Source organism: Ptychodera flava, chromosome 13 (genome assembly GCF_041260155.1).
Source record: "Ptychodera flava strain L36383 chromosome 13, AS_Pfla_20210202, whole genome shotgun sequence".
Lineage (NCBI taxonomy): Eukaryota > Metazoa > Hemichordata > Enteropneusta > Ptychoderidae > Ptychodera > Ptychodera flava.
This window is the reverse complement of record NC_091940.1, coordinates 38405236-38527131: the sequence shown is the minus strand read 5'-3', so window position 1 is coordinate 38527131 and position 121896 is coordinate 38405236. Positions and strand designations below refer to the sequence as shown.

At 38.4% G+C, this 121896-nt stretch overlaps 3 protein-coding genes across 6 annotated transcripts; 2 read left to right on the top strand and 1 right to left on the bottom strand.

The window, feature by feature from the left end:
* The first annotated feature begins 5558 nt into the window (after positions 1 to 5558).
* On the top strand, positions 5559 to 8703 carry LOC139148407 (trans-L-3-hydroxyproline dehydratase-like). Its single transcript, XM_070719849.1, has 3 exons — positions 5559 to 6130; positions 7112 to 7398; positions 8401 to 8703. Exons 1-3 carry the CDS (start codon positions 5599 to 5601, stop codon positions 8659 to 8661), a joined length of 1080 nt encoding a protein of 359 aa, XP_070575950.1. The 5' UTR covers positions 5559 to 5598; the 3' UTR covers positions 8662 to 8703.
* Positions 8704 to 30205: 21502 nt separating this feature from the next.
* On the top strand, positions 30206 to 60598 carry LOC139148405 (ras-responsive element-binding protein 1-like). 3 transcript variants are annotated; one of them, XM_070719846.1, is made up of 3 exons: positions 30206 to 30316; positions 50304 to 51073; positions 53156 to 60598. In XM_070719846.1, exons 1-3 carry the CDS (start codon positions 30211 to 30213, stop codon positions 57989 to 57991), a joined length of 5712 nt encoding a protein of 1903 aa, XP_070575947.1. In that variant the 5' UTR covers positions 30206 to 30210; the 3' UTR covers positions 57992 to 60598. The 3 variants fall into 3 exon arrangements, with proteins under 3 accessions (XP_070575947.1, XP_070575949.1, XP_070575948.1); XM_070719848.1 differs by lacking the exon at positions 30206 to 30316 and adding an exon at positions 38253 to 38407; XM_070719847.1 differs by lacking the exon at positions 30206 to 30316 and adding an exon at positions 46767 to 46904.
* Positions 60599 to 74564: 13966 nt separating this feature from the next.
* LOC139148404 (zinc finger protein 341-like) lies at positions 74565 to 111527 on the bottom strand. 2 transcript variants are annotated; one of them, XM_070719844.1, is made up of 7 exons: positions 111397 to 111527; positions 106866 to 106949; positions 104536 to 105488; positions 82497 to 82569; positions 81012 to 81139; positions 77861 to 78060; positions 74565 to 76561 (listed from the first exon to the last, which is right to left on the bottom strand). In XM_070719844.1, exons 1-7 carry the CDS (start codon positions 111521 to 111523, stop codon positions 75349 to 75351), a joined length of 2778 nt encoding a protein of 925 aa, XP_070575945.1. In that variant the 5' UTR covers positions 111524 to 111527; the 3' UTR covers positions 74565 to 75348. The 2 variants fall into 2 exon arrangements, with proteins under 2 accessions (XP_070575945.1, XP_070575946.1); XM_070719845.1 differs by having other exon boundaries at positions 81012 to 81133.
* Between the last annotated feature and the right edge of the window lie 10369 nt (positions 111528 to 121896).

Genomic DNA, 121896 nt, shown 5'->3' with positions numbered 1-121896 from the left:
CCAAAAATGCAAACCTTCCTAACTCCATGACCAGACCGAGTACGCCCATATTTTTTTTAAGAAACATATTTTCTCTATATTCAATATTCAATTTTCTAATTGAGATGATAATTAAAGTCTTGAGATGTAAAAAACTATAAAAAGGACGTTTCAGGAAAAGCAAAATGATCGTGCAAATAAGTAAGAAAAACCGCTTATTTGCACGATGATCGTGTCTATAAGAAGCATTTTCTGCTTATTTGCACGATGATCGTGCAAATAAGCCGAAAATACTTCTTATAGACACGATCATCGTGTGGATTATCCGTTTGTTTTTCTTATCCACACGATGATCGTGTCGGTATGTGTTGTTCTTTATCAAAACGATGATCGTGTCTTTAAGAAGCATTTTCCGCTTATTTGCACGATGATCGTGTAAATAAGCGTAAAATGCGTCTTATAGACACGATCATCGTGCAAATAAGTAAGAAAAACTGCGTATTCGCACGATCATCGTGCAAATAAGCGGGAAATGCGTCTTATAGACACGATCATCGTGCAAATAAGTAAGAAAACTGAGTATTTGCACGATCATCGTGCAAATAAGCGGAAAATTAGTCTTATTGACACGACCATCGTGTGGATAGGTAAGAAAAACCACGTTATCCACACGATCATCGTGTCGGTAAGCATTTTTTTTTGTTTATTCACACGATGATCGTGTCGGTAAGCATTTTTTTTTGTCTATTCACACGATGATCGTGTCGATAGGCGCCACCCATCAGATTATCACAGGATTAACTTTGACAAAATCAACAACGAACGTACCAGCAAGGGTGGCTAGAGGGACTTTTGTATAATCTTCTGTTATACCCTTGCTGGTGCGTTCGTTGTTGACTTTGTCAAAGTTAATCCGGGAGTGTGTACTCACAGTGAAGGAAAATAGCTTTGAATAACATAGGGAACCATGTGTCGATAGTTGGAAGACATGGGCAAACATTGTACTGCAAATCTTATTTAAAATTCACGAGCTGTCGATATGATTCTACAAGATTACACAGTTATTTTACCCTCTTATAGTTATAAAAAGTGGGCATCAACTTGTTTGAAACAATAACTTAGCTCGATTCTGAAGGTATTCGATTTGGGTCGCCGGTCGAGGGGTCGAGTAGGGTCGCCGGTCGAGGGGTCGAGTACGTCAACGGGTGCCAATAGCCATATAGGGCAGCTCCTGGTTGTTGACACCCGGGTGTCAATAGACACTCCCTTTTCTTTTTCTGAAGTACACCACAGCATAGACCCTGGAGCAACGACGCGGTAACAGCGTCTTCAACAAAGCTTCAACAGATCAAAACACATTCCATGGAGGTAGTAGCCATTTACATTCTAACAACACTGTTGGAAGAGCAAAGCAAAAAGCAAAACAAGAACCAAACGAAACACATAATTATAAATTCAAGCGACCGATACAGGCACTACTCAGGTTTCCTAAACGAAAGAGCCATAAGGATCACAGTGTCTCAGACATAACCGACCCGGCTTCGTCTCGCCATGGGTAATTTCTAACACCAAAAAGCCTGCACACAACACAGTGCACAGCATGAATATATAGTACAATACTATAAATAGTCACTAAACAATTCAGTTACACAATCAGAACATATATCACAAAACAGTAAACCACATGACTCCCAACTTAATTCAATAGCCGATGTGTTTAGCCGTATTCCCTTATTTTACTTGCAATGTGTCATGCTTTCCTGTTTTTCGATAAACTGCTAATGGAGCGTTCAGTTTTTATGGCCTGGGGGGGCCGGCAAAATCTTGTCGCCGGTGTTCAAAAAAATATAGACCCCCCTGCATTTTTTGTGAAAAAAAGATGACCCCCCCTTTGTCAGACGAAAAAAATTGATGACCCCCCCCCCCCACCTGAAAAATAACCAAAACCCATATGTGAAATTTACCCGCATGGTTTGGATTTGAACTCCGGTACGCGGCGCACTTTATTCGTGTAGCAGAGATGCCAGTGCACAAACTTCTCAGCCACATTCATTGAAACGTCTGTTAATTAGGACGACTGTAAGGCAATTTTTAACTTCATTTCCATAGACAAGTCATGTCCATGGACATTGTATAAAGTAAACTTTATTGGAGTGGTTCGCCAAAGGCAGCCCTCCGGTTAAGAGGGTCATGGGCCATTACGTAAAGTCAACTTTATTCTAGTGGGCCACCAAAGGTGGCCCGCCGGTAAAGAGGGTCGATCATGGCTATTGCACAAAGTAGACTTTACTGGACAGGGCCGCTGAAGGGGCGCGGCCATTACCACTATTCAGTGCGTGATCCCAGGGGTCCCTCAAAAATGTTCCTAATACAAGCCGCGGCTTCAATTGGGAATTTCACAGTAAGATTGCTGTGGGGTATTACATAAGTAAATTTATTGTAGTGGGCTGCCGCAGGCTGCCCGCCGGTAAAGAGGGTCGGAGATCATGGCCATTGCATGAAGTAAACCTAATTGGAGTGGGCCGCCAAAGGCGTCTGCCCGTTAAGAGGGTCATGGGTAATACATAATATGTATTTATTGTAGTGGGCCGCTGAAGGCGGCCCGCCAGTAAAGAGGGTTGATCATGGCCATGGCATAAAGTGAATTTTATTGTTGGTATTATGTTTTTGAAAATGTGGTGACCCCCCTTTCCTACCAGTGAAAAAGCGATGGCCCCCCCCTTGGGGATTCCAAAATTACGATGACCCCCCCCCTGGATTTTGCCGGCCCCCCCGGCCGTAAAAACTGAACGGTCCCTAATTAGACCTTTGCAGTGTTGCTTTCCAAGTTACCAACCCAACCATTTTAAAGGGGTGATCAAGAGGGCCAGAACAGCCAATTTCGAGCAATTAGGTTCAAGAATCTGTAAAAAGGTGCTAAAAGCGTGCGATAGATGTATTGACGAGATAAACATTGAGAACAGTAGGGCTAAGGGACCGTTCAGTTTTTACGGCCGGGGGGCCCGGCAAAATCCAGGGGGGGTCATCGTAATTTTGGAATCCGCAAAGGGGGGTCATCGCTTTTTCACTGGTAGGAAAGGGGGGTCACCACATTTTCAAAAACATAATACCAACAATAAAGTTCACTTTATGCCATGGCCATGATCGACCCTCTTTACCGGCGGGCCGCCTTTGGCGGCCCACTACAATAAATATACATTATGTATTACCCATGACCCTCTTAACGGGCAGACGCCTTTGGCGGCCCACTCCAATTAGGTTTACTTCATGCGATGGCCATGATCGACCCTCTTTACCTGCGGGCCGCCTGCGGTGGCCACTACAATAAATTGACTTTATGTAATACCCAACGGCAATCTTAATGACCGCACGCCTTCAGCAGCCCTGTCCAGTAAAGTTTACTTTATGCAATAGCCATGATCGACCCTCTTTACCGGCGGGCCACCTTTGGTGGCCCACTAGAATAAAGTTGACTTTACGTAATGGCCCATGACCCTCTTAACCGGAGGGCTGCCTTTGGCGAACCACTCCAATAAAGTTTACTTTATACAATGTCCATGGACATAAGTTGTCCATGGAAATGAAGTTAACAAGTCATCGTTGATGACACAGTCCCCACTTGTTAATGGGTATTTTGATTACAGGTCCTCAGAGAGGATAGAGTCCTCTTCATTAGGTCTGTGATAAAAATACTTTTGAATGAATTCGCTTGATACATGTCTGAGTTATGGTTCAGGACATGAAAAAATCGTAACAAAATGGTCGCACAGTGGCCATATTGGATTGCATCACAAAACAAATTGATGTGCATAGCTATGACATAGGTCAATGTCCTTGTACCAACTTTGAATAAAATCGGTTGAGATATGCCTGAGTTATGGCTCTGTACATGAAAAAATCGTAATAAAATGGCCGCCTGGCGGCCATATTGGATCGTATCACAAAACAGATTGATGTGCATATGTATGACATAGGTCAATGTCCTTGTACCAACTTTGAATAAAATCGGTTGAGATATGCCTGAGTTATGGCTCTGTACATGAAAAAATCGTAATAAAATGGCCGCACAGCGGCCATTTTGGATCGTATCACAAAACAAATTGCCATGCACAGCTATGACATTTGTCAATAAGCTTGTACCAACTTTGAATAAAATCAGTTGAAACGTGCCTGAGTAATGGCTCTTTACATGAAAAAATCGTAATAAAATGGCCGCCTGGCGGCCATATTGGATCGTATCACAAAACAAATTGACTTGCATATCTATGACATTGGTCAATGTCCTTGACCAACTCTGAATAAAGTCGGTCGAAACATGCCTGAGTAATGGCTCTGTACATGAAAAAATCGTAATAAAATGGTCGCCTGGCGGCCATATTGGATCGTATCACAAAACAAATTGACGTGCATATCTATGACATTGGTCGATGTCCTTGTACCAACTTTGAAAAACCGGTTGGAACATGGCTGAGTTATGCCTCTGTACATGAAAAAATCGTAATAAAATGGCCGCCTGGCGGCCATATTGGATTGTATCACAAAACAAATTGACGTGCATATCTATGACATTGGTCGATGTCCTTGTACTAACTTTGAATAAAATCGGTTGGAACATGCCTGAGTTATGGCTCTGTACATGGAAAAATCGTAATAAAATGGCCGCCTGGCGGCCATATTGGATCGTATCACAAAACAAATTGACGTGCATCTGTATGACATATGAAGTAATCCTTGTACCAAGTTTGAATGAAATCACTCCACGCATCTCTGAGATATCTGCGTGAACGGACGGACGCACGGACGGACGGATGCACGCACGCACGGACGGACATGACCAAACCTATAAGTCCCCCCGGACGGTGTCCGTGGGGACTAAAAATTGCCTTACAGTCGTCCTAATTAACAGACGTTTCAATGGATGTGACTGAGAAGTTTGTGCACTGGCATCTCTGCTACACGAATAAAGTGTGCCGCGTACCGGAGTTCAAATCTAAACCATGCGGGTAAATTTGACATATGGGTTTTGGTTATTTTTCAGTGGGGGGGGGGGGGGGGGTTCATCAAATTTTTTTCATCTTACAAAGGGGGGGTCATCTTTTTTTCACGAAGAATGCAGGGGGTCAATATTTTTTCGAACATTGGCGACAAGATTTTGCCGCCCCCCCCCCAGGCCGTAAAAACTGAACGCTCCCTAAGATATGTGTGACTGGTCCAACCTGTTGAGTTTCTGTGTGGGGAAAGGGGAGGGGGGGGGAGTTGGAATGATAACTGAATTCTCTGTACGTGCAAACTTGCGTAACACAGAGTCCGTGTGCATCCACATATATCTTCGTTTGCGCTATAAAAGTGAAAATTAAATATGCAAAGATGTCATATATTCTGTTATGCTTGTTTTGTTTTCATGTACATATACATTTAAAAAATCGTGACAAGATTTTGGTAAATTCCCGATTGAACGCCTGAAAAAATGCAGACATTATACCATAGACCTATGATTATACTGACTGAACACTGGGATTCATTCGCCACGCGGCAGAATACCTCTTACTGACAACAGGAGTGTGAAGAGGTAAGACAAATCATTCAATAGAATGCCATACTCGACATAAGGTTTGCAACATGGCGCTCCCCTCAAATCAGCTTGTAGGCTTAAGCAATGGCGACAACGGACTTCGCGAAACTTTTCGAGCAGTGAAATACGACTTGAAAATAACCACTGTTGAAATGCATGTAGGAGGTGATCCTCTACGCATTGTAACTTCTGGTTTTCCAAACATCAAGGGTGATACTCTCTTTAACAAGATGAACTACTTAAAAGACCACTTGGCGTATATCAGAAACACCTTAATCCTTGAACCGAGGGGACACCATGACATGCATGGTGCCGTAATAGTGCAGCCTGATTCTTCTGACGCCGACATCGCAACTCTGATTTTCAACAGCAGCGGAGACAACGTAACTATGTGTGGGCATTCCGCTATAGCAATTGCAAGGTTTGCCGTGGACCACGGTTATGTCACTCCAACAGACCCTGAAACTGAAGTTCGCATACAATATCCTTGTGGTGTAGTGAAGGCCGCCGTGGAATTTAAAAATGGTCGAAGTGGATCTGTTAAGTTGCAAAGTGTTCCGGCATTTGTTTATGCCAAAGGTATGGGAAATTCCACATGTATGCACACTCAATTTACCATGGGGTTTAATCTTGTTTTAGAGTATCAATGTTGAATTCTTTGTCTATATTCGTAATATAATGGTTAACCACCGTATATGACTATAATAAATTGAAAAAATGGAAGGTGTTTATATTGCGATAAATTTGTAGCTTTACATCCCTTCCTCCTCTTTTACACCAATCACTTGTTGTTGGTCTAGCCTTTATTCCGAAAATTTGAAATTGTTGTAATATACCTTATGGTCAGGTTCAAGCTGATGACTATTCGCCATTGATAAACGATTCATTGTATGCCAAGTCAAACAATGCCAATTATTACATTAAGCATAAATGAATTAATGAGGAAACTGAGAATAATATGTCATTGTTAGTGTGTGACGCCGTCATTTCATGGCTTACAATTTAAATTTTAAGCACTCATAATACAGTGTATTACACACAGTGTACAACCGCACTTTTCTAGTTTATACGATCTGTGTAATTTTTAGCAGCTGCCTGTCTGCTACAGTTCTGTTGTGAAATGCGTTAAAATAATGTGTTCAGTTATGAAACCCTTCTCAAGTTCTGAGGTGATGTACACGTCAAACGGAAAAAAATGCGAACCTGTGAAGTTATGGTTCGTGTTCACACAATTCTATTTTGAGGTTTTGAACCTTGCTTTGGAGAAAGTTGGGAAAATATTTTTGTTACTTTGGTTTGGTAAAGGTAGGAAAGTGTAGAAGCATAGTGAAAACAGTTTTTTATATTCATTACCTAAAACCCAACTTTTCAGCCATTCACGACAGTTGTGACGCACTGGGTTCCAATCATCATGAGGTAACTATCGGAGCTCAGTGCGTCAACACTAAAAGTTAAATCACTGTCCCTCCATCACCGTGTTAAAGTCGGGAATCTTTGTTGCTATTGCAAACGGTATCAAACATCCTGCTCTGTAGTTTCTACAATGCACGTTTCTTGCAGGCGTGGACGTAGATGTCACTGGTGTCGGTAAAGTCAAAGTTGATATCTGTTATGGTGGTTTATTCTTTGCGGTTCTATCGGATGATAAAGTCGATATCGATCTTAGGAAAACACCCATGACGAAAATCAGAGAAGTCGGCGCGTTGGTAACAAAGTCGGTCCAAGAACAGGTGAAGGTAGATCACCCGGATGCTGCTGATTTGTCATTCGTATACGGTACCTTACTAACCGATGGCAAAGACGAAGACGAGCGTAGTATGCAATGCTGTGTCAGCGACACCAAACTGGTAAGAGATATCAATCACTGTTGCAATTCTGTGTACATCACGGTCGTGAGTTTTCTTTTATTGAGTTTTCGCCCATGTTCTTTCATCTGGCACTATTTTTATTAACTTTCGTCGATGCGTTTTCTTTTATTTTGTTTTCGCGCGTGTTCGTTAGTATTTTTTCTTTGGTTTTCGTGGGTAATTGTTTATTTCGTTTTCTGCTGTCTATTTCTTTGACAACAAAAATACTGCATTAAACGTATGTACTTCACGTTGAAGCAAAGGCGGCTAGTAACGTTGAATTTCACACTGTCTATTCTCACTGAGCAATCATTAGACGAATCTGCAGTGTGTGTGTGTGTGTGTGCGTGTTTGTGTGTGTGTGAAATATCGTTAGGTATATACGTTTTTTGTATTTGAATCCCTCATTTATCAAATCAAATCAGTCCATTTTATTTCTTATCTCTCAGAAAATGTATTTATTGGCACAAACAATGAAGGCACATCAAAGTAGGTGAATTGCCTTTAAGATGAGAGCCAAATGATTGGCATGGATATTACAAAGTCTCATGGACCAAATACTGTAATTTCCATGTAAATGTAAATTTCCATTCCAGAAATGTAACGGACGCCTGTGCCCTAAATCTGTTCTGTAATTTTACGGCAATTCCCGCGTGACGGCAAGTCTCCCGGTAGCGGCACTGCTAGAAATATGTCGACGTATGTCGGGACCCCTTCCATTGGGAGGAATGTTTTGTTGATAAAGAATCTGACATAGGCAGGGGTTTTTTTTAAAGGGGCAGGGTTATTCTATCAGCCTCGAAAAGAGGTGAATTAGTAGATGCAAGCGAAGCGATGCTTCGGGGCTGATATCCTGCATGACTTATGTGGTGTCCTTTTTGTTGAAATATCCAGAAAGTTAGACATATTTTAATTTTTATGAACAAGAATAGTGCTAGCTATCCGAGGCATGTCATCTCTGAAAAACACGTTTACTTTTTGTTGCTTTTATCCGTAACTTAGATTCCTCGTGCACCTTGTGGCAGCGGCACTATGGCCAGAGTAGCCCTACAACTTAGCCGGGGTCAGATCAGCTTGAACGAGACCAAGACGTTTGTTAGTGCTGTCACTGGTAGCCAGTACTCTGCAAGGCCAATGAGGAAAACCAAGTGCGGTGATTTCGATGCGGTCATTGTGGAAATCACCGGCAGAGGGCACTACACCGGTACCGCTACCTACATTACGGAAGACGGAGACCAGTTGCAACACGGATTTCTTGTTTGAGTGATCGGGGCCTATGGAGAAAATAACAAAAAGGATGCAAAATTACCCGCGTAATATTCCAACTCATAAATTCGATGTTACGCCAACAATAATATGATAATTAACGCTTGAATTTGTTGTACTAGCAGTTCTATGACATCCCTGCTCATTTTGACCAGGTTACGATAACCCACCACTATAGTTGCCAAGCGCGTGTCTATCGCACAATAAGATACCAGATATGTACTGAAAATGCTCACGTGTTTCATTATATATTGCAGTAATGTGTAAATTTGAACCTTTGCCACATGTTTGCAACTTCATTGAAAGTGTTATGATCCACATAATGAACAATATTCACCACAGATTAATTCTTGGGATAAAAATACTTCTTTGACTCTTGTCATTGTATCTTCACTTTACATAGCTAGTGTAATTGCCTTTGGTCAAGTCCTTCAAGCTATACATGCCAAACTGTGAAAGCTCGTTAAATATGCAAATTATAAATTAGCTGACATGTAAATGCGAAATGACTTTCAATATTGTTATAACCTGGTATTGGTATAATCATCAATGTACATAGCATGTTTTGCCAACTTTGATCAAGTAAATCCAAGTATATATCCCTAATTAGGTACCGTTCAGTTTTTAAGGCCGGGGGCGGCAAAATCCAGGGGGGTCATCATAATTTTGGAATCCGCGAACGGGGGGGGGGGGTCATCACTTTTTCACTGGTAGGAAAGGGGGGGTCACCACATTTTCAAAAACATAATACCTACAACAAAGTTCACTTTATGCCATGGCCATGATCGACCCTCTTTACCGGCGGGCCGCCTTTGGCGGCCCACTATAATAAATACACTTTATGTATTACCCATGACCCTCTTAACGGGCAGACGCCTTTGACGGCCCACTCCAATTAGGTTAACTTCATGCAATGGCCATGATCGACCCTCTTTAACGGCGGGCCGCCGCAGGCGGCCCACTACAATAAATTTTCTTTATTGTAATACCCCATGACCATCTTAACGGCCGGACGCCTTAAGCGGCCCTGTTCAGTAAAGTTTACTTCGTGCAATGGCCATGATTGACCCTCTTTTTACCAGCGGGCCACCTTTGGTTGCCCACTAGAATAAAGTTGACTTTATACAATGTCCATGGACATAAGTTGTCTATGGAAATGAAGTTAAAAATTGCCTTACAGTCGTCGTAAGTAACAGACGTTTGCATGGATGTGGCTGAGAAGTTTGTGCACTGGCATCTCTGCTACATGAATAAAGTGCGCCGCGTACCGGAGTCCAAACCAAACCGTGCGGGTAAATTTGACATATGGGTTTTGGTTATTTTTCAGCGGGGGGGGGGGGTCATCAATTGTTTTCGTCTGACAAAGGGGGGTCATCATTTTTTCGCGAAAAATGCAGGGGGGGGTCTATATTTTTTTGAACACCGGCGACAAGATTTTGCCGGCCCCCCCCCAGGACGTAAAAACTGAACGGTCCCTTAGGAAAGTTCATTACATATGCAAATTAGGAATCGACTGAAATGTTCTAATTTAATATATAAATTAGGAATTGGCTGAAGTAAAAATGTTAAATGACTTTCAATAATGTTGTATCATGGTATCTTCAATGTACATGTATATAGCAAGTTTCATCATCTTTGGTCTAGTCAATTCAGATAAATATCACTTATTAGGAGAGTCCATTAAATATGGAAATGAGCAAATGAGGAATTGGCTTACAGACAGACAGACAGAAAAAAACATTGCTGCGACATTAGCCCACATGTGTGAACACGTGGGCTAAAAATGGACCAAATATGTCGTTAATGGATGTGTGCATGGACCTCTGACATTTTCATTCCTCATTTAATCTCTCGCGTATGCTGTTCCAAACTGACGCATGGGTTTAGCGATCTACACACTGTGCACAAAGCGTCAAAGCGACGATCCCTGGCAACGTATTCACCTCATTCACAAATGAAAACAAAGCAATAAAGACGGTAAACTATTTTTTGCCGACGAAAAATATCGTCCTCTTTAGGGATGGACCATTAGATCTTGAGAGGGGGGTGGTCACAATGAAATTGTCAAAATTTTTTTTTTACTATTGTAAATTTCTAAAAAATTTTTTTTCCAATTGAGATTAGCTGTGCAATTTTTTTTTTCAGAGTAAATTCTCCGATTTATAATTTTTTTTTAGTTCGTCGCTGTCTGAGGATAAAGAGGGCAAAGATGTGGTGTGAAGCACCATAAGCGACCGCGCAAGCAGTCACGGGGGAGGTCAGGAGGGGGTGTCCCCCTCCTGCCGTTGGAGCTTTTGAAAAATAGAGATTAAAATGGTGTTATTTGGTGGCACTTGGGGAGTATTTTTGCGGGGGGAGGTCAGGAGGGGGGTGTCCCCCCTTCTGCCATAGGAGCTTTTGAAAAATAGAGATTAAAATGGTGTTATTTGGTGGCACTTGGGGAGCATTTTTTTCAGATTACACATCTTCCTCTGAAACATGGTCTTCTTGCTCCTCAGTAGCTTCCTATAGTTTTGAAAATTGACTATTTTGGTTTTTTGGCTTCCCTTTCTACTGCGTGGTGAAATGCCTACATTCACACCACCAAACATCATGCCTATCTCATGATTTACAATTGATTTTGACAAGCTGAGAAGCTGTTTGCAAAATATAGTGAAATTTGCATATTTGTTGCCCTTTTTTGATCAAAACATCTATTTCTCTGTAGCAGCATGTCCAAATTGATTGGATGTGTATAGATGTGGTGAAATTTCAATATTTGTCTTTTTAGGGCAATTTATGCCATTCATGGTCAAAAAAGCTGTATTCTCTGAAAGGGCTTGTCCAGTTTCTTTGAAATTTGCTACATAAGTCCCTTAAGATTTGTTTAAATCATGCTCTTTTTTGTGGTGGAAAAATTCTTCAGATAATTGTCATTCAGCATTTGCTACACACAAACGATTATTCATGCAGATTTATTCAGTATTTGCTATCGAGAAACTTTCAAAGTTCAACCCTTTTGTGTGTTTTTGTGTTTGGATTTGTTGGATAGATGGCATTCTACGTAGTGTATTGTTGAATGTTAAAAATGTGTTGCTGTTGTTTTTTGAGGCTGTTTTTTGAGAAAAAAAATTGAAAATGCCTTTTTAAAAGCAAATAATACAAAATGATTTGATATGTTGTTTTATCATTATTGACGTGTTTCTTCTTGTTCACCCATTCTTGCATTCATCATTGCAATAAAATGCTGTGAAAAAAATGAACCTGATGTGGCCTGCATCTGTTTACCTTGATCTTAAAAGGCAAATATAACTTTCTGTCTTGACAACCATACCATAGTTTCAATGTTTTACCTAGTGTACCTGCTTGGTTTGTACGCAGGAAACAAGTAGAAAACAGGCTCTATAATTTTATAATTTTCAAGTGATCAGAATACAAAAGTCCTGAAAAGATAAGATAATCACAACTTCCAGTATAAGGGATACAGTCACTCTAAATGTATAAATTAAAATTAAAATGTGCCTGGAGGATGTACTAAAAAATACAGAAAGTTGCTTCCTGTCGGTAAAATCTAAAAAAAAATCAAGATTTTAAAGACTTTTGCAGATATTTTTTTTTACGCATTTGTCTTCTTATTTTTTTTTGATTTTGCAAACTAGTTTGAAGATTTTTTTTTCCTAACTTTCTGCTCTGAAATTTTTTTTTCTGTTTTTGACCACCCCCTCCCAAGATCTAATGGTCCGTCCCTTATTACATTTTTTGAATTCCCAGTACAGCCTTTATTTCATAACTTAATATTCTGAATATGTCGACATTGAGTAAGTACTGTTCTTGCATGTTGCTGTTGACGAATTGAAGTACAAAAACTGTCCCCGAGAAGGAAAAGTTTCATGTCAAATTTATGAATCAAAGCACGTTTAAGAAATTGCATTAAAACTCAGACTATTTCTATTCATGCCATATATCATGTTCATTTTTTGTATTGTTATGGAAAGGTACCGGAGCGATGAACTCAACAAGTCCTTATTGACTTCTTTCGAGGTTTTCACCGGACTGCTATATTATCATGTGACCTCTTCTCCATAATTGTAATTGATGTATCTTCTTTTATTCCTGGGGTTTGCTATATATTAAATATTTCCAAAAGTTATTAATTTGGATACGGCGAAATAAATAAAGCATTCATAAAAAACAGACTTTGCTTCAGGTTTTCTTATTCGCAGAGAATGCTGTTTGAGTTACAATAATATTAATAATATGGACATACCAGAGAGAGAGAGAGAGAGAGAGAGAGAGAGAGAGAGAGAGAGAGAGAGAGAGAGAGAGAGAGAGAGAGAGAGAGAGAGAGAATTTCCAATCAACGAACAAACAAACAAATGTCGAGTTGTAAAGCAATCGACTTTATGTCGACTTTATTGAACTCGGTCACAGAAGAAAGTCTATTTTAGGAAATCTCACCATGGAATTACTTTTCGTCGAGAATGTTATCGTGAAGTCATGATCATATGCATATTCTTGACATTTTTCAACTCACACAAATAGGAAAGGCGCACAGGAGCACAAAAATTGAAAATGATATTTGCAAAAATTTGTGAAAGACCACATACACATTGAGTCGCCCAGTTGCCATTGAGCCACGGATAACAGTCTGGAATATCATTAAATTTGAGGTCTTTCACTTGGCCGTCATCAGCCAGGGACCCGGCCAGTCCGCTGATATGAACAATTGAAGGCACACATCTGAATTTAGGCTTCTACTGATCCCAATTTGTTATTATGTGACATTGAAGTGAATTACACTGCTCAGCGTAGCGAGCCTTCTGTCAACCAACTGTGGCGCATGCTCATTCCTTTCGTCTCTGATATGAATGGCTGTCTTCCCATTAGAGCGCTCACTTTCTGCGAATGCCAATTATAAATACATTCATAGAATTGTAACAAATGCGGGCAACATTTATTCAGTCTGTTCACATGATCATTTACATAAATTAGAACAAGTTTCAATCTTGAATTTGCTTTGTAATTCTGAGTTAGGCGTCACCGTCCCTCCACCCACGTGGGTGGAGGGACGGTGCTTAGGCGTAACAATTTATGCGTGGTATCCTTGTCGACCAACCTTATTTTTGATCAATAAATATTGTGTAAAATGCCACATACTAAGATGTAGGCTTTCCTGGGTAAGCATGACGACTTTAATGGCGACAAGTCAGTCCAACCATGCAATTTTAACAGAAAATTCAAATTAATGATAAATTGGTCCCACGTGATTTCCGTTCAATGGGTTGTATGTGCCATTGAACAAACAGGACATAATTGGTAACATTTTAATTAAAAGACCCACACCCACAGATGTCACTATACTATGTCATCCACCAAATGCATTATTTTGCTTACAATCCCATTCCATATGCCAACTATACGCACCAACAAATGGGAAACCATTAGTAAGAACTGTGAAAATGGAAATTTATTCCTTGTTTTGTGTTTATGAATTGGAATATGTATATCAATTTGGTTTTTGCTGTTCTTTTTTTTTGTAATTCAATGGTTTTACTAATTTCATATCTGTAATATTTCACCGGAAAAAGGAGAAACTTTTTATTGCAAATATCCGATTACAATTGCTGGTCGTTAAATTTTATCAAAACGAGTAAACAAACATCGTTACAATGATAGCACCGCATTACATTAAGTATTTCTGATGAGGACCATAGAAATAGTCCATTGGGACTAGTTTAGTCAACGGCCCCAAACTTAGGAAATGTGTGCGAAGCGAAATAAAATATGACAATTGTCATGTAACAGAGAAAACTTGTCAACTAATAATAATGAAAAACAGAACGTTATCGAGGTAACAAATATGACTTCAAATCTGATTTGAAAGAATTGTTTTGATTGTAACTGCTGTAGTGACGAAGGTAGAGAATTCTAATGTTTGACAGCTGCATATTTTACATTAAGTTGAGCAATTCTAAGTTTTGTGGGTGGGACTCGAGGTTACCATCGGGAGCTGTACGTGTTGAGTAACAACGCACGGGAAAGTCAAAAACATGTTCTATATCATGGGGGAAAATGATTATTCTTTAGATCGAATTCAGCCATGCATGAGTAATATGCAGTTATGAACTTCAATATGTTTAACATATTGAACTTGTGAAGCAAAAGCTCAAAATAATATCACAAATCTGGAAAATATCTTGCTCTATTTGTGAATTTAATATATTTATTTTCATCAACAAGAACTATGATAAAACGATTAAAAATTATACTCTACACTTTTAACACATCTCATTTAATTCCTACCAGCGGTTGTCTTTTGTTTGCTTGTTCGTAAATACAATAAGCTTACTACAGAAATGCCGTAAAATACCCGCGTATAGTGGAAAAGAGGGTATTGGCTTCATCTGCGGGTCTTTCAATAAATAATGACAATTTATCATGACACCATCATGCATGTATGTATCAGGTGATTTTACTCAGCGTGTCACAGAGTGGCTGGGTCAACGGTTAACCTCAACCAGACTGGATCAAGGCCATTACAATTGTACCTATCTATGGCAAATACAACGACTGTACACACAAAGCACACTCTCCAACTACATAACTAAACCATTCATCGCTTTTTGTATCTTCCATCTACTTCTAGTGTTATTTCGGTGGAATACCCAAATATTCAGTTTGAGAGCGGTTGATCCAGTGTTTTTGTAGCACCCTTTGCAGATATTATCCACACGAGAATTGCCTTGTATCTGCACATCTGTCAACAAAATAAATTCCTTCGATGACTCATTTGATTTTTGTGGGTTTTTTTTTCATTTTTGCATTTGTTTGTAAGTTGAATCCTACATAGTATGTGCATATAATCCTAACATATCTACGTAATCTTTTTGTATTCAGATCAACATGTTCACAACAGTATGTGTGTATATATGTCAAGGAAATTAAAAGAACAGTCGTTTCCAAAGTATTGAAAAAGGTAGTTCACACAATTTTTCAACATTTTGTTACCTGTGGCTCGGAGATGCCCTGTTTTCCAAACTTGGAATAGAGTGGCAGCTCTGTTTTTCGTACCCTTTTTTCGATTATACGTGACTCTGTCAATGTATTCTGAAACATTTGTTCACGTTGTTTTCTCATACACAGTTCTCAAAGAGAAAAAAGTCAATGATCGAATTCTTGTCACACTGTGACTGTGTACATAAATTGCAGATTTCATCATGATTGGTAAACTTTACGAATTTGCAATCATCTAGATATCTTTGATATATTAGTTAGGTGCCGTAGGTCAAGCCGAAAACTACAATTGAATGATGCAATTCGTGGCTGTATGGTGATGTTTTATGGGCTGGGAGCTGCTATCTTACAATCCAAACACACTTACCTCTATATTGACCCCCTCCCCGAAAAAAACAAACAAAAACAAAAGCAACAAAAAACACTGTGACCCCTACTACCCAATTCAAAAAAGGGTGATTTCCACGCATCTGCCCCTCCCTCTCCGTCGAAGAAACTGCCCAGCCCCCAGCACATCAACAAAAGGGTCAGGCAACATATGTTCATGCCGCAGACGGCACCGGTAGTTTACGTGAAAAATTAAGCGGCTGCTACAGCTGTGAACATTTTAATGCTATTCCCAGTTTATTCCGAGCCGTTGCTTTCAGGAAGACCACAGAAACGTAATGACGACGCGAATGAGAGTTGTATCAGCGGCGATCCGTAGAGAACACTTGAAATGTGCTGCCATCGGCATCTTTCTGGTGATTTCGTTGCTCGTGAGGCACGAGTACACATTTCGGTATTCAGTCTTGCGGACGGACTATGGTAGTGCGTGCGTAGACGCTAGGAACGTTGGCGATCGCGACGACGACCTTAGTGATGGATTGGCGAGTGATCCTGGCGATAACTTAGATTATTTTGTCGCCGAAACTGTGAACTGGGAAGCAAGCGTAGATTTAGATAAATATATTGAAGCCAAATTCGGCAGTTATTGTTACAAACCCAGGTATCCGTATTTTGTAACGACGGAGAAACAACTGTACAGCGAAGACGAATTGAAACGCCGGGGATGCAAAAAACGTCTGCCGAACGTCATCATAGGTGGAGTCAAGAAATGTGGCACTGGTGCTTTTTTGCGATTTCTAAATCTTCATCCTGACGTCACAGGTGCGTCACAAGCTGAAGTTCACTATTTCGATTCGCGGGGAAGGAAAGACCTTGCCTGGTATAGCGACCAGATGCCCTACAGCACGGAAGGTCAAATAGTGATCGAGAAGACGCCGCAATACTTTCACTTTCCCCACGACGCTCCCACCAGAATCCGGAGGGAACTGTCCGATGATGTGAAAATAATCTTAGTTCTGTGTGATCCGCTCCGACGTGCCGTGTCTGACTATCTGGAATACAAGTGGAGGACGACCTTAGAGGGAACTGGGGCCACAACGAGAATTCGCGATACTTTCGAATCGACAGTTGTCGATGTTGGTAGATCAGAAAGCATCAAAGAACAGACAGAAATAATCGATTTAGGAATCTACGTGAAATATCTGATCCGATGGTACAGCGTCTTTGACAGGGATAATCTTCTTCTCCTGGATGGGACGGAATTTTCCCGCGATCCGTATAAGCAACTCAACAGAGCCGAGAAGTTTCTCGGCGTTCGTCCCTATTTCAGACCAGAACACTTCTTTGTCAACGCAGATAGGGACATTCATTGCGTCAAATTTCCCGGTAAATACTGCCTGCCAGAAAGCAAAGGGCGTGAACACCCATTCGTAGATCCCGAAATCTGGGACAAATTATGCGGTTTTTATACACCCTACAATCACATGCTAAAACAATTGTACGGACTAAATTTCACATGGATCGATAGTTGCCCGAGTCAATAGGTTTAGTTGAGTTACATATTTTGCGATTCTGTTCTTATTTAATTTTAAGTCTTTTTGGTGGAATTTTTGACATGTCCGATGTACGTAGACATAGGAATTACAACATGGGGAACGTGTGAACACAGTATTTGAAATCAACCGTGAATATATGCCACACTTTCTGTGCATAAGCAGTCCAAAACTGTTGTACATAGATCGATGTATATCACTAATGCAGAGGGGACAGCCCTATGTTACGGTATATTAGACTATTACCACCCACAAAGCTGGATGATGATGATGAAACCTGCTGTGCTCGCTAAAAATATCTTTTTCTCATTTGTGGATAAAGCTAATATTTAAAAGCTGTATTTTAAACTTGTTTTCATGATTTTAATTTAGTGTATTAGGGGCCTACATACGAAAATGCCCAGATTTGACTTTGTCAACACAGCATTCAAATGTATAAAGTGCTGTGTCATTACCAACACATGCATTTTGGTCTGGACTGGGAACTCACTTGGTGCCTATACATATACAGGCTGTTTTAACAAAATTAACACTGGTATTGCAACTTGTCCTTCACGTTTCACCATCATGGTGGATCTCACTCCATTGAGGAAAATGGGGATAAAAAGATTTAAAGGGTAAAAAAAACAAACGCTGTAGTTGATAATATAAAATAAAATAAGGAAGAAGTATTGTCATTAAGTACAGCCACCCTCTGTTTAGAGGAGAATTTAGACAAGACCAGTTTAATGATGTCTTTCCAAAATAATTTAAGTGTAAAGGTTTATTTTCAGTGAATATCCATTATTTCAATTTTCTGAGTTGCCTTTGCTATATACTGAATGCGGTTATAGGCCAGAATCTTAACAGTCAAAAACACACTGACTCCTATTGAACATTTCCAAAACACGTTGACTCCTCCAATCATCAAAGTCAACAACAGTGATCCCACAAATCCACTGCCCCCCCCCCCCCTCGAAGCCGAAGAAAATGACCAGTCCGTAAGATCTTTGATAAACCTCTCTCTTGATCCAAATACATTTTTGAGGTGCCATTATTGCTTTGAACTTTATGGACTTTACAGTCCTTATCGGTTCTGCCTGAAATTTCAGTTTAACTGGTCATCACGTGTAATGCGCCATATATCTACTGGCGAGAACCGCGTACATGAAAGAATCACTAGTTGGAAACGAGTTGCTATAAGTTATACCTTTTTAACAACCCATCCCAAGTGATTGGATGATTATATTGCAAGACTTTACTCAATGTGCTCACAAATAACACCGTACCGTACAGCTTAAGCCCATTGTGGAGGCGTTCCGTGGATCAGACAATTATGGACAGTCAACAGGTGTGACGCGAAGTACAATGATGTGTTCGTTCACCCGCCCAGATCTGATCAATTTACCAGCACAAAAAGTGCCACGTGTGTACAGCAGACATGTTTCACTGCCTCTAGAATCTCAGTCAACGAGAAAACGAAATCAAATAAAAAGTGGTGCCAAAATTGAGTTATAATCCGATAATATGTATTTAAAATATAATTATAATATAATTATATATTAGATAACTATTGCTGTTGTGTGATATCTGTAATGTCATGGTTAATGCAAGTTAAATTTGTGATATGAATTTTTCATTGACTCACGAGGCCATAAAGTAAATTACAGATTGCACATCTAGGGAATCGTCATTATTTACGGCCGGGGGTCGGAAGAATGGGAGGGGGTCAGAAGAATGGGAGGGAGTCGGCAGAATGGGAAGGGGTCGGAAGAATGAGAGGGGGTCATTCGGAAAATGATGAACGGGGAGGGATATGCAAAAAGTGACAAACAAAAAGAATTATGCGAAAATATTCAGGTGTGAGAGTTGACCAAAAAGTATCGTCAAATCACGTTATTTCAACTTCAAATTTTTCAAAGTTTCTCCATCAAGAAGGGGAGACCCCCTACTGACCCCCTCATATATTTAAGCAATGCACTGCAGGAAATAGTTACACTTCAGTAATTATTATCTCTTCAGATGTATCTGAAAAAGTACGATGGGAACACTACATTTTCTTATAGTTTTTCTTGTCAACTCATTGTATCCTACAAAACATATGCAAAAACTCAGAAAAAGTACATAAATCTCTGAGACGTTATATGTGTGTCTTTGTTAAAAATCATCAAAAAATGAGGGGGAAATGTGTTTGTAGTAGAAAATTGTAGTTGAGGGATACTTCAGGCTGTCTAACTCAAATAGAATGATGGAATCCCTTTTTATGTTTACTTTGTTGTCACAATTCATCAGAGGACAGCATATACAAAAGTCAGAAAAATGACCCCACCGTGAGGTCGTCCCAGTATTCTTTAGCTGTGACTTAATATAAAAAGGTAATTCTCTGGCAACTAAATAATACGAGACAAATATTTGACAATGCAATTTTTGAAAGATTCTGTTATGAATATAAGCTTAAGGTTTGCACAGGCTTAGTTCCGGACTACGTTGCATGCGCGCATGTGTACATCCGATCGTGTGTGCATGTGTGTTACAATTGCAAGGGTTGGTGTCACACAAAAATTTCGAGTTGGCAAGAGGGGTTATCGCACATGAGGAAGGGGGTTACTCAAAGTGTCGGTATGCCCGAGACTATTCTTCCGACCCCCCTGGCATCAATAATGACGGCTCCCTTAGTGACGATAACCGAAGAACAATCAAAATGATACATGTTTTCATGTGTTGGTTATATGACATGATACCAACATTAATTGTATCAACAGTCGTCCTTTGTTCCTATTGACATACGTGTTTCTTTGTATGCATGCACAAATATGAAGAAGAACAATCTCCTATTGCGAAATGTTCATTGAGTCTGCGATAAAAGAATTCATCCATTGACAAACTTAAAGGAATACAGTCGTCTGAACTGCGCTCAAATGTAGTATGGGACCCATACGACCAATGTAAACACTGTATCCATGGTACGATGGTTATTAATAAAAGTTAAAAACATGTCTGTCATAATCTACATGGTATAATTTAAATGTTGCAGTTATGATGATGAGGTAAATCTAGATATTGTGCACGAAATACATTGTTTGTAATCAAGAAACTTACAGGCGCAGTTACCTCGTAATTTCCTAATCGGTGAAGAAGTGATTTCCTAATCGGTGAAATTCTTCTGATTCTATTTATTCAGATGGTTTTTTTTCACACAGCTCCGCGGCAACAGCTGTTTCGTGTCAAGTAGGATATTTGAAATAGGATCTAGGACACATCCTCGTCGCCTCTTTATGTTAATATCATCACATTGTCAGAGCAAAATAGGCAGAAACAGAACAGGCGATATGTTTACATGTCACAAAAAAGATAAATCAATATGTTGGTATTGCATGTACCTTAAAAACGACCATGGATTCCTTATTTGTAAAAATCAATGGCTTCTTCATAACCAAAACATAACAGTTCTGGTCATCATAAATATATTTGGTCATTTCTATTTATTCAATTTTACCGAAAGCTAAGCGATTCTCTCGATTTTTCTGTGCCTTTTTCCGTGTCCCTGTGTTGACAAGGCGATGCTTTCGGAAATTTCTGGATGTAGAAATTCATAGATTATCAGAACAATGACATGTAAACGAGGTCACTGATACTATATACTGTAATTGGAAGAGGCATTTGGACATACTACAGCGACTGTCACTAAATGTAAAGCGTATGATGAATTTGGATTTGTGAATCACAATCCTACTCATAATAAATTGTACAATGTCAAATATCCATGATAAAAATGACCAATCATTTATTTTAATAAACAATTCCGATATAGCAGCAAATTGTACAGCATTCTATGATCACGTGGTTCCAATGAAACAGTTGTTTGAGAAATTGTTAGGGGTCATAGGTTACATGTCAACAAATATGCTGTTTACTTGAAAATTTGAAATAACTTATTTTGAATGAACGAGTTGTTTTTTTTAACACAGAGGCATTGGCCTTTCTTCTTCCTCCTCTTCTTCTTTTTCTTCATTTAACCGATACGCATTTCGTCTTAACAATATTTTCAGAGCATTTTAATCATGAATGATCATCACAAATGGTGTTCAAAAGTTATCGCGTTCATCACTTCACTTATCACAATCTTAATAGTTAATCTCATCAAGCAAGATTACGTCATTAACAGGATGATCTTCACGTCCATCTTTATATTCTGTACCGTTGACGTTCCAATTGTACATGTCTTATCAATATATCCGTAACTTCAATTACATCATCCAAACCGACTTTTCAAGTTCATTGCCTATGCAATGGTAAAGTTATCTGTCCTATGATTTGACCACATCTTTGATGAAATTTACCAGACAGCGTATAGGGTTAGCACTGGTGCTCCGACCTGGGTGTTTTCAATAATTCAATATGTATACAGAATTTGAACCAGTTTGGTGTTAGACATGCGAAGTACGCACCTCGAAAATAAAAGCCTGGCAGTTTTGCTAAAACTTCCCTCAAAGAAACTTTAAACCATTCCTTTCGTCAAAAATTGAAATCGGGGTCACCGTGCAAAATTTGATACTGGACAAACAAATTATTGTCTCTTGACACTTGAAATTCAAAAACGCCGTAATCCCAGTGCCTTTTCTGGAGGGGGGGGGGGGGGGGCAAAGTTTATTTCGATTTTCACAAAAATAGGCCGGTAATCTTCAAAATGAGTCCCAACAAGCAGTAGAGCAAAACTGTATAGAAAAAGTTTGAGAGTCCGACTATCTGTTCCTAAGGCACATTCTCCAAATTGATGACGAGATGGGTAAATTTTGTTGGCGTGTCATCGACACAGAAAAGGTCGGGTTCCGCTTAAATTCATTGTTGATTTTGCTTAAAGTAAGCAATGCTAGATGATTTGCCATCTTTACTTAATCGAATAAATTAATGTAATAAAGAGAAAGCAACTCAACACATCGTTCACATCTTGGTTGTTTGCGATTAGCGTATGATAGTGTGTATTTTGGCAATAAAATAACAGCCTTTGACGATCACCAGAAGCACCAAATCTAACCTATAATTAGTCATTAATTTTGGGTATTTATGATTGGAGTATATATATAAAATGTATAAGTACTGTTATGTATGTCATTTTCTCCCACTCATGACCTGAGTGTCTCACGTAACAGTATTGTCACAATTATTTGCTGGCGAGCTGGGTAAGTTCGACTTTAAATCGGTTCTTTCCCACGTTCATTCAATATATTCCAACGAATCCATTCTCGAGCTTGACGCACCGTCGAAATGCTCTCATCTCCCCTTAATGTCTTTCCTTTCATTTCTTTCTCCGTTCCCAGTTAGTTTGTTTACACGGGTTTCTCCAGTACCCTGGAGCACCCTGGAGAAAAGTATTACAACTTGAGCTCGCATTGCATAGTCCAGAAAATCATAAGTGGCCCAAGATGCAGTTTATTGAATCGAGAAGAAAATTACCTAAGGGACTGGTCAGTTTCTTTGGCCTGGGGGGCCGATGGATTATTTTTTGCCGACGTCAAAAACTGGCTGACCCCCTATTCCAAATTTTGAAAACAGGGTGACCCCCCTATTCCAAATTTCGAAAACAGGGTGACCCCCCCCGGGGCGCGACATAGGTAAAACAAAAGGTGGACATAAATTAGATATATATATATATATATATATATATATATATATATATATATATATATTATATATATATATATATATATATATAATATAATATATATATTTCGTTTCTTCGCTTCGATAAAGTGTGTGTATGTCGATGTATGATAGTGAGCATGCGTGCGTGAGTGCTTCACGAACTCTACAACGTGTTGAGCGGTCTCAGTCAGAAAAATGTAACAACTTAGCCGGCTATTGAACCACTCTTTTTGGGAGTGGAGATTTAGCCGAGTGGTTCTGTCTGTGGCCTCTCAGCTAGGCGACTGATGCCGTATGTTGTGGGTTTCGATCCGATTGAAACTATCCGTATATATATATATATAATATATATATATATATATATATATAGATATATATATATATATATATATATATATATATATACAATTCTTTTATTAACTAACGAAGATAAATGAGTAAAACATGTCTAGCTATCCTTCCATCCATCCATCCATCCATCCGTCTATCTATCTATCTAGCTAGCTAGCTAGCCTATCGGCATGTCGATCAGTGCTCTCTCTCTCTCTCTCTCTCTCTCTCTCCTCTCTCTCTCTCTCTTCTCTCTCTCTCTCTCTCTCTCTCTCTCTCTCTCTCTCTCTCTCTCTCTCTCTCTCTCTCTCTCTCTCTCTCTCTCTCTCTCTTCTCCTCCATATGAAAGCCATATCAAAATATACAGGTGTCCTCGTGGGAAATTACAGTGTTAGATGTAAAAGGAGAGCGTTATAAATAAAAAATTATGTAATACTTGAAGTAATTTGTGTCACACACACACACACAAATATTATATCTACCATATATATATATATATATATATATATATATATATATATATATATATATATATATATATATATATATATATATATAAAATACAAAATAACGTACGGTACTGTGACATTAAAAAATCTCAGCAGTGTGTCTATCAGAGAAAATATCATTAAATATAGTTAACACTATCAATATGTGGTTTAATTTTTGAATACACTAATTAAGGAAACCCTTCATGAGATAATATACTCATTTTAAGGTCTACAGTGTAAAATAGCCTTTTAATTGAAATTTTCGGGACGTGTGCAATCACGCTAAGGTTGTTAAATGTCAAAAACCATCTTATCTCTATACAGAAATAGACACACATAAGACTGGGTAAACGAAATACCAAGGTTGCCAAACGTTGCTTTAATTGAAAGTATACGGCTTAAATTTTGCAACACTAACGGAAATTCATTCGCAACGAGTTGCCGTAGAGGTCGCTTTAGTTTTCTGGGCTCTATTTCCTAGCACTGATAATCATACAGTGCATCATCCGTGGATGGCAGAGAAATATTTTGACAAAAACAACATGCGGCAACAGAAAATGATTAACATTTTACCATTTGTACAGTTTTCATTTGGAGATAATGATTAAATACAGTTAACACTATTACTTTTGGTCTAAATTTTGAATACAGTAATTAAGAGAGCCCTTTTACAGACAATGTACTCATTTACAGTGTAAAATAGCCTTTTAATTGAAACTTTCGGGACGTGTGCAATTACGCAAAGGTTGTAAAATGTCAAAAACCCATCTTATGTCTACACAGAGAGACACACAAACTGTGAAAAACATATCTTATTGCATCTTATTTCTGTACAGAAAGGCGCACATAAACATATAAGACTGGGAAATGAAATTCAAAAGACAAGAGCAAAGAACGGCCGTGTAAGAAATGTTGAGCCGACATAAACTTGGAAACTTGATTGAAATGTTCGTCTGCGCAAGTTATTTGACTGGCGAATAATTAAAGTATAAGTGTATCATAAAACAACATTAGTTTCCTGAAAAACTTGAACAATTGAGAGAGAGAGAGAGAGAGAGAGAGAGAGAGAGAGAGAGAGAGAGAGAGAGACAGAGAGACAGAGAGAGAGACAGAGAGAAACCCTTTAAAAAAACAACAGCTCAAACAACAATAAAAAAATATTGACTCTTTTAACGACTTCTTAAAATGGAAATTATAAATTTAAATTTCCTTTTATTCAGAGCATCTATTATGATTTTCAATATTTGGCAACCTTACTGTGATTGCACACGTCCCGAAAGTGTCATTTAAAAAAGTCAATTAAAATTTTAACGAAACGTTTCCCTTCCTCTCTCATTAACTGTTATAAACACTGAACCACATGTTGGGAGAAATGATTAAATTTGATGTTTTCATTGATAAACTGTTTTAATATTTTGATGTCAAAGTATACTAATTAAGGTAAGAGTCGAACATTTGCTAATCTTTACCAGATAGCGTTATGCGTCATGTATGTATGTATGTATGTATGTATGTATGTATGTATGTATGTATGTATGTATGTATGTATGTATGTATGTATGTATGTATGTATGTGTATATAATAATTAATATATATATATATATATATATATATATAATATAATATATATATGTGTGTCTATGTGTGTGTGTGTGTGTGTGTATTATGTCTACAAAATAAAACAACAGATGTATCTGTATATTATATTTACAATATACCATCACGTATGTCTGGTTGTGTATATTACACATATCGTACATTTAAAATTAGAATTACGAAAAAGAATATGCACATTATCCACATTCATTTTCGATTTTTCGGGTTTAGTGTTTTTATTGGCATTCTCATGGCTCCAATTACAGGCCGAATACAAACATTTCTTCTCTATCGTTGCCATATTTGTCTGGGAAACAATACTTGTTTAATAATCATTTATGAACACGAATTTCTAGAGTCTTTCGTTCCGTGTGCAAACATTGGTTTCTTCTTTGAAAGCATATCGATTTTATGATATGGTAATTATTACAATAAAAATATCATTATCGCGATGGACACATGCTGACTTCATTCCGATACAATAAGCTCCAATTACAGTGATTAGCATTAGCTTTGTTAAAGACATTGAAAGTTTCGGATCCATCGATATAAATACAATCGCAAAGACGTTTTGGTGCATACCTATCCAGTCATTTTCAAGAAGTTTCGCCTTGCCGAAAAAGTATTTGAGTGAATTCGTATCGGTTGAATGATAACAGGCTACCTGCTCAGAAATGTCAATGCGTTTGTACACAATTGTCTTGATCGTTATATTCTTGAGTCTCTACGTCTATGGAAAAAGTCTTCGGGAAAGTGGCGGTGTCTACGTGCCGAACCAAGAAAGAAACTTCATGTTTTCAGAAGAGAGGAAGTGGTTTGCCGAACTGGGCGAAAGTAGCGGAGATATGGTCGCCGATGATGAGTTGGAGACGGAAGCTGCCAATGTGGAAGGAATGGAGGTCGGCGATGATGAGTTGGAGACGGTAGCTGCCACTGTGGAAGGAATGGAGGTCGGCGATGATGAGTTGGAGACGGTAGCTGCCAATTTTGAAGGAATGGAGGTCGGCGACGATAGCAGTGGAGACGATAACGAAGATAAAATAACAGACAGCGATGAAAGCATCGAAGTAAAGGAAGATAGAGGAGAATGGCCATCGACAACGGACACAACTTCACGACGTAAATGGAACTTGACAAATGACCGGCTAGAAAATTAAACATTGGATCCTTTGTTCAAGTCCCGATTTTTTTGTGCATACTAAGTCCTGACGTCATTTATTTCGACTTTCTACTCTCCTTCGTCAGATTCTTGTATTCCATCCTCTGGAAAATAACATTGCACATGTTGAAACCATGTCCAGGACCATTTTTGCAATCCGATTGTACAACGCTATTGTTTTGTTGGGAAAAGTAGGGTCTACATTGGTGGAGCGGGCGTGAACTAGTCTTCAAGCTTTTTGGTATATCGAGTATGTTTAGATTGAGTAATTTTCATTATTTTCTGAAGAGCTGTTTAATAACATTTTCTTTACGGAAGTGTCGGTCTACGACCCACTTTACTATAGATGCGGTAAGATTGTGATACACGAGCTCTACATGGATTCGATCATGGAGGTAAAATGATAGAAAATAGAGATGCGACAATTGTATTACACGAGCAGGGATAAGTGATGCGATCACTCTATGCATAAGATTGTGGCACTAGTCTGTCGTGCAGGGTGACACAAGGTACACGATGAATTTTTAATAGCGATATATTATACACATGGCAGGCCTTTGATATCCTGTCAAAATTAGTTCTTTTTTTCGGTCAAATCCATAAATTGATGTAAATGCTTTGGTGACACTTGTGGGATATTCCGAACTGTTCATGACAAAGTACTAAAAATGACAAATAGAAAAAAAAACTGATACTTTTAGGGCCAGGCTGTGTTTTATATTGTTCGTCTAAAAACAAATTAGACAACGGAGCCAAGACTGAAGAACAAAAGAACACATGAGACACCCCTCGTCACCTCTTTCGCAAAAACCTGGGCCCATTTACGAGTAGCTGCCATTTTTGGAGCGGTGAACTCATCGTCGGAAAGGGGTGATCGCGCCGGGTTTTTCTTTAATGAATGATAATGGAGCGCATTCAATTTAATGGTGACTCGTATGAAACAGCAAGAGTTTTCTCTTCATATTCAGTTTTCCACTTTCCCATATTTAAACATTTGTGGTTCTACTCGGGCAAGCATTTGACGCATTTCACATTATGTTATAGCATGGATTTCTCCACTTCTACCCTCATGGTTATACTCTTATGTCGTCCATAATAAAGGACATTAATGAAGCGAAAGATATTCAGGAAAAAAGTTAGGCCATCACAAATATTGAGGCCTAACACTCTTCAGCTCGCCTATGTAGGGTCATTAATCAGATTCGACTAGGGAAGAAAATTGGAAGTGATAATATTTTGTACGGTGCAGTAGGAAGCTGCTACTGCTGGCAAGGTGTACCATGGAGGTAGGAGGTAGACTTCATTGCGTAAACAAAGCGGAAAATTTCCAACATTGTCACAGTTTTAGTAGTTTTCGTCTAAATTCTAAAAGTTTGCATCCCGATTTGATTTTTTTCTCATTTATTCTTCTAGTGTGCATTTTGAATTGAGTTCGATAGTTTCAATATGTGTTGGAGCGCGTAAAACTTTCAACAGAAAAGTCTAGACGGCGCGGCCTAAGGTTCTTCCGAGCACTGTTCTCATTCTTATAACCATTGGATTTCGGTGCGAGGGTGTAGAAGAGCAAATTTTTCCCGCCGCTGTGGCAGTAATTCCTGTCCTATTGTTTGTCCTGCGTCATTTTATTTCAACATGTGGAAACAATGCAATTTGTTTTCGTAATTACCAGTTTTTAATGTGCGATGCTTAAGTTAATTACATGTCACTGATTAACAACTGCACATTCAAAAATAACACGATTGGAACTAATTTGGGATAATTGGATGGTGAAGTAATGTCGATTTAATCTACAAATGTTATCTCATCTGCTTTTCTTTTTACATTAAACACTTGTTTTTATGAGTAATTCGATATTGCAACATTCATCTATATGGCATCTAACACTTTTGAGAAATTTGAAAAAATATGAAAATCCAATTAATATCCTAAATTAGTTCCAATCATGTAACATCTAAAAATAACGAGTGGTATTCTATCATGTGTTAGCGTTGTAATAAAGGGAAAACGCCTTCATACATCACCATCTTGTCTTTCAAGTGCTTTAATGTGTTTTACGTCTATATTGTGTTTTGACTATTAGTGTGAAAATTAACAACCGGGTTGATAATTTAAAATAAGCTATGGCGAGACGTGGGCGTAGTCGAGTGAGTCTGAGATAACCTTGACCTTTTGACCCCACTTTTCGAAACCAGTTCGGGTTCTTCCTCAGTCGCTTATAGATATAAGTATACGTAGCATACAACAAAAGCCTTTGTGGAACCAGTTTTGACCTAACTTTTGTTGTGTGTTTATACTGTTTATTAATTATATAGCAAATACTGGCAAAAAGACATTGGACTTAACCCCCTCGTGTATTTTGAAAATGTTACCTCCGCCAAAGGTGGCGCACCTCCAGAGAATGAGAGAGTCATATTTCCCAAATTTTGTGACATTTTTTTTCCCTATGGTCTGCTATCAATTTTTTCTCAAGACATTACTTGCTCAATTTTTCTCTATTCTTCTTCACCTGCCGACAATTTTGTTTCTCCAAATATCCTAAAGGTCCCCCGAGATCAAATGGTTCTCCCTTTAGAATCAAAATATGCATTCCTAATTTCTCGTTTTTTCCTTCAGTAGTCGATACGGGTAATATTCCGTAGCTGGATGTCCTTGTGATACGTGGCACAATCGATGTCGGTTTGTTGGAATACCGGTCAAAGGTCAGTGAAATCGCTCAATCTATCTTCTCAGCCAGGCGATCACTGCTTAGACGACTGGAATTGTAATCCACCGGCGGATAACCAGTGTGTACATGTTACGTAACAATTACATGACCACAGTTTTCTGAACTGGTGGTTTAGTTTAAAATACTTTGGAAAACATCGGCAGAACTTAAAAGTTTCCTCGTTACGATAGAAATTAATAAACACAAGTGTCACAAAATTTTTCTAATGCCACTATTAATGTCTTCAGACCTGTGAAGTAACACGTGTTATTCGGTATCGATTAGGTGTCTGTCTTTTGCACTGTATTAGCACCTCATTGTGGACTAAAGTGCAAATATCCCATCTCAAATATCCCCCTAATGTCAGCTAGTATATCACCTACTAGATTACCACCACTCCTTAAAACTAACCCAAGATAATGCACACTCAAAGATGACGGTGTCAATATTTTTTCACATTCCATGACATTTTCTCTGGTCAGACTGGTTGGAGCGAACGAAAATAGACCCTTTGCCAACCATGGAGGTGGCACGTCGGTGGGCCAGCCAACATTTTTAATCGAAGCGATGGCGGTAATAATTTAAAAGCAGTACAAAGAGCTAGGTTCTGAATACATCTAAATATAATCGGTGTAGATATTCATAAAGCACGGTGAAAGTAATCCATTTTTGTGGATTGCCCGACAGAAACTTTTAAAAAGTTGCGCCACACCTGTAGCATTCTGGGAAAGCGTATCTTTTGAGCATGCGCATCAGGGTCGAAACCCGCCATGTTACCGGCTAATATTTTATGCATGCACGATGTTGATTTGTTTAGACTAGATTTGGTGTTCATGATGTCGCGCCGTAAACAGGCCAACCCGAATCGTGTCGCAGGTGAGTTGTGTTCTAATGGTGATGAACTTTCTAGTTAGCTCTGAAAGTGAGATGTATGGGGAGTGTGAGTGATGTCGAGTTACCAAGCGAACGCGGAAGTCGAAAGTTTTCGTAAGTTCCGAGCGAGAGACACGAGAAGTGTGAGTTTATCCTTTTGTGGTGTATGGCCTCAGCTCAATGCCTGGCTCTTTTGTGGGATGCGGGGCGGTGACTTGCACCGTTCATCATTCTCACCTTTCCTTTCTGGGCGAGCCCTTTGGTTTCGGTCATTTCGAAGGGGACTCGGCAAAATAGTTGCTCCGGGTTGAAAGTTTATCAGAAACTTCTGTGATGGCACATGAAAGTTTTCGTGGTTTTAAAATCTCCTTCATCCTTGACAACGTCCGGCGAATTTTTGAAGAACAGCGTGAAGATCAGTGCTAGGTGTGCAAACAATTTATGCGCAGCGCAAACAATGAGGGAGAGCGCATCTTGACCTAAAGGTTGCCCGCTTCCTCAGCGACACGGTGGGAAGTTTTCCAAGTGGTCCCGTTTGCATTTCCCGAATGAAAATGCATGCAAGAGGAAGAAAGTTTTTAGTATGCAAGAGATGCGGAAGTGATGGAGACGTGCACAGAACGTCCTCCTAAATGGTGTCGGTTTGGAATGCCAGCTCTTTGCTCTTTAAGACCCTCGACAAACAAGATGGCCGACACATATCAGACGAGGCTCCAAGCTCTTTTGTATACCTTGATGTGTGCACCCTGTGATGAAAAAAAAATATGCATCTTTAGAAAGCAGTCGAAAACGCGATGAGTTCATGAAATGTATAACTCGCAAGGAAAGTTGGATTGTTCGGTATGACATGACTTTTTCCAGTCTGACTGAATGAAAGGATGCAAGTTGGTTCTTGAAGTGTTTTATTGATCCCATCTAAGAGATGCAAATGAGATTGGTGTTGGACAAGCCGCATCACGTTTTTTGTTAACTCCTCAAAGTTTAGAGATGGGGTGTGGGCCAGTATAGAGTGTTGATTTCAGTTTGGATCATGATGACAGGTTGCGTTTTGGTTTGTTTTCAACCAGGACTGTGTACAGGTGTGACATTGAATCTTATTAACCTGCTGTTCTTACACATTGAAGGGAAAATGTTGAGGGCAACAATTTGTGGTCTACTCCACTCAGTTCAATAAAAGAAGAAATTGATGTTGTTAGGTGACATTCTCAATCTTTTAGGAATTTCAGTGCTGCCATAGCAACAGAGCAAGTTAAACTTTATCCTGTTATATCTACCAGATTTAGCCAGGTAGTAAATTGAATAGTTAGAGAACTGAATAAAGGGGCTCAGAGTTAGTGTCAAGATATGCTAATATTTTAGTCATTATGCATATCAACTTTTTGAAGAAGGTCCTTTGAGTTTCGCATACCTTCACTGTGTCTATAAAATACGCAGAATTAAAATGTCCACCCCTTTTATTGATTTGTGTGAAGGTATAAAGTGACATGGCGGCAGGTAGTAGCACAAAAGACCCCGACGGCCAAGGTCACATTGGTCCTGGAGTTAATTCTCAAGTCAGTCTTTTCAAAATGAAAATTTTGCAGAAAAAAATGATGTAAACTGTCTTGTTCAAATACACGTTTGATGCTGATTAGGGCTTCACTGTGCTTGGACTAACAAGAATTAGCTGTTGTGTGTGGTTTTATTTGTATGCAAATTGTCTGTTTGAAAAGGTGTTATAAATCGTCCACAGTCGGTGTGCATAACTCAACCCCTCTCCACCTACATACCTCTTTCTCTGTACATCCTATTGCACTGTAAAACCTTCCTCCAGCATTCATCTAGATATTCAATTATATTAATTCAAATTACAAGAGTACAAGGGAATGTGTATATTGTTTTCACTTTGACCCCAAGAGTGTTCTCCATCTTGGATATGGGTGTAAGGTTTTCTTCCTGTTGGAGACGACCTATTTTCAAGGGCTCTTTCAACACTTGTCTGAAATAGTTGCATGCACTCCATTGTGATAGCATTGTGTGGCTGCAGTGATGGCTTTAATGCCAGATGTGAGTCTGCTGCACCCAAGTCATAATCTCATGTGGTATGAGAGGAAATGAAGAGACTAAGTTGCAGTGAACACTGTCATTTTGTGTAAAGTTTTGTGAAAATGAGGAAGTTTGCCATGCGGTCTGTGTTGCCCTCGCAAAGGGTGTCATACAAGTCACCATTGTTTTTTTTGGTGAAGTCTTTACATTTTTATGTGAATTTTCACAATGCAACTGCAGAAAGTTTTGGTACATCAAAACAAAAATTTATGCATGGAAATTTTTTCTCATTTTGTTTAGACTATACAAAGGATGTTGAAAGGATGTATAAGTACGTTTTTTAGTTTTGAAACTGGAAAATGAAAATGTCTGACAATGTAAAATTTTAGTGTTTCCATCTTTCCATTACTTTTCAGTTCAGTTGACTTAGCAGGGTACCTCATGACTATCTGTCAGCGAAAAAGGTCAAAAATATCAAAGAGAAAAGAAATTTGACTTCCCTTCAAGGCTTCATCATGACCCAAAAAAATGGTTGACATTAAATATCATTACATCAGAATCTCTGTCATGAAAACATGGCTCATAAATTGAAAATTTCAACGGATGGGTGTTAGGATTCTCTTCTATGGACTTTTGTTTCTTTGAAGTGTAATGGCTTCTTAATGATGACTTCCTGTCAGAAAAATCTTGTGAAATCCAGCCAATTACCATTTTGTGCCACAGAATGGTCACTTCTATGAGACACACATAACATCCTCATGTACTCAGATGGAAATGACTAACCAAGTTTTCATGATTTGTGGTGGTTTTCTGTAAACTTAAAAAAAAATCAATTCCATAGTTTTGTCATGGGACCTGGGCCTTTGATTTGTTGGGATTTTCATGGATAGTTGTTATTTTAATTTTATCTCTTTTACCCACATATAAGTTATAAAGTCTGACTGTAATTGTTGAGTTATGTATACTGTGTTGAAGGCATGACATGTAAACAGTACTGAGTGTTTTATGTTCAGGAAATGTTGGGCATTTTCAGTGTGTAGTGATAACGGCAAATGAGTAAGATGAACGTGTTGGGGTGAAGGACACTGGCTTTGTAAAATGACACAGGCCGTCTTCAAGGTAGACTGTTGGTATATAGACTTTGTTCAAGGTTGGTACTCTAGTGAATTGGTCTTATGGCCTTAATTGAAATTTCAAATCTGAATAGTGTTGTGGACTCTCTCTGTCTGTCTCTTTCTGTTTTTCTTTCTCTCTCTCAAAGGGAGGAAGTTAATTGTCAGACAATTGTCAATTTGTGAATTTGAAATTTGGAAAGTTTTCAACAGTAAGAAATCTCCATTTTGGAAAAAAGAATCCTGCAATTACAAATAGGTTTTAAGTTGTAGTGTGACTGGTATGTCATCATAGATGAATGAGAAAGTCATGAACTACCGATCTGTCTGTGTGGGAAAGGGCTGTGGCAGTGTCCTTGGTGAACAATCACATGTCATCTAATATTGTATAAAAGTACAGTTTATAGGGAGAAGCATCCAATCCTCATCTATGATAGTAATTAATATGGATACCTCTACAAAGGATTTGTATCACAGCAGGTTTGAAAATGGCTTCTTCACTTTTTCAAGGAATATTGATGTGTTTACGTTTTCAAAATGTTCATCACTTGGTTCTTTCTATGGCACTTCAAGTACAGATTAAACTGGAGTGGCTGGTTGAACGGGCAGACTTCAATAGAGACGCTGAGGCACATAGTAGTGTTGATAGGGGCATTAAATAATGGTATCCTACGCCAGCAGTATACTGAAGTGTCAGCTTTAGTTGGGTATAACTGTTACAGGGCGCAATTCTATACATTTGAAAGCTCACATATTCTGTCTTCCAGTGTAACCTAGTTACCAAGCTCTGTTTCGAAACATTACAGCCAGATTATGTTGTCTTGGAGCATTGCCAAGAATTTAGATTCACTGGATAAGGACAGACAAGATTTCATGATTTCAGTAGATTCTCTTCCACATTGTCACTGTTAAGTTTTGTACAGTTTAATACCATGTGTGGTGTTTTGAAATTTGAATGTCCAGTCTCGCATGGAAACCCTGAGAAACCACCCCAAATGTTACCATTTGATAAGTCACAGTGATGCACGATTCATACTTTTTTAGGGAGTGTTGTCCTTTTTCTGGGAGGTCACGGCATCCAGCTATATAACCACCGATGGGGAGAAGCCCTGATGTAAATTTCACTGTGAATTGAAACAGCATATTTGATTGGTATGACACAATGGCCCATTCTGTTTCCTATTGTCCTGGACAACACTATGTGCATGACAATAGCACTAGGCAGAACTGGACAAGTACCTCCATGGTAAACCTTTGCTGTTCAATTTTGAGAATGTGGTTATCTTTTTCACCTATACACAGTTTGCGTCAGTTGCTTGTAAAATATCTTATACAGTGACAGTAACAGTTGTATACTGACAATCTTTGTGTTTGTGTTTTTAAATTGTTGGCATTTTTGTGATTGACAGTTTTAAAGAGTTATTTCTGTGATAATGTCTCTTTCTATGGATGTAAAAAGAGACCGATCATGTTTGATGTAGATAATTCATCAAAATCATAATTTTCTGTAAAAAACTTCTTTCTGTCCATAATTATAAATGATGAAATGACCAACAAGAATTGCAGCCAATGTAAACAGAATAATCTATGTAGGATGTGAACTTTGACCGAGAAAAGTTCACTTCATCTCGTTTCACCAATTTATGATAGCAGTTGTTCACTATGAAATTTTGCGTGTTTTTTTTTGTACTGAATTGCATAGCATGCATGACGGTGTAAGTGCTGTTGTATTCGTGAACATTGGTATATCGTAGCTGGTGACATGTTCAACAGAACTGCTCTGTCAGAGGTAGTAGTCTCTGGTGGCATGTGTGACGACAGACTTCACCAGAACACACCTATTTGTCACCAAGTTTTTGTCATCTTTGCCGTTGAATCACCACCTAATTAAAGAATCCAAACTATTTTCTCATCCGCAGCTGACGAGGAAGTCAGACCCACCTGACCTTTAAAAAAGTTCTCAAAAAAATTACCATCAGTAATTTTAGTACAGATTAACAGAATTTTGGCCAAAGGTGTTAGAAATTATTCAAAACCAAGCTGTCCGTGCCAATGTGACATGTCCAAATAGTGTTTATAATCAGTGGAACCACTTGTACTGTTCATTTTCATTTTATTGATGACAAATGAAAGAAGGAAGTGTGAAACACATTGTTCTTCCTGTTGTTTGCTGTACCGTTTCCACTTTGAAATTTGAATTTTGAATTATAGTGAAATATTATCATACCTTTTCTATCTCTGAATTTTAAAGATGTAGACAATGGTAGTCATTTGTTACTCATTTACACAGTTTACCAGTAATTTTACTTTTCAGCTTCAGCTAACATGTCTGAATTTCAGACACAAGAAGTCAATCCGTTTTATTTTATTTGTTTTTTAAAAAAGATTAATTACGTTTGTGTCGAACAGATTTTCCCTTTGAAAGCAAATGTCTGAAAAAGAAACCGTGATTCATGCTCAGGCTTGTGTGGTTACACTCAGTGTCACCGACTGATGGACATACATATGTAAAATGAACAACAATGGAGACCCCATACTTCAGTTTGAGAATTATTTATGTCACATTCCTTTACATGAAGGATCCTATCGCAGATCATTTGGTGATATTGAATATTTTTTACACTGCAAAAAGTGTGTCGAACATCAGGGCACACTTTAGTAGGTCTTGTGTAGTAGAGATTTAAAAAAATGGATGAAGTGGGTTGTCATAGTAAAGACTACATGTGAAGGGCATAGGGTGTGGAAAGAGAGAGTGATAAATGTATGAGTTTTTAGATAAGAGAGACAGAAAAAAAAAACGTCATCTTTGTGAACTGCATCTTTTATTGAAGTGGCTGCATGTTGAGACATATCCCATTGTTAGCCTTCTGTGTGAGAAATGTCTCCGTAATGACTGGCGTTGCTAGGCACCGATATGAAATCTACAGGACAACAAAAGATGTCTACAGCCGGCAAGGTAGTTGGCTTGCAGGCTGAAATTTTTTACAAAGTGCCTACGCTCTTCCAGCCCGCTCTTGCAAAGGTACTAGAGCACCGAGATAACACCCAGTAATGTGTTCTAATTTTTAGCGTTTCATGTACAAAATATGCTCCAGCGCTTCCACATTAGATTCTGTGGATTTTGGACCAAGCCCTGAGCTGATTTTGAAAAAAGTGCCACAGTGCGGGTCAGATCGTCCATGTAGCCGACACGAACACGAAGTGTCTGTTACCGGCTACCAAAAACTAAGAAAAATAGTAAAGAATGAGCTACAAAATCACTATCAGTTTTAAGTTGCAGGTTAGAATAGTTTTGTGCCTTTGTATAAAATACTATAAAAATAGTAGAAAGTGAACAACCAGCTGAAAGTTAGTTGAGGAGACCTTAACCGCATATCATTTGCATGTCATTGTCGGCTACATGGACTGTGTGCCCAGTGCGGGTCTTGTATGTTTGCTTCCATTATTAGTTGATTTATGTATCGTCGAGGTTATAAAGGTTAGTTGCATCGCTGAGGCATTGGCCAGCCAAGTGGGCATCATCCAAAATGCTTGGCTTTGTGATTTGAATTTTGGAAGAAACTTGTGGAGTACATTGATGCCTTGACTTCTTCATGCACCTATAAATTGATCAAGGCAAAACTTTCAATCATGGACCCTGGTTGGCGGTGTGTCACAGTTGCTTTCAGAGAAGTACTTCCAGAGTTCATAATGAGGGAGTACCTTGTATCAACTGAAAAGAAAGACTTCCCTTAGCTCACTTCTCATACACTGTGTTGTATCAAACAATTTCTATACTGAGAGAAGTATTCATTGTGGCAGCCGCCATTGGACGGTATTTTGCCCTTAGCCTGGTCATGGGAGATCGATGTCAAAAGCAACGAACTTTGTTCATCTTGTGATCGATTTGACAGTTTATAAAAAGAGATGAGTTTAACTGATGCAGTGATCGGTAGCCAGCGGACGATAGCTGCGCCCACATGGCTGGCGGACGGCCTACGTGCATGTTTGATGTCAGCTTGCTGTAATTTGCATAACAATGTGTGTTTAGTTCCATTATCACCTCACCATGGTAATAAGATCAATAATCATTGATGAGGTTTCATAAGAGGCAGTATTGTTTCCTCCTGTGAAGCTATCTCAATAAGAGTATTAAGAGCAAATGACTGGAAAAACGGATGTTGGGTTCCTATCATTTTTTTCCCTCCAAGGTTCAACGTATGCACCTGTGTTTTCTTTGAGTTTTTAACGTGCAAAAAAATTCATCTGATACGGTTGTGCGTGACAGACATCCGTCACCTTTTATATATGTCTACAGATGTGATGGAAAAAATTAATGGTGGTAAAAAAAACGGCCAGAGGGGTAAGACTAGATCACAGAAAGATGTTATAGAACTCTTTTATGGTTTGTTTCATCTGGGCTGTTCTTCTCTGTAGGTGTGCTTCTGAGCCTTCTCGTTTGTCTGATGCCTCTCTGTTGTGTGTGTACAGTCAACGGCTTTTACATGAATTACTTGCTCCCATGCTGAAGTCTTGCATGTGTCAATAGTGGCCATTGTTCCCAAGCGGTAGCACAATGTACTGTGTGCCTTGAGGGGGCTGTGTATAATTTTATGTGAAGTCGTTCATGACGTCTGGAGTTGGTATTGATGCAGAAAAAATTCCATTGACGTACATGTCAGATGCTAGTAGCCATGCATTTGTGTTAGGATATTATGATATAATTCACCAGTTATGGGGAGTCCCTCAGACTTCGATGCTGTACACCCCGTGTAAATTCTGCTGAAGTGGTATGGTCAGGAATTTGCAGCAGTTACTAGGCACCAGGTCAAAGGAAAATGATAATGGTGACTATAGAAGTTGTGCACTGGTGGCTTGCCTCATCAACTACAGTTTGGTGAAGGATAAAAAAAGCAGATTGTATTGCTTGATTACGATTGGATATCTCTACAAAGTCGAAGACAGTGTGCTTAGAAAGGTAACCAATTGTCAGTATGATTGTCTTCATGTGTAGACATTTTATGTGGAGAGAGAGGGCATTGTAAAGGCTTGGTGTCAATGCTCAAGTGTTTCCAGGTACAGAGCCACCCCTATTTGCATTTATGTGGCCCATTCCAAGTTTTTTTTCTCTTTTTGACTAGTGATGGCATTTTTACCAGATAGTCATCAGAACCTCAAGTCCATTGATGATGTGTCTCTCAGGATGTGGGAATTCATCATTGAACTTGGGTGTTGACTGTTTGCGCATATAAGCCAGGGGATGGATGGGTTGAAGAAAATAAAAAAAAATGAGGAGTTGCCGTCCACTGGTCAGGGACAGACACACAGTGACTACGGCTCATTTGCATACTGTATAGACTTGTTTCTTTGTTGACATAAGGTTTAAATGGCCGTTTGAACTGATGTTATTGAATTCAGTCCCAGTATGGAAATTTGACTATGAGAGAGTGAAGCCATGGGTATGGTGTCTTTTCATTTCAATAAAACCATGAGACCACCAGAAACTATGTTAGTCAGGGATGATGTATTGGCATTGTATCTAACCTGGAACTCATGATGATTTGCATCAGTGGTAGGTGAAGATATCGTCGGTTAGCAGTGGTCATTATTTGACCTGTTGTTGGTCAAGCAGTTCTTTTAGAAACCTTCACTGGTTGGTTTTGTCATTTCAGTATTTGGTACAGGAATAACAGGTGTTGAGATTCCATGGATTTTTTTCTTTTTTCTTTGCCATGAAACATCAAAAATGGAATGATTTAAAAGAATTTTTTTGTCGTAATTGCTGGCCCATTGCCAAAGTGATGTTGTCAAGGGTGGAGGTATAGTTTAAATTTACTGCGTGAGCAGCTCATATTTCTCCAATACAACAACGTCAGTAGTGGTCTGTGATTATAACTTTAAATATGCGCAATGGTTGAATTGTTCAGTTCCTCTTCCAAGATGTAAATTTTGTCAACATTACATCGTGTCACATATTTAGTACATTTGATAGAGTTGTATATCATAGCAGGTTAGACTTTATTCTCTGGGTTAATTTGTTTGAATCTAAGAATACACACAAAAAAAGAAAAAACTAAAAGACAAACTACGGAAAACTACACACATCAATGATAATGACCTGCAAATGAAATCAACCTTGTGGGTCATGGTCATTTTCTCCTTCGTGTTTGGTGTGATTTTGAATTTTTTATTTGGAAACTGCTCATTTTATTTGGAATTTGTTCCTAGAGCAACTGCTCATAGAAAGGAAAATGAAACAACTACGCCGTAGCAAAAAAAACGGAGGGAAATTTGATGTGGTTCCAAAGTCCATTGCAACCAGGTTGTCTTGCTGTGTTATCTGTCCACCCACCAACTCGTGACAAAAATGCCTTGCAGCTATGCACACCAAACTTATCACCTAGAGGCCTGTATCAGAGTAATTCCCATCATTGTTAAGAAGCCATCAGATCTTGTACAGTTCACTGAAGATGATTTTTAATGAAACAAGAGTTATCAAACTATCTTTGTGTATATGTGTATGTTTATTTGTGTCTGTTTTGTGATTAAGCTTGGAATTTGATTCAATAGGATCTCTGTGTGACTGATGTATGTCACCAATAGACGTTGACAGGTAATTTATGACACTGATTCATGGGGGAGTGCACATTGGATTTGATAGGGAAGTAAACCCAGTGATTTCAACCAATGGAGATGATATCTTCAGGCTGTTTAATTAGTTCCGAGATTCAGAGCTTTCGTTTTCACATTAGAGTATATTTGTAGATGTATGTTTTTTGAGTTTCTGATCCAGCAGCGATTGTTTCTTCTTTTCATGCCCAGAAATGTTGATGAAAAACTGAAGTAAAAATATGGCTTCAATCATGTACAGGTCTGGACATTGTCATAGTGAGGTCATTTGCAAATCCATTGGGGTCAAATTAAAGGTTTGTCACAGGTCTCAAATTTCTCTGCTGTCACCATGGCAACCTACCCTAACCTTATCAACTGATGTATGGGTAAATTTACCAATCTTCTGTTTTCCTGTTTGGCTCAAAAGAGTTTGATGGAATGTCTCAACACCGGCAATGAAACTTAGTCCTTACACGGATTGGATTAGCCCCACCGCACTGTATACCTGGGTGTGGTTGGAACTATGTTACATGTACAGGGACTTGGAAGAGGGGCGGTAAAATTTTTGTTTGTGCTGTAAAGGATGTTTCCAAGGATGGTAAACAGGGATAGAAAGATGATGAAAATACAGTAGAGTGTCGCCATTCAGGCTGAGTGGATGGTTGTTACAGCTCTATCCATTGGAACTTCTTTATCAACCGTGCTATTACTGTACCCAGACTGATGTGAAAAGATAAAAATTAAAACTGATAATAAAACCAAACAGAAGGTCACCTATTGTATGACAGCCTGTTCCCACTGCTGAAAGAATCAGGTGTATACCATAAATGTGGATGATCAAATGAACAATTAAAGAGAAGAATGGTGGTGTTTGATGACCAAGTGTGTTTCAATCTCAAATGTAAACTTGCTCCATTGCATGCACTGTCTATGCTTGTAAAGTATAGCTTTGAAAGTTTGATGCTCTGTGAAAATATGAAGTAAATTTAGTTTCCCTGCTTCAAGATGTTTTTATTAGTTCACAAATCTTTTTCATAACGGCTGTATATTTATTCAAGACCTGTTTAAAGGTTATTGTCTGAATGTATTTTGATGAATATTAGTGGCACATCATTTGTTTGGAAAAACAGGATAAAGGCAAGTCTCTATGTATTCCATTTTTTCCCAGGGCATAGAAGACTTTAATAAGTAGCTGTTATCTGATTCAAATTTGCAAAATTGTCACCATGACAACCATCAAAGACTGTCAAAGCAGTGTGACAGAATAACCACGATTCTTGTCATGTCTCTATGGCAACAGAGAAAATGTTAAAATATTGATGAGTTTTAGACTGTGAAGTTGATTTCGCCATTGAGTTAGAAGTGCCTCCTACTAAGATGATTTCATGAAATTCCTTGAAACAGAGACGTCTGTGTCGTGGTTTGTATTTGATTTCATTATATTGGGTGGGGCAGAATGAAAACCTTGTTATGCAAATGTAGATTGTAGGATTAAAGAGGTCTGTCCACGGTTTACCATATTAGGTTAGAGATGAATTCAAAACTTAAGGAACATCCTTTCAGTTTAAGTTACTCTCAAGAAAGTATAATTTGTCCCTAAATTTTCATAATTTACACCAAATGTTTCCTAGGGTAAGGGCAAGGAGTATAATGCAGAAGTTAGTGGAGCTGCATGGCAGTTTAGGATGGTGAACACCTTTCCAGACTCAAGTTGATAGCAAATTATAATAAATTAATGAAATCTAATGTAAAATCTTGGATATTGTGTGATGATCTTTCTTTTGACATATGAGAACAATATAAAAACAAATCAAGAAAGTCATACGATCTAACAAATGGCAGAGACAGCCAACTTTTGCTTTGTAATTTGACATTTCAAACATATTCATCACAAAAATTGATAATTGTAAAAATTTTGTGAGCTTGGAAAGTCAAGCAAAATTATACTCCTCCAAATTGCATTGATTTCAAAGATTAGAGGTGTAATACATCTTCATTATTTTGTTTTATGTTTAGCTTATCGTTCCAACATGGAGTTTGGTTTCAATAGTGTTTAATTGTTTATTATTCTTGTTAAGTTTATGGGAATGCCTGATAATAGACAAGTGCAGTTCCCCTGCCGGCATTTTAAGCAAACAACATCATTGCAGTCTTTTAGGCCAGGAATTTACTGTAAGTGCCTGAAGATTAGTCCACAGTTGTACAGTCTGTACAATTGCGTGTATATGAAACATACCGAGAGACCTTTAATACCTGTTCTTCATGGCAGTGAAATGTTCAAACAGATGGCGACTATAATTTTCTTTTGCCTTCAAATCCTCAAGATTTGCCAATATCTATGTGAACGTGAAAGCTAGCTTGAGGCATCAAACTTTAAACAGTTGAAGGCAGTTGAGATGGAGTCAATTACAGTCTAGCATGCTGTGAAAGTTTTGCTGTGTGGATCAGGCCACACCCATCAACAGATGCATAGCTATGGGCTTTCTGCTCTGACAAATCTATAGCATTGCCAATTGTCCATGCTTTGATAACTTACAGTGTATGTTTGATGAGGTTAAAACTTTAATTTCGTCAACAAAAATAATTGGCAGACTAATTTTCTTTCACAAATCAGTCACTTTCAAATCTTCCTATCACATATGTTGACCGTAATAATACATTTTGTGTACAGTTGAAATCTAAACTTTGAGCCTAAACATCTCCATGGTGACAGTACCACTGGAATAAAAAATCATTGTCAACACTGCCTTTTATCATCAATTATTTATTTTAATAAATACTAATTTAAAATACAGATGGTAACTGCAGCAAGGAATTATATGATGTTGTTTAAGAAATAATTTCTGAAAGAAGTATGGCCATGTATCCATAAAAATTAGTAAAATAATTGAGGTACATATAGATGGCATTGGCATTGTTAAAGAGAAAAATCTCTCATGATGATATGATAGATATGATATAATATCATCTCATAAAAATGTAGTAAAAGTGTTGCTATTTACATTCAATTTATGGTTAAATATTGATTTAGAAATAGATAGTATGCAAATTAGGTATTTGTATCTGGTGACCTTCCAATTTTTGGATTGGTTCACATGTTCTTGATATTGTGATGCCACACTGTAAAACGAATCCTGATTGAAACATGTAGAGTGTGCTTCAATATACAAATTATGGCCACTAACTTCATTGCTGTAAAATAGTGTCAGTCGGAAACTTGTGGCTTCTCTATAAATATTTGACAAAAAGTATGCCAAACATTGCTATTAGGATTAGGGTAATCTGATGGGGTATGGCGTATTGTGGTGTGTGTATGGGAAGAGTTCATTTTGAACTAATCCTGGTGAAATTTTTTGTGTTGAATATGTGAATGTTTAATTCATTTGTCCAATCAATGAGTAAGAAATAGTGTTTCTCTTCAGGAAATTCTAACAGTGGTGAGTGTGACCTTACGTAGAAATGACTAACTGTGAAGAGTTACATGTACCCATGGTCTTGTCCAGGAAAACCAGTCTAGATTGCAGAGTTAAGGAAAAGGTGTAAAATAAACAGCCAAATAATGCTTAACAGGAACACTTGAGCCAAAAAAATTTCAAAAATGTAGTATTACCAGCATCAACGGTGTGGGTCTGTTTAATCTGATAAACTGTGTTTCCTTCTGATTAAATATTAATTTTGAAACAGAACTCAGTTACCTGACACACTTTTAACCTTCATTGATGACCTTTCAAAATAAAAACCTATGGGTTGGTATCTTGGCTATTATACACAACATTCATGGGTAAAATAGGTTTGTTAACAAGGTACTATAGTGTTGGTTTTGATTTGTAGTTTGTTACTCGGTTGCCATAAACTTGCATGAATTTTCTAAATTATTGATTAGTATCACCACACCAATGTTTCTGTGTGAGGACAAGTAACTTGGTTTCCTGTGTCTGAACATAGATCCTCCAAAATGGTCTGAACTCAGTATTTTCTGACCAGACCTACTTCACAGAGATTAAGAGATTAATAATTTGTTTCAGAAAACAGTGATCTTGAACTTAAGACTGCAGGCTTTCCTACAGGAACACATTGCCACTTCCTGTCATGTGTTCCAATGGCATAACTTTCTGTGTAATCTGTGTGGTCACCGTCATCCATTCACTTAGTCACCATGGCAACTCAGGTGTGACTCCATTTTTTGCCCTGGAAATACAAGATATTTCTGCCTGTAACACAGCCATGTCAAAATGTAATTTCTTGAAATAACAAATCATTCATCTGTATTGATATATTGCAATTTATCGTCAGAGTTCCACAACTACAAGTAAAATGAATGAAAATATGCTTTCTTTCAACATTGTTGTTGAAAAAAATAATGAATTATAAGGTATTTTTCATGTTGACTTGCTAACACTATGGGACTTCCTCAGTGATACCAGCATTCTCTGTTTTCTTTGAATATTTTCAATTAATTAAGTAAATTTGATACCCACCATTTTGATTATTTCACAAAGTCAAAGGACTGAAACAGTCAGAATAAGCAAAATACAGATTTGAGATTTTGTTTTTGAGTTTCTTCATCTTCACGCCACCTAAATTCCAGATATACACTTGCTGATACAAACTGAATCAACTGAACCAGTTAACAAGATGCCACAGTCTACAAGCCATAATGCTGTTAGTTTAGTTTGTTTGTGGATTTTAAGATATAAGTTGAGATGGGACACATCTAGGATACATTATTTATACATTTTCAGCAGTACTGTAAGTATTGAAAACTTTTCAACATTTTTGTAAGTTAGTGAGAAAACATACCATGGTATAATCATCCATTTCCTGTCTTGCATGCATTTCAAAAGATTGTTTAAAAAGAAAATTTGAAATTCAGTTTCCGAATGAAGATGGCAACGCATCAGCAAGAGAAGCTTGTCAGCTTTAGCATTCAGTAAAGAATAGAACAATTCCTTAGTGTGAATACATTTTCTGTTAATCGTCATTGAGAAAGGGGAAATGCTATTTAGTGAATACAAAGCAATCTGGGTCTTGCCTGAACAGATTTTATCAGTGGACAATAGCCATATTTCTATGCAGGGGCTTTTGTCTGGGAATGCACATGCTAATAGTGTGTGTCGTCTCTGTAAAGGCGCCAATGGTTTCTTGTCTTCCACCCATTTCCATGGAATGCTTGCCATCTCAAGATCCTGTCAAGGCAAAAGACTTAAATTACTCAGAACAAAAGGAAAGGATGGAATCTGAGTATAATTTACATAGATTCAGATACATGGATTTATGTCAAATCAGGGTGGGAGGCAACTTTCACCATAGTTTCCACCATCTTTGAAGTTACGACTTCCAGATACGTAATCTGATGCTGATGGTAACTTAAAATGCAGTTTCACATCATCAGATCTGTATGCTTAATAGAGTATGGTGTACCCATGTCAGTGTGTCTTTTGCTAATAAATCATGTGGCATCTTTTACTGATGCAGTAGAAGATAGGACCAGAGGTTCCTCCCTCCTGTGCAGTGCTTTGAAAATTGTGAAAGCTGGCTACTTTTGTAAAGGTCTAGTATTAAGGAAAAGACCATTATGACAATGTGGTCATTACAGATAAGAGGCACTTGATAAATTTGAGAGTTTTGATAGAGATACCAGCCCTGTGCTTCTACACAGTACATGCCTATCAGCCAGAGGAGAATTTTGCTCCTTGAAAATTGATTTTAAAAAACAGGCTTTTCTCAAATCCCATCAGAGCAAAGCAGCTGGTAAAAAGTAGAGTCTTGGGAGATCAGATCAAACCATTGTTTACCAAGGGTTGAAAAAAACTGGCAGTGTTCGACTTGAAAATTTCAAACTGCTGCCAGGAGTGGTAAAGTTCTCAGTTGAACCCTGCTGTTTCACACATCCCAACTCAAAAAATTTAATTCCATTTCCATGTTGGTATTTGCTAATCTGATGGTGTGGCTCCTTTCCCCATTGATAATATACCAATCTGGTCCTTCAACGTGCTCTTTCAGATTCAGAAGATGCACAGGTAGAAATCATATTTGCTCATGAAATGCATGTGTATCCTTGGGCTATCTTCCCTCCAGGGGAGAATGGAACAGTCAAAGTAGTATTAGCGCTCATTTTTGACTTGTCATTTCCTATTGATAATTATTATGGAGGACTTACAGAAATGTAACTAGTTTATATGAATCCTGGGCCAATTAGATAGCAGACTCTTTATTGGAAATCAGGGCGGATACCAGATGAGAACACACATCCACATGCATGGAATATTTTCTCAAGTGCTGATGAAAAAACCTTTATTGAAGCTCTCTTTTAACAAATAAGTGGAGATTATCCTTAACGTGTGAAGCATTAATTAATTACGGAAGTGAAAATAATCAATTAATTTAAATGTGGTTGAGCTGACACTGTGCTTGTCTTGTTCTTACTGCCATGTATTGGTGTTCATCATGCATTTCCTTCAAGACAGGAAGTACAAGTCAAATGTGAAGATCTTATTTTTGTTTAGCTTGTTTCCTCCACGTTCAAAAAATTAGAAAATCCAGCATACTGAAAGGAAAAACACAAGGAATAATTTCGTGCTCTTCCCAGCTTTTGTTTTCTTTGTTCAGTGCTATTGTTATTTTGAATGAACACATTCTGAAATGTCACATTGTCACTTGAAGTTTTGAAGAAAAAAACCTGTCTGTACAGGCTGTGTGATATAGGAATCCTATTCATGCTATTAACAGTGCCCCATCACTTCCTCCAACCTAGCAACCAATGTCGTATCTCATTTGCATATTGCCTAGTCATGTGACCGGCAGTTAGTTTGTAAGAGGAGATGTGATGTGGAGGATGTCAGCTTCTCTCTTGGAGAAAGTCAGTGAGTATGGAATTTCTGGTATTTCACTTTCTGAAGCCTTCTTTGTCAAACTTGTCAGTCATGAGTGAAAAAATGACCAAATTTTGCCATGACAATGGAAGATGATGTGATGACAAGGCAGTGCGTGTCTAATTGACATGGTTTTAATTTTAGCAAGTGATACCAGTAGGCATGCACAGATGTGATGTTTCACTCTTCCTACGCTTAGTAGTGCAAGCCTTGTCAAATGTATATTATGCATGCTGGCTTGGAAGCCAGCCTTTGAGATGCAGACATCTTTTATAATACAAAGTTACATCACAACCTCTGCGTATTTATTCATGGAGGATATATATGAATACATAGGAAGCCAGTGAAAAAAAATTCAATAATCTGGGGGATGTTTAGGGTACTTGTAGTTGATTGATGGTGTTGATGCAGAGGCGTATATCTCCCTGCATCAGTGTGTACGTATGGTCCTGTGTATCTGTGTCAGTTCACATAGTAGACATAAATGAAGTCTAGGAATGCTCCACCGGTGTAGGGTTACACAAGTTGGGATGAATTGTCGGAGTCAAGGCTGGTCTCAGGACTCAGGTCCAGTGTCTGCTTGTTTGCTCTGGAACTTCCATCTCGTTTTTCCCATCTGCATCCTGTGTTTTAACTAAGCCATCTTCCTCCGGAAATCACCCTCAATTTTTCTCTCTCTTCTTGCAGTCTTCCCCAAATCTACCCCTAGCGATGTTCTTTTACAGAATCCATCGGTTAAAAATTAATCCACAATGTCAGACTTGTTCAATGTAGTCTGGTAAATATGAATTTTCAGTCAATATTGGGAATGGCATTTTTCAGTATTGTGTAAAGTGTAAATTGCAAAGCTTAATCAATGTTCAGCCCTCAATTATAAAAAACATTTCTATTATATTTTGAGATAAATTTAATGTCTGGTTTTGTGTTTTCAGAATATCTTTAGCTGTCAGCAGCCCATCAGTGTAAAAGCAGGAGATACCAGTGATAAGATAACAGTTAGACTTGTGGTTTCAGCATCAAAAATTCCCACAGTATGTGGATGTAATTGGTGTCAGAAAACATATTTTTAGCCATCATGGCCATCAAGCAGGTGTTTTGGAAATACAGTATTTTGTGGCCAATTATAACCATTACAAACATGTATGTTTTCAGCAAATGGATGCATTATTGTAGGAATCTTGTAGACTGATGAAGAAATAATGACAAATATATTTGTTATTCTCACTGTTTTATTCGGATGAAACGGTCAAAAAATTCACAGGAATTGTGTTGCTGCAAAACATGCAAAATTTACCAATCTACATATCTTGGTTGGAACATGAGGAATTTTTTGTGTATATTTGAGAAGTCAGAGGAAATATGCCTATGAACTGAAAACAGATGGTCAAATTGTCTAACAAATTGCTTTTATCCAACCCCCCTCTAGGATTTAACTTGGTACCAGTGTAACAGCTGAGAAAAAGTCAAACGGATAAAAAGCTTCTGTCACATAGTAATCTGTATCTACACTGTACAAATTATCAAAGTCAGGCATTTTTAATGTTTAAGTGATGCCATTGAGAGAGCTTACATCACTGATAACAAACTCATGATGACTTGCAATTGATGACGTGTTTTAAATTTCATCAATAGATAATGGTTTGGATCCAGGGAGGATAAAGTGTCTTAAAATTGAAATTGATGACATCTGACATTTATTGAAATAGCTCCTATACACATCACATGACTTCAAATCGAATTCTTTCCTCTAAAAGGCATTTAATCAGTCCCAAAGAAAATAAAAAAAAAATCCTGAACAATTTGACAATGTATTGCCTAATGTGATATGTGTTGGTAATTTTTCCCTCTCAAAAATAACCCACCGGTGATGGAGACAGGCCAGAATGCACCCAAACTTGCAAGTTGAAAAATCACCCAAACCCATATGTGACTACTGTCTACAAGTTTACAGTGGCTGTCAATAGGTTAAGCACTTCAAATATGCGATCTCAAAAGTGAAATACAGTCGAGTCAAGATTTTGCCAGCATGAGACTTTCTTGCGTTTTTCTAATTTATTTTCACTCAAAAATATAAACTGTAACAACATTGTGGTCTGCTGTATCATTCGAGGTGGAGGAGTTATTTTGATAAAAATAGTGGATGAATAAATAAAGCAAATTTCAAAAGTGTGTGCAGATACAATGGAACATCCACACATGTTGCTACGGCTTCCTAGTTGATACAGCCTGCAATGATATCATGTCAAATAAAAGAATTAGGTTCTGAGAAATAATGATTCGGACGATACTGCTTGGAGATACTGAATAATTATTTCATGAGGGCTCATTGTCATACTGTCGTCGCATTGCAGTTTCTTTGTATTTTCACATGTTTTGCCATCTGTGATGACAGTTTTTCTCTGTAAATGTATTTACAGTTTAGTCAGTGATCCTCAAACCCACTTGTACACTTGTTGTAGGTGTCTGAGGCACAGTAATACGTAGGAAAGGTAATTCTCAGCTCATGTGTTCTGTGTATGCATCACGGTTGCCCTGGATACATCAATGTTTGTATTTCTTGAGGAGTAGCAGGTTGGTGAGGCCTGTGAGAACGGAGGCTGATGTCTGTGATGATGATGATGGTGAGAAAGACAGCCTGGATGTAGACATATTTCATTAATACAATTCTTTTTACCCATGAGGACTACATATGATTACTGAAAGTGGTTCTATTTTTAGCTCAGCTTGCAGCTGACAATGGTTGCCATGGTGCCCAACATCCTTTTACAGTGGGGCTCAGGAATATGATGGTAGTCAATTAGCTTTCTTTACTTCATCCTGTTAGGAAGAGGTCTCTTTTAGGGTCTTTTGATATTTTTTGTCAGGCTGTGGGTGTGTCTTTGTTTTGTCCATCGCTATTGTCTAATCAAAGAGCTGGAATGCCAGTGCATATATGCAAATATGACATCCTGGTGTGTGTTTGTGTTGAATGTGTGTGAATAACAATAGTTCATCAAGTGTATGTCTTCATCAGTTTCAAAAATACCATGCCACAGCAGTCTTGCAACAGATCCCACTGGCTTTGTTGAAAAATTAATCACCTCTCTTCATCTTCAGTGATTGCCCGATAATTGATTGGACCTCTAGTTTATTGTCTCTGTGATCATGTAGGTTGTGTGAAGTTGCATCCTAATAAAAAGCTTTCCATTGGTTAGTCAATAAACAAGCTTTTACTAGAAGTATTTCCCGATGAGTGGACCATGCCTTATCAGCCAACATTGAATGTGTGTGAATTGAATTTCAGTAAATGAAATATTTGAATCCAGCCAGGCTCATGATCTGTCGTAATAACTTTTATAATTCACATACAAATAGTATGCCATTTAATTTTGTTTCTGAATGCATTTTCAGTTGGGACTGCGGTGGACGATTTGAATGATGGCACAAATTGTCTGACGAAGGAAATGACAGAGATGGAAAAGGTCGGAGACGAGGCTACCACAGGACAGCATGGAGCCAATCAGCCAACACTGGAGGAAGATGGCAATGGTGTGCACCTGAACATCACTGTGACAGACCATGAGACGAAACACAACACCAAATTAAGAACTCATTCCAGAAAAATGGCCAGTCCTAAGAAGGCGGTCGCTGCCCTAGCACAGAAAGGAAATCCCAAAATAGAAACAGCCAGTATTACATTCCCAGCAAACAATGCAGATGAGAAGATATCCAGGAAAGAGCACATGGAGAGTCTAAACCTATCCAGTGATGTGGACTCACAGGATCTGCCGGAAGAAAGAAGCAATGGTGTGTCGGAGAACAGCTGGATGTTAGGTTCAGATTCCAGCAACCTTCCAGGGATGAATATGTCATCTCATCTGGACAGCAGTGGAAACAGTCTGGATGGCAGTGAGAGTATGAATGAAGGATTTGAATCATCCCTTGCCAGCCTTGATGAGTCAGTGTCATCAAAAGAGGTTACAGTGGGGATGAACGACACCGGTGTAGCTGGAGACCCAGGCAAAATCAACGGCAGTAGTGGTGTCAGAAGGAGGAGGGCGCGGTCATCTTCCTTAGATGCACATCCGTATGACAGTGATGAAGACTGGGATATCACAACCTACCGAAAGAAGAAAAAGAAAAGTTACGCCAATAATAGAGGTGGAAAGAGAAGAAAAAAGGTGAGTTTCATGAAAGTTGAACTTTGTTCTAGTATTTGGAGTAATTCAATATTTCAAGGACGTATATGTTTGTTTATTTATTTATTTATGAGAATCACGCGTCAGGTCCTTGAGATAAATAGCATACAAAAAATATTGAACATGAAAGGGCAAGTAGCTGTAAACTTAGATGATTTCTTTCCATTATTTTGTTCTGTATGTCCATTGCAAGTTCTTGTTCTACACCTTGTCAACACAGTGTCTGTACATGTAAGATGCACTCTTATTGTTTGCATCTGAATGCTAGTCCATACCAGAATTCACTTGTCAACAACAACAATGCAGTTAATACATGTACAGGCTGAGTTGACAAGCTCAACACTGTATCTCAACATTCTTCATTGAGTAGAACAAGAAACTGTAGCTGACATAAAAAACACAAATACAGTGAAAAAAATCATCAAAAGTTGCTGTTACTGGCCCTTGAAGATGTTAGCAATCCTAAAGAGGAAATCAAATAACAATTCATAACATGCTTAAATCATTAATATGTGATTTTCATGACCCCTAAATGACCTTACATCCTGGTACCTATGTCAATGTTAGTCTGCTGTTTTGATTTATTGTAACACTTTGCAGCATTGAAAACATTGACATTATTGCGTACTGAATTGCCACTGTAACTTATTCTGAAATAATAATCTGTATGTATTCAAACTGTAAATGTTGTATATCAAAGACCACATACCACAACACTATAGGGATATGAGGTCGTGTAGGGGTCATAGAGGTCATTGAGGTCGTAAAGAATCAGTGGACTACTCATGGCATAAATTTTCAGAGAGTTAGGGATGCCTGATAATTATGAATTTTTATCTCCTTAGAGAAGTTCATAAAGTGTCAGGTAGTCCAAAACCTCTCTAGTATGCACTTGTAAACTTATGTCTAACAATTTATGGTTTTTATTGAAAAATGAGAGCACAATGCCAAATGTAAGTTTTTGGGAACTCAAACTACAGAGAGATTCTAGGCTAGTGCAAGGAATATGTTACCTGAGACTTGTTTATGGACAAGTCCAACAAGAGGGACTTCCTTGATTATCTGTTGATCAAATGTGAGGGAAAATGGGCTGGAAAAACATTTAACTTTCGACTCAAAATGGTGGGACGTTTTTAATCATTACAGCATTGTGGCCTTTCATGCATATTGTCAGCTCCAATTATTTAGAAAGAATAGATTTGACATTTTTTGACTGAAAAAATTAAGAAAAGTCATGTTTTATAAAAAATGTGTTCCCTTTGCATTCAGCCATTGCTGTGTTGTCATGGTGACAGTATTTCATGTGGTAAATATGTTTACCTACACGTATGTTGGAACAGCTGAGCAACATCAAAGATGTTTTCCTGGATTAGACCCAGCTTGTCTTATCTGGTTTCCAAGTTATTGTATGGCAATGACATCATGGGTCATATCAGTTTATGTTTTTTGAAATACAAACAGTAGAGCAACCCTATCAACATTGTAAACTCACATGCTACATGTATTTATTTTTTCATACCACATAATCTATCCATGAAGATGGGTCGAACTGTAAAGTATATGTTTTGAAAAATATGATTGACATGAAACTTGAATTCTTTCTGAGAATTAGTAACATTCAGTCACTTTGTAAATTGTTTGATTAAAGGACCAGATAACTTGAGTCAAATGTTTGCCAATATTTCAAATATTAACATCACATAGCTGTCAATAAAGCTCTGTATTACCTCAATTCTGGAACATAAATTTTTAATGTACATTCTCAAGAATCTTCTAATTCCTTGTAGTTGTCGTTATTCTGTACGAGCTGGCCATAAGTGTAGCAATTTTATACATTTAATTTTTTGGTTCTGATTTTTGAAAGTGAATTTTTTGTCCTATTTTAAATGACACTAAAAGCATTGTTTTATGCATGTTTATTGGTAAATGTATTAAATATGTAGATTATTATTTAACAATCTGCTTTGGTTAGTTTTATGTCACTTTAAGAAGGGTAAATATAATTGAAACAATAGGGTAAAGGCTCTAAAAGTCGATATTTTCTGTCAATTTTTTTCATTTCAGAGCAAGCCACCAGGACCTGGGGATTTAGATGAAACTGATAAAGGTGACTTCAAGTGCCAAATTTGCTTCAAATCATTTGTGAGTGCTCACGAGTTCACATCCCACATCAGGAAGCACAACCCCGCTGGAACCCATGGGTGCAAAATTTGCGGAAAGAAGCTCAGCTCCACCAGTTCTCTGGATAGACATATGCTGGTACATTCCGGTGAACGTCCCTTCAAGTGTAAAATCTGCAGACAGGCATTTACAACCAACGGTAACATGTACAGGCATATGAGAATACATGAGAAAGATAACAGGACAAATGATGTCACTGTTACCAACGACTACAGCGTGCCCAGGCTCAAACTTGCAAGTAAAAGGCGACGTACTCTGGAGACTCCCGAATCATCACCAGTCAAGATGATGGCCATTGAGGCGGATGCAGCCGTTGTGAAAGTAGCAGGTGAAAAGGAGAAGGATAGCAAAGAAGAGCTAAGCTGTCCGGTGTGTAGTAAAACGTTTCTTTGCAAATATGGGCTGCAGACACACATGGAGACTCACTCAATGTTAGCCCAAAGGTGTAAAGTCTGTGACTGTGCTTTCAAAACACCACGAGGCCTTCGAATGCACATCCTCATGGCACACAAGAACAGGAAGTTAGGCATCCAGCCCTCCGGACCAGCACACATCCCGGTTGGTTTCCAGGACCTTGGCTTTGCAGAGTTCTCATCATCCAAATTTCCTCTCATTGCCAAGACATGGTGTGAGAAACATGTGCGACGTTGCAGCAGTAATCACCATAGATATGTTTGCCGTACCTGCAACAAAGCATTCCCATGTTCAAGTGCCTTGGACCTTCATGCAACCACCCACAACACCATTAAAGTTGAAAACGATGACAATGATGACGGTGAGGGAAACAAGAAGGTACTCACACAGCAAGACTTCATGTCAGCTCTCAAACTGCAACCTCAAGCCACACCACTCGAGTCCAACGATTCCAAGGAAGGTGCAAGCAAACCCAACCAGTACATTATCATCATCAGAAAGCCAGCTGCAGGCAACTCAGGAGTTGAGGGTCAGATTTATCAAATGCCTTCTACAGCAGCTGTCGTCAAATCTGCATCTCCTGCCAAGGGTAACATCAGAGAACTCACAGTCAATTCACCATCAGCTAAATCTGGAGATGAAGCAAGAGGCGAGGATGACTTTGCTGATGTCCAGCAGATTGTGAAGGTAGCTACTAGTTCAGCTAATCCAATGCATCCGACAACTAGTGTCACTGAGAAGCAGAGAACTCCCCGCCCCATGCCGCCACTTCGTAGAATACCACGCATGGCACGGCGTGTAATCGATAATCGCGTGCTGTTGAACCCACCACCACCGCCACCACTGAAGTGCCTTCAACCCAAGATCAAACAAGATCTTCACCAACGTCAACCAGAGCTACTTTCACCACAGATGCTGACGCCAGAGAATCTTTGCAAGCAGAGTGTAACACCGGATGATTTGAAGTTACAGAGCATGGAGGGCAATGGAGTAGAAAGTCAGGAGGGCGATACATCAGCCAATGATTCAGCAGGTGACAAAGCCGGAAAGAAAGGGAAAAAATATGCATGCAAATACTGCAATGAAGTTTTCCCACTAGCCAGATCCCTGAAAAGCCATGTGAGGAGCCATTTTGGTTTGACACCTTACAAATGTACCATGTGCAGTTATTCCAGTGCAGACAAGAGTACCCTGATCCGTCACATGAGAACGCACAATGGAGAGAGGCCATTTATGTGTACAGTGTGCGAGTTTGCCTTCACTACAAAAGCTAACTGTGAGCGGCACGTCAGAAAGAAGCACTCCAAGTCAAGCAAAGCTGAGATTGATGCCTGCATTGCCTACAATCAGTATTTGGCAGACCCTGAGGGCGCCGATACATTCCACTCCCCTGACACCATCTGCAAGTACTGCAACAAGGATTTCAAATTCTTCCGTGCTCTGCGACATCACCTGAGATCACACAGCAGTTGCCGGGAGAAGCCCTTCCACTGTAAAGTATGCAACAACGGATTTTCCACCAAGAACAATTGCATCCGGCATATCCTGAAGAGACACCGTGAGTTATCCCAAAAAGAGGTAGAGGCGTCAGTTGTTTTCCATGAACCGCTGAAGTGGACAAACATAGCATCTCAACTGGAAAAGACAGCGTCAGAAGATGGTATCATCTTAAAGGAGGAACCAGCAGACTCGGACTTGCCTCTAGATTTCAGCATCAAATCAAGCTCCATAGCTAGTGATGAAGATGCTGGCGATGATTCATCAAGTGTTGGAGGTCTTGAACCCATGGATCTGTCTCTTACAAAGAAAACGAATGAAAATAGAAACACTGAGGCTGACAACCAGAAAAAGTTCTCCCACAGACGCATGCATAATCGATTGTACAACTCTCAGAGTGATGGGTCAGAATGTCCACACTGTAACTTACAATTCACCAAAGCATCCTTGTTGAAAGAGCACCTGAGAACCCACAGCAGTGAAAGGCCATTCCGTTGCTATCATTGCTCGGCTGCCTTTGCGGCCAAAGAAAATCTTGAGCAACACATGGAGAAGAAACATCAACGAGTCAACAAAAAGGGGCACCAGACATTCCTGCCAACCATCATCTACCCACCTCAGCACAAACTGTTGACAAAAGCTGCTAAACCCATCAAGGTTGTGCGCAAATTACAGGATAATGAGTCAGAAGTTGAAATGGCCACTCCATTGCCATCTGTAGTTTCCAAGGAAACCAGCAAGAAACAACCAGACAAGGCTGCATCACTTAAGTCACCCAGCAGTAGCATGGGATCAGATTGCAGTGGAGACTTGTCAAGCGTGTCAAAGATGTTAGCTGCCACCAATAGCAACAACTTTGAGCCTTTCTTGAAAAACGGCACTGAAGTAGTCGACAAGAAAAACCACAAAGACAAAGAAGGGAACGTGGCAGTCAGCGAAGCCATCAGTGTCAACAAGAACAGGGTCCAGACACGCTTGAGAAGAAACTCATTTCCCACTACCGGCAGTCTGCACAAGCTTTCCTGTCCATATTGCCCGCGCACTTTTCCCTGGATAAGCTCCCTGAGACGACACATCCTAACACACACCGGCGTAAAACCATTCAAATGCCCCCAGTGTGGCGTGTACTTCTCCACCAAGTCCAACTGTGAGAGACATATGCTGAGAAAACACTGCAATAACAACACCTCAGATGCCAGCTTCCGCAGCTTTACAGAGAGACCATTCAAGTGTCAGATGTGTATGAGTAGTTCATTCTCAACGCGACAGAGGCTACGACGACACTACATGATGAAACACCCTGGTGCACCCATACCAGATTACGAAGGAGTTGAAGACATACAACCTGAGGAGACCCCAGTTATTATCACTACAGAAGACGTGCTGCCAAGTGATCAAGACGACTTAGATGATTCTTTGAAAGAGACTGACTTTGTTGCACTGAGTCATGAGCTTTCCAAGACCACTTCTGAAGTCATGGCCAAGGTCGCTCCCTCAGATTCTGCAATCTGCATTCAGCAAGAGACGCAAAGCAACGATGAAGAGAAAGTTGATGATCAGAGTGCGGATGATGACATGAACTCAGAATCGTTGTTGTGTAATGAGTCCATACCTGATGATGATGACGATGATAATGATGATGAGAGTCGGAACACCCCGGCACCAGATGAGGAAAAGCCACCTCTTGAGGAAGATAGCGAAACTGATAAATCAACAATAGCACCGGAAAACAGCCATGTTGATGATCAGGACATGGAGGAAAAATCAATGTCTGAAGAATCACCAAATAACAAAGGGAAGAAAAGCAATGCTAAGATTTGCTGTGACATATGTGGAAAGGAGTTCAAGTACAGCACAACGCTTACACGTCACATGCGAATACACACACTGGCTCACCCATTCAAATGTACTGAATGTTCAGCAAGGTTCACCACCAAGTTCAACTGTCAGAGACATATCATCAAGATTCATGGTAAGAGCAAAGAAGAGGTGCTCTACATTCCAGAGACCGTGTCTGATGACGAGGAAATTGCCAGACCAGAGGCTGCTGCCAAGTCTGGGGCTGAGAAAGAGGAGAACGCAGAATCAGGTGACGGGGATGCAGGAACCATCAACTTTGTGGAAGTCAAGTTTGACAAGAATGGACGGAGTCGTCAAATTCCAGACAATTATGAAAACAGGAAGAAGAAATGTGAGATCTGCCAGAAACGGTTCTGGTCAAAACAGGAACTGCAGCGACATTTACGGACTCACTCACAGGAGAAACCATTCCACTGTGACAAATGCAACCGCTCGTTTGCCGTCAAACACAGCCTTCTGCGACATGCAAAAGCTCATGAAGATGCAGCGGATGAAGATGTTGAATCTGAGAAAATTGTAGTGGATACACCAAGTCAAAAAGGAAAGAGGAAACTGCCGAGAAGAAAAGGAAATAGACATACTGCAGTGGATGACAGTGTTAGTGCTGATTCTGCAGATGGTCTGGATCCAGGGGTGATAATAGTAAATCCAGAATCACCACCGGGTTCACCACAGACAGCAAATCGGAAAAACAAGGCACCATGGGATGCCAATGGTACCATTGAACCAGATGGTGGTGTCTACATGACGACATCAGTTGACGACAGAACCATGTTGATGCAGGCCAGCTCCGAACCAGATATGTTTGCTCCAGCGGATGAAGAGATTGCTTCCTCCATGGATAACTCTGACATCATTCAGAACTTACTCGGTATTCATGACTCCTCTGTAATTGATCAGATGCTGGACTCAGCAGACTCTGCTGCAAAACTTTTAGGAGTAGAATAAACAAGGTAGGGCCGTCTGAAGAAATGAATTTAAAAGGTGAACTTGTTGAATGCAGACCAGAATTTACGCAGTGGACTACAAACTTTAGAGGTCACAATATCTGAGTGAAATAACACAACAACGGTATTCCTTCTTCTCAATGGTTGTTGAAAAATAAAATACCATGCAAACAAAGTCGTCCTCAGATGCATCACAAAAGCCAAAACTGGCAATCTTATGAGGGTTGATTGTGGAAAGTGCCAGAGCTATGAGAATATTTATTTGGTACTTCTTCATCTGGTTTTATGTCATTTGTTTACATGTAGATATACAAGATTTCTAGTTAGCAATAATACTCATGTTATGCACTTACAGTATGATATGCAGTTTGTAATTTCAATACTAATTATGCACATAAATTATGCAACAGTCCTGTGTACATAATTCTGAAGGACAGTTGCTGAATATTTGAAATTTGCATAGAATCGGATCCGATTTCACTATTGTATGTATGCAAAATTAATCAAGTTCTGACAAGTTCATTCAAAATCAATGCAAACACATTCCAATATACACAGAAAGTTCGTAGACGGGGCTGACACCCCTGGCCTTATAAATGGTACCTGCCATTTTATTTCTTTCTCTCAGTCAGATTTCTTTAGATCGCATTTGACTATGCAAATTTGTGATACACTAAAGCAGTTATGATAGTAATCAGAAATCTATGCAAAAATTATAATTCTGCGTTGATTTTTTTCATTGCAGTACAAAACTTCAACATTTGACAACCTTTTTTTAAATCACTGAAAATATGCAATTTGCTCCGCGTATGATTTTTACAGTCTGTATTACTTGGATTGTTTAACCATGCAAACAGTTTTTCTTCTTTCTCTGGTTGCTTACTACTAAAACTGAGGCTTGTGTTTGAGGAATTTTTTCCCTCATTGAAGGTTATTATATATTTTCCATTTTTTGAGTCGTTTTGTTATTCATTTGATGTAGCTATTCAACAAGTAATTTTCAAATCAGATTTCTGAATTGAGATGTCATTGTAAGAATAATGACTGCTGCGTCTATGTATCAACTTTGCATTTACTATGAATTTCTCAGTACACATGAAATCTCAGAGAGATGAATTTCTTTGCAAAACATTTTAGTTAGTGGTTTGAAGGGTGGATGAAATGGTTTGATCTACTGAAATACAAAATTATGTTGATTGTACTTCTATATATATGTTGTGTGTTAATTTGCAGCAGAGATTTTCTTTTGCTGTGTAATGTTACTGGGGAAATATTATACTCTTAAGGAAAATTTCAGAATGGTATTTTTTTGTCTCCCCAAGATGTTTTCCTGATCTACCAATCAACAGCTAAGTCCCATGTAGTCATCAAAATATTCTATTGTGATAGGTAACCTTTGACATGTAGTTTCCGTCGATTTGAACTCCAAATACTATTGGACGATTCCAGGAGACAGAGCATGACTAGTTAGCTGTTATCCAATCCAGCAGTGTCTTTCATTTTCAACATATTCACAGTTAATTTTATTATGCAGCATTTTTATTGGCTAAAGAAAACCTCCATCATAGAGAGGGCCTCTATTTTGAAGTAAACAGAAGTTTGGATGACTGTATACATAGCTAAAAACTACACTCAAGATGGTTTTGTTTGTTTTTCATGCTAATCCAGGAAGGCAGCACACCAGGTTTCCATCATCCAAGACACTTGTGAGCAAATTTGTTCAGAAGTCAGAGTTTGCCAGGTTTAACTTGACATTGTGTCGTTAGAAGTACCTAAATCTTTTGTATACAGATAAGAAAGTGATTATTGAAGTCAATTTGAGAATGAGAAGCTACTAGTTGTGTTATCCTGGTTGACAGCTCACTTTTACAAATCCCAGATTCCCTTGAACATTCCTAACAGTTTGTACAACTAGCTTGAAAAATAACTTTATCATATTCAGGAAACCATACTTGCCTTAATTGTAGCTTTTCTGATATTTTCTCATTGTTGATGGCTGTCTTTTCATTAAATACATCCAGGAGATTGTGCAGGATTGCTATCACTCTGTGCAAGGTTGTACCGTCAAACATAACAGGGCTGCACTATTTCCTGAGTCAATTTCACCACTAGGGGGCGTGCTTCTCAATTGCCCAGACCATCACCATAAAACACATGATAGTACTGTTCTATGTGAAGGTGTTATGTGCATTTGGCCTCATACCAGAAAGGTAGATATTTGAATACATTTAATATCTTCATTCAAGAAGAATGTATTTTCTTAAAGACGACAGTTGACCTAATCATTCTGGGAAACACTGAAAATTCACGCAATTCAGTATCAACAACTTTGAACAAAATTTTTCAAAATGTTTTGAGATTCAGCAAGTCTTGCAAAGATCATAGAACATGTATCTTGGGTCTATGGTGAGGTTACTGACCTCATGCATTCTCATCTGTGTTGCTTTTTTTTTTTGTTGATTTTCATTTCAGGTGTGTTTTATCTCAGGACTTGATTAGAATAGCTATGTGTCTTGATTTCCTATCTTCATGAAGTGATCATATAGCAGGAAGGTGGGGGTTTTATTTTTTGAATGAATTTTGATAAACAATAAAACTCAGAACAATACTTGTGGTGTGTTGTGTTGTTTCTTCTTGTCATGTTTCATTGACTGCTTGACCTTAGATGACCTTAGAATAGAAGTGTGATGTATGTGATGTGACCAATGAAACACTTATCCCTGATCCAGGTACACTTATATCATGGAGAATTTAAACTATGAAGCATAAACTACATTTCCACAAAATATTAGGGTTGGGATTCAATATTCTACACTTTCGTCCAAACACGTGAGGCAGAAGTATACATTTTTCTACAAAAATTCAAATGAAAAGTCACAAGGGCTTATATAGAGGTCAAAAGTTAAGCCAGAGTCAAAAACTTTTAAAGTCTTCATTTTAATCAACTTCACATTTCCTTTATCAAAAGTCTGCATGGAATGAAAGGAAGTTAGATTGGGGGGGTTTACAACTTTGGTACATGTCTATACCCTTTCTCTGACAATGCCCAATGGTGGTTGTGAGGGTAGTTTTAAATTCTAGCAGAATGGCAGTTCCCAACATCTTTCATTTCCCCCTGAAGTATAATTTTCTCAAATTACCTATGTGTAATATATTTACTCAAGTCTCACCAGACTATTCTTGACAATTTCATAAAAATTAGCAGGTCAGTTGTCTGTAACTCCCAGCAAACCCCCTTTGATGGCAATTGGGCTACTATTCCTGAGCTTTCTGCACAGGCAAAACCCCAAAACAAAAGATTATATAGGTTTCTTGTTGAAACAACTGCATTGAAAAACCAGGTGAAACATCTCATCTTACTCTGTGAACTCACAGGTCAGTTCCTGGTATGAACATTTTCCTGTTTCTTTCAGATGTAAACAAATCTACAAGTTTGTGAACTTGTACATCATGTACATGTTAATAGTAATTTTGAGCCCCAGCGATGGCACCTTCAGGATAGCTTGGTACCCTTGCTTGTTCGGCAAAATTTCAGAACATACATTCTCTCCGAACTTTAAATGAAATAGACACCCTTGAGAAATACAGGAAAAATTTAGATGAAAAACACCCCCTTAATTTACAAAATTTAGGAGATTGAGAGAGAATTTCAAAATAGAGTTACAGCCATGCCAATGTCTTACAGAGCAATAATGATTTAACACATGGCCCTAATTTAGTCAAATGCCTTCAGCTTATCTTCTTGATACATTTGTTACATCTCGTATTGATTCATGTAACTCTCTTTTATTAGGACTTCCCAAATAATTAATTAATGGTACTCAACGTATTCAGAATATTGCTGCCAGAATTGTCACTCAATCTAAACCCACTTCAAATATCACTTACTTCATCAATTACATTGGTTTCCTGTTTGTCAACGCATTATTTTAAGATTTTAATCGTCATTACAAATACATCAGTTCAATTGCTCCAAAATAATGGTAATTTGAGATCCGCTGATCATTTTAAACTCTGCGGTAATAGGTCACATACTATGGGGATCGCGCTTTCAGTTTAAGGTTCCAAGACAAGAAATTGACCTTTTTAATCTAACAATTCTCTGGTGGTTAATAAGCTCAGAACCCCCGTGAATTATACATTTTCTGAAAGCCTAGATATAGGGAAACATTTTGGTTACCACAGTGTCACCATTATTAACATAACTATCATGTGACAAGTAATTGCATAACCTTTCAAAAATCGGTTGTTAGAATCGTTAGATTAAAAAGGTCAATTTCTTGTCTTGGAACCTTAAAGTGGCTTAGTTAATCATTCATATACTTTCTGGGGTGATATAAGTTTACTAGATGAGTTGATGTGCGAAGTGTCGTTTTGTAATGTTTAATTTTTTTACACTTTGATATTCTTCTTTAAGCTGTGAACATGTCTCATTTTACTTGTATCTTTTGCATGTTTCTGTAATAGTAGTAACACGATCGGAACTAATTTGGGATAATTGGATGGTGAAGTAATGTCGATTTAATCTACAAATATTATCTCATCTGCTTTTCTTTTTATATTACACACTTGTTTTTATGAGTAATTTACGATATTGCAACATTCAGCTATATGGCATCTAACACTTTTGAGAAATTTGCAAAATATGAAAATCCAATTATCCCAAATTAGTTCCAATCGTGTTTAGTGCAACTTTTTATGCAGCGTCTTTGATCACTTTTATCATAATGAATATAGATGTTTTGCTAATCAATTATTGTTATTTATTATCATTATTTCACAGACCAGCTCTTGGAAAAAGTATGTTATACCCACCACCGGGGTTTGAGCAACGATCGAACCTTCCATGTAAACTAGAATTATCAAAGCATGTGCATTACAAGTCGGATAAGCTTCTAATGTTGTGAAGAATTCGAAAATATTAACCACTTTAATTTTACGAATTTTCTTACAGCTTTGGCTTAGCCTATATCTTGGAACATGAAGCAGAAGGACCTATATTGCGTATGTTATTTTGCATCTGTACATCCGTGACACAGTGGAGTTCATCTCTATCTGAGCAGTCATGTATTACATGCTTCTTGCGCCCCCAACGACAATATACTCTGTACAATAGTTACGTATACACTTACAACACCAGTCGTAAAATAATGCAGTTATGGCAAGTAATAGAGGCGTACCAAGCAGCAGAAACATCTACAGTTTCTTGATCTTATCCTTTCGGTATCAAATATGACAAGTTTTCTTTACCTTTACGCTTTTACCGTATAATGAAGATTCGATGTTCAAAATCGACCCTGAAATTTCCCCATCAGATGTCGCCCTGCCCGGTCGCCCTGTAAGGTGATTTAGATAGATCAATCAATATGTCATTGCTTACGCCCAGATAACTGCTGAAAATGTGGGTCCATAAAAAAATCAATTTCATGTGCAAACCACTTTACTTCATTCAATGTCATCTCAACAGATAATTTGATGAGGGAAGTGTGAACATTTAAACTTGAATACATCGGAATAATATGCAAAGCGATACGTTTATATTATAACTTTATAGTATTTTAGGTAATACTATCCTGTATGTATAGGTATATATTATTTTAAATCCTGTATATGGGCAGAAAAACTTTACAAAACACGTTTGTCCACTCACTGTACAGAGATCTTAAAGAGGAAAAATAATCACCGGAAGAATTTCAGAAAGACGCAAAGTTCCTTAAATTTACAAGACTTTTGAAAACAAAACAGTCTAATTCTTCATTTAAACGCTGTAAATTTGTCTACAAAGCTTTGCGTAGGAGGAGGAAAGTGGTTCTTTAAGTGTAATATCAGATTTGTATCGTTTGCATGGCTCTATCCTTTTTACATCGTGTTTTCTGGTTTGTATATGGGCCGGAGGCTGTGAATGCAATAAACCTAACCTAACCTTGTCTGTAAACTGGGCATAAATGCAGTTTATGCAGTTCAGTTTATTTAGAATCTAGTGACATCGTGAATATTTATATAATCCAGTAAGAATGCAACTGACCACGTGATATAATCAGTGGAGAAGTAAATACCATACTGGAGTAAATATCGTTGCTAAGAGCTGAATGATCAGTGAACTTCATTCTACAGTGCATTGCATACAATTGTAAATATCGTTGCAGAGAATATAAAATATCAGTAAGAACTCAAGGAACCGTATAAAAACAATTGGATAATAACTATGGACGACCAAAAGCCGAGTTATAAATCCTGACTTGGAAGTAAATCATACAATTTCGTAATATCATAGAATAGAACTATTCCAGTAAATGATATGAAATAGTGGACCCCGAATTCATCATTGAAAGAATACATTATTGCAAGCTATTTGAAAGTCTCACTAAGTATACGGTATGTTTTCAAAGATTCTCCTGTGTGATGTAATATAAACCATGGAGTCTGTGTGGTTGTATTTTTGTTGGCTATCTAAACTTTTTCCAATATTGGTGGAACCTTTGTGGAGAGTAGTTCATCGTCAGGCGAAGTTCTACCGACTAAGATAGTTTTTAGCATAGTATCCAAGATATGCGAAAAAAGTGTAGATGAACCTTGCTGTAATTTACGCAGGCTTCTCATTTGTATCAAAAGTTTATAATTGACTTGTCTCCCAACCTTTGAAATAATTTAAATTACGTCTGGCCCGTCTTTCTCTATGCGAAGCAATATGCGTTTGGCACAGTCGTAATTTTGGTGACAGGGGTGACATAAGGTCATCAACCTTTTTGGAATCATTTGGTTTCATAAGACTAGTAGTAATATTTTGATAACAAATCCCCAAGAATTGGTAATATAATAGTGTAAATGTCTTTAACTCGTGTGGTGCCCAACACAATGAAAACCTTCGGTGTTTCCGACCCTCCTCAAACCCCCTCCCGCCCACGCAAGGTAATAAGCTTAGTATGAACTTGATATTCGCAATTGAAGGTAGCGGCTTTATTCACACTAATATCACAAATACCAACTAACATTGAGCTGAAAATAACAATGCATTGACGAATATACTGCGAAATAAAAAGTAATAATCTAGAAGACACATACAGTCGCCCTGATTGAGTAGTTTAAGCTCAAACGTCGAACATTTTTAAGTTGTTAGATTCATGGCCTGCTTCCACCGATATTGAGTCTGAGGAGAGACCGCCTCGCCTCAGGGTTTTCCGCAGTGGATAGTTTAGGAGTTAGCCGCGGAGTCAGAAAATGTCGTCCCTCTCAAAGAAGCTGAGTCGAGTACTCGACCGTATGAGGGCGTTCTTGGGCACCCCCAAACCACAAAAACATCATCGGTAGCGCACAAAGTTCCATAATTCACCGAATTTTCCCCTTTTCACTTAAAATTCAAATGAATAAAATTGCATTTTTGGTGGGTGTGGCTGCTTACTTTTGCTCATTTGCATAATTAATGATTTTAGAAAAAATGGCTATACATTGAGAACGACTGCACACAATTTCATGAGACTTGCTACAAAGTTGATACACCAAGATATAAGCTTATCAGCAGTGGGAACCATAAAGGGGTGACATTAAAGATAGTTGCTAATTGCATATTTAATGAACTTTCCTAATTAGGGATGTATATCTGATTCAATATTATTAAAAGTTATTTAGCATTTTCTCTTAGCCAATTCCTAATTTCCATATTTAATGCACTTTCATAATTAATGATGTATACCTGAATAACTTGACCAAAGTTGATGAAACTTGTCATGTACATCGGAGATACTATGATACAACATTATTGAAAGGCAATAAGCATTTTAACTTCAGCCAATTCCCAATTTCCATATTTAATAAACTTTGGTAATTAGGGATATATATCTGAATTGACTTGACCAAAGTTGACAAAACTTGCTACATATATTGAATATTCTATGATAGCAACATTATTGGAAATCATTAAGAATTTTTACTTCAGCCAATTCTTATTTGCATATTTAATTAGGGATATATATATGAATTGACTGGACCAAAGTTGACGCAACTTGCTATATACATTAACGATACTATGATACAACATTATTGAAAGTCATTAAGCATTTGTTCTTCAGTAAATTCCTTATTTGCTTTTTCAATGATCTTTTCTAATTACGGATATATACTGGGATTTACTTGATAAAAGTTGGCAAAACATGCTATATACATTGATGATTATACCAGGTTAAAACAATATTGAAAGTCAATTCACATTTTCATGTCAGCTAATTTATAATTTGCATATCTAATGAGCTTTCACAGTTTGGTATATATGGCTTGAAGGACTTGGCCAAAGGTAATTACACTTGCTATATAAAGTGGTGATACAATGACAGCAGTCAAAGAAATTTAATATTTTTATTTCAGCTAATTACATATTTGTATACTTCATGGCCTTTTAGAATTAATCGGCGGTGATTATTATTCATTATGTTGATCATAATACTTTCAATGAAGTTGCAAACATGTGGCAAAGGTTCAAATTCACACATAACTGCAATATATAATGAAACACGTGAGCATTTTCAATTCATATCTCGTTGTTCTTGTTGTACAGTTTGTTTTTGTTCTTGCTGTAACAGTTTTGCTTTTGTAGCTCTATTTAAACTTCTGGAGATTACTTCACAGTCAGGCTAAGTGCTTTGGTTACCCGTTAAAATAGTTATTAGCATAGTATAGACGATATGGGAAAAAAGTGTAGATGAACCTTGTTATAATTCATGCAGGTTTCTGATTTGTATCAAAATTTTCGTAAATAAAAGATGTCAAACCCAACCTTTGAACTAATTGAAATAAGGTCGGGCCCGTCTTTTTATGAAGCATTATACGTTATATTATATAAACGTGGAGAAAGTCGGTAATCATGATATCTAATGGTGTGACTCTTACAGTCTAGATCAATTCTAACAATAGCCTGTGGTGATTTTGTTTTTCGCAAGTCACAAGAGTGACTTTTATTTGTTTTGCTCTTTGCATTGAGGATTTTCTTAAATTTATTTTTATTTTCCAAGGGCATACACTCTATCTTTGAGCAAATTGTATTTGTGTTCCAGCCTTAAACCACAACACTCATTTCTGACCGAAGAGGATTCAATCCACGCGCGGGCCTAACTTTAACACGATTGAAATTATTAATCTCTGGAAACGATGCGATGGAATAAAACGATCGTCACAAATGATAGTATCTAGCGCATTATGAAAATGAAGCGGTGACAGTACGGTGATCTTGTTCAGAAGATTTACTTTCCTTTGTGTCGTGATCTTTGAAAAGAAAAAAACTTACAGTACCAGTGTACTTTGCAAAAGAGTTGAAAGTGTCCATTCAAGGTGCTAATTAATTCGGTGTTAAGTGTGCAGTGTGTAAGGTCTTGGCTAAATTTGGAATCAATTGTCCATTCAGATTTATGCAAAGGGTTCAACGTTGATGTCGAATGCGAAATGTGAAAGAAACTGAAGATAAAGTTTCGCTGTTCAAATGGTGATTTAAATAAAGAAGAGCAATCGTAGAAATTGTGCAATAGTCAGGCCGTATCCCAGGCACGACCTGTCAATCTCGTGCTGGGGCTACCAGGCTTTGACCTGGAGATGGGGTTTGGCATTAGACTAGGAGCAGCCTTTCCCCTCCCTGCCGGCGGTAACACCCTCATGGGGTGCGAGTTTTCGGTGTAATATCAAGACCGTTGTTGCCATTTTGCTTTTGTCCGGCAAAATATTTTTTGCCTTACGAAGGCAAACTCGCCTCAAGTAATACAATAAGAAAAAAATTAAAGATATATATCCTTAACCATCTACAGTACAGTTAATTTCTAGTTTTATTTTGCTCATACATGATCTAAAATAATATATATATATATAATATATGTATCATATAAACGAAACCATAAATACGATAAAGGAAACCATCACGAAAATGAATTATTGGTCATGACCATTAATTCATTTTCGCGATGGTTTCATTGAATTTGTCTAAAACCGGGTTCAAAAATTGGCATGGTCACCTATTCATTCAGTATCTTTCAACATGTCAACAATATAAGTGGTATCTCGTATCAAAAAAAGAATTCATGAAAAATGGCTGACTTTATCCCTTTAAGTCGAATCTCGCTTCCAAATCAAAACGTCATGTTGCTGAATTCGAGTATAAGTGTGCACTTAAAGCTAGATACTGTTTGAAATCTCATGGGGGATCATATAAACAAGTAAGGCTGCGTTCACAAAAATTGGGGGGGGGGCTGGAGGAATTCAGGGGGATTCGAAAATTTTGTGGGTAGTAAAGGGGGAACTTGAAATTTTTTTAGGGTAATGAGGGATGATCGGAAAAAAAAATAAATTTTCATTCGCGATTCCTCTGTGAACGCAGCCTAAGTCAAAACAGCACCACATGTGTTTTGTATGTGCCGAGTTTTACAATAGACAGTAGAGGGCGGAAGATTACCTCCCTCAGGTGTGTGAACCCGGGGTGTACGTGCGGTTAGCTCCCAGTTCCCACTTCGAGTAAATGCGAATAAGGACCTGGCTACAATATCCCAGTTCCCAGGTCGATTAATTGCGAATAAGGAGCTGGGGTGTGAAGTTAGCTCCCAGTTCCAAGTTCGCAGTTCGATTAATTGCGAATAAGGAGCTGGGGTGTGAAGTTAGCTCCCAGTTCCAAGTTCGCAGTTCAACTTAATGCGAATAAGGAGCTGGTTCCCAGTTCCCAGTACCAAGTTCATGTAAATGCGAATAAGGAGCTTTTGTTGTTGTTTCTGTTATGATGATTAATATGGAAAATATGAAATATGATAAATATGAATATAATTGTTGTTGTTGTTGTTATGATTTTCATCATTATCATCACCATCAACATCAACTGACATTAAAAATAAGTTTACACATCGCAAAAAACCCGAAAAGTCTGAACAAATTCAAACAAGAAAGAATTAAAGAATTGTCTGCACTTGGTATTGCCATGGGGTCACTTAGGGGCATTGACCTGACAAGTTCACTGGAGTGAAATAGTTCAACCTAGGCCATGCTTTGCTGTTTTTCTTCCCTATTAATCTGACAGTGGTAATATAACGCCCGACAGTTTCGCAACAAAATGGCTTCTAGAAAGCATGTGACATCTCAGTTTTTCATTGGATTGAGGTAGAATGCGCCTCGGTGTGAAGTTAGCTCCAAGTTCCCAGTTAACTAAATGCGAATAAGGAGCTGGCTCCCAGTTCCCAGTTCCCAGTTCGAATAAATGCGAATAAGGAGCTGTGTTGTTGTTTTTTGTTATAAATCAATATTGAAAATATTATAATTATTAAAGAAATATAAAAATATGAAAATTATTGTTGTTGGTATTCTTATTTTCATCATTATCATCAACATCAACATCAACTGACATTAAAAATAAGTAAACCTAAAATTCTGAACAAACTCAAACAAGAAAGAATTAAAGAATTGTCTGCACTTGGTATTGCCATGGGGTCACTTAGGGGCATTGACCTGACAAGTTCACTTGAGTGAAATAGTTCAACCTAGGCCATGCTTTGCTGTTTTTCTTCCCTATTAATCGCACAGTGGTAATATAACGCCCGACAGTTTCGCAACAAAATGTTTCTAGAAAGCATGTGACATCTCAGTTTTTTATTGGATTAAGGTAGAATGCGCCTCGGTGTGAAGTTAGCTCCCAGTTCCAAGTTCGCAGTTCAACTTAATGCGAATAAGGAGCTGGCTCCCAGTTTCCATTTCGAATAAATGCGAATAAGGAGCTAGCTGTTGTTGTTGTTTTTGTTGTGATAAACAAATATGGAAAATATGAATATTATTATTTTTGGTGTTGTTATTATTTTCATCATTATCATCACCATCAACATCAACTGACATTAAAAATAAGTAAACCTAAAATTCTGAACAAATTCAAACAAGAAAGAATTAAAGTCTGCACTTGGTATTGCCATGGGGTCACTTAGGGGGATTGACCTGACAAGTTCACTTGAGTGAAATAGTTCAACCTAGGCCATGCTTTGCTGTTTTTCTTCCCTATTAATCGGACAGTGGTAATATAACGCCCGAAAGTTTCGCAACAAAATGTCTTCTAGAAAGCATGTGACATCTCAGTTTTTTATTGGATTAAGGTATAATGCGCCTCGGTGTGAAGTTAGCTCCAAGTTCCCAGTTAACTAAATGCGAATAAGGAGCTGGCTCCCAGTTCCCAGTTCCCAGTTCGAATAAATGCGAATAAGGAGCTATTGTTGTTGTTTTTGTTGTTATAAATCAATATTGAAAATATGATAATTATTAAAGAAATAATAAAAATATGAAAATTATTGTTGTTGGTGTTGTTATTATTTTCATCATTATCATCAACATCAACATCAACTGACATTAAAAAGAACTTTACACATCGCAAAAAACCCGAAAAGTCTGAACAAATTCAAACAAGAAAGAATTAAAGAATTGTCTGCACTTGGTATTGCCATGGGGTCACTTAGGGGCATTGACCTGACAAGTTCATTGGAGTGAAATAGTTCAACCTAGGCCATGCTTTGCTGTTTTTCTTCCCTATTAATCGCACAGGGGTAATATAACGCCCGAAAGTTTTGCAACAAAATGTCTTCTAGAAAGCATGTGACATCTCAGTTTTTCATTGGATTAAAGGTATAATGCGCCTCGGTGTGAAGTTAGCTCCAAGTTCCAAGTTCCCAGTTCAACTAAATGTGAATAAGGAGCTGTTGTTGTTGTTTTTGTTGTGATAAACAAATATGGAAGGGGCAAGGCGCGAGCCACACGACGACAGAAGCCCAATCCCCACCAATCAAGGGCTACAATTATTGCAGCTAGAAAGATGCAGTTTACCTCTGTGAACTTGACAGTCAGTCAAAGTGACTCGTCAGAATAACTGATCAAAAGGCACTTGCTCCATTGCAGTTCTTGTTTATCCTTGTTGTTTAAATTTATGTATATAATTACAAAGTCCAAAAATCCTTATAAATACTTCATATAACACCGGGACCTATTCTCCCAGTATTCAAAGTTTTATAAAAGTTATATCGTGAACATTGGTATGACACTTGTTTCTCTCGGTCAACTTGAAAATTTTATTTTTGTGAACAAAAGTGCCCTTTTCTAGTTGTTATCATCTGTTCAGACAGAATAAAGCCATGTTCGTATTCTATTTTACATACTTTTCGGTCAATTCCATACAAACCTGAGTAAAATTTGACCCCAAAACCATTGATTGTAAAATTTGATCCCCCTAAAAATGGTTTTGTAAAAGTCAATCCCTTGATTTTCACCAACCCCCCCCCCACCCAAAAAAAAAGAATGCTCCCCAGGTTCGGGAATGAAACTACAAGGAACAAGATTACGCAAAACTTCTTTAAAGAATTTGTAAAGAAAATTGTTGCATTTTGAAGTTCAAAAAATTGGTGCAAAAGAGCAAATAAATCTGCATTACAGACGGTTGCGTGCCACCTCTTGCTGACAAAGCAGTAGCGCCCTGCACATATATGTCACCACTTTCTGTTTATGTATTTGTAAATATTCTATGTACATCAGGCGTCCTTAGATAAATTTGGTAACTTGCAGTACAATGATGAAACTGTAAAAACAAAATGTAATATCAAAAATCTGAGAACAATTAACAATATCAAACGTTTCATGGCTTTAATATTTTATAAAACAAAAGGCAGAACTGTTGGTGGCGCTGTACACCAAGAGCAATAGTAGATGCTTGCATGGTACTCTTACCAGGATACCAAGCACTAAAAGTAAAAGTCAACGACAAAGTAGCTGGTAATTCCAAGGTTTGTGGGGGGGGGGGGGGGGGACCACAAAACTCCTGAAATATGGTATACAAGCCTTTCATTAATCATATTCACGGCATTTTTTGAGCATTAGCTTTCCTGGGAATGCAAAGTTCTTGAAACAGGCAGAGATTAACATGGTAATCCCTGCAAGTGATTGAAAAGGATTATTCCTAATACTGTCAAAGCAGTGGCTCGGGGCGGTCTTGTTCCCTTGTGTGGAAAGCTGGAATTCTCAATGAAATAACCATGTCACAGCATGATAAGTTTGCCAGATGCCTCTTTGTTGAAGCTTGAGAAAAGCACTTCACCAGAATATATTAGAGATAATCATTTTCTTGGATTTGAAATTATGACAGGTTTCTTTTAGACTTGGATTAGAATTTATACTTTGTAAATCATTTTACGTTTGATACTGAATTTTGATATCATGAGTTATACTGAATGAGTAATTTGAGGAGAGTATTTTGGTTATATTTGCATGTACATGTATGCTAGCGGATGTATGGAAATGTTTCACAAAGCCAGCCCGAGAGCACATACCCCAAGTATATCGCCCTCAAACTCTTGCCATGTGGTTTTGTCACATTATCATATCGTCATCAAGAACAACAGAATTTTGAATGTACTAAAAGTGCCATACAGGACGCCTATTACTTTTTGACTGTTTCCAGGTGTCAAATCACAATGCATACAGTGAACGCCTCTGTGCATACATTTTGGGTTTTCAGGAACCCCTAAGGCCAGTGTGGCACTTACTTCAGATTGCATATTTACAGTAATTTCATAATAACTGTGTATTATTTGTTTTACAGTCTACACACTTCAGTCTTTTTCTTAAAATATTCATGAGTTCAAACATATATGATAACAAAGTTCTGAAGAATTGTATTGCAAGGGATGCAGGTGGCTAGAGAATGACCATTTGCCAACGTGAAAAAAATATCTGAATTTCACGAGGGAAACTGAACTATTTTACAAAATATGTAGACCTGTCAGGTTGAACTCACAAAAGTACATCTTACCGTTTGAATGAGAGTGCATCAAAACACCATGCAGGACAGTATTGCAGGAAAACTGGGTGAGGAATTATTCATTCCTAACACTGTGGACAAGGTTGTAGATGTTTTAGTTGCTAAAAAACTACTGAGCCGAAAGGAAAAGACATGCACCTTAACGGATCAATGAAAATGATAGACTGGACTATCAACAGCTACTGCAGTGTATGTAATCAATCTGAGATTAAACTAAATCTGACAGCTACATCACAGATATCACCTAACAATGGTGGCTAAACTGTGTACGCTCTGCGCCATTTATGCAAACATCACAGATATCACCTCAGAATGGTGGCTGAACTGTGTACGGTCTGTGCCATTTATGCAAATATCTACATTACTAAATACCGTTCTTGGGGAAAAGGAACAGGAGTTGAATTTAATATGAAAACTTCGAGCCAGATTTCATTCTCTCATGACCTGACCTCTCATGAATTATAGAATGTTAATTTTGGACTTAGTGGAGAAACCCTACAACTCTCGTTCAAACACTGCAGCACAAACGAACGATATTACCATTTTGAAACATCTTCTGTGCACAAGTCATCTTTATGAGTGTTGGTGGAAAAAATTTACATAAAATGACAGTGCGATATTTCCAAGATCAATATCATGCAAGAGTACATGACATTGTGCATTACGGTGGAATGAGACTCAAGGACAGATACTCGGACAATGTTCTTTGCTTACCACTTGTAGGGGCTCATTTGAAGCGCATGTTTTCGTTGGTCTCTGTTTTGTGAAAATTGGGCCCCTTAAGAGATAACACACAGATGGTGGCCATTCTGAATTTCAAATATCAGTAAATATTGGTTAGTTTGTTACTATAGTATCAAAATTTGCATGGTGAACCCTGGTTGGTATTATTGATTTTGAAACAGACTGGTTGAAAGTTTGCTTGAGGAAAGATTGAGCAGTGGATAGCTACAAAAACATACATTGATAGGTATAGGGTAGGTGTATAAACCTGTATAAATTGTATAGGGTAGGTGTATATACCTGTATACGTTGATAGATTGTATAGGGTAGGTGTATATACCTGTATACGTTGATAGGTATAGGGTATACATGTGTGTGCAAGAAATCCCTGACCATGTAACCGGTCTGTTTTTGCAGCAACGTATACAGCTCTGAAAACATGATGTACCTTTAGATATGAAAATTTCAGGCCCTGTAACACCCTCTGTACACGTCAGTGTTCTAAGATTGGTACATACAGAATTGCAGCCAAACCTCTGTCACTATAATGTGTCATCTTTGCTGACACAGACATGTACAACAGGGTTGTGACAGGATCTGCATTCTACCACTGGGGGTTTTTTACTTCACAGATCACGCTAAAACAATAAATTGTGCTGTTCCGATAACATTGTATCCAAAAATAGGGTAGGTAGGTCGGCAGGGTTTTTCCAAAATATTTTTATTTTTAAGTATGCATTTTTCAGGGGTTCAAGGCGATCAAACACTGGCCACAACATTTCCAGAAAAATGTATCATACATATAAAAGGAATAAAAACATAAAAGACATCCTCGTTCAAGCAAAAATCAAATGCCAGGTAATGAATGCGTGATTTTATAGGTTTTTCCTTTTTTTTTTACTTCCATGTTTACATAGTTATGAAAAGTTTAGGGTGGGCTGGTAAAAAATAGGGAAGGTCGAGTTATTGGAACAGCACAATTTTTTTTTAACAGCCTTAGCATGTTTGACACTAAAATTTTCTAATCAGTGGGGCTATATAGAAAGACAAGTACAGCAGACACAGTTTTTTATTGCACTGATTATATTTTGGCTTCAGTTTTCTGCAAATTCAGCTATCCAATTACAATGAGTCAAATACCGGACTACATATATAATAGATAAATACATGGTTATTGTCACTGAATTCATCTGCCTACATCAATTCATGATACAAGCTAATTTTGAAAACACCTACACTATACTTATTTTCATTTTGTACAGCATTACATGGAGTTCAAGCAGGCTGGAATATTAAGTGAATTCTAGTTGGAGGAAAGTTTACTACACATACACTGTTCCTAGCCAAGCACAGTGTTAACAGTTTATCACAAAGTGGGATATTTCCATCAGCTGTTCATGGCTTGCAAATATGTACAATCAATTGAACAGCTTATCTGTAGTTGCCATCAGTAGCACATATTAATACCAAAAATGTTCATAAAAAGATTGAAAACAGAATTGACACTGTACAAAAAATGTCGATTTTTGTTCTGCCTTGACTTCAAAATAAGATGCCTTTATGTAATGACATGGCAGTTTGCAAATTTTCATAAAAATGTATAAAATTAAAGAGTTATAAATATGCATGTATTTCATGAGCAACAAAGACTTCTCGCACCAAAATTACAATAATCTGATTTAATGTTTACATTCTGACGGTGGAACAGGAAATTTCAAGGTAAGAATATAACAATTTGTACTTCTTCAAAAGACAATAGTCACCAAATTATACAGATTTCAGTCTTGAAGTACATGGATTTCAATTGATATTGATGAATTTACAGTTTTTCTATTTCAAGAGAGAGGTTCACTGCCCGCAAGGTATGGAATTTCTTCATCTGTACTCTCAGCCATTGATGTGCTTTCAAGCAGAGAGGTTGCAGTCTCACCAGGTGCTGCCTCAGACATAGGCGTCGATGCCTGTGAGGTAGTGGATCCAAGCCTGGCCTCAGAGTCAATGTGGTGTATAAACACAGTGGTAGTGGTGTCTCCTAAATGCTGAAGTGTGGCTGTTGTCAGTGGGTCGTCATTGTCCACAGTGACGGTGTTTGTAGTCATACCACTCTGTGCAGACATATCAACATCGGTGTGTAACTCACTGGTTGTAAGCATTTCATTACCATCCTCACTATTGTCTTTATTCTGGTTCATCTGTGCTTTAATCAGTTCCAGATCTTTCTGTATGTCATCTGTGCTAGAATGGCTGGGTTCCTCTGGTTCATTGACTTCTGTGGTGACTTTGGTCACCTTGCGTGGTGGTCTGCCTCTCTTGCGAACATTTCTCTTGCTAGTTTGTATCTTCTCACTAACTTTCATCTTTGCTGTTCTACGTTTTGGGAGTGACCGTGTAGGCATTGTCGGTTCTTCAATTTCCTCCTCCATCCCTCCCTCGGATTCCTTGGCTTTCTTCACTTCCCTTCCTGGTCGGCATTTATGCTCCTTCAGGTATTTCTCCCTGGCAAAGCCCTTCTTACATTTCTCACAGCGTATGCTGTAGTTGTCAGTGTGCATGCGTTCGTGTTCCAGCATGTGGGGTTTCCTGCTGAAGCTTTTATTACAGTACTGGCACTTGAATGGCTTGATGCCGCTATGGGCGATGATGTGAGCTTTCAGCTTGTCAGGTCGGTTAAACTCCTTGGTACAGCCAGTGTGTGTCCGGAATGGACACTTGAATTTCTTAACAGGGTCATGAATAAGCATGTGACGCTTGAGTTTATCTTTACGGTTGAAGGCCGCCTCACACTGCGTGCATTTGAAGGGTTTCATGCCAGTGTGGATCAACATGTGCATCTTGAGGTAGTGTTCAGTTTTGAAGCGTTTCTCACAGTGGGGGCACACGTGTTCTCCCATGGTGCCGTGCACAGGCAGATGTCTTCGTAAGTAACGCTCGCATGGAAATGTCTTGTCGCAGTGTGGGCATGGGTAGCTATGATTGGATGTTGCCAAGTGATGATCCAGCGCCTCAGGTGTTGCGTACTTGTTCATGCATTTGGAACAACGAAAGTACCTGGAGACAAGAAAACTAAATTAGAATTCCTGTCTGACATGTTTTTTACACAAATGTTTCAAGCCCCCAAACACTGTTGTTCTTGGTTCAAAACATTGGGATAGAGAGTACACCTGACTGATCAATTTTAAAGGCCTCATGCATGGAAAGATTTGCAAATTGAATGAATGTTGCACTGCTTCAACATATGAAAACCCCGTCCTAACTTTGCTCTCTCTTGTGTGTGTTGACGCAAATAATTCAGTTACACTGCCTGTAGATAATTCAATTGGAGTCAGTCTTCGAAACCAAATGAGATGCAATGTACTTGGACAATCATACCTATCCAAGGTAAATGTGAAACTACATTAAGAAGTTCCCATGGGTTTGGCAATTTCATTGTGCACTCTAACTAAACAGAACAGGGATTGTGTTTTTATTATACATCTCAGTATGTCACTGTCAAAGCTCTGCTTACAACAGTCTATTCTCTAGGAAACTTGCAAAGACAAGCATGCTATGATCAGATTCTGAAATGAATATTATACTTCTACGTGTCCGTTAGTTTTCACACTTATTTTGTTTTATAGCTATGTATGCAATACAGTTTAAAGTCTACATGCCACAGCATAGTGAAATACCCAGTATTCTCAAAGTCAACAAATTCGACATCTGTGATGACTAATTTGCGATTATTGACGATTTTTATATCCAGATATAAATTTATGTGTAAAAGACGACAAACACTGACAACAGACCGTTGACAGGTGGAATACTAGGCATACTATGTACTTGGCATTTCAAGATGCTTTCATAAGTAGACCAGTAAGCTGTTGTTGACGTGATTCAGTATTTCTAAAAGAATGTCACCAGTTACAATTAAGTAGGAATTGGTATGTGCAACATGGGAGATGTACACAGTTTTGATGAAAGCAAATTTAGAAGGTGTTTGGGTGTTTGAAAAATTAACCTTTCTTTTTTTATATTATTCATAACTCTAAAGTGTAAACAATTGTACATTTTCATTTCATTGATAACAAAAAGACATGGGAAATTTGCTTTAATATGTCCATAGGATTAATGATAAAATCTAGGCATACTTTTTCTGCAGCTTTTTAACTGAAAGCAACTTTCTGAATGAGATTCAAATCAACAGATCTTTCTTACATTTTCATCATATCATGAATTTTTACATGCCCATCCACTTATCAACTTGCCTATTTTGAGCAGAAAGGAAATTTGGGCGCATTGAAAAGAGCAAGCATGGATGAAATTTTGTTTTGACTTTGGTCGGAGTACAAGTGCAACAAGATGACTCACCTTGGGCCAGGTTTGGGACCTTGGTTAGGGTATAAACTATGTGAATACTGATGAACTCCTAATTCATAAAGTGATGGGAAATGCTTGTTACAGAGATGACATCTGTATGACATGTCATTCTCGTGACATTTTGTGTGCTCCAAGAAACTGTCCAGATCCTTAAAGACTTGACCACAGGTTTTTAATATACACTTGTACACCTGAAAAAAAGATGCAGAAAAATCTAAGGGAGGGCAGACACTGTGATGAACATGTCAGTGGTTTATTTTAAAAATAGTGTCAATGACACTGTCCTCCCATTTTACAGAAATACTAAGTACTAGTACACACATGACATTGCATTCTTACAGGTTGATTACTAAGAAAATTCCATTGCAAGTCCCAATTAATCTTATACCCCGGCAATATGAAATGCTCCATCTCATAATGACTTTTACACATCTGACAGAAAACAACCCTAGGATCAAGACTATCATGTTTTACAGCAATCCAACAAATACTTTGGGAGAAAATGATTTTTTGACAAAAAATGGGAAAAATTACCCCAAAAATACAAATATGAAAATTTCACCACAATTTGAACAAATCTGACAAAGGCCAACCCTAGGATCATACATACAAGTTTTCGAGGCAATTGGATTAGCGCTTTTAGAAAAGAAGATTTTTTGACAAAAAACAGGAAAATCGCTCGAAAAATACAACTTTCAAAAATTTCACCACAATTTGAAGAAATGTGACTAAAGTCACTATAAAGAGCCTGCATACCAAGTTTCCAACCAAATCTGGCCAGTGGTTACAGGGTTTTAGCAATTTGCAGGATTTTTCCTTTTTTCCCCTTCATTTGTATATTTTGGACTTTGACATGTTTATTTCAACAAATTCACATTTCCACCCCTGGGTGAACCTGTCCACAAAATACTAAGATGGTAGCTGCTGCGATTTAGGAGTTTTTAATGTGGATGGACATACATCCGCACATGCTAACTAACATACATACATACATACATACATACATACATACATACATACATACATACATACATACAGACAGACATGCATACATTTATTTTTACAGCGTTTAACCTCCAACAGCCGACCAACTTGTCAATATCAGTTTGTTCAACTTGATACTGCTGCTTGTAACAATATAAATGAGATTAATTACATTCTAAAACAAGACTTGCTTATCAAGATTTATGTCATAAAAAACAGCATATCTGTCAGGTTATAAAGAATCTTCAGCTGGTTATCTTCATCAGTATTTTCATCCCATTAACCAAGCACATTTTAACTTTCAAATTAACATTGCAAGTAAGTTCTGTTGAATAAGTTGAGCCTGTAGGTACTCAGAGAAAGCACACAGAAGAGACAAATGTTTGCAACTTAAAAAGTTCAAGGTCATCAAAAGCATTATAAGGAATCATGTAACACTTTCATTGCATTGTTTACACAGATTGCATAATTGCTATAAATAGCACATGAGGAATCTTACAGCCCGGCTTTACCATAAAAACCCTATCACTTTACCACTCTTTTAATTGACCACTCTATTTTCTCCCTTAAAAAGTAATTTTATTTTATCCTTACCAAGTCAACCATAAATGGAAATTGGAACTTTCTCTATCTCTATTTATTTGACCAACCTATCATGACAAACTATTATGAGCAATTTCTTTTAGATAACATACAGAACACAATATATGACGGTTCAGAATATGTCAAAGTTGGGATTCAGGAAAGTTGCCTTTACATGTTTTAATCCTCCAAGATGGTAAGCATTTCACTATGAACTGTCAAAATAGTTGAACATTCTAATAATAATTCACTAAAATTATTTTGGCTTTGTTGATTTCCTAATTAATTTAATTATTTAAAATCATATTAATTATTTTTTTCTGGGTGAATTGATAGGGTTTATACAGTACAAGAGTTACATACAATGTATTAGTCAAATTCAGTTAAAACATCAATTACCATCTAACATTGCATCATTCATATAAATAGCACCTCAGCCTGGAACAGCACAATCATAATCTGCTCATTCACACAGGCAGTACTTGACTTTGAATGAATGACCTACTACATTTCACCCGTGTACCAAATTTGAAAGCATGACAAAAAGTACCACAAACTTTGCAAATTTCAGATTGAGTTCACAGAGTCATCTTCAGGTCACTCCTAGGAACCTGCACACCCAATTAGAAAGTAATGGCATACACAATTTCAAAGAAGATTTTTTTAACCAAAAATGGCAAAAATTGCCAAAAATACAAATATGCAAATTTTGCCATTATTTTGATGCTTTCTATTTTGAGTAATATCACAAATCACCTGCACGCCAAATTTTAAAACGATCCAACCATTGGTTTAAGAGAAAAATTTTTTTCACTAAAATGGCAAAAAAGAAAGAAAAAAAATCATTAAAAATAGAAAGCATCAAATATTGACATCAAATCTATATGTTTAAATGAGTTGGGCCTAAGGTACCTAAAACCCAAATATGACAATGATCAGATGAGTAGTTCCTGAGTTATTGATTTTTGACCATTTTCGCCGTTTTTTCTACCTCATTTGCATATCTATGAGACTAAAAAGTTCATTTTAACAACGGCACATCTACACCATATATGGCATCACTACACCAAAATCAGCTTAATACGTGCAGCAGTTTCGGAGTTTTTGCGTTGGACGGACAGACATCCATACATACATACATACATACATACATACAGACAGACATCTCACATACAGACTTTTTTCAACCATATAACCTCCCAATTGCCATATATGTATGGCAAATGGGAGGTAATAATACATATTGTGTGATCCACGTGTCTTCAATATTGTACATGAAACTTATGATGATGATAAGATAAAAGGGTTTAATTTTGATGTGATAATGAACATATGATAACAAATGAGTGTTAACAAATTCGCCTGTCGTCTTTTGTGTTTAACCAACATTTTCTAATTCATTAACAAAGTTACCACAGGAACAGTTTGAACTACCTAATACATTTATGAATGACTTTTTGAAATAAATATTTTGTTTCCATTGTGGACAAATCCTACAGACAACTTCGGCTATGTGTATTGTTGTAAGAATAGCAGAACTGTGGCTGCCATTGTGTCTGGTTTACAGATTCCATACCTGTTCACTCTTATGAATGACCATGTGGGTTTTCAGTTGGAAATAAGTCTTGAAGTTAGCTGGACAATACTGACAAAGATATGAATTATCAACTACAACTTTGGATTGATCCTCCTTGTTATCTGAAACTTAAGAAACACATGGAAGGACATGAGCAATTTTTAAGAACAGAAAAGTGATATGGTAAATTTTTAGTTTCTTGTTTTGTTTATTATATGTTCACAGTACTTTTGGTTGACTGGCTTTATAACATTGAAGTTTACAATACATATGGCAAAGGTAATCAGCAGGCAGAAGAACAAGCACTGCAATAGTCAAAGCAAAGACATAATCAGACAATCAGCTGTCTACTTGTCATCCTCAATATTATTGCCTATATTAAAATTTACATTATCAAAATCTACTATCACTTTGAACAGAAACCACTGTGATTAAATTTGGATAGATATTTTTTTTTCAAGCTAACTTTGAAAGATGTGAATAGAAGAGTATATGAGGGAAAAAACCATATTATGTTTACAAGAAATTCTGTTGATCAACTGGACCACATTGGAGAGACCATGGTTGACGACAACTACAGGCTTTTCCTTTACATTTTATTTGGAACTGTGATATTAGATGTACACAGCGCCCTCAACCGGCGAACTTTGGAAGCAACAACTTCAATCCTCACATACAACATGCATATGGAGGTACAATGTTAATACAATGGCTTGCATGTTCTTTTTCCATGAAGAGTAGCAATACAGAGACTCAATATATTCAAATGTCAAAATGATGAACAGGTACACTTGGAACTAGTTTCAACATAATCATTTTAATATCATACTGCCACAGTATACAACAAGCTAGACAATGTGCTGTTGTACAGATCTCACCACTCTGACAATTATGCTAGAGTCACAAATGCCAGGGATGTAGTAAATTTTGGTCACAGGTGGCAAAAATAAAAGTACAGGCAGTTACAAGTAGTGTACGTGCAAATTAAGTTTGTGCAAAATGTCTTGATTTTTTACTAAAACTAAATTTTCACAGCTGGCAAATTTTAGCCGACAGCCGGTTGTTTTTGCCGGTTGCCGGCTATTTTCTACATCCCTGAATGCACACAATCAGCTAAATGTAGACGCTGTAGTTTCTTGCACATGCAGTGCATAAAAAATGTACCGGCAGTCACTGCATGAGTAGTGGACTTGAGGTGCCCAACACTGGTATTTATAGTGATGCAATATCCTATAGTGTCTAGATGATGATAATCCTCTCTACACACCATATTTCATAAATTCAGGAGTGAAATTTGATATCAATTTTCGGATATGTTTGATGATTTGTGAGGGTCTTAATCACCATCTGTTGATACAAATTCCACTGTAGATCCGATGATGGACTATGTCATAGCTTTAGATCAGATGATAGATTATATCATAACTTTGGATTTGATAATGGATTATGTCATACCTTTGGATCAGATAATGGATTATGTCATACCTTTATCACTGCTTTTTTCAGACTCTACTTCCTGTTCTTCAACTTCAGTTTCACTCAGTTCCTTGGCAGGTACCTGAGGTCAAAGGTCAAGAAGAATATGTAGTAATGAAAAAGGTCATAAATGTTTGTATTTTCATGTTAACTTGAATTTATAGCCATCTTGCTTCAAGATAATCTTTCTATCAATGTCCCTATGGTTGGGACCAGATAAACGTCTACAGCTGAAATGGTTTGATTGCTGTTTAAGATGGGTCTGATATGTAGCTTCTTGATAGAGTAATAGTTTCATCAGTGTAGCAATCCAATTGTTACACGTCATCTTGTTATTTCCCACTAAAACCCAGTTGATCAACTTTCATTTCCTACGTCAGCAGTGCAGTGTGCACCAGTACATTCAAAAAAATAACAACTTTCAGTGGTCATTTACAGGAAGTCTCCTAATTATTTGAGTGATTTTGATGTGATCTTGATTGTGCTTGAACTTCAGACCTGTCCATGGTGTATGGAATTCAATTTAAAATTTAATCAAAACTGAATTATGTATGGAGGCTAAGTCGAGATGTTTAACTGTTGTATCAATATCTTGATGATTTAAGTTTTGTTCTGTAATGCCAAATCGAATAAAATAACAAAACAGCTCGTATTTAGTATAACTACATGGTCAGTTTCAAAATCTGTTGTATCAATATCTTGATGATTTAAGTTCTGTTCTGTAATGCCAAAATTCAATAAAAGTAACAAAACAGCTCGTATTTAGTATAACTACATGGTCAGTTTCAAAATCTAAAATACACATTTCGATTGGCAAAAAACACTCAAATCCTATTCAAATGCTGATGACAAATCATTAAATCTCCAAATAAAAGTTGTAAATTCAACTGGATTGGCAATCAGTTTATCCAAACTTGTGATAACCATGTCTTCACCATGAGTAGCATTGACTACGCCCGTATCTAGTTATCTGTACAGTTGAACAAACTAGCTGCATGAGAAAATTTCATATGAGCATAGGTTGAGGGAGAATTTCACCCAAGTAGCTGATACAGTTCTAGTCAAAACTTTCATATGATACATTGGTGTTTTACTTCAGTAGAGAAGTTTGATATTTCAATGCATACTTGTATGATGATAGTAGTGAAATCAGAAAACTAAGATTACACTGTACAAATGTTATCTCTGAAAAGTGTTAGTATCTTAACACTTTCCTGCAAATTGAAACCAAGTTCCTACACCTGGATGATAATTTTCTCAAATTCTATTTCCATTTCTCAACTTAATCACACACACAAAAATTACATCACAAAAGTGGTTCATCCAGTACATCAAATTTGTTGTAATCAGAGCTAAAGGGGCAATGCCCACCAGTTTTTCCTTCACCAAAACACAATACCCTTAATATCATATCAAAACCCTATTGTCAAAAGCCGAAATCTCATTTGAGTTTGGTTCTCCTAGAGGGAAATTCTTGCACAGAATAACATATATACGATTTCAAAAATATCTTTTGAACTACATGTACATAAAACCTGGACGGAGCAGATCTAGTGATGAAATGTGCAAATGTACCTAGTTTAAAACAGACACATATCCTGCATACATGACCGTGGATAAATTCAAGCATTTTGAATTATACACTATTGGCATCAACATATTATCTATTTACGACTGGTTGTGTTTCACTTTTCAATTAGTCATCATGTGTGTGTTCTCGCCTTGAAATATTACCTTTCTGTTACCCTTCTGACAGCCTTATTAATATCCAACCATCAATATATTAAAGAAAGACTAGGGTTATATTGATTTCATTCTGAAACACAGCTGTGGATTCATAAATCAAACTATGATTATCCACATGGGTTACACTATTACTCTACACCCCGGTTTCAATTACAAATTTTTCTGATAACATTCCAGTTAAAATTTACAACAGATCACTGGCATTTGCCTTTTCATTTTCCTGGTCCTTGAAATAGCATTTAGGGAATTGTTTCGCTCTTTATTCACAAATCTTTCTTCCAGTGATTGATTACAAATCTTGGAACATCCATGTAAATGTTTGGATAGTATATCATCATTGTTACTATTATTATGTATTACCCCGGTATGTACAACTATTTGAAACTTCCAAAATAAGCAATTCTCTGCAAAGTTAATTAAAACAATCTATATTGTCTATGTACATCCTTGAATATACATGTATTAAGGAACTATTCCAAATATCATCTAAAATGAAAGTACTTCAACCCCTCTTTTTTAAGATTACTATGGGAGCAATTGTGTATTAATTGACAATCATGGACACCTATGTAAATCTTCAGATGAGACAATGCTAATTGTTTGACTGGAGGAAATTTAAACGCTTAACCTCCGCAATTCTCCTTACATCTATGTAACTCTTTCAATATAAAAATTGCTGCAATCTGAAATATGTAACTGCTTCCAGGCTAAAGGACTCTTTTCTTGATGAACGTTTGGTATAAAAGAATTAAATGCATGGTGAAATTTGTGCCAAGAAAATTATATATATGTAGAAATGAATTTGTTCAGGTATATGGCTAACAGAGCCATTTCTCTTCAGGGTGGCAAATGTCTGTTATGGATTTCAAACATTGACTGCAATGTTCCTGGAATATTTCTTCAATACTTAGAACTCCTAAAGAATTCAAAGCCTCACTTTCACGTGTAGAAATAGTGTTTTCAAAACCACAAATACTGATGTAACAGCTTTGACCATAACACTACGTAAGACCAAAAGAGATGCTACTTATATCGTACATCCATGGATGCTGAAACACATTTGTTCACAGCAAATTAGAGGAAGCACAGAAATAAAATCATGTGACATGTCCCCTAGCACTTGTTTGGCATTCATTTTTGTATTTTTCCTGATGAGTGACAGATTGCTGACATTGACCAACATGTGAACTTTACTTGTAAGTCTATTGGTGTTATGGTAAAGGTTTGACTAGTTGTAAAAATCATATTGCAAAGTGTAAGGTAAACTATGTTTAACTTTCTTGTCAGCAAAATATGAAGGTACAGGCATCAAGTGTTGATTTGTTTTTCACTTACTGGCCATTGCGTTAGTATTACGAATCTGTAATATTGCAAATGATATCATTGCAGCTTGTTGGTAACATGGCATCATTCATACAGTTGACTTCTAGCAATTCTAAACAGACTGAGGTGTGACTTCACTGCAAACAGCGATCCATCAGTTATTTCAATTGACAAAAAGACAGTTATGCGGCAGGTGATCAAAGGCAGCTACTTCCACTCAAATGACACTTCCCTGGACAACTATACACATCAAGGATTGCATTGAAGGTCTGGTGATAAAAGATTTATTGTCAGTATTTTATCCGATACAACCAATACAACGTCTCATCAAATATTGATTTCAATCAGGAAATTTGGACTTATTTGATGTTACAGCTGGCAATCAATGTTACATTGCACAAGACATGTCAATGAACTTGAAGTTGTATGAGTGACTCTCCTGTCAAACATTGACTATTAGAGTCCATCTGCTGATTCATTCTCTAGGCATGTGTTATTGAAAGCCTAATATTGTCAAGAGTGTTAATCTGGATTTCAGGGAGATGTGTTTGTGGCAGATGAATTAATTTGGAAGTGGTGGGACTGCACTGGAACCATATACGATTTTAAGATGACAATCCTTGAGGCAGTTGATCTGCTGCATTGGCCTGCATGTTGTTTTAATTGTACTGTAAACTTGTATTGGATCGGTAAAATTGAATTTAGGGTTGCCGGGAAGCATGGGTCTTCCACCTGACTTAGCTGATTTCACATACACTGTAGCATACATGATGCAAACACACAGACTGAAGACATTAGAGGGATGCGAGTACTTCATTTTACAAACCATCAATATTGCAAGCATGAGGAGAACTTTATAGAATACCTTCAATTTAGATATCATACTAGCATTTATCTTCAGGATTGATAGAACATTTTGAAATACAGTAATTTACAACTACATTTTCATTAAATCTAGTAATATTCTGCAACTTTTTGCACGACTGTAATATTGCAGATGACGCCTGGTCTGCATAACATAAAAAGCAGAGCAAAGTGATGGACTGGGACAGGATGAATAAGCCATGGAGAAGATGAATTATCAGACAAATATACCGTACATGGATGTGAGAAGCTCTGCAATGACACGTCCCTGTTCACTATCATTTTACTAGATGAAGGTTTACTTTCATCAAGTGTTTATTACAGTTATCATACTATTTCCAGCTGTTGTTTTGGAACCAGTGACTAAACTTGTGCACATTCTTTGTTGCTAAGCCTCCAATACCAGCTTTCAATGTGAAGTGACATTGATGGACAATCAAAGTCTGGCACGTCTGCATGAGTGAAGTATCAATGCATTGCAGCACCACCATCTTTACGACCAACAGTAGTCTCATTCAAACTCAGTTTTTAGAGTCATCAAATACCTTCAAAACTTTGAGTGCTCCCACAGCAAAGGATGACATGGTCAGTTGCATTACTATAAAACATTTCTTGCAGTTTTCTCATCACTTAGCCACCAATGACCCAGAAAACAAAAGCATTAATCGGTTTTTAATGATCCCAATTGCCTCATTTCTGCCAATCAATTCCAGTTTCACATCTCATACTTTTTAATACCAGGGAGAGCCCTTGATGAAGTTATGTCCGGCTCGGGAAATGTGGCAATAGACAACTTGTCTCTGCCGAACAGATTTACTTCAGTTGATATCAAACTGTAAAAATTTCACTGCAATTGATACAAGTTGAGCATAGCCACTATGGCGGGTTGAAACTGCACGTGCTCGCAAAAGGCATATTATAAATCAATGTGTCAAGAGACACATTAAACAGATGAGTGCATGAGTTATTTCCATGACCGTGACAATCATACCGGAACTCACTTGGTCTGATAACATTGGCAGAGTTCCTTCTGTATTACCTAATCTATATTGGATTCCTAAGATCCATAAGAATCCCTATAAACAACGTTTCATAGCTGGTTCCAGTAAGTGTACAACAAAACGCTTGTCACAACTTTTAACCATCATTTTATCAACCATTAAATCTGGTTTGGTACGGTATTGTGACAAAGTTTATGAAACTAGTGGGGTCAATCAAATGTGGATATTAAAGAACTCCAAAGAATTGTTACATATTTTACAAAATAACAAAAACATGTACAATTCAATCCACACATTTGATTTTTCAACGTTGTACACAACCATCCCACATAACAAACTTAAAGACAGGCTATCATCTCTCGTGAAGAAAGCCTTCTTTTACAAGAATGGTAGTCATAGGTATGAATACGTTGCCATCAAGTGCAACTTGGGCTATTTCACCAACAACAGCAATGCCAAACTCAAATTGACAATATATTTATCAAGTTTGCTGGCATGACATTCAGGCAAACCATAGGCATTCCCATGGGCACAAACTGCGCCCCACTTCTTGCAGACTTATTTTTGTATTCGTATGAAGCAGAGTTCATGCAATCACTTCAGAAATCTGGGTGTAAAAGGATTGCCAAGCGATTTAACAACACCACAGATATATTGATGATCTCATCAGTTTAAACAATCCTGGTATATCCAATTATCTACACCACATCTACACAGATGATTTAGAAATAAAAGAAACAACTGAAAGTGTCGACTCGGCATCATACCTAGACGTATTTTTTGAAATTAGACAAAATACACTATATACTAAGCTGTATGAAAAAAGAGACGATTTCAATTTTGAAATCATAAACTTTCCCTTTTTGTCGAGCAATATACCATCATCTCCAGCTTATGGTGTGTACATTTCACAACTCCTTAGATGCAGTAAAGCATGCAATTCATATGAAGACTTTCGAGTTAGACACAGCCTATTAGCTCAAAAGTTAGTGAGGCAAGGATTCTCAGAAAGTAGATTAGTGAAATCATTTAAGAAGTTCTACTGTAGATACGGAGATGTTGTATCAAAATATGACCTGTCTGTTTTTCGAATGACAAGGACAGCATACCAAATTTTGACTCACAAAAGCAATTTGGTGAATTCACCGAATTCAATAAATAACAATGGATTTGTCGCTTTGGGTCAATCTTGACGGGTGCAGCTAGCTGGCAGGGTACGCTTACCCATCCCGGACACCTGGTACCACCACTATTTCGTGGTTCAAGATGACCCCATTGCCTTTGTCATTTTCGATATGTTCCTTGGACCTGGTAAATTTCATAGTTACCTTGAATGATAATGATTATTGGACCTGATTTGATGTCTATTCTTACATGTTTACTTAAATATTTCTAAGAGCACACTGGACGCATGGTATGGTTAAATGTGTCTATCTAAACAAACCAAACTAAGTAGCTGGTTTGTACAATTTCATGCTTTCTCTTTTACAATCATGGCGTACAACTTCAAAATCTGAAAATCTCTGCAAACGTCACCATGCATTCATACGGCCATGTATATTCTATTGCAACCATTTATCTGTCGCAGGTTTACTCCACATCATGGCATATAGCGGTACAGCTGTAGCACAGATAAAAGATTACAATACATTCATCTCAGAGATGCTGATAGCAGACAAATTCAGTGTTCTTTGTTCACACAGCGGCCTTTGAATCCTGTTTATAAAACATTGATGATTGTACACAGTACATCCAAATTGCAAAACCAGTTCAACTATCTTTGTTGATGATTTCAATTCATGCTGAACTCTGCTTATTTTGCCATAAATTACCGTCATTCTAAAACGTGACCGCACATTAAAGCTGTTCTTTGCATATTCCAAATATGCAATAAAACTCATGGTGTGAAGTTCAAGAAGAAATGTGCAGTCATACGTACAGTGAGGGCAATATCATGATTTGTGGCCTGCCCAAGGCATGGGGATCTTGACCGAAATATTGATGATGCCCAGGCCGCAGGGGAGGGTATCATCAATATTTCGGTTAGGATCACCAGCCCGAGGGCATGCAACAAATCGTGATATTGCCTGATCTTCATGTGTTATTAATTTTATTACAGTAAACATTTGAAATCATCACAAAATCCAGTATTTGTACTGTGTGCATCAAACGACAGGTTGAAATGATGCGCAAATTTTTGAATGACACATTTCATATATCTCGTGCAAGAGTTCCTGGTGCAGCGCCTGTACACTACAATTCATGTGCGCGCTTTGAACTTGTGTTTGAACGGATAGCGGGAAAGAGTCGAGGGCAATAGCAAATCGAACCATGTTTTATCACGTTGTTTTGAATGTCACATGGTAGACTTTTAGCCAATCACGAGATCAGTACTACATGTGAGCAGGGCTCGAAAATTTTTTTTAAAATTCACTTGCCATAGGGCAAGTGAATTTTCAATTTTACTTGTCCGGAAGAAAAATTCACTTGCCCTATATTTCAGATGATTTAGGAGTAAATGTGTATGGTTTTATTCATGTCATTGTGAAGAAACCGTAGCTGTAACTTACTGATAAATTTTTGTCCTTGTTCTGTGTATCAAAAATAATATCTTATGTAATGTATACATGCACAGTGTTTCAGCCAGCTTTTGCTAGCATGGGGACACAGTGCCCATGGTAGGTCTTAATGGGGACAAGTTAAATTTTGGGGGGACATGAAGTGTATTTCAATAAAGTAACACTGGTACATTGTCATTGTGTGTCATCATGACCTGGTACCTTGTGTAAATATGCAAGTCAGGTAGGTGCACAAAGGGTAAGTATATAATAGGCCACCGGTGTTGTGTCAGATTGTGCCCATGTGAAACTTTCAGTATCATTTAGTTTACTGCTACCACATGGTATGTGCATAAACTGCAGGGTTCCCCTATTAAAGTCACCAAAATGATTAGCCAACTCATTAGCCAAATCAAAATTCTTGTAGCCACTTTGAGCAACTTTTAAACAGTTTATGATCTCAAGTGTAGCAACAGCTTTGGCATTCAGGAGTTCCTAATTTTACAAATCAAGATGTTTTGTATTTTTGTTCATGATAGTTTTAACATTAAAGAAATATTTGTTTAGTTTTTATTACATTAATTATCTGTGTTTTTTATGACATTGAAGGGATTGAAATACTTTTTCATTTCTAGTGGTAAACTTTTGCCACAAGAAATAATAGGTGGCAATTCTAAAAATCAGGGTGCAATGTGAAGTGTATATTACCACAGATACAGAATACTTCTGCAGCATTGAGTCAGTGTTCACAGTATGACAACTTATCATACATATACACTACAAGCTCCTTATGTGGTTTTGTTAGCCACACAAATACAAATTTCCATGCAGAAGAAAGCATTCGGTAGTATAGTGACAGTGTAGATACAAGTACTGTGGCGTTGTGTCATAGTTGTGATCAAGCAGGCTCAATAGCATCTTCAGCATAAGTATTTTTCTTGAGACAAAAAGGGTCAGGTCAAAATCCTTTAAAACAAGACAATGATATTGTTCAATTCATTTCCCGATGTTTCAAAGAGTAATAATAGTTTTAATGATAATGATAACATTGTAGCCTAGGAACATTTTCATTTGATATTTTGATATCATCAAGAAATGTCTGGTGATGTTCACTATTACATCATTAAACTGGAGGAATCTGCAGAAATATTAATGTGATGATTTGAAATGGATATGCTTACTGCAACTACTGTTGACAATTTCCCTTTGCTATAACTGTTACTAAAATTTAATTTGAAACAGACAGTCAAGCTAAATGCCATTAAATTGGAAAGCACCAAGAAATTACCTTTTATCATAAGATTGTACCTATTGGACCTCCTTAGGTGGTTTCTTTTGAACCATAATTGTGACTTAAGGGGTCTTCATTCATGACATCACATAAGATGACCCAGATTTGACCTTTCAGAAAACCTCAGTTTTTCTCCTTTCCCATTGTATTTTGACTCTGTTTGTGAAAGTTTCCTTTGAAATTATGGTTTTTACTATCAAACAGAGTAATTGCAGGCCAAATTTTGATTCAAGCAAAGTAGGTAAAACTTGGACTCAAGGACGACCGGTACGCGGGACTCACATAGGCATAGCCAGGCCTCAGTGTATTCATCAATTTCATGGTCGTCAATGATGCATGTATTGTAGCACGGTCCGTCCATGAGGGACTGAGAGGGACCGTGATTGCAGTATTGAACAGCAACAATGTTTGCTTCACGTACCAGGGAATTTGTAACTTTGTAGAAAGGAGAGTAAAGTGTTTCAATACATTGTAACTTTGTAGGAAGGAGGGTAAATTGTTTCAACACCTTACAACATTTTATTGTAAGCTGTAGTTTCTGTTGAGGAGGCATCGTGACATGATTTCATGAGAAGAAAAAAACATAAGATCGTGCAAAGACGTCAATATTTTGCCATTTTGTAACCAAGCAGAACAGAGCTATTTTATCGGCCGGCCATATCGAAAGCGGTACACTCAAAGAACTGGAGAGTGGCAGCGCGTACGTACAGTGGCCTCATTGAAATTCACTTGTCCGTCGGGCTGGGAGAATGTTGTTTTCACTTGCCCGGACTCAAAATTCACTTGTCACGGGCGTCGGGCGGCGAGAATTTTCGAGCCCTGTGTGAGGTGTAATAAATGTAAATATACCCATATGTAATTTTTATATAAAAATTGGCCATAATTTGATATGTCATACTCTGCAAGCTAAAGCAATCAGATTACAGCACCAGAAGTGTCATGGAATAAAGGAAAGAATATTGTTATTCTTACCATTATAATATTACAACTGTATTAAATTTGACCCATCTATTATTAAAAATCTACATTTACTTGCCTGTTACCTTTTAATTTTACAAAAATAATTATGCCTGGTGAGAAACACAAACTTGTGGTGATTGGAGCATAATTGGTGAATAGTTTTACAATAACATTGCAATTAAACTGAAATACAAGCCAAGGTATCTGTTTGCATGGGACATATGAACTGTGATTCAGAAAAGAAATTCAAGGACTTAGCAAAATATTTGAGATTCAATCTCTCCTACAAATGAATCTGTGTACAGAACATTACACTGCATCCACTACAGCAGCTTTAAGTAGGAGGTGTGCACTGATTAACCCTTTCAGGCTTAAACACCTAATATCTGTTCATATTTGGCTTTGTTACCAGAAATTCAGGCTTGAAAGGGTTAAGGGTAGTTATAGAGTTCCAACATTTCAAAGCCTAAAGATACACATGTACCATATATATATATTCTATGACATATTGTTCCTACAGTAATCCTTTCAGATTAGCAGACACATACATGCAGTACTGTGTTAAAAGATAATATAGAATCTTCATATTATCCAAAGAATATACTTATCATATAAATTCACATCTCCAAAGGGTACAGATTTCTGACATGAAAAAAGAACTGGCAGAGTGATACTGATACCTTACATTGACAATGGTTCTACTCCGGAATAAAAAGGACGCGATGTGTTCTACACACTCAGTACGCCAAAATAATCACGTGATGCCAGTACGAACAAGCCAACATGTGTACTAACGCGTATGGAAATACACGTACGTCTATGCGCGTTTGCGCACATGGCTTTGTTTGTACCGTGGTAGATTCGAATTCCGGGTTTGGCCTATTGTGTTCCTTGGAGTAAATGACTTACAGTACATGTACCAATAAAGGGGTGAATAGTTGTTTGTGGGTCTTCCAATAGATGAGAAAATTGTGATGATTTGAGTATATGAGAGTTTGCCTTCTCAGTTCTTTTCATTGCTGCTACCATGGCAGACCAAATGATCATTGAACATGGACCAACGTTGTCAGAATTTTTTTAAAGGCCCATTTGCTTGATGGTGTGAAATTTACTGACTCTGAGCCTTGGCAGTGCTGTATGCAGGCTTGCATAGCCAACATGACATGCCACAATGTGACTTATGAGTTTATTAACCTTTGCTGACATGGGTTTGGTCTAAATCTATTGTTATCCATGGCGATCATGGACATGTCTATAGGGAAGTGAGGATGAATTGGGGTAAACAAGTTACACAAAGAAGACTATGATGGTACAATAATTTAATGTAACAATAACTGTGATTGTTCAAAATAAATGAAAACTTCATTGCAGCAGGCTTTGGATAATACACATCACTGCATAAATCATTTGAACCAAGTTTTCCATTGTCAAAGCATCTCTTTGTTATGTCAAGTCGTCTGTAGCGTTGTCATAGCCTTATACAGTGCCAACATGTAGTGCGTGAGTGTGGAAATTTCAGTGATATATTGGCATGCAGTATAGTTTAATTTGTTGATGCACACTTCTGAATGGTATATTTACTCTATTCATGAAGATTTACCTTGTGTGTTTGGGGTAACTGAGACAAGAGCTAAAGTATCCATAGAAGGCATGAACACAATTACCAATATCGTCAGAATTGTGACGTGGGAGAGTGGGATGTAAAATGGCTTACTTATGGACTCAGCACCATATCCAAAGCCAGACTGTCACAGCACTCTGTGCACAGCATAGCTTCAATGTCCCTGTCTTATATTGATGTGCACTCCACAGCCTGACTGGCTGTGCAAAGCTCACTGGGCCTTGCCACACAAAACTTAAACTGTCAACACCATGAGATAGATGGTCACGCTATGAAGCCAATGAGGGGGCTGTGAAAGCAGTTACATGTAAGCCATAGCAGAGCTTCAACACATTTAACTCTGATCTACAGACCTACTCTAGCTACTAGAAAATGCTGACATCTCAATGGTAATTATCACTCAACATATTATCTCATATTTGTAGATGACTGATACAAGAAATACTTGATTGAACAAATGAAGGCAAACCACCAGAAAACTTCTGCCGTCACAGAGAAGAGTAGCTGTCATAGTTTTAGAATGTACCATTGGGCGGCAGTTGGTATGTTAATACAGCTATCAAATCATCATGATATGCAGAGCCTAAGGGTGTGCCTGTCTATTCTATTTAGATCTCATTTGGATAGGATGAACTGCCAGTCCTGGGGCAGTTTTACAGACTAGTCCCATCAAATGATGCCTCATACTACATGAATCTATTATAGAATTTGGAACAAGCATTCACTGCTGCTTTACAGAAAGAATCTTGCGAAGTGGGACCAAGGTTTTTGATCAACAGTGAAATCATAGTTCAGAGAAACCCAAATAAGAGTTAAGCAGTTGTCACTATGAGTGCATGTACCGGTACATATTACAAGGTGAAACCTGATGACATCTAGTCGCTTACTTCCCTGAAAACAGAACTTATATAAAATGAGCAATGGGCTGAGCAGAATCAAAGGAAACACACATCAATATTAATGATTTTTTATTTTTGTCAATGTGTGTTCCTCTTAAATCAGATAGCAGTTTTGACTCTGTTTTTAGCAATATGGCTGAGGTTGTTGTGGAAAAGAACAGACAAATAAATTGTGGCTTGCTCTACAGCAGTTGCTTGTTTTATATAGGATATCTTTTTACTAACATGAAATCATGGCTGTTTTACAGCGGCTGCGTTCCACATATTTGATCACAATATCTGTTAACTTTGCAAACAATATCTTTAATTATACCATACCAGTATATTGATGGCGTAAATGCAGTGATCTGATTGGTCAAGACATGAAAAGAACCACGGTACATTTGCGATATACCACAGTTGGCACACACACAAGCTCTTGGCAAGTGCAAACATCCTCTTTTGACATTCCACGCCAGAATTTCAATATACGGTTATGATATAATAGCAATAAATCACACCCAGCAATAGTATATCACTCGATTTTGACCAGTCCACTTCATATACACGTAGGCACTCGCTATTGCTCTTGCATACATGTCGTGAACTGGTCAAAATCTCATGGTACCGGTATACCATCGCTGGGGGTGCTTTATTGCTTAAATATTCATTGTATCATGTTGATTGCTTGAGAGGAAAAACCCCAGATAAATTGAAAGACACTGATCAGGAGTATCAATATACAAATACCTAATAGGCAAACCATTTTCACATTGTCTCCATCAGTATGCCCTGGGCAGTACTGTTTGTATGCATCTAAAGTGCCAGACACAATCACTATGTCGAGTGTTATTGAACTCAAGGTTTGTTTAGCCTAGTATCTGTCCATCAATATGGATCCCAAGTTTTGAATTTGCAGAAACGGAATCAGATGGATAGATACTAGACTAGATCTTACCAGATCATTTGAAAGAACTTCTTTTAGAAAACATGTCACAATTTATCACGGCAAGCTATTTGTAACAGATGTTGTATGTTGAACACAAATGTAATATGGTTCAATGGAGCAATAGCTGATTCCTGGCACAATATCAGTTAAAACAGACCTATTTGTTTATGGATGGACAGTTTTCATCAATTTTTATGGTGATCTTTTCTTGATAATTATTGGTCTGTAGTAATTTCCTTTCCTTTGGAAAGTAATTCTCTGAGTAAAGCTCATCATCAGATATCTTCAACCTTATGATAGTTGGTATTTCCATTAATGTATCATGGCATATTTACATTCATGTTACTCAATACTATCTTGATGCCATCATTGCTTCTTGAGGCGTTCCCATTAAGATAATTTGACTTAAAACAACAGGCATTCTTGCTGTTCCACAATTTCATATGCTACGCAAGAAATACATTGACTTTTTTTGAGGGGAATGAATTCCTTGTAATGTAATATCAAGATAAACATCCTGTATGATATTGTCTGGGGTATGCAAACTTCTCAGATGATATATTAGCATTAACCCTTTTCCTGCCAGTCGGTGAAAATCCGCTTGAAATTTGTGTGTAGCTAGAATCTGAGCAGCCACGGCCGTTATCCTGCCAAGGCGGTGAAATCGGGCTACTTTTGGTACCCCCTTTCCTGCCTAGTCGACGGAACTACGTGTAGCAAACCCTTGCTCGCGCTAGGGGTCGTTCGAGGACAGGTTTTGGGCGAGGAACGGCGTTTGCTCTCGAAATGGGTTCACAGAGAGTCCAACGACAGGGAAAGGTGCGGAAGCTACCCAGCCAGTCCCCCACCCCGGTGGGGGACTGTTTTTTTGGGGGGGGACGAGTAGCGTACTTGGCAGGTTAGCACGTTGACGTATTCTAGCGGAGTTTGGGTTAACTTGGCTCTGAGGCACTACATAGATTGCGGCCGAAATTGACCGTCTCGGCAACGCTAATCTGTAAGGCAACCGCCTAAGACCGCCTCAGCTGGCGGTGCAATTTTTTGCCAATGGTGCAAGACGAAAATCACAGACTTGGTCCTGATTGACGGGAAGTGCGGACGGATTTGACGGACTCGGCTTTCTGTAAGGCAACCGCCTAAGACCGCCTCAGCTGGCGGTGCAATTTTTTGCCAATGGTGCGAGACGAAAATCACGGACTTGGTTCTGATTGACGGGAAGTGCGGACGGATTTGACGGACTCGGCTTGATTAGTCCCTGACATGGAACTGATCCGAACGGACTTGAGCGACATTTGTGAAGGGTAACCACCGCTTTTAACCGACTTGTTACCTTCTCGAAAAGACTACCCACTCAGATGTCGGACGTTGTCGGCTGCACTTGGCTCTAGACGTTCAAGCCGTGCAACGAAACACACCGCCTCAGCCTTGCCATTCAGGAACATGGCCTCAAAATTTGATACCATTGTTCACCGACTTGGCGGCTGCGGTTAGGTGCGTGAACCGTTGTTCATCGACTTGTTACGCCTATGTTGTCCCTGTGAAGTTCGGCTAACGGCCGAGTCTAACGGGAGTTGGCAGACCTGTGTTTGGTTTATACCGTAGTATGACCGACTCAGGTAGAGGTACCTGTCGGTATATTCCGAGTTTTACGCACTCGGGCGTCAATGACGGGTTGTCATCACCGCTGATGACGTAGACGTGCTGGCCACGTTATTTGAAGGAGCCATGTTTGCCCAACGGACGAGGCCGAGACAGCCGTTGACAATTTTGGCATCCTTCATCTTTGACCGCCTTAGTTGGGTAAGCCGCTCGGCAGGCGACGGTTATGACCTAAACAAGCCGCTGAAGCACTGTTCGTTGCCGTACAAGAACGAGACGGCCAGTCCATTACTGCTTAATGGGCGATCTGTCGGGTTGGCTTGTCACCGACTTGGATGACAATACGCCCTGCGCAGGCGTACTTAGAAGGGACATGAGGTTAAAGATACGGGTTTCCCACCCGTACTAAACATGGGCTTGGGCCAACGTCCTTGGGTGGCAGGTGCGCATGCCACGTACCCAGCTGGACGGAATGTCAAGTTGAGATGCTAATGACATTGACTATGTTATGCTAAGTGCTCGAGGGATTTGCATCGCAAATGAGTATTATTAGCATATCAAATGGTGCGGACAGGCAATTTACATGACGGGTAGGAATGTCAGCGCCGGTTGGTGGACTGATTGCCGTAGGTCCATTATAATAACAGGTGGATGCATATATTAACACCCCTGCGTCCAATCATGTCCAGGGCTTTGTTTCCCTGTGGCTTTAAAAGGGAGGGACCTGCTAGTCTGTCGACACTGTTCCAGACATGAGCTTGACGGACCGCAAAAGTTTTCTGAAGGCGAGCAGACGACTGAAGCTCAAAGATGCAGAGTCTCCGGGCGGTAGTGGTAGCGATCGTTGTGATGTCCCTAGTAAACGTTCTAAGAAGTCGGGCAAGAAACGCTCCCGTAAGGCGAAGCCATCTCCGGCTGAAAAACCAGTGGTAAGCGTAAACGTAAGAGCGATCGTTCTGCCGATGAGGATGATGACGGGTCACGGTCGCCAGTGGTTCTCCCCCGGCTGCTCCGGGAGAGACTACTTCACCTGCAGAGACTACATCTGCTCTTGTGGGAGATACTTCACCTGCACAGACTACGTCTGCTGCTGCTAGTGAGACAGTGAGTAACGAGACGGCTGATGCCATTGGTTCTCCCCCGGCTGCTCCGGGAGAGACACCACCTGTTGCTACTATGAGCCCTCATCCTGCGTCAGGAGAGGTTCCTGTGCCCAGTGCGAAAGAGCTTGAGTCCTCGTCATCAGCAGAGGCTGCCGAGCCCGCTCCTGCCATAGTTTCGTGTGCTGCGATGTCCCCGCCGAAAAAGATAGTGCGGAGGGTTCGTTATCAGGATAGCCCACCTGATTTTGAGCCAGATATGATCCTTGATGCCGCTACGGGCGAGTTCCAGGCCCAGACGACGGTGATATCACCGCTGAGTCCGACTCGGAGGTTGACGAGGATGCGGCAGAGGACGATGACTTTTATGACAGGCAGTATGTAGGTGAGGCAAGCTCTGACGACGACGATGACGTTGCTGCTGTGTTGGCGGAGGACGACACCCCTCCTGTCTGGCGTATGTCGGAGACTACCGATGCTAATATATTTGAGGAGACCGATTTTGACCATGAGAGAGGACCGACTTTCACCTTGCCCAGCCACTCCCGTGAGCTCGATTACTTTTTAAGTTTATTCCAGCTACACTGATCAGATTGGCCAAGGAGGAGACTAATAAATACGCCAAATTCCACCAGCGACATATCGCTAGGAAAATAGATAAATACTGGCGTAACGCTGACTACCGAGAGGTGCAGGCGTTCATTGGCGTCTTAGTCTGTATGGGTGTCGACCGTAAATCATCAGTGGAGGATTATTGGTCTAGCGATCCCTTTCTGAGAAACCAGGGTATTTCTACTGTGATTACCCGCAGTCGCTTTCAGCAGCTTATGCGATACTTTCATCTGGCAGACCCAGAGAACGATCCACGTCGTGATCCTGATGAGGCACGCCGCCGACGTCGGTGTCAGGAGGATCCCCTGTATAAAATCAATCCATGGATGGAGCCCATAGTTGACCGGTGCGTAAATAATTATAAGATGGGTAGAGAGATCTCCATCGACGAGGGCATGGTGCGATTTAAGGGCCGTTCTAAATTTAAGCAGAGATTACCGCATAAGCCTGATCGAGACGGTTTCAAGATATGGCAGCTGTGCGACTCCACCACTGCATACATCGCTAACTTTGCACCGTACCTAGGTGTGAAATTTCGGGATCGGACTGATGGGAGACGGCAGGAGCGAGGTGTGGTGAAAAGAATTACGATGGAGCTGGTCCAGCCATTCTGTGGATATAATCACAGCCTATTCTGTGATAGCCTGTTTAGCACGGTCGTTACTGCTAGAGAGCTGATGGAGACCGGGATCTACATGGTCGGAGTTTTAACCGCCGTATCGTCGCACCATGCCCCCTCAATTAATTCCGCCGGGTAAGAGGAAGCGCCTTCCTCTGTCTGTTGGGGATATGAAAGCCACGACCAGAACGGACTCTCGTCTTAACATCACTGCTTATCAGGATAGTAACGCTCAGGTGCTGATCTTGAATACGGTCTATCCACCCTTGGAGTGCGTGCCAGTGGGGGAGGGAGACGAGCGGCGACAAGTGCCTCTGTCGCTGTATAATTATCGCCGGTACATGGGAGGCGTCGACCGAGCCAACCAGAAGCGCAAGTACTTTCACACTGGGCGCAAGAACCACAGATGGTGGACATATCTGGCATGTTACCTGATTGATGTTGCCCTGGTAAATGCATATATATGCTTCAAGCATGTACACCCTGATAGTAAGCTGACCCATAAGATGTTTCATCTGCGTGTCGGGAAACAACTCATTGGCGGTTATTGTGGGCGATCGCAGCCCAGTGTGAGAGAGGTCGAGGCCACCGTTTCTCTTGCCTCGTACATCAATCCACAAAATCAGCCGATGCACGTTGTCAGCCGTTTGGAGGGGCGGCAGAAATGCTGTAAAGTATGCAGCAGAGAGGGTAAGACCACTGCGAGCGGACGACTGTCTGAGACGTCCAAAGGATGTAGTCTGTGCGGGGTTCATCTTCACGAGGGCGAGTGTTTTGCGGCTTTTCATCATCGCATGATGCTACGAGGTAAGAGGAGCATTGGCGTGCAGACCTCTACTCACACAGCCCCGACGACACCCATCAGCAAGAGAACCCGACGTAAATAACGGACAGGGGACAGCTTCGCCTAACAGTGGCTTGACTGTATTCTGAACACGGACCATGATCACATTTTGAGCACGGTTGTGCCGTTTGTTTGTGCTTTACGATCCCGCTGATTGTAAATTGAAACACGGATTATTTTGTACAATCCCCCGATTGTAATCTTTGTAACACGGACCATGCACTCGGACGTCGAGACAGACTCTGAGATTTATTATTCGGCATAATGTAAATTATTCCCGAATAAAATACTATCTATGGATCGCATATTTTCGTTTGTTTTGTTTAGACGGATTATTTTGTACAATTCCCCCTATTATAATTTTTGAAACACGGATCTGCCACCCGATTGTAATTTTTGAAACACGGACCATGCACTCGGACGTCGAGACAGACTCCGAGATTTATTGTTCGGCATAATGTAAATTATTCCCGAATAAAATACTATCTATGGATCGCATATTTTCGTTTGTTTTGTTTTTACCCCCACTTTCGTTTTTGGCAGATCCGTAAGGACGCTATAGTAATGGATGAACGTGCGTTGTATCACGTGGGAGGGGCACAGCCCAACGGAGGCTGTGCTCGTGCGACGTAGACGTTGTACCAACCATCTGTCGTTGGGGTTAGTGCATAGAGCAGTTGCACTGTCCAGAGCTAAGGTGGTACAAAACTGCACCTTAGTAACAACTGCACAACTAACCTGTTAGGAAACGGTAACACTAACGAGCTAAGTGTTCACTGAACTGGCCAAACTACGTACACGCCTTCCTTCAATGGCGGAACTATGTCGTTGACACTACGTCAAAGCAGACTGCACTGTGCGACTCTTCCAAGTCGTTCAAAGTACGTGGCCAAGTGACACAACCCAGGGGAAACAGGACAGGTTTGAGGGTGCTCCCGCACCCATAGCACTAACCCCTGGGTCTTCTACTAACCCACGAGAGAGGTGACGTTTCCCCGGTGTGGCCGTGCGTGCCGGCGAACGAGCTTTACTTCCGCGAAAGTAAGCTAGAAAAGGGCATAAAAGTGCACGTCCCCCGGGGCAAACAACGCCCGTGACCTCGTCATTTTCTGGACACAACCTCATCAGCGGTTGCCCCTCTATACGGGCATGCAAAAATTTTTGAAGTCTAACACGTATATGGTCGGTAATCGTACCCCGAAAATGCGGTATTTTCCCGCCAAATGCCTGGCAGGAAAGCGTGCAGGAGAGCCTATCTTCTGTAGACACGGAAAAGGGGGCCGGTTTTGACCGATTTGGCAGGATAACGGACAGGGGCGCTCGGCAGGAAAAGCATTAATGAGTCCAACAAGATATTTCAAAAGTATAGGATGTACAGTACATATTTATTTAATGTGTATATTAGCCATATCAATCATCAGATATTGTTGTCTTCTATGCTTTTCAATCTCCCTCATTTGTCACTTCGGTGGAAGTTTTAGATCAGACTTTTTTTACATGCATCGTTTCAGGAATATTCTCTTGTCTCTACTTTTGGCTTCAACTGCCATTTTATGCTCCAGCTAGATGAGTTAGAACACAATCTTTGTAAGCTCCACAATGCGGGCTAAATATGAGAAAGGAATCTTTTATCCCAGGATAGCTTTCAAAACATTGGTGTCCACACATTTTTATTCTTCCACCAAAAATATTCTTTTTATGTAGATTTAGCTCATTATTTAAACTTTTATTTTTTTTTCAGTTGTTACATTGTACATTTTGTGTGTGTTTGTTGGAGTGAGTAATTGGCCCCTGACCCTTTTGATTCATCAAATAAATAAATAAATAAATAAATAAATAAATAAAGTAAAACCAATATAGGAGTCACTTTGTAATCATGGACATTGATGTCCCCCCCCCCCCCAACTAAAATTGATGGGATTGCAGGAGAAAAGTAACCTGTTAATGACAACTTCACACAGTTCCGTCATATCAAGAGGAATTATGTGGTCAATATGCTTGCCAATGATGCTTCTCTATGGCTCCGATAACTTTGTATGGGAAGTCATAGAAAGTTAGCCAGTTGTGGAGCCTGACATCTTTTTGGTACATCAATCTCCTATGACTACACTGACAAGCAGGTCATACTGTTTCAATGATCTTGACGATACTCCTGAATTAGTGCAGTGGTAATGAAGTATGAAGAAACACAATTAGACCTCATAAGAAGGTATCAGATCAAAGTCCTGATCTTCGCTTGTTCTCATAAATTTCTACTGCACAACATATGTCTCATCTAGATCCCCAAATCTGCTAATATTTCTGGACTTATATTGAGTTGAGGAAAGTGAGTTTGACGGGACAATTATCTCATTGAAACCTCAAACTTGAATTCACAGTATGCAAGACCACCAATGTCCCTGCCCGAATTAAAAGTCACGCTTGGATTACGCTTCAAGTCTAATTTTAGTTTTTTTCATATTGCGACAACTTGACAAACTGCTGTGAAATTAGTTTTCAAAGCCAAAGCCATATCCAATACAGGTTCCATCTAAATGGATATTGCAGACGCAGGCTGAAATTAGATTTCACTTGAGAGTTTGGCCTGCAGGCAAAATAAATTGCTGTATCGGTTCATTCTACTCCATACATTTAATCATGTACATCATAGGTTAATAGGATAGCATGGTGGGGAGACTAATACCTTCCTGCAGACAGTATCTAAGTCCTATTTAAATAGACAATGAAGATCTCCTTAACCTTCTATTATTGGCTCTCTATGCCATCTCATTTATTTGAGTCTGTCATATGCACACATCGGGATATCTTACACCCAATTTCAAGGATAAACCTTGGTTTTCCATTCTCTGTTTATATCAAAATTTGTATAGTCATTTTGTTGAAATTAACCTGAAAAAAGGTGAAAAAACCAATATTTTTTCCCAGCTGATTATATAAATCAAATTTGTAGGCAATCTGTGAAAATGTTAGGTTACCAGTGCTGTATATTTTTCTGTATTGCTGTTTAGATTTAAGAAAATTTGATCACCATCTCTGATCTTCTACTGAAGGTATTAGTGACAACAAGACTCTCCATTCATTGCATAAGAAAACAGTGTCTACTCTTAATATATTTCCTTGATAGTTTCCTGACTGGGTCAGAAAACTAAATAATTTTCACACAGTAATTAAAGCTTTATATACACAAAAAATTTGAATGTTGTGACTAACTTAGCTCCTGCTTCATAAAAATAAGTGAATGCATGAATTGTATTACAGTTTTCTCTGTAAAATGACTGAATCAGTACTATGGGTGTAATGGATGTTACAGTACATCTATCAGCCCTCAGTCACAGCTGTCCTTCTTTTGCAGGTGCGTGTTAGAAATTATTTTGACAAAAATCTGGTAAAAATCTTCACTTCTCCTGTATAATACCTGAAATACGTATTACAGATGAACGCAATGATCAAAGGGACTGACTGTAGGTGACAAGTGGATTATCGGGTCATAAGGCGTGTCACAATTTTTTCTTTCATTGACACTGTAATGCAGTAATGAAATCTGCTGCTGAGATTAAACTGATACAACAATGTAGCCTATAGAATTGAGGCTTTTAGATTTTCTGAATAAAAGCAACTTATGTCAGGATTTTTCAGTGTTATATTGCAAAGAAAAGCAGGCAAGCAACGTTTATTCATCACTCAAAATAATACAACATAATTGAATACCGATAGTAAATTATAAATTGACTATGAAGTCCACTGGGAAACAGTCTAATAAGGTATTATTGTTGTTACTGGTAAATAATTTCCTCTCTTTTGAAAGTGCCGAACCAAACAAAATCCCTTGAATATTTCTACAAATAATATAATTTTATTGTATGTTCTGGATTAAGAAGGGTATTTGTAGTCATTAATTACACACTAAAAGCAACTGATAATCTGACTTTGTGCAACTTTTTCAATAAAATGCTAGATGACTGAACTGGGGATAAAATTGACATGAAAACTTACATACAATAGCTAGAGGTACTGCTGTGAAATATTACACCACAACTGAGAAGCATTTCTCATTAGTTCCCACACACTGTTGAAGGCACTTACCTGTTTTGGTAATGTATTTCCTGTACCATGCGGCCAAACTTTGTGAGTCTGCATGTGTTTTTTCACGTTTGACTTCTGGGCAAATGCTCTTCCACACACAATACATTGAAATGGTTTTTCACCCGTGTGACTGCGTATATGCTGCTGAAGATCAAAGTTCTTGTTAAAGGTCTTGTCACAGTAGGTACATTTCAACTTCCCAATTTTCTTTGATGGGTCTTGGTTAACATTCCTTCTCCTCTTGGCTACTGTGTGAACATCCGTGATGACATTAACGTTGGGTCGGTTGGATGGTTGGGGTTGTTGCTGCTGCTGCTGTTGTTGTTGTTGCTGCTGTTGTTGTTGCTGTTGTTGTTGTGGTTGGGTCAGCTGGGTCTGTTTAGGAGGGCTTGGGTGCTTTTGGGCAACTGGTGTGCCACCAATCTGGGTGATGTGAGCTTGTTGTTGAACTTGAATGATCTGAGTGGGAACGGCTTGCACAGTGTTGGTGGTTAGAGCTGCTGTGTTGACCGTAGCAAAGCCTGTGTGTTGGACTGTTTGGATGGTCACTGGTGCTGTGCTGGTTCTTTGCTGTGAAGCCTGTGACAAGAATGGTCCAGCCTGTATCGGGACACTCTGAAAGCCTGACGATTGGATGGGTAGAGTTGCTTGATCCATACCACTGAAAGTTGACATCAACATCTCTTCACTGAGGACACTCATGTTTTGGTTGACGTGGGTGAGCGGAGACGGTGGTACAGGACCAGTGTATGGAGACACTTGACGAGTCAGTGTATGGTGTTGAATAGATGTTGTGAATGCACTGTTTGGACTGGGAGCTGCTGTTACAGTTGTTCTTACTTGATTGCCATGTGACGCTGGAACACATCTTTCCCTTTTGTGTGCCATGAATGATGGCAAATTGGAGAATTGCTTCTTACATTTTCCACACTGGAAAACATCCTCTTCCTCCGCTGTTGAATAAAGTGAAAAGAAAATATAAAACAGTCAGTGTTACAACATGACTTTCCGACATATTATTTCACATCGCAACTATGTGAAATAGCCTAATGATAATACAGCTGTTTTTAGCTGAGCTTTTGACATAGCATCAACTGCAGGTCAAGTTTGTAAATCTTTCTGTTGAATAATGAACATCATTATCCCAGAACAGTCAGAGAGATTTTCATTTCAGGGCACTACTTCCATGGCTCTCATAACACTACAAATAATGCCGAACAACTCCTGCCAGATGAATATTCTTTGAAAAGTGACTTACATGTTTGTATAGTTAGTTATGTCAACAAGGATCTGAGATGTACCTTCTACTATGATCAAACACCAGAAGTTCCTTTTATCTTTTCCACTAATTGACCATTATTACATTGATATACTCCTGCGACACTTTTCATATCTGAAATACATGCATTCTGCTACCTTGTAAGTCTATAAAGACTATGCTTAAGGAGCTTTTACCATCCCAAGTCAGTGTAAAAGGAATATATTTCAATGATCAAAGTTTCATTGTAAACAATATTTTACATCTACCCTTCAGTAAAATGAAATCATATGAATACCCTGTTTTCACATAGTTTTCATTCACCAGTTTCATTCACCTCCAATCTTATAATTTCTTGTTGTTCAGCTACAAATATCATTACAACTACTTCATTTACCTGCATTGTTTAAAGGATCTTGGAGACCACCATGGTATAATGTATGGTGGTTATGTTGATGTAACTCCATTGATTTTGATATCTGTGATTCAAACTTACCTTACCCTTATTGGCTGCAGGATCTCAGGATATCGCCCTGATCACAGTCCCTCCATCAACGTGTGGGGAGGGACTGTGCCCTGGTTAACAATATTATCAGCCTTCACATACCTCTATGAGGCCATAAGATCTTGGTTACAGTCCTGACTGATGTCATGGATGGTGATTTACAAATGTACCTCCATTGGCAGGATAACCATGGATAATACCCTGGATGATGTTACTATTGTTGGCTTGCTTGTACATGTACATCCATTTGTTGAAGGATGCTTGACATTGCCCTCACTTCTATGAGCCTTAGGATTTTGGAGACCCCTACTGAGATTTCTAATGTTGACTTACCTTCATTGGCTGCAGCAATGTTTTCGCCATGATTTCAGAAGATATGTTAATAGTTTGGGAAATACATGACTTTCCATTCTTATGGTACTCCAAGTAATTAATATGATTCAATTTATATTATTGGAACCCTGGTCACATGACTGGAGAACCCAATAGAATTTACAGGGGTACTGCCCCTTACAAAAACACTGTATAGGATCTACGATGCAACCCTTGTCATCAATGCCAACTTACCTCCATTGGCTGTGGGATCTTGGACGCCACCCTGACTGTCAAGCAGTGACTGCACTGCCAAAGCCGTTTGGTTATCCATACCAACTGAAAGATAAAGCATATGTGATTTAAAAGTACAATACAGTATCATATTCTCATAGACTTGTGATCTGTAGCATTAACGTTTAATCAACACAGTAAAGGAACATGAAACATTGTACATATTTGATCGCATCAGTGGAATTTTATGGAGTGCTGTATATTAGACCTAAAGCACACGTAATTTTCACGGCTTACACTCAGAAAAATCTTGATTTGATGGACATGCATGAATTCTTGATGATATTATTCTTTTGTTCCATAATGTGGCTTCCGGTGTGCCCTCTAACAAAAGTGTCTTTCTGAAAACTTTCGGTCAATTTGGCAAAATGTGAAAAATTCTTTGCGTCAGCTCTTTACATGTGAATAAAAAAATTTGCTTGCGTCACAGGCACTTAGTTTGCGTCATGACACGTCATATAGCCTAAGAGGGCATACTGGTCTTTCCATGTTCTTCTCTTATGCAACATTGATATCAATGACAAATAAAAAGCACTGCAAACCTGTACGTTCATCATGTGTTTTATATTTCATATTAAACCCTTACACAGTGTTGATGGCATGACATACAAAATATGCTATCTTATGCAGAATATCCATGGCATAGAGAAACCTCATAAGGTACATCTATTTAGTATATGTGTGGGAGAAGGCAGAGCGCAGAGTAACTTAAAACATAGACCCTAGCTATATGGTCGATGCTTGCAAGTTTCTTGGAGAATGGAGAGTGAAATATGAATTGTCAAAGAATTTCTGGATACACATCATGACAGTAAAAAGATTGGATTGTATGGGGCTGAGATAACATTTATGATAGACAATTGGGTCAAATGATGAATGTTGGAAAGGCAGAAGGGATTTCGCTGTTTATATGTCCTTGGTTTGCGAAAATTGCATTTTGAGATACCACTACTCGTACTGTGGGGTCTAAATCTGCATGGAGATTCATAACGGCTTTTCTGGCAAGGTAACATACTCTGTCAGCTAGACCGTGCAATTTTCATGAACTCCTTGTAGTGTTAGGAGGCAAACAGATACTGCTAACAACAGTGCAGTTGCAGATAGCAGGGATCACTTTGGGGCGCGATAACGCGATATTTACGCTCAAAAATCAGAAAAATCGCATTCATAAAATTCAAACGGGCAAAAAAATCGCGCCGATAATTCAAATGGCGCGTACTACGTGATACCTTTACGCGATCTAAATTCATCGGTAATATTTGGCAGGTTTTCAGTATAGCGCCACTCGTTGTGTCGCCGTAGAGAGACACTATAATTACGCTAGAAAAAAGCTGTTGCAGAGCTACCCGTTTCAACAGCGTTTGTGATTGGTTGCCAACAGGAAGTTTTGCGTTCATTGACAAATCATTGGAGTCGATACAGCAAGTGTTCATTGCTGATGTACAGTGTGTTGTCGTCGCACAAAATGGCGCTTTCGCAGGAATATTCGTGTCCAGTACGAGTGGTAGTGCGAAGAAAAAACGAAAATGCACTATTCTGGACTACTGTACTTCCGTTACTCCCGCACTAGAAAGTATGGATTCGATCGCCTCAGATTACAACTACACTCAGTGTGACAGTTTTCGGACAGGGTAGTGAATTTCGCCCAAAGCCGTTTCATAAATGACGAGCACAACGAAATCTTATTATCATACCTTTCGAAACTTTATTGTGTTTATCCTCAAAATGTTAACACCGACAGAAGTGGCATTTAGGGGGTCAAAGTTGCCAAATTTTTGCCCCCATGATGAGTGCATGTAATCGGATTGCTATCGCAGTAATCGGACGTCGTATTTTGAATGTGATAAGGGGCTAAATATTGATATTTTGAAACTTCGAACCCCGATTTTCAATTTCGATGTGTTTAGAAAACTATATGGAAATATTTCGTGATAATTAGTTACGTTTAATCCATGGACGACGCAACTATATTTCAACATGTATAGCGCTTAGATATCGGACACGGGCTGTCCCTGTGTGTTGCGTTCGACACCTCGTATCGTACGGTGTGGCTAACTTCACCAAGTTTGTAGCGCCCGAAATAGCTTCTAGCAAAAAAATCCAAAACGGGTCGGCAGCGTCACCTGTCTTAACATGCGGTAGCACGACTTGTAAAACGCTATCAAAACGGAGCGGAGTGAGTATAACGAACAGCATGTCATTAAAAGCTGAAAACTGAGGTCGTCCGAAAACTGTCACACTGAGTGTATCGTTATGCAAATTAACCAATATGCTGAAAATCAGGGAAAGTTAGGTTCGGTTCCCACAGACTTTGAAATTCTCTCACTTTTTTTTTCATGTGCGATTTTATCTCATGCCGTTCTTGAGCCAGGGTAATCCCTGAGATAGCACAAAAATACTTAGGCCAAGAAAAATAAAAAGTTTGCTTTTCATCCTAGACATATTGCAAAAATAATGCAGTGATGATGTGGGTTTTTTCAATTTTTTTTATTCTTCAACAAACAAGAACTCGCATAAAACATAAAAAATAGGAAAGCATACAGAGATAAATGCACAGCAGCATTGCTTTAGTATTTTTGTATGGCAACAGTTCTGCAGTTTGACTTTTAGTGCAGCAAGACACAGTTTTGACAGCTTAATATAACAGTGACATCTGTGTACAGTTCTGCATGGAATGTTTGTGTCAGTTATTTTGTTTACAGTTCTGTTTTATATGGTACTGTGTTATGCACTACAGTCACATAATTTTTATTTCCTTTTCATTTCGTTTCCTCATGAGCAGAAAAAAGGTAGATTTGGTGGGTCTGAATTGACGAGCACAAGGATCAGAAACACTATTTATCTTTCTTGGCCTTACATGAATAAATTGAGAGGGGGAAAGCTGATGTTCTAGACTCACAGACTTTCATTCACTTTTATTGACAGTGCTTTTGACTTAAGCGTCAACCATATTGTTTCTTGGAACTGAGGAAGTAGAAATGGGCTGGAAGTGCAGTGGTACCCCATAAACATGGACATGAATCATACTCCACGTGATTGTGAATGTTGGTTGTCACATAGACAGTAGAGGGTTGTCACAAATATTTTTAGTACAATCATACTATTACTATTACTATTAACAATCAGTATTATTGACAAAGTCATGCAAAATAATGTTTTTCAGATTTACAAACAGGTCTACATCAATCTCTTACTTTTGAGATAAAATGATACAATATTAAATGAAAACAGTCTGTGAAATGTTGAGGAATTTTATTCTTCATTTTGCGATTCATTTTACACTGCTTTGAAACATGTCTTTAGTAAATCATTTCTGATAGTGGGAGACATACCAACACCACCATTTGTATTCAGTGATGGAGGTACATCTGGCAATCGCAGAGCCTTCCAATTATATAACATCTTATTTCTTGTCCATTATAGTAATATGACAAAAATAACATAGAAAGACAAAACGTTTAAAAAGATTCAAAACAGCAGCATTGGGTATGACGAGCCCAGCGAAAGGCTACATGCATATTCAGTTATTAAAAGAAGTCCGCAGTTTTCGATGGTAAAGGCAGCGGCGTTTGAACACCGACAGGAATGTTCGAAATGCAGGCACACGTTCTCTGCACTGCGCTGGGGCCACAGAACAAAGACATTTCGAAAAGGCATGTCGACAGACTGCCCAGTGTGAAAACAGCAAAACGCAATAAAAATCCTTTTCCCGCAGACCTAGAATGTGAGTTTAAAGTCGGTTTTTGAATGGGTTGTCCATCGGTACAACAAATTAGGGGTTAAGCAATTTGGTGAATAGCTGTTGGAGGAGACCAGTCGAAGGTTCGAAGGATAGTGCACTAACAGGGCAAATAGGACGAAGATGGCGGCGACGTGTTGTAGCTTTTCCAACAAAAACGGGCCCACCCTGGTCAGGCTGTTCCAACATATTCCCCACCTGTAACCCCCTCTACCCCGCTCCACCGGTACCAAACTACTCTAACAGTATCTAAAACTTTTATAGAGCAGGATTTAGCTGTGGTTGACTACCTCTGATCTAAAACTGTGTATGAAAATTCCATTTCAATTAATGCGACGTCGCCAATCGTTGACCAAACAACGCGGGAAGCGAATTTCGGCTGCCTGAGCTGCCAAAGCAAGGCTTTAGCATGTCACATTTGAACAGCAAACAAAAACAGAAGAGAGCAATTTATGCAGGTCACACTGACAGGTGATGAAAGAGGGTATATGATATGTTGTGACGAAGTGAAAAAAATACACAAATATGTGAGTTATTATAATGAGTACGATGGAAACGTTGAGCGATGAGGGATATGAACTGACCGAAAACTGAAATATCTGGTCGTATTTAAGTACCGATAATGACAAGATGCGTCTGAAATAAATTTTCAAAAAATATAGGTTACCTGGAAGATAAATATAATTTTCGTAGTAAGACTTTTTCACATCTTAAAATGCCAAAAACAATGCAGATAAAAATATTATTACTCACCGACTCCTAACGCATCGAACAGACTCGTACCTTGCGCCATCTTGGATGCTTCTCTTGAGCTATATCGCGTTGCATTATGGGTAACCAACCTCGTTTTCACGAATGCCAAATGGCGGCAAAAAACCATAAGCACAAAGTGGTCCACGGCACTCCATAGGCGCGTTTGAGTGTTCATTGTTGAGTAACGCTAAAAATCCTGCGTATAACATAGGGAACTCTGACTGAATAACAGTAAACAAGTAAATCAAAATTAGAAAAACCGGTCATAAAGGAAAACAATAAAAAACAAGTAAACACTGTAAACAAAACCATACAAATAACAAGCAAGCAGACAACAAACAAACCACTGACCGGACAATTGTGACGGAGACTTCCGACGTTCCATCACACAGATTAGATTCACGCCAAACGTTGCAATATTCTAGAAAAAAGTTATTTTCTTTCTTTAAAAAACACTTCCTTTTCGTAAACACCTATTTTCCTTTCGTAAAAATCGATATTCCTTGTGTAAAATGCTATTTTCGCTTCATAAAAATCGATTTTCTTTGTGTAAAAACGTATTTTTTTGTGTGTAAAATACGAAACTTTTCTTTTTGTAAAAAGCATGTCATTTTTGTAACAACAATTTTCGTTTTGTACAAAAACTTTTCTTGTTGTAGGCCTAAAACCTATTTTTTTTGTACAAAACATTCTCTTTTTGTACGAGCCTGTTTTCGTTTTGTACAAACTTATTTGCAGACGCAAATAATATACGAGTAGTATAGCCCACCAGTCGCTTAGAATTTTTGTGTTTTTGACTTTTAAATAAAAATTTTTCGACATATTGAGTCATTTTGAATGATATTGCAAGAAACGGACATCATCTTGTTAAAGCTGGGCCACAGCTATTGGCTACTTTGGGCTTGAATACCATTGAGTCGAGACGTCGAGGCCATGTGTGTCACATGATGTTTAGGCCTAAATGTTTAAATTCTAATCAAGGGGACATTGTTCCACCATACTTAGAAACCCTTTTCGATTGCTATAAATCAACATATCGTTATCAGACAAGAAATTCTCACAGCACGTTATTGCTTTATTTATCGTGCAATAAATTATTTTAACAATTTACCTGCTGTTTTTCACGATATCACCTCTGTACGCCAATTTAAACGAATGCTTAAGAAATATCCTCCAGTGTGATTATGTGTAGGTTTTGCAGTATACATTTGGTATATTGCTGTCTTTTTGTTGCCATGTGATTTTTTCTTTGTCTACCTTGTTATGTATATTTCTTTTTATTCCCTTTAGTGTTATTTAAGTTTTGTTTATTACAATGTTTTATTTTATTTTACACTGGTCTTCCCTGGAAATCAGTACATTTTTTGACTGAGGGAGCTAACCAGTATAAAGATGAATAAATAAATAAATAAATAAATAAATAAATAAATAAATAAATAAATAAATAAATAAAAAATTAGTTGTCTCCTATTCGTATTAACTGTTTTTATCTACGTTGCGGATATGGTTTGGTCAGGTCACGTGATCGAGGGACTTCGGTTTGGAGAATGATCACTCCCACCTACAGTAGACTGGCTTCAACTTACGATCTGCGCGCCAGCTTATCACATAGCTCGAGATCAGCGCGACATTGCACATTTATACGATATCGGATATGTATAGTCTAGTATCGATGCTAGAAAATATCGATCTTTAGAAGTCTAGTATAGTTTCATATGATCGTTTAGAACTCTATACATAATACGATACATAATTAACATCGATACTATCCGATACTATCATCTAGTATCGTTTAAGTATTCAAACTGGACAATATTAGGGAGCCGTCATTATTTACGACCGGGGGTCGGAGGAATGTGAGGGGGTCACTCAAAAACATTGAAAACTTCAAGGGGGTTACTCAAAATGTGGAGAGGAAGAAGGGGGTTACTCAATTTTTGGTGCGAAATAAATTGAAACACCTCTCAGATTGCACTATTGCATATCAATTTCTCAAAATTTTCGATGCGAGAGGCTCTTGGGGTGTTAACAGTTTTACTAGTAAAAAACAAATTGAAAACACCTCTCGGATTGCACCAGACTGTACCATTAGGCACATCAATTTCTCAAAATTTTCCACGCAAAATAGGGGACACCCGTCTGGCACTTTCCCCCCCAGTCTCTCGCGTGTTCTCCTCAATGCACTTTCATATCTGCCTAGTCAGATATCCTATTGAAAAACCCTGTCATGATACCCATCCAAATTAAACAATACTATATGGTTGGATACTGGTTATAGCATGAGCTTTTATATCTGTATTTTGTTGTCACTTTCAATTTCATTGTGTTGGTTTCACCTTTTCTAACTGTCATGAGATAACCGATGATAATCTAGCGGGGTACGGCGGCATTTTTGAATGGTTATCTAAGAAGCAGAACCCTCTTCTCAGTAGCATGAATCACGGTTACTCTGTGTGGAGTGAGCGTGCATACATCTGACCGTACATGAATGTGTACTAGTGTTCTGCTGCTGCACTCCCCGACTGCAAGGCTGTGTTATAAATGCAACGTTGCCAGTATTAGAATAATCATGAGGATGTTTTGTCAAGTCTACTAATACTTTATTAATAGATATATTTCTATTAAAGTTAAAACAAAACAACTGGTGAATGTCAATGTCATGTTGTATGCTTTCTGATCAGATTTTTCATGAAGAAAATAATATTAATCTGCCATCCATATCTCAGTAAATGTATATGTTTTGTGATATTCATTGGTGTGTAACTGCTTTAACTCAAGTCTCAAGTCGCATTTCTTGACATTGCCTTGGTGGTGTACTTTAAACACTGACCGGAAACATAAAGGATAAGATTTGTAAACTTTCTGACAGAATCAAAATAAACAACATAATATTTAAATAAATCCGCAAAAAACGTATCAATGAATAAATTAACAATTAACTGTATTATACTAAAACAATTTTACAACTGGTTTAACTGAAAATGAGTAACTATAGCATGTAAATCTCTCACACTTTCCTAACAATCCACTGATGTCTAAACTTGTTTTCCAATCAAAAAAATGGTGTCTACGAATAAAATGTTGACTATTAAAATGACAAAAATTGCCAAAAATGTATGAATTTTTAGCATCTAATTTGTGCACCACCGTATTCTTGATCGTACAGAGAACGCGGGGGCAAAAACCGCATCCTTCTGCGTTCCGGTATTCGAGAACGGTGGGCAGAAAAATCTGGGGCGACAGTATGCAACCCGCGTTAAACACAAGATTGCGCGTGAGTTTCGCAAACTGATCAGGATAAATATGATATGAGTAAAATATGTCTGGATGTGAACGGATACGTCACCACTTTCTTCGAGCTCTTATCATGTACTGATGATGTCACACGTTCACTTGTGGTCAGGCAGTCGTTACGTGAAATGGCCACTTTTCACGTACACTTTTTCCGAGAGCGATTTTTACGCTCACTTCAATAAATACAGACACACAGACCTCATCCAGGAAAAGAACAGGTGCAGCCAACGATCAATGCCCGATTAAAGGGGTCTTCACTATGATAAGATATATTGTGCATGACAAGTAATGGTAATAAGAAATATACCACAACCAGTGTATCCAGAAATACCAACTTTACAAATATAGTGTGAAATAAGTTTGGTATCTACTTGAATTTTTAGGGGTGCCCAGAAATAAATATTGAATATACATTATTTATTGCTTGGTATGCTTTTCACAAAACTGATGCAGAATGAATGAATGAAAGTCAAGGTGACATTTAGTATGATTACGTGTAGTTGTGAATACCACTTTGTGGGCTACAGTTTGAAATAAGATAACCAAGGTAAAAATCAGCGAGCCGTAGATCTCTATTATTGACCCTATTCCAAACGTTGTCCCTTAGCTATAACATCATGTATTCACCTGGAGATTTAAGAATCTTACCCACCTAAATCTAACCCTTCTAGCAACGAGTAATCTGAACTCCATCAATAGACTGAAGCGACATATTAGACATAAGATGTTGGAGAATGAAAATTTGATTTATTTGATAATTTTTTCCGACCTTCCTTATATTTCAATTATCGGAAAAATAATTAAAGATCACCGTGGAAAGGATTGAGAAATAATCCTAAAATTCCCAACGCTTTCTGTATATTAAAAACAAAATAACTGTAAAACCGTGTCAACGTCTTCAAACTAATTCTGGAAAACAGTGTACCCTCATTGCCTTTTTAGGAATGTGCAACTTTGTAGTCAACTTGCTGTGTGTATTCCAGGCGAGATAAACACTTGTGAGTGTAAAATTGACGTCATCGTCATACTCACTTCTACTTCACAGGGCTGGTATGGATTTTGAGTGTGAGATGCTGCGGTATCATTTCTTCACTAGACTGACGACGGTCAGATCTGACTATTCCCGACAGTACAAGCATCATATGATGCATTTCCAGTTATCTCTTAAGGTGAAGTACTACGAATTACGTCAAAATTAGGTTGTGGTGTCATTTTCTGGAAACTTTGCGCAAATATTCTTGGAAGTTTTGTAAGTGCAAGAATGAAATAAAAAATGGGGGTCACCGCGCTCGTTTCCATGGAAACGGACGTTAAAATGGCGTCGTTAGAAATAAATAAAAATGACATAATTCACTAAAACTAAAGAAAGCAATTATAAAACGCTTAGCAAATGAGTTAATTTTAATAAATACCAAGACTTAAGATCCATATCTATCGCATGTATAGTTTTCATGATGTTTGTGAAGAAATTTTAACATAAGTATCGATTACAAAATGACGATATCGAAATTATATCACTACATAATTTTCGAACTTTCTTCCTGTCGCTTTGAATGGTGTCATTTTGACCAAACTTGGCGAATAAACTCCTGACATAATACCATTTAGTTTACACTTTTAATAAAAGGGTGTCACCACGCTACTTTTTACAATATCTCCAGGTGAATGGGTAATATGCGCCATGTAATGGGAGAGAAATGTTAATTTTTCGCTCATATTGAATAAAACCAGCTTCCTAGGGGGTCAAAATATGACAAGGTTGTAGGTCACATGTATTTCTAAGAGATTGGGTCAAAAAATTAGGTAAAAGTGCAATTTCAACAATGACAGGTGATGTTAAATACATGCGCTTCAAAATAACTCATTTGCGGCAGGCTGGAGTTAAATCTGCGCAGAAACGTTCTAAACCGCGTGCGCGTCCGAATTCGTCGCACTTTACCTTAAACACTGCTGCAATATAATCGTGAACTATTTCATTCAGCAGCGTTCTGCGAACCATCTTGTTACTAGTACTGTGTAATAAAAAGTTCGCGGGTTGCACACTGTCGCCCCAGATTTTTGGCCCGCCGTTCTCCAATACCGCTTTGGAAACTTCTTTGGCGTAAGAGACCTCAAATGGGCAACTTTCGCATTTGCACTTTTTGTGAAGCAAATATACCTTCTACCGCCATTTCGGTTTCTATTTGTTGGCAGAGCTCAGAGAGCGTTCAGGTATTGCCGAGGTGTGCCAGCAAAGTCGCGATTTTTGAATTTACAGTCCCTTAGATATTTCGAAAAACATTCTCTATCAGGATTTCATGTCTACATTTTTTCTCTCAATAAAACGTAAATCATGATATCTATTAGACATTGTGTTTACAGCCTGATGGTTCCTGAATGGTCCAAAACCGTTAACCGTCGCCAGTAAACTTGATCAAGGTACGTATAAATTTCAAGCAGACTCACAGGGCACAGATCATCCACAAAACTTACGTGTAACTGATACATTTTAATCTAGACTCATTTAAGCGAAACAGAAATTGAAAAGAAAAGTGGAACAGTTCTGCTCGTCATGACATGCATGTCAGGAAACTACACCTATTACGCGATTGTTATCTACCCCCCCTCCCCCCAACGTCTACGATCTCAAGGAGATTGAAGAACAGCACCGAGAGACATACTCAAGAAGAGTGAATTCCCAGAACGGCATCAGTAAAACAGAAGTAAAGATCATACCAAATTAAAGTGCCCTTGTTAGTGTGTCAAACAATTATGCTATCAAGCAATCTTGCTAATGTACCGCCCCCTGTATTTCCAATGCTTTGAGGTTTATACAGTTCAGTGCCTTGATGACATTGACCTTATCCAGAAGCGGTGAAACAAACCTGACTAAACGTCCACATATCATTTTCGCGTTGACAGGCTATTGCAATAAAAAACGGTTCCTGCAACTCTGGCACAACTTTCCAATGCAAGATAACGCTTTACTGTTTCGTGAAAGTTTGCCTGAAACTACTCATTGGAGTAAAGTTCATAATTCGTTACGAACATACATGTATTGTAGCGGGGCCACACATTTAAGAAAGGATTTGACGTTATGATATTAATAAATGTCCCATAAACATGTTTTGACGGATTCTTAGGATTATGGTTTTGATGTGTCGACAGTCCCACCGGTAGTTGTTCACCAGTAAGAAAATTACAAGGCACTTCCCAAACCAGACAATATGTTGCATCGCGACTACCTGCAATCAAACAGACCACGAAGAAAGAAATACTTTCAGTTTTTTATATTCAACTTCCATACGACATTATTTCATTCTACACTGGTTTATGAAATGTTCAATTTGTAGTACAGGTCTGTCCGATCGCAAATTACTCCGTTTGGAACTAGTCAGTTTCTTAGGCTTGGAGGGGCCTTGGATTTGTGGGGAAAGAGTCTCACCCTGTTTTTTTACTTTGGTGATGGTGGGGGGGGGGGTCACCGTAATTTGAAAACGCTAAATGGGTTGGGGAGGGTTCAGTATGTTTTTGATAGTAAGACAACGACCCATAATTGCATAAAATACATCATACCAGCCACGAATTGCATCATTCATTTGACCATTTTCACAATGAGAACTCCGTATGAGAAAGCACCATGAAAATGGAAACATGGCGAGACATTTTTCATTCTAATTGATACATCTGATAGGGAGACTCTCTCTCTCTCTTTATGTCAGATTCTTCAGCAGAAGGTGTGTTTTTATCAGTAAAATAATAACTAGCGGAAGGTGTTTTTCGTCATAGCTGTCATTCATGGTCCTGTACACACTTCATTTGGCTGAAAGTTATAAAACTAGCTCCCCAGGCTTGTCAGGAGATGTACCTTGAAACAAGCAAAAAATACCCACATTCTTAGTTTTTTGTCCATGGTTTTGGTTAATATTGGTAATAATTTCTGTTAAAATGTTTCTGACCCAGTCATTGAAAGGAAACAGATCAAACCAAGATAGAAAACATATTCAATGCCTTGGAAGCTAACATAAAGACAACAGAGATGGTTTCAGATAAGTAGAATTTAAATAGTGCATAGTCACGGAAAATAAACCTTTTTGTCTAAATTATCGATAAAGGACAGAATAAATAAACTGGTCTTATCCTAGTTCTCCTCTACAGAGGGAGTAGCTGTAACTTGCGACAATACTTTTACATTTTTTTTATTCTACTAGTATATTACCAACTGCACTTTATTGTACTCTCTTAACCTTTTCACCCCATTTTCAACTTTTGAGGTGCACCATGATAGTATATAGCAATGCCAAGTTTAAAGCATGGTAAGACAGACCTTATATATTGGCAGCAAGTGAATTTCCAGTCCAGACCAAAATACATGTATAGGCAACAACACAAGCCTGTAAACATACAGTATGAATGCTACATTGATAAAGTGAACTCTGGGCAGTTTTGTCGGTAATATACGGAATAAAAGTCGTTTAAACTGTTTAAAAGTATTGCAGGAGGCATTTCACATAATTTTTCACCTTTTTGTTACCGTTTACTCGCCGGGGGGGGGGGGGGGCGTGTTTTCGATAGTTAGCCTATGAGGTCATCGTGTTTTCCTTTTTTATGGGGGGGGGGTATCAGCCACTTTTTGAACTCCGCAAAAAATAACCGCTCCGGCTGAAGAAATGACCTGTCCCTACAGTGAATGTTTTCATAGCATTCGCCAGAATGTCTTCGCATTCAGTGTTTAGTTTGATCGTAAAATAAATAGATATTTCATTTCTCGATACAGATGATCCGTGGATACCTATTCGTCAAATTTCATGACTGAGGATATAAGTGTTCGAAGACAGTAACAATAGTTCAAAGTGGCGTAGGAGTGATGCGTGCGCAGTATTAAGTAGACCGTGACCTTTGTTGAGAAAAATAACATTGGCTGTATACGTCTTTAAAACCACTTTGTCAAACTCGACGGTCATATAGTTCGGAGCACTGCACAATCGAGAACTCTACAAACCTTCTAAACTAAACGACTTTATATTCGAAATAAACATTTCATCGACCTTTGGACATCGGCATGAATCGTGTTTCAGAATTCGTCACAGCTATTATCGACGATGCCAGTCAACAAGATTAAGGTTTCTGTCACCACTAAAACGCCATCGATACCCGGTAACACACTAAGTCCGACGTAGTCAAGCCAAAAATGCATGGCGATACAGCGACGATACCCGCAGTGAACAAGATTGATGGCGATTGTCTCGTATCATTCCTTTTCCCATTTACTTTAAATGTAAGGTGACGGTAGCTGAAACTACAACACACTGCGCCTAACACCTGACAGTCTCAGCGAAAAGTGAATATTTTCACAAATTCGGTGTTAATTGAAACGGGAAAGATAAACCACTGGTGTCAGGACCCTGATTAGCATATGCCCACGCTGACATATACACTGAGGGGGTTTATCAATGTGAAAGCTTCCCTGATTTGAGATTTGCTGGAGGATGTTGCCCTATGACATATGCTATCTATCTTCATCTAACGACTTGCTGAATTCTGAAGGTTGTCATGAAATGTCACGCAGTGTCGCACGGATACACAAGCTACTGCATTTCCTATCAAGATTCACAATCTGTCGTCTGGTGCGCCTGCATGTAATGACTTTGTGCAGACCGTGCAAAATATTGATCTCTACGACGAAGCGAGTGGGCATTCATCTGATACGCAGCGCCCACTTATCACTTTTCATTTCATAAAGGTATTTACTTTGTCCCCAGTGTGCCTCCCTTCTCCGATGGCATTCACTGATTACGACTTCAACCAAAGAATTCAATTATTTCTTCTCAGACCAACGCTTTTAAGGTAATGTTCCTCTAAGAGTGATATAATTGGACTTTCTGAGAAACCAAATCTACAACTGTTTGTTTGTTGTCCACAAGATTTCCATAAAGATGAATAGAGCTAATAAGATTAAAACAACATGAGATCGCCTGTGTTTCCTGGTCAGAGGAACATTAAAGCCCCACTAGCTGTAACTCTTGAAATTTGTTGACCTAAAAATATCTTCCTATTCTCTTCTGGTTTTCTCTGAATTCTACCCTCTAAAATATGGGCTTTTACTGCATTACGAAACCATTCCCTTGTGAAACACCTGACAATTAAATTCATATTTTAACGGTCATTTTGATTTCCCGCCATTTTCAGAAATTGGTAATATTACAAAGGAAAACAGAACATACAATGTCTAAACATTCACCCCGGTGCATTACATTGGACTACTCTGCCGTTTATGTGAAGATTTCAGTGCACAGTGAAGATATGCACGGTGTTTCCTTTCCCGCATGGGGCTGCGATTTAATGTTTAGGCAAACATTTAATCGCAGTGTAATCTTTATCTAGTTCAAAATTGTACATACAGTCCCAGCGGGTAGTTAATATAAGTGTATACACACAACTAAAGTAGTACATTCTCACAGACTTATTTTATCTTGAAAGTAAAATTATAAAAACAATGCTAAAAGACACAGCTAGTGGAGCTTTAACGTTTCAAAGTTATATTTGTGTTATCTTAAGACCTGACACTATCATTTCCCCTTTCGCATGGCTTTTGAAATGCCTCTCCATATACCCTCCAGAATACGACCTTTACTCCTGCCTTCATATTAAATCTGATCATTTTCGAAGCGTATGCATTGCAAGGCATTTCGCTGAAGATATGCTTCCAGCGTTTTGGGAGTTCTTTGACGGAGACTGCTTTATAGTCAAGTTTTAGCCATCCTAATATGTATAATAACATCATCTAGCTTTATCTACCCCTCTTCAGGCTCTCTGTTGTTCTCTTTACAAAGACAAGATCATCTCATCTTTCATGTAATAACCTATTACTAGGAGTTCCTTCGAAACTTGAGTTCTGCTGCTGTAATAAAGAGAGATACACATAACTATAGCCAGGCTTCGCTATAAATCTTCAAAACGTCCGCTCAGCTATTTTGGGTTTTGTTAATTTTACCGATCTGGGGCATTCACCGTTAAGTTTGATTAAAAAAGAAAACTAATGTAAAATAACTTTTTGACGGTACATTTACTTACGTCAGTGGCTGATTTCCCGTGAGCAGTATATTTTTATTCTGTCCCTTAATTTTGATCACATTTTGACCTTATTGATTCAAAAAATCTAAATGAGCGAAGCCAAGAAAGAGTAGATGCCAATTTGTATTTTTGCAGAGTCATAGCAATATAGCA

Coding starts and splice junctions, on each gene's coding strand:
- LOC139148407 (XM_070719849.1), top strand. CDS start 5,599: ATGGCGCTCCCCTCAAATCAGCTTGTAGGCTTAAGCAATGGCGACAAC. Junction 6,131..7,111: donor GGCATTTGTTTATGCCAAAG/GTATGGGAAATT, acceptor CGTTTCTTGCAG/GCGTGGACGTAGATGTCACT. Junction 7,399..8,400: donor GTGTCAGCGACACCAAACTG/GTAAGAGATATC, acceptor TCCGTAACTTAG/ATTCCTCGTGCACCTTGTGG.
- LOC139148404 (XM_070719844.1), bottom strand. CDS start 111,523: ATGGTTTTTTGCCGCCATTTGGCATTCGTGAAAACGAGGTTGGTTACC. Junction 82,570..104,535: donor GAAATACATTACCAAAACAG/GTAAGTGCCTTC, acceptor CTTTGACCTCAG/GTACCTGCCAAGGAACTGAG. Junction 78,061..81,011: donor TCATTCATAAGAGTGAACAG/GTATGGAATCTG, acceptor TCTTTTTTTCAG/GTGTACAAGTGTATATTAAA.
- LOC139148405 (XM_070719846.1), top strand. CDS start 30,211: ATGTTACCGGCTAATATTTTATGCATGCACGATGTTGATTTGTTTAGA. Junction 30,317..50,303: donor CAACCCGAATCGTGTCGCAG/GTGAGTTGTGTT, acceptor ATGCATTTTCAG/TTGGGACTGCGGTGGACGAT. Junction 51,074..53,155: donor GTGGAAAGAGAAGAAAAAAG/GTGAGTTTCATG, acceptor TTTTCATTTCAG/AGCAAGCCACCAGGACCTGG.